This window comes from Xenopus laevis, chromosome 7L (genome assembly GCF_017654675.1).
Source record: "Xenopus laevis strain J_2021 chromosome 7L, Xenopus_laevis_v10.1, whole genome shotgun sequence".
Classification (NCBI taxonomy): Eukaryota; Metazoa; Chordata; class Amphibia; order Anura; family Pipidae; genus Xenopus; species Xenopus laevis.
The window spans coordinates 42,092,017-42,224,911 of NC_054383.1; the positions used below are offsets into that span (position 1 = coordinate 42,092,017).

Sequence of the window (132,895 nt, forward strand, 5' to 3'; positions counted from 1 at the left end):
ATTTTGCTATATTTTCCTGAATGTATCTTGAGTATTCCAGTAAACACACAACTTAGTAGCAAAGTATATTTATTTTAATTGACTGCAGCTTCTAGCAGTACACAGAATACAGTAACTATTAAAATATATCACAGTACTTTAACCCGCAGTACTCAATCAATAGTTTAGTTATTATAATGAAAGGTACATTAAGAAGTATATTTATAACTGGGGGTTTCAGTTGTGAATTTCTACAATGGTTTTACATCTATATGAAACTTTTCTGCTTTAGCCAGTGATATGTATTTAAATACCTACATACACATGCACATTTACTCTTTCCTGGCCACTCTCCATATCAGCATTACATACGGGGGCTCAGCCCATCCCCGCCCATTGACCAGATAGTCCCTCCCTCCCAAGCTTTAAAGCCACCCCCAGGGGCCCACATACCTCATCTTTTTTCTTTCTGTCCTTTGCTCTGACTGACCCTTCCTAGTTTGTTATTCATCCCCTAGGTAGTTGTAAGCTTCCTCAGGTGGATCAGGGCAGAGTGCTTACTCCTCCTCCCTCTCTTGTGAGGACAGGGACAGGCAGGTTACTCACGGTTTAGCACTTGGCCTGCAGCAGTGCGATCCCAGAGAGTTTTCCCATGAGGCCGTGCCATGGAGGTGATCACTTAAGGTTGCCTGTGGCACTAGGAATCAGTCCATACTTTTCCCTTTGTGGGTCATTCTGACCCGCTTCAGCCAGAACCTCCGCTGCCTTCAGTAGAGGAATAGCGCTCCTTCCTCCAGACACGCGGCGGCCATCTTTTTTGTGGGCTAAGCGTGTTTGGAGCCGTCCACATGGTTCCGCGTCCATGGCGGCGGCCATTTTGGATGTGGGCAAAGTCTGCGGCTGTGACGTACTTCCGGTTCCGGCCCGGGTGTTTTTAATTCTGGCGCATCTGGTTTTCACTTGTTGCCGGTTCTGCTCCTCTTAGGTGCCTGAAGGTTCGAGCTTCCCTGCTGCTGACTCAGCTCTGGTAGGTGAAAGGGGGTTATTGTATCCTGCTTGCGGGGGGGGGTTCTTAAGGATTAGGCCACTCAGTGCTGCTCCATAATTCTATTTATCCTACTAAGGGATCTTTTCAGTTCACCCCCACTTGCATGTCTATTGCATTACAGGTATCCTTTGCCTGGTTTCCTATGGATTCCTCAGCCTTTACAGCCTCCAAGCTAGGTAGGTCCCTCCTGTACTATTCCTTTTTTCTTTTCTTATTTTCCATTTCTTATTTTCTCTCTCTCTCCCCATTCTCTCTTTTCAGCTTGCCTGAAGATGTTGCTAAAAAACGTAGGATTAAAAGTCCATGCATTCCGGCTCCCCCAGAATGCATGGGTTGTTTTAGCCCTCCCCTAGTGGGCAAAAAATTTTGCAAGTCTTGCTGGAAAGATTTCTGCAGCTCAGCCTCGGGGATTCCTGTCTTAACCACAGGGAATGTGGAAGAAGGTCAGGATCTTGTCTCCCAGCATAGGGATGCCTGGGGAGCGGCAGAGGATTCCTCTGAAGACGAGTGTCTTTCCCCTGAGTTACAGTCGGAAGCCTTGTTAGACTCAGATGAGGAAATAGACAGCCCCCAGGATACCTTTGATCTCTCCCTTGTTACTCCACTAATTAGGGCAGTAAAGCAGACCCTGGGGGTAGAAGAGGAAAGCACAGGAACCTCAACTCTTAAGGTCCTGCCATCTCCTGCAAAGAACCGTCATACATTTCCTCTCTTCCAAGAGGTCTCTGACCTTATCAAGATAGAGAGGCAAAAAGCTGCAAAGAAGGTCTCCTTTGTGTCACAAGGCACTAGGTTCTCCAAACTCTATCCATTCAGAGATTCAGAGGTTAAGGAATGGGTCACTGCCCCTTCAGTGGACCCCGCAGTCATACATTTGGCAAAGAAAACTACCCTGCCAATTGACGACAGCTCTGCCCTTAGGGACCCCATGGACAGACGAGTAGACTCAGACTTCAGAAAGGGGTTTCTGGTAGCTGGGGCAGCATGTAAACCAGCAGTGGCACTGGTCTCGGTGGCCCTCTGGATAGATGGCATAGACAAAGCCCTTGCCGAAGGAGTGGATAGGAAGGAAATTTCTTCAAGCCTAGCAGAACTCAAACTTGCCACAGCGTTCATATCGGAAGGCACAGTAGATCTCACCAGATTAGCGGCTCGTTCTATGGCCCTATCGGTGGCGGCTCGTCGAGCTCTCTGGCTCAGATGGCGGACGTCTCCTCCAAGACAAGCTTGTGCACCTTACATTTTGAGGGCCTACGCCTCTTCGGGTCCAAATTGGATGACGTAATATCTAAGGCTTCTGGGGGGAAAAGTTTATTTTTACCCCAAGAAAAGAAGAGACCATCATCTTTCCATTTTAGATCCTCTATTTTCCGCGGCTCAGGAAGACCGGTTGCGGGAAGACAAGTCTCCAGACCAGCAGGTGAAAGCTACAAGCCCTTTTCATGGAAAAAAGGCCAAGCGACCTTTGTCAGAGGAAACAAGTCCAGGTCATCCCAGTCTAATAAGAAGCCTTCCTAACTATCCGTCCATGATAGAAAAGGTAGGAGCCAGGCTGGCAGATTTTCTCCAAATATGGATTTCTACCATCTCAGATCAGTGGGTTCTAGATATCCTGTCAAGGGGTTATCGGCTGGAATTCAACTCCATCCCAACAGAGAACCATTTTGTCACCTCTTCTTACCCCAAAAAAGGGGAAAAAAGAGAAGCCCTGGATCACTACCTACAATGGCTGCTGGAAGAGAAGGTTCTGTCTCCTGTCCCGGTAGCGGAACAAAACAAGGGGTTTTATTCAGTACTATTCCTGGTAAGGAAAAACTCAGGAGGATGGAGACCTATTCTGGACTTGAAATTAATCAACAGGCATCTGAGGGTACAGAAGTTCAAGATGGAATCAATCTATTCGATCATTGCTGCAATTCTCCCAGGAGACTGGCTCCTCTCCATCGATCTGAGGGACGCTTACTTACATATCCCCGTGACAGCCTCACATCAGCGTTTCCTTCGATTTGCCATCGGAGGAAAACATTTCCAGTTTCGTTGTCTCCCTTTCGGTCTGTCCACAGCCCCGAGAGTTTTTTCAAAGATTCTGGTCACCTTGGTGGCGGCACTCAGGCTGGAGGGGATCTCAATCTGGCATTATTTGGACGACATCCTTCTGTCAGCAAGAAACAAGGAGACTCTACTGAAACATCGAGAGAGAGTCTTAGACTTCCTACTCTCCCATGGTTGGTTGATAAATGGAGAGAAGAGCCAACTATCCCCATCCCAATCCTTGGTCTATCTAGGGGCTTGGTTCAATACCCAAGAAAACTTAGTATCTCTTCCTCCTCTGAAGATTGCGGCTATCATCAACCTAGCCTCACATTTCTTGACTCAGTCCCAAGTCTCAGCCAGAAAAATGATGTCCTTATTGGGGTCCATGGCATCGACAATCCCTGTCACAAAGTGGGCACGATGGCATATGAGGCCAGCCCAGTTTTTGTTCCTGGATCAATGGAACAGGGAAACGAAAGACTGGGAGCAGCAGATTCTTCTCTCTCACCCTTTCAAAGAGTCGCTCCGCTGGTGGACCAAGAGAAGAACCTAGAGAAGGGTTTTCCCTTATCACAACCTCAATGGAAGACACTGATCACCGATGCCTCAACCTGGGGTTGGGGGGCACACCTGGACTCGGAATGGGTACAAGGAACATGGTCCTCACGACAGACCAATGTGCCTTCCAATATCCTGGAGATAAGGGCTGCGAAGTTAGCTCTCTTTTCGTTCACAAAAAATCTGCACAATTCCTCAGTCAGGCTCCTTATAGACAATACCACAGCAGTGGCTTACATCAGGAGACAAGGGGGTACCAGGAGTACTTCTCTTCTCCAGGAGGTTCAACCTATCATCAGTTGGGCAGAGAGGAATCTGGTCTCACTGACAGCGGAATATCTCCCAGGGAAAGACAATCAGGAGGCGGATTTTCTGAGCCGCAATTCGGTGTCAAGTCACGAATGGTCCTTAAACCAGGAGGTCTTTCAGAAGCTGGTGGAAAGATGGGGTCTTCCGGAAATCGATCTCATGGCATCACATCTCAATGCAAAGCTTCCAATTTTCTTCTCAAGAAAACCTTGCCCGACAGCTCAAGCAGCAGACGCCATGCTTCAGAGCTGGTTCTTCAGCCTGGCCTATGCCTTTCCCCCGTTCCCGCTTATCATGAAGATTCTCCAAAAAGTAATCCAAGACAGGAGTGATTTGATCTTAATTGCACCAAATTGGCCGCGCAGGCCTTGGTACCCATTACTTCTCAAACTTTCAGTGGATCCCCCGTGGCCTCTTCCCAGGAGGAGGGACTTGTTGTGTCAGGGACCTCTCCTTCACCCAAACCCAGCGGCTCTGTCTCTTCAGGCCTGGAGGTTGAGCGCAAAAGGCTGGAAAAGTTGAGCTTACCTGAAAGTGTTATAGACACCCTGCTCAAGTCTAGGAAGTCTTCCACATCATCCGCTTACTGCAGAGTTTGGAAAAGGTTTCAGCTTTGGTGCAATCAGTTTGGTTTCTCGTGGGAAGAGATCTCTCTCCCTCAGGTTCTAGGCTTCCTCCAATCCGGTTTAGAGAAAGGTCTACAGTATAGAACCCTAAAAGCTCATGCTTCCGCCATATCAGCCATTTCTGGAAAATCCTGGTCTTCGGATCCTACAGTCCAAAGATTTTTTAAAGCAACCTTGAAGGTACGCCCTCCAGGGGTTAAAACCTCACCTGCCTGGAGTCTACCATTGGTCCTAGGATCCCTATCCTTGCCACCGTTTGAGCCTCTTGAGTCAATTTCATTCTGGAATCTGACTTTAAAGACCTTATTCCTATTGGCCATTGCCTCAGCTTGCAGAGTAGGGGAACTGCAAGCCCTCTCCTGCAGTCAAGAACACATAACCTTTCTGCATGACAAAGTGATTATTAAGCCAGTTCAGTCTTTTCTCCCAAAGGTTGTCTCGACTTTTCACTTGAGGAAAGAAGTCACTCTTCCTATTTTCTCGGAGGACATTCAGGAAGCAGAGGATTTTAAAAAGATTGATCCAGTAAGAAGTCTGAAGCGATATATGGAAATGTCAGCTTCCTTTAGAAAATCAGACAGACTATTTGTTGTCCCAGCGGGAAACAGAAAAGGGCAGGCTGCTGCCACTTCTACCATCAGCAGATGGATGACCTTGTGTATCTCAAAAGCCTATCAAGCTCAGGGCAAGCTAGCTCCGGAGGGTTTAACGGCTCACTCCACCAGGGCGGTCGCTTCTTCTTGGGCAGCATTGGCAGATGTTCCTCCTTCTCAGATCTGTGAAGTCGCTTCATGGTCTTCGGCTCGGACCTTCATTAAGCACTATCGTCTGGACCTACCCTCTTCGAGTAACCATGCTTTTGCGGCAGGGGCCCACCTTGCCTTTTCTTGTCAGTAAAAGATTTTTGTATCAGCACCTCTGGTGTTTTGTGGTTTTTCTTCCCACCCCGGAAGCACGATGGCTTGGTATATCCGTATGTAATGCTGATATGGAGTGGCCAGGAAAATTAGAGAATTCCTATCATACTTACCGTAATTCTCTTTTCCTGGCCACTCTCCATATCAGCATTTCCCACCCCTCTTCGGCCAGAAGCTTGGTATTAGACGAGGTATGTGGGCCCCTGGGGGTGGCTTTAAAGCTTGGGAGGGAGGAACTATCTGGTCAATGGGCGGGGATGGGCGGAGCCCCCGTATGTAATGCTGATATGGAGAGTGGCCAGGAAAAGAGAATTACGGTAAGTATGATAGGAATTCTCTAATTTTCTGCTATTGTATTTAGCACAAAAACTGACTGTTGTCAATGGAGTGTTCTTCATTTCTTAGTTTGTGAGCATCATTTAATGGCTGAGTAGAAGACTGTAAAAAAATAGAACCATTAATGTTGCTTATTTGATTTATTTTGCAACAAAATGTAAAAGTTTGCCATCTTGTCAAGACAAAAGACCAGCTAGCCATTCCTACGGAAATTAGAACTAACAGTATGACCTTGTGGACTTGTTTATCTAAAAATCCTTGAAAGACCAACTCAACACTACAAATGGAACATGTTTATATTGTTATATAATACACAAAAGCAATGAATATCTTGTAAATTATATCCTTATAAACGGTGAGTTCTGATGTCATTTCAGTCACATGACTCACTGAAATTTGTGTATTATAATAAATAAAGTACCCCCTGTTGCAAAATATGAGAATATTAGAAGTTACCTCGGAGTTCCATGACCTGTATAAAAACCACTCGGCCTTCGGCCTCGTGTTTTTATATGGTCATGAAACTTCTCGGTAACTTATAATAATCCTTATATTTTACAAGAGGGGGTACTTTATTCACTATATATTGTGTAACCTTTCCATTTGTCTTTTGCAGGCACCTAAGAAATATCTGTGTAACAGAAGGGGTGGTGATCCTGCTAAAGACCCTCCAGAAGATAACAATTATGATTTCAGATGATTTTATATTGTAATAGAATATGTTCAGCTCTTACTAAAATACAATAAATACTTTACCTTAAATATGTAATGTTCTCTTTTTTTCTGGATTGTTTAAGGTATTTTCATTAGGGGGAACTGAATGCTGTACCCAAATGCTAGTGGAAATTGTCCAGCGAAAAACAACAGCAGTCAAAGCCATGTCTCCATTGAGTTAGATATATAGCATAGTAATAGCCCTTACTCAATGCAAGATATTTGACATATTTGGGAATAGGTGTTATTTCAAACAATATAATATCCATCATTCTGATACAGGCACTGTAACAGAAAACATGCATGCATTGTTACAGGTGCATATACATGGACTTTAAGGCATATATACCTGCCAGTACTCACAATGATGCACAGACTCTTACATACGGAGGTGCACATACACACATAGATGCAGGCACATATACTCATGCCCATAAATACCCTATAACATTAAAACCACACTCACCATGTTTCACTTTCTCATAGAGCAGTGATTCCCCAACCAGTGGCTCGCAAGCAACATGTTGTTCACCAACTCATTGAATGTTGCTTCCAGTGGACTCAAAGCAGGTGCTTAGTTCTGAATTCCAGGCTTGGAGGCAAATTTTGGCTGCATAAAAACCTAGTGTACTGACAAATTGAGATTCCTGTAGAATGCCAGTCCACATAGGGACTACGAAATAGCCAATTTGTACCCTCTTGAACTTTTTCATTCTTGTGTTGCTCCCCAACTCTTTTAACATTTGAATGTGGCTCATGGGTAAAAAAGGTAGGGGACCTCATCATAGAGACATGGAGAAGTCCTACTGGTTAATGGCATGGAAATACATGGAAATGTATTTAATTAAACTCCTAACAGATGCAAAAATCACACCATACACTTATCTGTTTGGTGGTCTGGGTAATCAGTCAGGTTTTGACAGATTTGTTATACCAGTATATTATCTGCCCCATCAGACTACAAGGGATGGTTTGTGTAGCATTCATGATGTTGAGTGTTAGTCACAGTGCTGCCATTCTTTTGGCAGCCATTACTGTATTGGTTGTTTTTGTGAGCTGCATACTTCTACTGGCTGGCCGCTTTCGAAAGTGCTCCATAAATGAATCGATGCTTAGAACCCCTAGGCATAAAGGCAACTTATTTAGAAAAGTGATCCACTAACTTGCAAACCATGTAGAAGCAAAAGGTTGTGCTCATCGCTAAACAAATATAAATTATTAAAGAGATACTGACATCAGAAAATAACCTTTTTTATTATCCATCATAACATTGTCTTTGAATGCTATTTAAAGGTTTGCCATAAAAGTATTTGCCTGATGCTTTTACATTACCTTTCTTACTACCCTGTTCCTCTATGAGGGGGCAGCCATATTTGTGCAGCAGGAGTCCATTAGCATTAGAAACTCTAACTGACAAGTTGAGAAGGGACAGTCAAGTTGGTAAAATAGTCAGGTTTAAGAACTTCAAGTGACAATTACTTGCAAAAGCAGAAATATCAGCGAAAAACGATCAACATGACCTATAAGTAACTTTTACTGTAGATTAATATTTTGAAAAGAGAATTTTTAGTGTCAATATCACTTTAAATGGTGGTACAAAGAGCCGCAATATGCATTCAAAGGACAAGAAATCCTGCACTCATCCATTTTAATATATTTAGGACATTAATATTTTTTGTGCACTAGCTATTTGAAAAAGCCCGTCGCACAGACTGGACAAACAGATTGAAACTATTCATAAAGTATAAGAAAGGCGATAAACTAACCACTTAAGGAATCTCTGCCTATCGCCCACATTTTGTTTATCTAATAAACAAGAAACCCATAAAAGCTATAAGGAATGTTGTATCTGTAATTGTCTCTAGAGATATATACCTGGCTCTGCACTGCAATGGTATCTTGCAGCCTGTGCCCAGGTGATAATGTCATGAAGTGGCACCTGCAAGGGCATGAGGCCTTAGCCATTGAAAAGTGACAGTCGCTGTGAAGACTTCAGAGTGAGAAGAAGCAGGAGACAGTCTCACACGACAAAATGAAGAGAATACATTCTGATTCTGGAGATTCAGACCCCCAGCACTCAAAGGAGAAGAACAGAAGAAGAGAACATCAAGAAGATGAAAAGCTGAAGAAGAAAAGACAGAGGAGTTCGGATGAGCAGCTGTCAGATGAGTGCTGCAGGGAGAAGAAACAGAAAAGGGAAGAGGGTTGCCACTAGGGTTGCCACCCTCAGAAAAATGATGGTTGATCCCAATGTTATAAATAGGGAAAAAAGATAAATATATGGGAAGGCCGGTATTTTTTTCCAGAAAAGGTGGCAACCCTAGAGGAGACTGATAAAGGTAACTCAAGGCCTGGCATGTAATTTTACATTAAATCCACCAGTGAAAAATTGAGAAAGCCAACATATATTAGTACAGTGTGACCACCATATAATGTTACAGTGACCCGTCAACATTATCCCTAAATCCATTCCCACACCTGTTTTCCTGAAAATATATTTTTTTACTATTATTAGTTTGACTGTATCTGTAGCCTAGGTGCATGACTTTCTATTTATTCACACTGAACCTCATGTGCTCTGCCCATATTGCAGTCTCTGGTCATGGGCCTTTAAAATGGCCAAGATGCCCCATCAGTTTCCAGCATAACCAATCGGAAGATCCCAAGTTAGGAATCCCCATACACCAGATACAAAGAAGCAAAATGAAATGGCCTCAATGCCAAAGCAATGTAATTGCCTTACCCTCATGGTGGCAGTGCCTCCTTAGCTATTTGGCAAGGTTCTCCTGTGCTGTTAGGGAAAACAGTCATATTTTATGGTGCATTATGTGTAGTATATGGGAGCGTTAACTACTGAACTGTTAACTATGGGAGCGATATATTTTAACTATTATTATTCGATGAGCTGCAAATAAAATCTCGTTTCTCCTCTAGGAGAAGCAGGACCTGTGAACCCACCAGCTCAGTCTTCAAGGCTGAGCCCACTCAGCATGACCAGTTACTCCTTCTACTCTAAGTTGGGAGCAGGATCATTCGGCAAAGTAAGTTATTGGTTCCAATTAGGCGCAACTCTATTTCGGTTTGAATCCTAAATGTGGTAGAAAGTAAAAAAAAAGTGTGTATTGGGGATTTCCAATGATGTGTTAAAGAAACAAAATCCAAACCTGAATAATAATTTCATCTTTTCTTGGCTTTCTCAGGAAGAAGTCAAGAAGTCATTTGTTGCTGTTAAAACCATCAGAAAAACAGAGGGGACTTCTCACAGAGTCTCAAGTGGTTAACATCGCTAGACACAGCCCATTTCTTTGCCAAGTCTAAGCTGCTTTTCAAACCCAGATACAACAGTGGCTCCATATTGCCATTTAGTTTGTAATATTGTTCCTCTATGTCCCCAAGATTATCATAGTATGTTAATCATACTTTTGATGCCCTTACATAATGTCCCACATATAATATAATACAAATTACATGACCCCGCATAACAACCAAACCGATTATACAAGAAAATTTCATAAACATTATAAAAGGTCTGCTTGCCATGTACTCCCCTTATACGTTCATGCTGAATTTATAAACAGTACTGTTTTCTGCCTGTAGAGATTAATAACATGCTGAATACCCATCAACTACCTACAATATTAATGAGCCGATGCAATATATTCCTTTTATATATTTTATTCTTTTTGTGCAGCATGTACAGGAATGGGTATTTATTACTGAAAAATCTAGAGAATTTCTTGGTCCATCCAGTTTGGCTTTACAGCAGTGTTTTTGATAAAACTATTTTACCCTATGTTGTATTGAGTCATTTTTTCCTCCCTGTCACTCTTTCCATTTATTTGTGTAACCCGTGGCATGCCTTCTATGTGATGGAGTTCCTGAGTGGGGGAAGCCTTGAGAATGAGATGCTGCAACATGGGATCCTGGACATCGACAGAGTTTGGTAAATATTACATGGTACCAGACCCAGATTTGTTGGATGGCTTTTTACCAATTGCACCTATATGAAGGATGGAATAATATAATATGTACATTTTGCACTAGTGATCATCATATTCAAATTTAGTAGTCATTTATGTTCTCATTTTCTTAAAAGAAAGCTAACATATTAAAAGATTATCTTCATGGACTTAACCATTATTTCCCTGTTTAAAAGGTACCATTCAGCTGAGATGATTTGCGGCCTGCAATACCTGCATGCCATTAGTATACATCGGTTAGTATAGATTTATTTATTTTTGTAATATTCTACAGCAGAAACCACACACAGGTTGCTCTGCAAATCAGCAACCTATGTGTTTTTTTTATAACTCCTTTTATATACTATATTCTACATAACAGAGACCTAAAACCACTAAATGTTCTGTTGGACCATCAAGAACATGTTAAAATCTCAGACTTCGGCCTGGCAAAGCAGAGCATCTTTAAAGTTGACCTAACAACTGGCTGGAACGGCGGAACTTTGGGATACATTGCGCCGGAGGTAAGATATGCAATTTCAGTTTATTTATAATAGCAGCAAGAAGAAGGAGAACAAAAGGAAATAATTAAAATGTTAGTTGATGCCTTTGAAAGACATACAAGTTCCACTATTAGACAAAAAAGTAGTAGTTTACAGGACGGGTGGAATAAGCACAATGAATTGCTAACTTTTTTCTCTGGACTGGTGCTCCTGTTTGGGAAAAAAATGCAAGGATCATTCTTTATAAGCGCTAGGCCACCATGTTACCTATATTTCCCAAGGCTCCCTTGTGGCTCCTTCAGACTACATACACTCAATGGCCAGCACAATATCAGAAAACATGAATGGAGTTTTCCATACGAAAGAAAACATTTTGACTATTTTTGACCACTAGGGGTGTTGTGGTATCTATGGAAGATGTCTCTGCAAAGGCAAAAAGTATAGCACTTCCATCTACAAAGGTTATATATTGCCATTGTAATCTTTACTGTATAGTGATGTAAAATACATGGCAAACTGAAACAATCAAAACCCTTCATATGGACTTATAAAAGCATAAGCAAAACCATTCTCTTGTTCATAACACTTATCGTGTTGATTTTAAATTATTTTTTCCCTTTTAATGCAGCCATCAACCGAGCTATTCAAGCCATATATTGGAAAGCTGTAATTCCTTGGGTCCCAGAAGGATGAAGCACATCAGGGGATTATAATATCGTTCCCAGCTTCTCATTTCAAAGTTCCACCTGGCTGCATTGTATAAAAGTCTGTAATCCAGCCAATTATAACAACATGACATGCTATTCCATCTCTAGCACAGGCATAAAACATCATCAGATAGTGAGCATCTTCTTCTACTGCTGCACAAAAGCCATGTCATCTCTCCTGTTTAAACCATCAACTCCACCTTCACCTGGGATTCCATCTCCCGAGTGTGAGACTGCTGGGTAACATCAAGCCAAGAATTATGAGGTGCAGTCACTCATCTTGGTAAGTAAGTAAAAAAAAGGTAAATATCAGGTAAATATACTTATATGTGGAGCCAATGGTGCGTGACTGTGAGAGAATGTGAGATACAAAAGGATAAGGGTGTAACAAGAAGGCAAGCAGATGCTAAAATCTTAGTTATGTTTATAGTTTTAACAGGGCAAGGATTTGTTCCCTGTGTGAGGCAAATTGGCATGAATGGTGTGTAAATGGCCAGTAACAAGGTTGAAGCCTTGACGTGGCGTTACTGCTCACTTGTATAAACATGTGCAAAAAAAGTGACTGTGAATATTGTATCATTGGCACAATTTGTTTCACTTGTTCAATTTGTTGAGGACTAGATTTATTTAGGTCTAAATAGACTTTGAGTTTTTTGATTGAGGTTTCAATATTCATTAAGTAACAACAAGCACTGATGAGATCTAACAAGATCTAAACAGGCTGCCTGCAACTTTGGGTATATGGGCTCTAAATTATTAGGCTGTACCTGTGCTATTAAACTTGTGACCACAGGGAGCAATTTGCATGTCTCCATCCATAATTCCTTATGTGAGATGTAAAAATTTCATTTTTGGTTTTAAAGGAGAAGGAAAATACAAATAAAGCTCTATATATTGTCCCTTTAGTCAGCCCACTTTCGGACCAGGAGACGAAGGAAGTGATGTGCATTTCAGCAAGATGGCGGCAGCGGTGGTGATTTTTATTCCAGGTGCCTGTACAACGAAACTATAGCAATTTGGTGAATTACAGTATGGTGTTTCAGGAGGGGGGCACGCAACCTACATTTATGAATATCATTTCAAATATACCTTTCATTCTCCTTTAAGGCAGTGTTATATGTACAGCATGAGGCATGTAAATACCTTCTGTTTTCAGAAGGCCTTAAATTGTGCTTTAAGTAACACATATACCATTGTACTGTTACTGTTATACTGTCCATACAATATAGTCTCTCAGATGATTCCTGGGTTTCACTTCTACACTTCCCCAACAATTTGCAATCTGCAGTTTCCTTCTCAGTGGAGAAACTACATATAATGTCACATCAGGTATCAAAAGTCACCCATAGAATAATTGCATTTAAAAGTAAAGCACCACTTAAAAAAAAAAATAAAACACCACTGAAAAATATCACCAAAATGAATTATTAAATGCAACCATGAAAATATTGTCACTGAATGAGTGGATCACATATTAGAGCCAGAAGAGCCAGAAATGATAAGGGTTCTTCAATGAGCAGCTGCTGTGGAGGACCATAACAATCTATTGAAAATATTTTTTTTTGTCTTTTTATTATTCAGCTATTTTTTTCCAAACTATTTTTATTTAGACCACAATAAGGAACTAGTTATTAGACAGTGGGCATTGCAAAAGTGTCCAGATTCACTGTTTCCCAGAGTTTAGAAGTTCCCTTACATTGTGCTGCCAATCATTTATACATATGTAACTTCAAATAAAAACTAAACTTTTTATTCAATAAACATAAGGTTTTTTTTGAAAAAAAACAGTAGGACAAGAGAAAAGAGGGGTAGAGGGATAATAAAGTAGGAAAGTCGGGGACCTGGATCTGGATTCCTCATACTGCTCAACCTTTTGTCCACAGGTAGATGAATGGGTGGATCTTGTAGAACCATTCTACTCTCATACCATGTGGTGGTACGGAATCAATTTTTATATCTGTGGTTTATGCTCTAGTGGTAATGTATCAATGTAGCTTTCCTAGGTGGAGAAGAGTTTGCTAGTATGAGTTTCCTTTTGCAAAGATGCCTATACCCATTCTATTAATTCAGCTATTATTTGAAATTATTATTTACAGGTGAGGTCTCTAAAGTATAACCAGAATAGATTAGGTTGCACTGCTCTGATTACGTTACATCCTAGCTTCTAATTATAAAATTTTGGACAGTGCCCAGTTGTTGGTTAACAACAGTTGTTGGTTAATAGGCTGGGTATTGTCAGTATAGCAGGTTATAGTGTGCAATTACCAGCACCAATAGACCGCCAATGGGCAATTAAGTGGACAGTCTTATATTATATATACCAAGCCCCTTCAAAATCTCTTTGGTCAGAGCCCAGCCACAAATACAAATATTCTAGGAGAGTACTGACTGGGCTTTTAGAGAGGTGATGGTACCCTGAGTATGAAACATATATAACACTTCAGACTACACACCATCAAATAAGATACAGTTAATTCACTATGGGTCGAATATCGAGGGTTAATTAACCCTCGATATTCGACTAGGAATTAAAATCCTTCGACTTCGAATATCGAAGTCGAAGGATTTAGCGCAGATAGTTCGATCGAACGATCGAAGGATAATTCCTTCGATCGAACGATTCGAAGGATTTTAATCCAACGATCGAAGGAATATCCTTCGATCAAAAAAAGTTAGCCAAGCCTATGGGGACCTTCCCCATAGGCTAACATTGACTTCGGTAGCTTTTAGATGGCGAACTAGGGGGTCGAAGTTTTTTTTAAAGAGACAGTACATTGACTATCGAATGGTCGAATAGTCGAATGATCCTTCGATTCGAAGTCATAATCGTAGTCAAAGGTCGAAGTAGCCCATTCGATGGTCGAAGTAGCCCAAAAAAACCTTTGAAATTCAAAGTTTTTTACCTTCGAATCCTTCACTCGAAGTTAGTGAATCGGCCCCTAAGTGTTGTTTGAGTGGGCCCTCTATGTCAAGTTTTCTGGTTTACCCTAGAAGGCTCAGCCTGATCCTCATGTTTTTCTACTTACAAATAAGACACAGGATATTCTAGTGCCCCCAAAGTTACATACCATTCACTGCCATTACTAATATCCTAGTAGGTGACCCTAAGATGCCTTTGTGGTAGAAAAAAAAGAGTGGCAGAGCTAGGGTGATGCCCAAAGGTCCACGTCAGCGCATACAAAGTATAACACACAGTATACACAATATAACACTTCCACACATGAGTTGATTGGGCTGGGGTTTGGCAATGCAGGATTTCAACTTGGTGTGCCTCTAGGCCACTCACAACTAGGGTTGCCACCTGGTTGATATTTTAAAAATGATGGTTGATCCCAATGTTATTAATAGGGAAAAAAGATAAATAAATAGGAAGGCCAGTATTTTTTTCCAGAAAAGGTGGCAACAATCTGTTGGCAGTTTATATATATATATACTTTTACATTGGAGTTTTTGTAAGCAATAGTGCTGGTGACGTGTATCTGTAATGATTGCCAGAAACATATTTAGGACTAAAAACCAGTTTATCATGATAAAGCAATGTCCTTACTGGGTTGTTGACTCTAAGCATGGGTTACAACCAAGTGACAACTCTGGGAATGAAGTACAAAATTAGAAAAGAAGTGCAAAATTGCAAGAAAAGCTGTGCAAGTGTAAAAGCTTGTTTACAAACATGAGTTGAATTGCAAAGCTGGGCACTATTTTGCACATGTTTAAATTATTATTATTAATAATAAGAATAATAAAGAGGATCTAAACCTGAAAAAAACTGATGTTAATGTGTGGCCATCTCAACAATTTAGCAATTTTTATGAATTTACTGTTTTTAGTGATTTCCACTCAAAACTCCCTTTGATGACCCAGAGTTTCAGGGGTTACTGGCTCTCAGTAGAGCCTAAAGTCTGGACATCACTAAAATTAAAATATGAATGTTAATTACACCCTGTGTAAGTTTGCACCAATTTTTTGGGGTTTAGATAACCTTTTACAAGAAGTACTTACAGAACTTGTACAAAGAGCCAATGTCTTGGTTCAGCCTGCATTGAGGACATGTTACTTCCATGCCTTATTTTTTTATGTGCCTACATACACAACTGACTTGCACCTAGTGAATTTAGCACTTGCAGCAATATTAATAGCATGCATATAACAAAGTGAGCACTTATTTTTAAAAGACCTGAAGTAGCCCAGTGTGCCATTAACACTAAAGGCACACAGGTTATTTTGACTTCTGCTGCCTTTCCTACTAGATGCACATAGAGCAGTTATTTCAGTACCGAGCAGGTCTGGACTGAGATACAAAATACGCCCTAGCATTTTAATACACAGAGGCCCAAACAGGCCCAGTTAACAGTAACTGTCTGTGGACGTTTACAGCAGCCCCTCTGGCATTTGACAGACAGAGAAGTTTTGACTGCTGCTGTTTTACGATATGTTTGACACTGGCCCGAAAGGAGACACAATGGCACACATAGCTGTGGTAAAGCTGGACTAGAAATCAAATTTAGGGGTGCTGACATCTCATGCTGGGCATTGTTCTATACATGGGCACTCTTTGTGCCATTACCCTATGGAAACAGTTCCAGGCTGTTTTTATACTTGAGTACTCCCACTTTTTATAGATACATTTAAGTTCATACATATTCTGATACCACCTCAGGCGCTGAAGCTGTTGCATTACACCAGCTGCCTAGTTTACATGACACAATGCTTTCATAGTAAGGAACAAGCTGAAAAGAACATGTAACTGCTATTAAGCACCAGTAGATGGTAGCAGTAGTTATTTTTCCACTTGATGCTGCACTGACAAGGCAGTTCAGGCCAGGGATGCTACTGGAAGAGTGGCGGATTAATAAGATGTGGGTCAACTAGGCTACATCCACATGCCCCCCACCTTCTAGGCTACGGCAATTGATGTCACTGGATCTGAGTGCATCCAGGCGCATACATGTGTCTTGCCTGCCTTCTTCTTCCAACAAGTGCAGCGACCCAGCATGCGAATAAAAAATAAATATGAAAACAAAATAGAAATTATATTTTTTTTTATAAAGCTAGCAGGTCCCTGATCAAATTCGGCTATAGCTTAGATTTAAGTGTATATAGATTGCAGCACTCCAGGTTTTTCCATTAAAACCGCTTTTATTTCAATATAGCATAGCGACGTTTCGGATACAAACGATCCTTTATCAAGCTAACAAAAACATCACCATAACTTCCTTTTATACCCAAAACCTCTAGTGGCCATCACCCAGAATTACAAATGTTTAACAGATACATAGTATCCAATCAGTATCTAACTTACATTACATTGGGCAAGGCTATATTTTACATACATTGTATCACATCAAAAAAGTTTAAACAATGTTATTTAATATTGTATCATATCACTTATCTAACTTGTTTCATATCTTGTTCTTTATCTCCCCTCAGTAGATCCTGCTGATGTTCTATAGAAGGTAAAGGGTACAAAGTAATTATAAGCAATTAAAAACAGAGAATAAAAACTTTTTTATTATTTTTAAAAAACTTAGTAAAAACTGTTAAAAACAAGAAGAATCTATATCACTGCACTCAATTCATATTCCTTATTCATGCCTCTAGGGGTCACAGTATCCAATCTACGGATCCAGCCTGCTTCACATTTAAGTAGTAGTTTAACTCTATCTCCCCCTCTCCGAGGTCTAGGGATTTGTTGTAAAACCTGAAAACGTAATTGGGAGACAGAATGACCAGCTTCAACAAAGTGTTCTGCTACAGGGCTTTGTCGTACCCCTCTCCAAATGTCAGATTTATGTTCCCCCACTCTGTCCTTAAGTTGTCTGGTCGTCTGTCCTACATACATAAGCCCACAAGGGCATTTTAAAGCATAAACCACATATGTGGAGAGACAGGTATGATACCCCTTTATCTTGATGGCCGTACCTCTATGAGGATGATAAACCGTATCCCCTTTTAAACAGCTGTTACAGTGTTTGCATGACAAACACGGAAATGTACAATTTTTTCGCACCCCAATAGTATCCTGTCGCATAACTTTCTCTGGACCTACATCAGCTTTGACCAACCTATCCCTTATAGATTGAGCTTTTTTATATGCAATCCTTGGTGGCCTATCAAAGGGACTCAGACCTGAAAATTCCGCTCCCAATATTCCCCAGTGTTTGCAGACAATTTTACCAATCTGTCTAGATAGACTGTTATAACCACTAATAAATGTCAACCTTTCATCTCTCCTTTGTTTTCTTGTTTTTATTCACCTGTCCGGACATCACATCCCTCTTACATTTATCAAGGGTTTTTCTAGGGTAACCTCGGGCCACAAATTTATTCTCCATTTCATCCAACCTCTCTGTCAACTTTGATTTCTCTGATACTATTCGTTTGACTCGCGAAAATTGCGATTTTGGTACCGACACGGCTTCACATTTCAAAGTACGCTTTTACATTATTCTGTAAGACCACAGGAGTTCTACGTACAATTCAGAGACATGTAAAATGCGGGAAGGAACAAATGCAACTTAAATGGGCTGGACCTCATTAAAAAGGAGGCATTCTATCCGGGAACCTTACAATGCAGGTACATAAAACCAAGGTTTCACTGTAATAAGTAGGGGCGCTTTGTTGCCCATCATATGTGCCACAAAATAATTGGTCTAGAATGTGGCAAAACAAGACACATAGTACAGTATATATAAATACTTGGCCATGTTATATATAAGGAATGATGTATCCCCTATATCCTAAAAAATATAAGGCTATTAGAAGGTACCAAGTTGTGACACAGATTAAATTACTAAAAATTGATTATAAGAGATTACATCATTAATCACCATTTCTAAGAATACATTTCATTATATTGCTCTAAGATACCCTTTCAGTAAAAATAACATAGAGTAAAAGCAGCCATTGGAAACAGATCTCCTGCTAAGATCATTGAAATTCTTCTGTGCTGTTTGTCAATTTTAAAAATCAGGGACTGCCCCTGGATATTAGGGTAAACTGGAAACTATGGGAACCACGCCCTTTAGTGTAGATGAGGCTTGATCAAAACACTCTTGAATGTGTCCCCCACATTTTTAGCATTCTTTACTATTCTTCCCTTGGGCAGGCCTGGATTTGTGGAAAGGCCACCAAGGCCCCGCTTAGGGCGCAGGATTTTAGGGGGGCGGCATGCTGCCTAACCACACCCATATTGGTGCAGAAATACTGGGGATGCGCAGGAGAAACAAACGTTTTTTAAATTTCCCTTGTGCCGATCCAATTTCTCAAAAATTTGCGCAAATAAAATGGAGGGTACGGGGGTGACGAAGACAGCAGGCCTAGGGGCGCCGCTATTTAAATCTGGCCCTGCTTGGGCTAGCTGACTTCCAGTCATGTATACTCATTGCCATGAGCCCATGATTCCCAGCCAGTGGCTCGTGAGCAACATGTTGCTCTTAGTGGCCTAAAAGCATGTGCTTATTTTGAATCCCATGCTTGGAGGCAAGTTTTGGTTGCATAAAAACCATGTGTACTGCTAAATAAAACCTTCTAAAGCAATTTTCTCAGAGATATCACCTGTGCCGTCAGCAAAATTAATAAGACAGCAGGAGGTTAGGGAGATTAATGCGTGGTTGAGAGAATGGTGTAGGCAGGAAGGTTTTGGGTTTCTAGAGAACTGGGCTGGGGCATAGGTTCGCTGGAGGAGGGGTCATTCTTCCACTGTACAGAGCGCTGGTTATAATTGATTTAGAAAAGGTCCAGAGAAGGGCAAGTTGGGGTTTTTCACACTGGAGAAGAGGTACTTCAGGGGTGATATGATACATATGTATAAATATATAAGGGGATCATATAATAATCTCCCTAATACTTTATTTATTCTGATTAGAAGAAAGGAGGTTGGAAAGGGTTTTTACAGGGAGAGCTATGAAGATGTGGAATTCGCTCCCTGAATCGGCTGAACTGGCTGATACATTAGATAGCTTTAAGAACTATATTAGACATCCCCAGAAACTTTTTTTTTCATGCTTGTGTTGCTCCCCAACTCTTTTTGAATTTGAATGTGGCTCACAGGTAAAAAAAAATGTGGGGCCTTCTGCCATGAGCTATTGCTTGGATTACACTAAAGCCTATTCACTTCTAGTATTTGCCACTAGTCATGAGCTACTCAGCAGACTTAAGCTGGCCATAGATGCAAAGATCCGATCGTACGAATCGTGGATTCGTACGATTTTCGGACCATGTGTGGAGAGTCCCGTCATTTTTCGTTCGTCGGAGATCGGTCGTTTGGTCGATCGGACAGGTTAGAAAATTTCTGTCGCCTGCCGATAATATCTCTGCGTGTATTGCCGATCGTACGATTTTCAGTGGGAGACTGTCACTAGTGTTGTCAGACATAAGTATCGTACGATTGCTGTCAGGGGCAGAACATTGGGTGATCTGTTCTTATTTGATCGGAATGGTAAAGACTTTGATCTGAATGGTTAGTGGAGGGTCGGGAGATGGGAAAGTCCGATCGTACGTTGATTCGTACGATCGGATCTTTGCGTCTATGGCCAGCTTAAGCCTAGCTTTACTCTAAACCTGTGAAACAAACTGAACTTTACGTTATATTGTGGTATGCATGTTCAGTGTGCATTACAATACAGTTGTCAGAATTATAATACATATTACAGTCTTTTTCTGTACATATATGAGACCTGTTATCCAGAATGCGTGGGACCTGGGATTTTTTGGATAAGTAGTCTTTCCATTATTTGGATACCTAAGCTTTAAAAGTCTACTATAAATCAAATAAATAAGGATAAATAAATCAAATAAATAAGGATTTCTAAGGATGTCTAAGTTAAGATCAAGTACAGGGTACAGTTTTATTCTTACAGAGAAAAAAAGAAATAATTTTCAGAAATGTGAATTATTTGATTAAAATGGAGTCTATGGGAGAAAGATATCCTGCTAACTGTTCAGTGAGTTTGCAGTGGATCCTCAGCAATCAGCTCAGATTCAAAACATGATTATGACTCATGTGCCCCCCCCTTAAGTCACTGATTGGTTACTGCCTGGTAACCAATCAGTGGAAAGCAAAAGAGCTGCAAAGCAGGAAGTAGTGTTCTGGCTATTATGTTACACTTCCAGTCACTCCAGCCTTTATACATTACATTTTTGACTAACTATATAAGAAACATGTTTTATTTTGCACAGCCTATATATTTACACAATTTTTATATTGAACAATTCCTTTAAGAACCAAATGCTTGTGCCCTGAACAGTTAGCAGGATATCTTTCAATCAAGCCAACCCATATAAATCAAAGTCACAGCTGCAAACCATCAGCACAGTTTAAAGTGATACTGACAAATTCCAATGAAAATTAATAGGAATATGTCAATATTACTAGGAAAGAATGTTCACAATCTTTTTGACTCTTGAGAATTAATAAATTAGCCACATTAGGGCAGCTTTACTAAAGGGTGAAGTGTCGGTCGCTAGCAAAAATTCGCCAAAATGACAAAATCTACAGGGACATCGCCAATTTACTACAAGGCATAGAGAACAGTTCGCTAGTAAAAGAGCTCAGTGCTAACGAAGTTTCAAGCCCTTTCGCCAGACGAATTTTCGCTCAGACGAACTATCATTACTCCACAAATTAATTTAAGTGCGAAGTTTCCACTACGTTACCCTTTTCGCCAGAGTCTGCTTCACCAGGTTATACCTGGCGACAGGGTCAGACTGGGGGGCCCGGGGCCCACTGGGGCTTCTGCCTCTGAGGGCTGCTGCTTCAGGGCCTCCCATTCAGTAACCCCCCTTCCCCCCCCACCACCACGCATGTACACACTAGCGCATGTGTGTCAGCAAGAAACTGTGTGCACTGATGCGCATTCGTGCGCTGATGCACCCACACTACAATGAAAACTTGTCAAATATTAATTATTATTTCAGTGTTAACCAAACACACAACTTATAGGCAATGTCCATGCAATGGAAAAAGTGGCCACCAGATGTCAGAATATGCAAAACAAGTACAATCTGCTGGTAGTAGCTATATAATTACTATTCAGTTTCTTTCCAACAATGGCCAGATGCAGTTCAGTGAGAAAAGTGTGAAAAGTCATGGACAAGATTCAATTTGAGATGCAATTCAATTAAGAAAAACTTATCTCACGGTTTATAACATGAAAACTCTATTGAAGTCTATGGGAAAAAATGCAACTGGATTTGGAGAAAAGTTTTTTCCGACCCTGCGTGTGATGGTAAAAAAGAAGTTAAAATGTGGCAACAAAAGTAGCCATATTTAAGGGACCAATTTATAAAAAATCGAGTTTCGTTTTTTTCACAATTTGAGAAAAAAAGCAGTGAAAAACCACGAGTATGAATATACTCTAATATAAAACCACAAAAGGTCACCAGAAAAAAACTCGGCAAGTAAAAGTTGCCGAGGTTGTCAGTTGGAATGTTCTCTGACAACTTTATTTATATATTTTCTCAGTTTATTAAAACATTCAAGATTTTCAGCCTCATTGAAAATGAATGGGACAATGAGATTCTCACTGGCATGCAACTTTTTTCCGCGAAAAAAGGCGCTGGGGAATAATTTGTTGTGTTAAGTCTTGAATTAGCAAGCATTCCAGATAAAAAGTCGCACTAGTTTTGTCTGCGTTTTTTTCCCTCATATGCTATTACATCTCAAAGTATGAGGTGGTTTTTGCTGTTCCAGTTTAATCAACTTTTGCAATTCTGTCTCTGTTACCCATACTTTATCATTATTCCTTTACAATTGTTTTTCTTTCTCTTCTACTGAATGTCTGTACTTTGTGTCTTTCATTATTATCTTCCTGTCATTCTTTCACTATTGTGTACCTGAATTAGCCCCATATTGGGGGCAGGCCCTGGTGCAGTCTCACCCACAGCCCCCTGTAGTTCTGTCACTGTTCTACTTTTACCCTAATCTCACACTTTTTCTCTAATTATTTTGTACCTTCAGCCTCTCCTCCTCTGCTTTCCACTGCCTTCTTTGTGCATTTAGCTATTCTTTTTAACCCTTCTCACAGACAATTCAGAGAAATATAGCTATTATAACAAAGTTATCCATCTATCTATATCTATCTATCTATATCCCATACATTTATAAAAAAAATTGATATTGGTGAAAAAAATCTATTTTGCAGGTTTTCACTATTGGCCTGGAATTGAGGGGGGAAAACTGTGTTTGGTTTAAAAAAACAAAAAACTAGAGGTAATGTATTTCAGGGCTCTCTGCTATGGCCCTAAGCCAATGAAGCCAGGTTAATCCTTCTCCCGAAAAATGACAGGGATCCTATTGCCCCATCTCCCTCCTTAATCATTATCTAAAAATCCTCTCAAAAATTTTGGCAGACCACTTACAACTAATCTTCCGCAGGATTCTCTCCACCAGCCAATTGGGTTTCACCAAAGGATGGCATTTAGTAAAAGCCACATGCCAGATCCCAGTTGCTATCTATCTTCACAATATGGAAAACGCAAACATGGCATCTTAGGTAATCTAGATGCAGATAAAGCATTTGATAGTATTTACCATACCCACCTACTAAGAAAAGGCCCGGATTTGTAAAAAAATAACTAGAGGTAATGTATTTCAGGGCTCTCTGCTATGGCCCTAAGGAAATGAAGCCAGGTTAATCCTTCTCCCGAAAAATGACAGGGATCCTATAGCCCCATCTCCCTCCTTAATCATGATCTAAAAATCCTCTCAAAAATTATGGCAGACCACTTACAACTAATCTTCCGCAGGATTCTCTCCACCAGCCTATTGGGTTTCACCAAAGGATGGCACTTAGTAAAAGCCACATGCCAGATCCCAGTTGCTATCTATCTTCACAATATGGAAAACGCAAACATGGCATCTTATGTAATCTAGATGCAGATAAAAGCATTTGATAGAATTTACCGTACCCACCTACTAAGAATAGGCCCGGATTTGTGGCGATGCCACAAAGGCCCGGTCCTAGAGCGGCAAAATTTCAGCAGTGGAATGCAGCCCGGCCGCATTATAGGAACACTGGGGAGCCTCAGAACCTGGCAGCCTAGGGGAGCTAATGAGGAAGATCCAGGCTTGACTAAGAATACTTACATTTAAACATTTCAACCACCAACTTTTGAAACCCTTCCATAATCTATACTCCACCCTTTCTGTGATTTCCTATAAAAAAAGTACTAGACAAAGCTGTCCGCTGTCCCCCCTTCTTTTCAACCTGGCCTTAGACCGCTTACTTAGGCACTTCTCACAAACCCCCTCCTTCAATGGCTTCACTATAGGGAATCGCCGTATTATTTTTAGGGTAGGCACTCAGAAAGCGATCCTCCAGGCTAGTAAAAAGGTCTTTATTGAAGTACAAGTATGGATAACAGCTTTACGCATTTCGTGTTCTCACAACACTTCACTTCATAAGAGCTTATGATCAGTTTTTGTGAGAAAATTAAAAAGCGTAAAGCTGTTATCATTCTTTTTTTTTTTTAAAAGTTTTTATTTTTGCATTTTCAAAACAAACATACATACACACACGAAAATAATAACAGGACATACATAGTGAAAGTAGAACCAGCAGTCAGAACCTCGTCACAAAAGCAATACAATCCTAGCGCTTCTCCTCGTATTCCAACCAAGCTCCCCAAATGCCCTCGAACTTCTTGGGGCAACCCCTAGCAACATAGACCAATTTCTGGTAAGGGAGGATAATATTAACCTGTCTCCTCCAGAAGGTAACGGTCGGGGGGTCCACTGATTTCCAATGTAGAAGAATAGATTTTTTAGCATAAAACAAAAGCTGTAAGTAGCACAGTTTGACTACAGCTTTCAAACCCAGATCATCCATAATGCCCAAGAGACAGACTAAGGGGGTCCTAAAACTCGGGACATCCAAGACTAGAGAGATGTGCTGCAGAACCTCTTCCCAGAACCCCTGAATCCTCGGGCAATCCCAGAAAACATGCATAACAGTGCCTACCTCCTGGCTGCATTTGTTGCATTGGTCCGAAACCATAGGATATATTTTCGCCAGTCTATACGGTGTAAGGTATACTCTGTTTAGAAACTTGGTTTGTATATACCTGTCTCTAACTGATATGGTGATATCTGGGACCTGCTTCAGCGCATCAGTCCACATCTCCTCGTCCAGGCCCGGAATATCCTCAGCCCACTTATCCCTAATCTTCGTGAGAGGATCTGGACTAGCCTGTTCTAGTATGACATAAAACCGGGAGGTAGGTTTCCGTAGGTCCACCTTCCTCAGATAAACCTCTAAAGTAGTCTCAACCAGTGTAATGGGTCTAGTGGGGAATTGGGTGGTAAAGGCATGCCTGAGCTGAAGGTATCGGAAAAACATGGAATGTGGCAAGTGGTAAGTGCCCTGTAGGCTTTGGAACTGCTGCAATTCCCCATTGACCACAATATTGTTCAAGGTTTTAACCCCCCGACTGGCCCAGCTGCTGATATCCGGCAGATCCTGCAAGTGTGGAAGAGCACTGTTCCCCCAAAGAGGCATCCAACAGGACCACACAGGTCTTGCCTTCTGGGCGATCCTCAGCGCTTTTTGGAACACTCCCACAACAGTGGCCATAGGTGTAGTGATGGAGCACTGCGAGGAGGACCCTCTATACAGTAATTTAGTTAAAGCTTCCAAAGAACCCATTGTCACTGCCTCAAGCATAGTGGAAGGATTGTCGGGCTGAGGAATAGTCCACCAATGCGCATAGGTAAATTGACTCGCTAGAAAATACGATCTGAGATTAGGCAAAGCTAGGCCGCCACCAGATGCGGGCGCCTGTAGGGTTCGAAAGCCCAGCCGTGGATGTTCACCCGCCCAGAGAAACTTACGTAGAATGGAGTCAAGATACTTAAACCATTGATTCCGGGGCATTATTGGGGAATTGTGAAATAAATATAAAAATTTGGGGAGAAAAACCATCTTAAATAAATTAATCCTGCCGGGAAGAGAAAGAGGCAAATTCTGCCAGACCTCTGTCTTCGCAATCAAAGATTTGACTACTGGGGTCAAGTTATGCTCCTCAAATTTTTTGAAGTCTGCCTGTATCACAATTCCCAAATATTTAAAGGAGCGCACCACCTTCAGTTGACCTAGGCTCTCCGGCGTCCCTGGGGGTAGTGGATCAATCGGGAAAATAACTGACTTGGACTGGTTGATCCGCAGCCCTGAAAACTCCCCAAACTCCTCAATGCTCTCCAAAGCCTTACTCAAGGCCCTGCCCGAGTTAGCCAAATAGAGAAGCATATCATCAGCATATAACGATAGTTTCTCCTCGATGCTGTTATCATTCTTAATTTTGCAAGTGCAAAGTCTTTTTAGCAACAAAATATTTAACGAAACTCCAAAACAGGTGTTAACGCTAAATCTTTGCTTAGTGAAAATGCACAATGTAATATTCGCCAGCAACTGATTTCACATTGCAAGCAGTGCTAAACATTTGCAAAGATGCCATTTTAAATAACGCTTGCAACTTTAAATTACATTCCCCCCTAAGTCTTCATATGAACACAAAGTCCATTCTATGAAAATTATGTTCACAATGTTTAATGTTACAATAAGAATACCTTTTATGACATGAGAAATCCTGTTATATTAAAAACTTAAATAAAGACATATTCAAAAAAAACTAGAGGGATCATTTACGGATCCTGGGGTACAAGTGAAGGGGAGCGAGAATGCACCACTTAGTGCTCATCTAACAAGCACTTGTGTCCTGGGGAATGCTGCACAGGGAGCAGGGTGCTGTGTCAGTGAGCCCTACCACCTGCAATAGGGAGCAGTTTCCTCACTGTCTGCCATTTTGGTCTGAATGATGCAAAAGTAAGGGGATGGGAAGGGCCTTCCCCTGCTGGTCCCTCTTGGATAGATCACTACCTAGCCACAGGCTTTTTGTTCTGAATAGAAAGAGCACAGTAAATAACCCCTATTGTGATTTGTGACTGTTTCTGAATCTGGTTCATTGATTGGACTTCTGTTTACTATACTAGCCTACTACATTCAGTCTATTGTCAAAACTCTCCACTGTTGATTTAGAGGAAGGCAGTAACAATAAAAGGGGAAGTGAAACTGTTGAAACAACTTCCAATTTTCTTATAGTCCAGAGAAGAAAGAAATATCCTTCCTGGTTGTGCCTTTGGCAGCAACATGTTTAAAGAGGATATTGCTCATTTCCATCCTTTTAATTTATAAAAACCAATGGAATGTAAAAACCTTACAGCATCTACAGTTGCTGATGTTACTTTTGCAACTCCCATTTTCTGTATTTGTATGCAAGCAGCAGGCTATAACTGCTATAAAGTTTATATGTTTCATTGGTTTTTATGAATTAAAGAAATGGAAATACATATGTGTGTGTGTAAATACAGATATTTATTTGTTTCCCTAAACATTAATAAAAATGAGCAAAATATGTGTTTATCCCTTTTAGTGTTGATTCTCTTTGATCTTACTGAACACCACATTGTTTTTTGGTGTACATCAAACACAAACCCAGAATTGTAGATTAAAGGCATTGTCACTACGCTAAATTTATGTCTACAATGGGTGGAACAAAAATAGATTATGCTGAATTCAAAGATTGTTTTGGCTTTAAGCCATACTAAGCCAATTCATTATTTCTCTCATTATTTACGCACATTTTTAATATTCTGTAACTACTTCTTTTCCTTTATTTCTAGGCCCTCCTGATTGTAGTGGTAGCTGTATGTCTGACTTGCAACTATTGAAAGGGTTGCTCACTAGTGATGTGTGGGTTGAGAAAAACTTGACCCGCATCCGACCTGACTCAACCCGAACCTGCCTGCATCCGCTTCCTCCCCTCTATATATAGGCCTGTGCCACCCACCCTGCTGATGATGTCACAAAAGGGTCGGAGTGAGCGCGAGAGTATATATTCCGGAAGCAGGATGCCGGCAGTGTAAGGTCACACCCGCAAAGGGTGTGCTGAGGTCGACCCTAACCCACCCGACCCGCAGGTATCGGCCGGCACGTAAATCACTACTGCTCACCTTTAAATTATCATATAGCCTGATGTATAGAGTGACATTCTGAGACTGTTTGCAAATGGTTTTCATGTTTTATTATTTGTTGTTTCTGAGTTACAGTAGAACCCCCATTTTACATTTTTCGGGGGACCAGAAAAAAATGGTGTAAAATCCAGGAAAATGTAAAATCAGGGAAATGTATTATGCATAATATATAAGTGGGATCACAAAACAACAATGTAAAATGAGGGGAAAATTAAAATCAGGGGATGTAAAATTGAGATTTCACTATATTTCGCTTTTTATTCAGCAGCTCTCCAGTTTGCAATTTCTGTAATCTGGTTGCTAGGGTACAAATTACCCTAGCAACCATGCATTGATTTGAATAAGAGACTGAATATGAATAAGAGAGAGCTGAAATAGAAAGATGAGTGATACAACTTAATAAATGTGGTGAACCACCCTTTTGTAGGCCAAACATACATTATGATCATGCTATGCAATAACATGGATTAAAAATAAGACATCATGCAGTACTTGGAGCACATCCACACTAGCTGCTAATATGCCAAACATCCAAAATAGCTCCATTTGATGAAGGACATTTTCCTACTCCTGATGTCAACTGCAATAGGCCTGAAGAAAGTGAACCTATAAGGCATACTCAGGGGCGATTCTGGCTATAATGCCGCCTGAGGCCTTCTTTCGCCGCCCCCACCCCTCCCCACGGCACTAACCTTTATAGCGCCGGAGAGGGCAGGGGCGGTCCACGACGCTTAGTGCAGAGAGCGCAATAGCGCTCTCTGCACTAGAAGAGCCAAATTTCCGGTTTGAAAACCGGAAATTCGGCTCTTAGTTACCAGGAGCGGCATTTTTGCCGCCCCTGGCAACCAGGGGGGCGCTGCCGCCTGAGGCGAGTGTCTCAACTCGCCTCATTGGTGGAGCGCCCCTGGGCATACTGAGAGAATCAGAAAACTACCTGCATGGACCAAGGACTATGTGATGTGAATAATGTATATTATTGCTTTAAGATGCATTGTTGTTGTTTATTACATTTGCCCAAATGCTTTCTACTATAGGGGGAATATGTGTGTTTATACAAATGGCCTGTAGATGTCACTGTGCGCATACTTATACTGTGCATACTTCCTGGTAGCTTAAAAGTGAAAGTTACTGTTGTGTAATGCCTGCATGACTCTGCTAAAAAAGTACTGTTATACTCTACTCATCCTCGGCTACCCACAACATAACAGTTTTAATTTTGGCCCTTATAAGCAAACAGTTTTCATGACTTCAAAAAGCATGTGAGACCATTCATCAAAAAAGTACACTGGTGCAATTATTATGAATGATATGCACTAGCTTGGCCCACAAGGCTAAATATTTGAATCACTGGAAGTTGCCCAAAATATCCCCCCCAATGTTTCAACATTTACTTCTCCTAGTCTCAAAGCCGAGCCTAGCAATTCACACTTATAGCTGTAACTTAAAGCTTCCCTTCTTATAAGCAATTTCCATATATGTATTCTTTATATCAACTTGGCATATGTAATAAAAATAGACTCTGTTAATTTTAATTTTCTGTTTCTTTAATAGCTCTGCCTTCTTTGAGTGATACCTACAGTATAACAGCATGGTGCAGAATGGTGTCTCTGTGAGTTAGATACTCATTAAAGTGTCATAATAACATCAGACCAGTTATATTAGTAATGAAATTAGGTTAAGTGAGCAATGAATGTGCCAAACTGCTTAGAATATTGTCATGAGCCTTATGACTACATGCCTGACATGGTCCTATGCCATTCATCCAAAATGCCACACAATGACACATTTAATTGCTGGATAAATATGTTTTGAATATAAATGTGCAATTAAACAATGAAACTCCTGTACATTGCAAAAGTAGTTTTGTGATGTTTCTGAGATTTCCTTAAAGAATCCCTTTGTATTTTCTCTTCGTAATATTAATAAAAGACAGGGCTTTACTTATGGTAACAGTATAATCAACAGCATATGGCAGTCAAGTTTAACACTCTGAGTCAGTTAAGCAGTGAAAGCCCTAACCCTTAAATTAAGTTACAGTATGTTTCTGATAGGTATGGTCTTAAACTGGCCATAGACGTGCAGATTTATCCAGTGTCGGACTGGGACACCAGGGGCCCACCAAAAACCCTTAGACCAGGGGCCCACTCTAAGTATTATTTTCTTCCTTTCCTTAGTCAACCTCTATTCTCCTATTCTCTTTTCTTTCCATACTATAACATATTATTCCATCTATTTAGCCTCTTTATTCTCATAGAAAAAGGGAATGGCCATGAAATAAGCTAAATATTTAGAAGCAGGAGGGCCCACTGACACCTGGGCCCACTGGGAGTTTTCCTGGTATCCCGGTGGGCCAGTCCGACACTGGATTTATCCTTATATATGACAAACAATCATGTGTTGCAATCTGCCAAACTACAACTAACCATTTAGATTAAATAAAGTAGTAAAAAGAACAAATCAGATGATGTTCTGGCCATTAATTCACAGACAACAATCATATGTAGGGACCTATAGTATTAGCATGCCCCTATAGCTTTAAATCCCTAGCCTTTCTCATTTTCCCTAGTTGCTGGGCAAAAGCCCATAGGGTAAATTTATCAAAGAGTGAAGTTCCGCCACTAGAGTGAAATTCCGCAGCTCTCCATTCATTTCTATGGGATTTTGAAAGGCGTATTTATCAATGGGTGAATGTGAAATTCCACCCTTTGATAAATACGCCTTTAAAAACCCCATAGAAATGAATGGAGAGCTGCGGAATTTCACTCCAGTGGCGGAACTTCACTATTAACTTCACTCTTTGATAAATATACCCCTATGTATCTAGTTTTGGGGGTATATTTATCAAAGAGTGAAGTTAATAGTGAAGTTCCGCCACTAGAGTGAAATTCCGCCACTCTCCATTCATTTCTATGGGATTTTTATAGGCGTATTTATCAAAGGGTGAACTTTCACTTTCACCCATTGATAAATATGCCTTTCAAAATCCCATAGAAATGAACTGAGAGCTGCGGAATTTCACTCTAGTGGCGGAACCTCACTCTTTGATAAATTTACCCCTAAGTATTCACCTATCTTATTATTGGCCAAGAGGTGTAATGACCACTTCCTACTACACTTCAATATAGTGTGTGGATAGGGGTGGATCTTCCTTTTTGGCTGCTGGTGTCCTTACCTACTGGTTGTGCTCATTGAGCCTGGGTACACCAAGGCCCAGTAAAGCCATATGCCCTTTAGTGATTAAGTCAGGGACCAGGGAACACCGTACACGAGGTTTAGCTAGAACAGGATAGATCTGTAATAGACTCTGTAGAGAGCATCTATAGAAAGAGCAGCTGTGTGCTCAATCAAGGATCTGTAGCAGGGAGTAGCTTCCCCAAGGCTTCTTGATTGCCTTTAGTGAAGGAACCACAGTGCGTAGGGCAGAGCCGGGCCACACTGGCCAGGTGCCCTAGGTGACCTGGGCAGCCGTAGCGCCGGGTGAGTTGATGGCGCCAGCATGCACAGAAGCACCAATCATCGTTCGCACATGCGCAGAAGCGCCAATCAGCGTGCACACATGCGCAGAAGCGCCAGTCATCATATGGGGAGTGAGGGGGCCGGACATGGGGTAGGTGACAGAGCAGGTATGTGCCTGGGGCGCCCCCCCCCAGCTTTGCGCCCCAGGCATGTGCCTACTCTGCCTACCCCTAGTTCCGGCCCTGGGATAGGGTGTCAGGCTTAGACTCCTTCTCCCTGACCATTCCACTGGGTGGTATCCGGACCACTTTGAGGTATATCTGCTTGAAGGAATTGATGTACTGCTTGACTACAATGCCTTATGGGAGTCACATCCACATAAGTGGTTATAACATATTTATTCAATAACAATTTTTTTGTGTATACAGTGACGTTGTAGTAAACTATTTACAATGCTTTCTTTTTTATGTATTATTATTACCACCTCTGGATTATTAGTGTTTTCTATAGAATCAGGGCCGGATTTACATAGCGGACGCCTCTAGGCCCACTCCCATTTGTCGCCCCTGTCCCCTCCCCTTTATTCGTGCAAATTTTCATGGAGATTGTATCTCCTGTGCATCCCCAGTGTTTTTGAACCAATGTGGGTGTGGTTGGGCAGCATGCCCCCCCCCTAAAATCCTGCCACCCTAGGCCCGGGCCTAGGTGGCCTTCCCACAAATCCGGGCCTGTATAGAATATTGATAGAGAATACTGCTAAGACTCACCACAGGTCTTCTTCGCATTGCAGGCTGCCCAAAGACATGATATCGGGTGCTGGAGTCCCTTGGAGTCCCACGCCGTATTGAATCACAAGAGAGCAGCATGGAATTTCCGCACCCCCGAAAGCAGTTAAAATCCAAAACTTTAAACCAAAAGTTTTTGGATTTGAACTGCTTTCGGTGTGTGGAAACTCCATTCTCCTCTCTTGTATTAGTGTTTTCTGCCTTGTATTGTTTGACACCTGTTTGACACCAGTTTCATTCCATACCACTTTCTTTGCAGTATAGGGACTTCATTAACATATTACTGTGGATTAGCAGTCCATTGTCAGTGTATAAAATCCAGTTTCGTTCTAGCCCTAGAATAACAATAGGTGGAAAAGTCTTTTTGTATTTTTTAAGCAAGGAAAAAACACTGAATACATTTTAACTGCTTTTAAAATATAAAATGTATTTTATACATTACTATCTATATATAAAAACTGGCTTAACACCAGTTTTTTTTTATTTGCACTTTTCTCTAGTTTTAACAGGATAAATCAGGCAATGTCATGTCATGGTTTTAAGTAAAAACGTTGCACAAATCATACCTGACTGGATATAATATCTCATGAAATAATTGACATGGTACTGCACCAATCAACTCAGAGATGAGATATATTAGTTGATAATGCATGGGTTATTTTGTATCCACCATTAGTAAATGGTCCCAGAGTGTGAGAATGGAGTTCACTAGGGGGGAACTTTAGCAGCTTTCGTTTCATTTGAACTGACAGCTTGTGTACTGTGGTAATCTCTGCTTTCATTCTCTAATAAATATGCCCTATGGCCAAAATATATAATATATATATATATATATATATATATATATATATATATATATATATATACACCATAAAATCATTACCACCAAATTCACAAATGTCTTTAATTCAGTTTTAAAAGTTTTTAAACCACCTTATGGCAAAATGTCATTGTCAATCTGTGCTTACCATTGCATCCATTTTGGAACACCTACACTTTTGAGCCCAAAGCCCCATTTTTCTATAGCTGTGCTTCAACATGTTTTACCTTAATTGCTTCCAATCCACATCAGGCACACATACCTCCCAACATTTTGTAAGAAGAAAGAGGAACAAAAAGATTTGGTGTGCGGAGCGTGGCAAAAATTTTTCGACCATGCCCATTTTTGTGGCCACACCCCTAATTACCATGTTCATTTTACAAAATTTGGCAGGTTATGAAAGTTTGAACACATTTCTGTGGTTTTTATGTGTTATTACAGGTTTGCTAATGAAGGTGAATTGCCCTTTAAGCTGTGAGTCTAAGTTTTTCCAAGAGACCTGCTTATCTTACAAAGAAGATAATTGCCAAAAGCCAATTTAGTTAGAAACTTGGCTGTTCAGTGCAGGAGATCAAAGAGAAAGTTGGGACATTTCAGTAACAAACCCAGGACTGCGAGCTGAGTTGTCAAAATTGGGACTGTCACGCTCAAAACGGGACAGTTGGGAGGTATGGGCACATCTCCTCTTTGTGGATGCAATGATACTGACATTAAAGGGAAAAATGCTGAACTTTGTACACTGCACTTGTGGTAAGTAAATGACTCTGTATGTGTCAAATGCCTCCACCATCTAAGGTCTGTAGTCTAAATAATTTAGTCTAAGAAAGGGAGGGCATATTATTACAGATACTAGCCACAAAAAAACATTTCAGAAATAAATAATTTCCTGGCCATTATATATTAGGATACACCCTACAATAACCAAAAAATAATGGGTGCAAAAAAAACTAAGAAATCAAAAGAAAATATGTTCTAGAATTGTTTAGTAAAACTGAGAGAATGCTGAACCCCGATGCAATACCACCTTAACCTGATTATCTTTGCTGATCTCAAAGATGTCTGCAAATCTAATCCATTAAAATCTCCACAACTGCTACCCAGTTGATGACTGCTGCATTGTAGAATGAGATTTATTCTCATTCTCAGCTGACTGACCTAGCCACTAACAAGCCTTTAGAAATCAAAATTGTTATCCATTCAAAAGCAGCTTGTCCTTTACTAGTTCCTGTCAGAACAGCAAGCAATCTTTCAGTCTTTCTGGAGGACTCATTTAAACATAAATATTGTTTGGCTGCCTTGACTTGATCAATTCAAATCTCTCAAAAGGTCTTGTTTGGCTTAAATGGCTGAATAAAAAAATGTCATGATGCAAACGCAGACATAACCTTAGAAAGGAATTAAGGGGCAGATTCATTAAGGGTCGAATTTCGAAGTTAAAAATACTTCGAAATTCGACCCTCGAATTGAAATCCTTCGACTTCGAATATCGAAGTCGAAGGATTTAGCGCTAATCCTGCGATCAAACGATCGAAGGATTTTTAGAAACTTGGCTGAACTATAGGGAGGGGCTTAATTATTAAGCGCCACGAAAGTGCGTGTTAGTAATTTTAATTTGATTCTAGAGGAAATTGGGAGCCAGTGAAGGGACATGCATATGGGAGCAGCTGATGTTGAGCAGCAGAATAGATGAATAAGTCTAGCGGCTGCATTTAGAACAGATTGGAGTTGTGAAAGGTGACTTGTTGGAATACCTGCGAGGAGTAGGTTGCAGTAATCAAGGCGGGAGATGACGAGAGACTGAATCACTGTTTGAGTTGATTCTGAACTGAGATATAGTCATATTTGGGCAATGTTGCGCAGTTGAATGCGGCAAGATTTTGCAAGTGTTTGAATGTGTGGTGAAAAAGACAAATGTGAGTTTAGGAGACAAAAAGGAACACCAAGAGCCCCAATAGTGTAATATGTTTTAACAAGGAGTAATGGTAGAGTAAACAAGTTAATACTCACAAACCAGGGTTACCGCTAGGCAACCACTGTATAGGCAGGTGGGGAAATTATCCTGACCCCACTCAGGAATAAGAAGTCGCTCTCTGTAAAAGAAGAAAGTGGGGATGATACCCCTCCACTCGGGGTGGACTCGATATGGTAGTAAAACAAAACAGAGGCGCCAAAAGGATAAAAATAGCTAAAAGCACTTAAAAACCCAATGGGTAATTCAGAGGAGGTAGTAATAAACTTACCTCCTCCAAGCAGACACCAACAAAAGTGGTAATTTTCAATAGTAGTTTATTCACAAAACTGTATTGCAACGCGTTTCGCAGGCATTTCCTGCTTCATCAGGCAATATGGAGCGGGAGCAAAAACCAACAGTGTCTTTGTATAAACACACCAGGCGCCTGGTGTGTTTATACAAAGACACTGTTGGTTTTTGCTCCCGCTCCATATTGCCTGATGAAGCAGGAAATGCCTGCGAAACGCGTTGCAATACAGTTTTGTGAATAAACTACTATTGAAAATTACCACTTTTGTTGGTGTCTGCTTGGAGGAGGTAAGTTTATTACTACCTCCTCTGAATTACCCATTGGGTTTTTAAGTGCTTTTAGCTATTTTTATCCTTTTGGCGCCTCTGTTTTGTTTTACTACCAGATGTGAGTTTAGGATAACTCCTAGGCAGCGTGCCTGTGTGGTGGAATGAAAGTGGTGTTGTTTACTGTGAGTGAAATCTGAGGGACAGGGGAAGATCTTGGAGGAAATATAATGAGTTCTGTTTTTGAAAGGTTTAGTTTCAGGTGGCGCTATGACATCCAAGAGGAGACAGCAGAAAGGCAGTCTGTGACTTGGGAAAGGACAGAATTAGAAAGATCGGGAGTAGACAAGTAGAGTTGGGTGTCAACAGCATAAAGGTGGTACTGAAGTCCAAACGACTGAATATGTTTTCCTAGTGAAGTTGTATAGAGCGACAACAGCAGAGGGCCTAGAATAGAGCATTGAGGAACTCCGACAGAGAGAGGGAACCTAGTAGAAGTAGAGTTAGAGAAGGCAGCATTAAAGGAAATGTCAGACAGATAAGATGTAAACCATGAAAGAGCAGTGTCACGAATGCCAGCTGAGTGTAGAATGTCTAGGAGGAGTGTGTGGTCAACTGTGTCAAAGGCTGCAGAGAGATTTAAAAGGATTAGTATGGAATAGTGACCTTTAGACTTTGCCAGTAGAAGATCATTGGTCACTTTGGTGAGTGCAGTTTCAGTTGAGTATGTTGGGCGGAAGCCAGATTGCAGGGGGTCGAGGAGGGAGCTGTGAGTCAGGTGCTGGATCAGGCGTTTGTAAACAAGCCTTTTTTAGTAATTTGGATGCGAATGGAAGAAGGGAAACAGGACGATAATTAGAGGGAGAGATGGGATCAAGGGAAGGTTTTTTGAGGATAGGAGTGATTAGTGCTTGTTTGTATAATGATGGAAAAGTACCAGTAGAGAGTGAAGTAGAGAGGTTAAATAGGTGGGTAAGTGCAGGAGATAGTGTATCAGAGATTGGATAAAGGAGACGAGAGGGTATGGATAGATACTTTCAGTGGTTCAAAAGGAGGAAAAGACAAAGGGCTTTAACTGATTTTGACCACTCTGTATGATGAGTTGGCTGCTGTTTAAAATTGCTGCTTTAAGAAATTGTTTTTACAAACTCTCACTATGGGAGCATGCATCTTATCATGCAAAGACAAAGTTCTCAAAATCAAAGGTAAGTTCCATGAAGTAGAAAGATAGCCCAGCCAGCCTTTGCCTCTCAGCCCCCATAACATCAAGGCAAACAATAATGGTTCTGGGTGATGAAGAGGTCCCTAAAGTAGAAAGTCTGACCTCCGAGACAAGAGAGAAGGATCATCCTTCAAAAGCCTTAAAAGAAGAGGAAACCACGGAGCCCAGATGGGGCAAAGGCAATTACTTACATCTCATCCTGAAGAATTTTCAGTAATACTGCCAAAAGCAGAAGACACTGGGGGTCATTTATCAACACTGGGCAAATTTGCCCATGGGCAGTAACCCATGGCAACCAATCAGATTGCTGAATTCATTGTTCTACTTGCAGGTGGCTTCAGAAAGCTAAGCACTGATTGGTTGCTATAGGTAACTGCCCAGGTGCAAATTTGCCCAGTGTTGATAAATGAGCCCCACAGAGTCAAAGCGTAAGCCAGAAGAAACGTCTAACTCTGTTAAATGTTGCCTGCGAGTTTTACTGTGTTTTAGAACAACTGAGGTATCAGAGTGTTATTTGGTTTTGTCATAAGATCTATGCTTGCATTTTTCCATCTATCCATCAAATAATGAAAAAACATTGAGTTGCTATTTGTGTTTACATAAGACACTCCTGTTCAGAATGTCTTCTTGTTGAAACTACAGACTGAAAACATAAACTGCTGTCAGGGATTTTAGATTATTTTCTGCTCAGCTCAGAATAGTTTGCCTCTTAAAGTGAGTGAGGCAGTCCTTGGGGCAAATTCACTAAAAGGGAAACTTTCGCCAGCGACTGCTTCGACACACTTCACACTACTTCACTAGCCGTAAATACGCTAATTCACTAAAATGCAAAACTTTGTTAGTACTCTTATGCTTAGGTCAATTTGAATAGGGCAGGTACATAAAAGTTGTATGGATGTCTTTCTTGGTGATGTTGGTGCAAATGCTTGAAGTGGCCACTTTTTATTACAAATGTCCAAGGAACCATAATAAAGACAGAAGAGATCCTCTAATGCCCTACACATGAACCCACCCTAAAACAAATGTGGCATGCCCCTGAAATGTCTGGAAAAAAATCTTAACACAAAATCTTTAATAGTTGGACTTTTGAAGGCAATCCCACTTTTTTTCAATCTAAAAACTCTAAAAATATGAGTTTTCTAGTGAAAAAATTTCTACATTCTTGAAATTTTAACATTTGGATTTTAATAAATAACGCCCCAAATGTATTCTATTTAATTTGCATTTAAAACCTCCATTTTCTTACCATACTGTAACAATCTTTGTAATTTACTCTAAAAATATACTTTTGGATCATTATTAAATTTTTGATAGTTACCTTGATTCTGTAATTGTTCCATAATATGTGATTCATAATAATCCCTATTCAGCACAACGATGGATCCACCTTTGTATAAATTATATCTTTTACCCTTTAGTTGATTGTGTTCACTTTTATCAGCCAATGTTTTGAGACCATTCATTATCAGGTCATAAACCCTGCATTACCAGCAGGGTTAAAAATGGGACTTCACTCTTAAATCTGTATGTGTGATTCTTTCAGTATTAATATCATTGGTCTGGATCGACACTTGACAGTTAAATATCCATTAAAAAAGTCACCACATGTGTAAAGGCCCTTATAGAATCATTTATAAAAATTGCATAGTGTTAAAATGGATGCGCAATTGGTCACATTTATACACTATTCATCTTTTGTTTCTGTGGCTTGTACTACACAATAAAAAATGTTTTGAAAGTTAGTTAGCTTTTACATTTTCTTCTTGTGAGTGAAGTAAATGTATTCTGGATTCTACAAGCTGCTTCATTCAAAGCTTTTTTGTTGTTGTTGTTGTTACAGCCAAGGTCTATGCTATTGTTCCATCTTTAATTAGAGTTAATGGATGAGGTCTAAGTTGTGTGAGCAACCAGTGCAGCAGAATCCTGCAACTTTGAAGATTACCATGTGCTTATATGTATACAAAACATGTATAGAAAATATAATGAATTATTTTAATACATAAGGTATACTCACTGAATTCAAAGAGAACATGCAGGGTAGTGCAGCTTCAGAGCAGATTGTGTTTAGATATTATATGACATTAATAAAAAAAAAAAAAGAAAATATAGTGACTTTTGCCAATGGTTTTCTGCATAATTTGGGCTTGTTATGATAAAAACTCAGCTGTGTGTATACAGCTCCATCATGACCAGAATAACATTTGTGTCTGCATACCAATACCAAGCCAGCAATCTTTGTTTTTTGGAAGAGTTCCAGAAATTGCCAAAAGTCACATGACATTCTTCAGGGAACAAATAAATATGAACCATTTAAGGTTTATGAATAGCACAAAAAAATGAAGTTTGTCTTGATTTTGCTGTGCAGAATTTGTTGCATGCTGACAAATAGTTTTTAAATGTTCTTTATAAAGGAATTATCACATTAACAAGATAACTTGGGGAACATTAAGGAGATTTATGGGAAATAATAGGCATTTTAATGCAGGGCAGAATCAGCAAGAATCATTCTGCCCTATCCTGTATGCCGCCATCATTGAATATAGCAAATATTGATTTGTGTGTGTTCAGTGTTGCTGTCTGCTTCTGTGTACATATCAAAACAGCAAAATGAAATCAATTAACATTGCTGTGAATCACTAGTATCTTTATTATACTAATTTTCAGCAGCACTGTGTACAGTTATTCTGGCACAGTGAATAACTTCTTTAAGTAGTTACAACTACATTTGACTTCAGAAAGCTGATGCACAAAGATATTAAGGGCAGTGGTACATGGAGCAACTAGGTGTCTTGCAGTCTATATTATTTAGTAGCCTAAACACACAAGACCTAATTCAGACTCCATTGCCCTCTATCACTCATGTAAATAATAACCAATCTCTGCAAAGAGCTGCATAGCTGTTCTGCTGTGCCATATTACGGTTTATAGTAATAATAAAATGGCTGTCTATACAGTAGTCATTTATATACTTACGTAGTCATTTTAAAGGGACAAATGAATGCATGTTCCCTCTATTTATTTGTGGGCCTTCTGTGCAAAATTGATCATTAGCATGTTCTTTTTAGAAATTGTATGGTCAGAGTGGTAAGTGGGTCTTGGTAAGTATTGCACTATGTATGTGCAACCTTAAGACCTTGGCAGGTGTCAAATTCCTCAAAGGCCCATTTAATAGCCAACAATTCTCTATTTCCGATGTCATAGAAAATTTCTTAGAGAAAAATGCACAGGGATGAATTTTGTTGGTAATTGGATGCCTTTGAGAAAGGACTGCCCCTGCCCCAACTTCAGAAGCATCTACCTCTACTATAAAAGGAAGTGCAGTGTCGGGGTGTCGAAGAATGGGGGCAGAACTGAATTCCTTTTTGAGGAAGTCAAAAGCTTGTACAGCTCCGGGGTGCCAAATGCTGGGGTCAGCACCCTTCTTAGTAAAATCAGTAATGGGGGCCACAATCAGGGAATTTTTTTTAATAAACTGACGATAATAGTTAGCAAACCCTAGGAACCTTTGAGTTGCACGCAACGATTGGGGTTGGGTCTAATCCAGTACAGCTCTCACTTTGCTTGAATCCATCTCAAGACCCTTGCTGGAAATATTAAACCCCAAAAACTGAACTGAAGTAACCTCAAAGATGCATTTCTCCAGTTTTGCATAACGATTATCCTCCCTGAGTCTGCACAGAACCTCAAGAACATGATTTCTATGTTCAAGTTTGAGGAGAAATTTAAAATATCATCAAGATAGACCACTACGAATACCCCCAGCAGGTCCCGAAAGATGTCATTGACAAATTCTTGGAACACTGTGGGTGCGTTACAGAGACCAAAGGGCATTACAAGATATCCGTAGTGGCCCTTCCTGGTGTTAAATGCAGTTTTCCACTCATCCCCCTCCCTAATGCATATGAGGTTATATGCGCCCCTAAAATCAAGCTTGGAATAGATCTTAGCACCCGTAACTTGGTCAAATAGTTCAGAAATTTAAGGGAGGGGATAGCGTTTTTTTTATGGTGATCTTATTGAGACCCCTATAATCTATACAGGGGCGCCACCATCTTTTTTCTAATTTGGCAGGCAGAGAATAAACATAGTCAGGCAGGCAAGGGTCAAACCAGGAAGACAATCAGAGGGTTAAGCAGGGGTAGTTAGAATTCAGGCAAGGGTCAGGATCCAGAGGTCAGAATAGTCATATTCTGGCTATTAAATAAATCGGATGCAATCTGTACTATCGATATTTTATGTGTTGATTTCAGTGCTTTAGACCAATCTTCAGTAGACCATGTCAAGTTAAAGTCCTTTTCCCACGCTTACATATAGGAAGTAGAGGAAGTTGATGGAACTTCAATTAACATGGAATATATAGTAGAAATTACCCTTGGTCTGGGAAACATTTTTGCAAAGATTCTCCAGTAAAGATCCTGTAAGAGACGGTTTTTGTTGTGATTGAGAAAAGTAAAAATGAGAGAGTTGAGAGTACCGTAAAAACTCTCTGGGATGAATTGCTAATGTCTCTTTTAAAGTGGTCCAAGATTTGATACCAATAATAGACAGTAAATCATATAGTTTAGTAAAATGTAGAGAGATCCACCAATGAAAGTCACTATGATTCAACCCAGGGGGAAAATATGGATTAGCTATCAGAGCTTGCTTGTTAACATTTTTTACGCCAAAATGTAAGTGGTAATGGGGTAATGTAATAAAACATCTTAAAGGGGTTGTTCACCTTTCAAACACTTTTTTTCAATGCAGTTGTTTTTAGATTGTTCACCAAAAATAAAGACTTTTTTCAATTACTGACCATTATTTATTTTTTACAGTTTTTGCAACATCTAAGTTTAAAGTTGAATGTTCGTGTCTCTGGTGTTTAAGTCTGGCAGCTCAGTAATTCAGGCGCAGACTCTAAACTGTTTTGCAACATTGAGTTGATACATTTCTCAGCAGCATCTTTTGAGTATTAGCAACTATTGTATCAATTCTGACAGCTGCCTGTAATGAAACTGGGAGATTTTGCTCAGCAGCGACAAAGATAAGAAATGTATCAACTAACTGTATCCATTTAGAACAGTTTACAGGGTCGGCAACCCCCCTCCCAGAGTTGCTTCAGAAGGTGAAAAATGACACTTTACACTTAAATATTAGAAAAACGTTCACACATAAAAAATGTAAAGTCTTTGGAAAAAGTCGTTATTTTTGGTGATCTAGCTGAAAACACCACCCCTTTAAGTAACCCCTAGCAACCACTTTGATGTGTGTTTTTAAACTGCTGACCAGCTAATATTATCTGAGGTTGCTTGCTATGGGTTACTAAGCAAAAATTATTTTTGGGTATGAAGATTCTCATATATCCAAGCATTGATATACACCACTCATTTCACCACTCATCAGAGTGGCTTCTTCGGTTCAACTGAAGTCTTTTGGATGAGTGGTGAAACGTTTTTCAAAAAAACTCTTAAGTGTCCAGTTGCCTTTGACTTAATTCTGTTAGATTCTATATATCCCATAGGTGTTAAGGAGAAGGAGGAGGTATCTGCACTGTACAGCCTAAAGATGCAGTTTAACTGGTGAAATTGCTTTTCACAAGTTGGGGGTACGATGGCTTCAATAAATAAAAAAAAACTGGCATTTAGACAATTGTGAATATTTAATTTAATGGTTTTCTGGCATAAACAAACAATGTACTCCAACTTTTGTGAATTCTCACCTGGATCAAACTTTGCAGGTATTGCTATGCTTCCCAAATTTCCTGGTTGCTTATGTTATCTTGTGGTATACAGTATATCCTTGCTCCATCACAGTAGAAGACATGGGACATTTTGGGACTTTACGCATAATATTAAAAATGTATCCATTGTTTACTTCAGTGGTGTGGGATCAGGGGTACCAAGAGTTGCAAGTGCAGCTGTAGAGGGACAACTGGAATTCTGGAGCTTGACTTTCAGCTCAAGGGAGAAATAGCAAAGGCAGGATGAACAGCTAGGGGTGAACTATTTAGATAATGTGATGAGATTGATTGCAACTGGGGAGTAAAACTAAATAAAATAAATGTGATGGTGGAACAAGGATGAGTTTAGGGAGGAAGGCCAAGAGAAATCAGTGTTAAAGCTTTCAAGGCCAAAATAACTAAAAGGAGAAAAAAAGAAGCACAGTGAAAGTGGAAAGAAAGGGGAAGAGTGAGGTGAAAGTAAAAGGTGAAAATAGAGTAGTAAAACAGATGTACCAGGGCAATACATGATTTGGCCACTTTATTATTCTGCTTGTTCAGATCGATAATCCAAATGATAGGATCAGTAACAAGTAAAACACTTCTTATCTGCCACTGAACTTGTGCTCACAACACAACATGGTGCATCAGCATATGCAATTTCCAAGCCGGTCTGATTAACAAACCAACATCTATAGTACATATATATTTAGATCAGGATTGTCCAGCTAGCATACACAAACTCATGTGCATTTTATACCATATTATCACTACATGCATGGTCAACTTTTAGTGATGCTATGACATTGAAGGCCCAGCATTTCTGTTGCAAGAACACAGCTATTGTGTTCAGGTGCTGAAGTACTGCTCCTACTACGCTGGGGGAGCAGTCTGGCACATGTATAGAGGATTAAGCTAGGCAGGTGGGCACATGGAAGTGGCAGTCAACAAATGTTGGCATTTTACTGTAACCAAGGTGGTAGGGCCCTGTAACCAACACCTGCCACTAACAGATGGTTAGCCTGTTGCCCCCTTAGCAGGTCCGGACTGAGAATTAAAACAGGCCCTGGCATTTCAGGCCCAATCAGCCCACACAGAGGCCCAAACAGCCCCGGTCAGCCCACTAAATACTGACTTTCTATGGCACCTTATAGCAGCCTCTCTGGCATTTGTACAGATTTCCAGTCCGGGCCTGCCCCTTAGTGTCTACTTGCACGCCATTGACTTCCAGGTACAAAATATGATTCTATCACAACATATTGAACAGGTTTGCGACTACCACAATGATCCAGCAAACAAATGCGAAGAAAGCACACTGGCACACAAGTCTGTGATTGCGGGTGAAGACCCTTTGGGGCGTGCCCCGAAACTAGGGATGCACCAAATCCAGGATTTGGTTTGGGATTCGGCCGAACCGAATCCTAATTTGCATATGCAAATTAGGGGTGGGGAGGGAAATCGCATGACTTTTTGTCACAAAACAAGGAAGTAAAAAATTCTTCCCCTTCCCACCCCTAATTTACATATGCTAATTAGGGTTCGGATTCAGATCGGCCGTTTACTATTGTTCCAGCATTGTGTTTTTATCCTGTAATTTGGCTCTTCTTTTGCAGAAAATACCATTGCTGTGTCTGTATTAACAAGATGCCTCCTTTGCCCCTTGGTAGGGTTGCCACCTGGCCGGTAAAAATGATGGTTGATCCCAATGTTATTAAGCGTCAAGCCTTATGAGCAGATTCAGTGAGATGAGTCGCCCCAGCGACAAGTCGCCTCTTCTTCGGGGCGACAATCTACCTGAACTGCCTTCCCCCTGCCTCCGCCAGCTAAAATTCCCTATGGCAATGCACGCGGCGCTTCGTTTTCCGAAGTCACCCGAAGTTGCCTCACGAGAAAACTTCGGGCGACTTCGGAAAACGAAGCGCCGCGTGTGCATTGCTGCAGTTGATTTTCATTTTAGCCGGTGGAAGGCAGTTCGGGGAGATTGTCGTACCCATGAAGAAGGGATTTGTCGCTGGGGCGACTCATCTCCCTGAATCTACTCGTGTGGACTGACCCTTATAGGGAAAAAAAATATATCTATAGGAAGGTTTGTATTTTTTCCAGAAAAGGTGGCAACCCTACCCCTTGGTGAGGTGCTGGACCAGCTTCCTCATGCATTATCACCAGATAAAAAATGCTGTAAATTGTGGGTTGAAAATCTGGTACCAACATGTTGCTCCTGTCGCATTTTAAGAGTTGTTTTATTGCTTTTTTTCTCTCCTCAACATGAACCTGTTCTTCAAAATACATCAATAGGTAAATGCCATGTGGAAAGTCGCTCCCATTACGCAGGTTCAGCACGAGGGCATTATGAGGCTTGAGGCAGCAGAGTCCATTTTATGTGTGTGTGTGAGTAAAGCAGTGGGCATGTGGTTGCACCGAGCTACCATTAGTGCGTGCATGAGTGCTATCGTCACTGCCTGCAGGATTCGCTCCAGCATTGACCTGCATTTCCAGCTGTATACCCAGCCCACTTCCCCACTAAGCCGCAGCTTTCCCTCAAACTGGAAGCGGTCGCGGACTGAACCAAGGGTTTTCTGGAACGCCAAAGCTGGTCCTTTAAGAAAAACAATGACCTGTGTGTGGGAGGAGGGGCCGCATCCTGAGAATCAGGTGCATGTCTGAAGGGATGATGTCATCTTCCTAACAAGACCTGCCCGGGAGGGACGAGGGGGGAAAACATACGGATGCAGAGCGAGCTATTTCCTTAATTGCATTGTTCCAGATGGGAGGATGCACGGGACGCACAGGGGACCGCCTGCACTTGCTGTGAGTATCACTAGCGACAATTGTGCCTCTGTGCAGCACATTCGTAGCAAGGCAGTTTCAAGGTGACACACTGTCCCTTGTTATAGGTTAAAAAAAACAGCAGGTAGGCAGATGTGCTGTGTCGACGTCATTATTTACTTCCCAAATGTTTGCTTGTAGATCAACGTCACTGTCATTAACCCTGTCTGCACCACGAGGGCCCAACACTGCAGCACTGTGACCTGCTTGCACGACTCTCTTTAATCCCCCCCCCCCCCTCTGTGTGAGGTGAGGCTTCACATGGCCATATTATAATTAGGATTATTCCATCATGTTTACATCCTGTCATTTTTATGGTTAACACTACTTAGGCCACTGTGTTATGATGGCAGTGTTGTCCCTGCACCACAAATGACATGGACATCAATACCATCTGCCATTTTTCTATAACATTTTATTTATTTAGTAGAAGTGCAGCATATTTATATACATTATATATCTACACTGAAGATTTATTCTTGATCTGGGCCCGTGTTATGATTGAATCAGCAAAAAAGCCTTTGCCTATTTTTAGTAAAATTGATTATTTTTGCTGTAAATGTGATATTTAGAAAAGACCATTTCAGGGCTGGCAGTTGCTCGATACACGGAATGAGAACAGTTTGTTGCAAATCAAGGCTTTTCCATCAGATGCATTGGGCCTGGTTTGTTTATATTTAGTCCTGGTTAATCTTGATATCTTTTTAGCACTCATAATGGTAACAATTAATTGTAGAATATATTAAATATAAATGTATGCCTATGCATTTAGCATAGGAAAGCTATTCGTATTCTGAAGGCTTACACTCAACTCGGGAAAAGCAGAATCAACATGGACGCGGGCTGCTGTTACATAAGCTGTGTACGTCGGAAAGCAGTGCATTAGCAAGCCGTTGGCTGCAAGTAACCTCCCTGGCTTTTAATGTTACAGGGGGTTGAGGCTTCTGCATGTGAGTGTCAAAGAATAAAATATTTATGTTCTGACTCCTGCGGAAATCATTCAGTGGCATCCACCCTCTAGGGATAACTTTGATGCTGTTATATTCCATTTTCACTGTGTTTTCCACTGGCTGCATTTGTATTATGATTCTTCAGACCATCATCACACACATAACCTATGGAATGTTATTTTGCTAGGATACATTTTTCTCTATGCAGTTGGTCAGGTATTGTAGCTATTAAAGACTGCAAATGTTTTTTGTTTTAAAGGAGCATTTCTGAAATTAGCATAATTGCAGTAATTGTTTAAGTAATAATATACTAGTAATAACTACTATGGGACCTGTTATCCAGAATCCTCAGGACTTGGAATTTTCCGGAAAATGGATCTCTCTGTAATTTGGATCTTCATACCTTAAGCCTACTAGAAAATCATTTAAACATTAAATAAACCCTATTCTGTTGGTTTTGCTTCCAATAAGGATCAAGTACAAGGTCCTGTTTTATTATTACAAAGACAAGGGAGATCATTTTTAAAAATTTGGATTATTTGGATAAAATGGAGACTATGGGAGACTGCCTTTGCATAATTCAGAGCTTTCTGCGGGTTTCCAGATAATGGATCCCAAACATGTGTTAGCATATGAATTTCTATAAACCATAACAAATGCAAGACAAAGAGTACCATGTATGTTCAAATAGAACAGGAAGATATGTTAAACATTATTGAATGCTTAGTAATCTCAGATATACATAGTGTTAACAGTGTGAACCCATGTAATAATGTGCTCAATCTCTGCACTGATTAAAATGAGTCCCACAATACATCTAATTGTTGTGCTCATCCAGTATAATATAACATCAACGATTCCACTGTTTCTATTCCATCCTAGTTTAAATATTAATGCCTCAGTGTAGCAAGTTGAATCAGTAGAGTGTTTTTAAAGGGGGTTTTCACCTTTAAATTAAAGAGGTTGTTCACCTTTGATTTAACTTTTAGTATATTCTGATAAAATTTGCAATTTTTTTTTATTTTTTATTTGTGTTTTTTGAGTTATTTAGCTTTTTATTCAGCACCTCTCCAGTTTACAGTTTTCTGCAATGTGGTTGCTAGGGTCTAAAGTACCCTATCAACCATGCATTGATTCGAATAAGAGACTGGAATATGAATAGGAAAGTACCTGAATAGAAAGATGAGTAAAAAAAATAAAGTAGAACAATTGAAAAGTTGCATAGAACTGGCCATTCTATGATATACTAAAAGTTAACTTAAAGGTGAACCACCCCTTTAACTTTTAGTATAATATAGAAAGCAGTATTCTGCTGCAATTTGCAATTGGTTTTATTGTTTTTTATTTGTAATTTTTGAGTTATTTAGCTTTTTATTTAGAAGTTCTCAATTTCAGCAATGTGGTTGCTAGGGTCCAGATCGCCATAGCAACTATGCACTGATATGAATAAGAGACTGGAATATGAGTAGGCAAGGGCCTGAATAGAAAGATGAGTAATTAAAAGTAGCAATAACAATACATTTGTAGTCTTACAGAGCACTTGTTTTTTAGATGAGGACAGTGACCACCATTTGTATTCTGGAAAGAGTCAGGCAGAAGGCAAATAATCAAAACTATAAAATAAAAAAAATGAAGACCAATTGAAAAGTTGGCTAGAATTAGTCTTTCTATAACATACTAAAAGTTAACTTAAACGTGAACCACCCATTTAATACTGAACATCAATTATCAGTGGTACCACTGACCTTGCATAATGTAACAATGAATGGATGTAAGTTTTGTTATGTTTTGGGTAGCCGAGGATGAGGAGAGTATAACAGTGCTTTATTAGCAGGCTCTCATGCAGCCATTACACAACAGGAACTTTCACTTTTAAGCTGTCAGGAAGTATGCACAGTAACAGTGACATCTACAGGCCATTTGTATAAACACCACATATTCCCCCTATAGTAGGAAAGCATTTGGACAACTATAATAAACAGCAACAATTAAACAGTATGCATTTTAAAACAATATTATACATTCTTCACATAACAAAGTCCTTGGTCCATGCAGGTAGTTTTCTGATTCTCTCAGTACTCCTTGTAGGTTCACATTCTTCAGGCCTATTGCAGTTGATATCAGGAGTAGGAAAATGTCCTTCATCAAATGGAGCTTCATATCTAACGGGAGCAAGACAACTTGAATTCCATATGCGTCCATCACACAGTTCATATGTGTATGGACCTAGCTTGCGTCTCACTTCGAGTGGTGTAGTAAATTTAGATTGTCCTTGTTTCAGTATTCCTGGTTTCTTAATTCTGACTAAAGATTCAGGCTGAAAGTGCACTTCTCTTCAGTATAAGCCTTGCATTTGGCTTGTTGACGTTTCACAATGTCAGCAGTAGATGATTTTGTAGGCACAGTACTTTGTGGAAGTTTGATGTCTGCAACATGTAACTTGGTGCGCATCTGTCTGCCTTGTAATAATTCAGCTGGAGATGATTGGGTTGTTGCATGGCACGTTGCTCTGTAGTTATGTAGGAACTTTATTGTAAATACTTTCCAAGATTTCCCAGTAATATTTGCTGTCTGTAGTGCTTCTTTCAGACTTCTGTTTAATCGCTCGATTTCTCCATTTGCTTGTGGGTAATACACTGAAGATTTCCTATACACAATATTCCTCTCAGAAAGAATTCAAACTCATATGAGACAAACTGTGGTCTGTTGTCTGATATTAACTCCTTTGGATTACCTTCTCTGCTGAAGACTGTAGACAGAAATGTTATTACTGTAGCTGATGTTATATGAGAAACAAATGCAATTTCAGGCCATTTACTGCAATAGTCTATCAAGGTTATAGCAAATCTGCAGTCTATAGGAGCATCTATAAAAGGACCCACAATGTCAATAGCAAGTTTTTCCCATGCTGAATCAGGAAATGGTACTGGTTTTACATCTGGTCTCAACTTAACTTTGTGTACAAAGTTCTTTGCACAACCCAGTGAAGTGTTGCTTTGTGGTGAAATTTTAGACACTGACTGTGTGGAAGTCACTGACTGGTGCTGTTGTAATGAGACCATCAAATAATTGTAGGTTTAATGCAGCAAAGAGATCCCTTCCAAGTATAGCAGTATCCTTATTCACAATGTAAAAGTCACATTTTGCAGTATTTGATTCAAATTGTACAGTCACTGGCAAGCAACCAAGTACAGGGATTGGATCCTTTAAGTAACTGACCAGTTTCAGGGCAGGCGCGCCAAGCGGATCTTTTGCAAAGTATTTCAAGAAAATATCCTTTGGTAGTATAGAAACAGCTGAACCTGTATCAAGCATCAGGTTAATGGAGTGTCCCTTGTCAGCAGAAGCAGTACTGACACTGACAGTGCATATAAACTTGTCTGAAATAAATGTACCAGCTTTATCCACACATAATACTGTAACATTTGTAGTAGTGACTTCATGAACATCTTTAGCAGATCTTAGCAAAATGTCCTACTTTTGTGCATTTGCGGCACCGTTTAGCTTTTGCAGGACATGTAACATGATTTGCATTGTGTTGTGTTGAACCACAGCAAACGCAGTATTTTTTATTTGTATTTGCTGTATGGTTTTGCAGTGTAGGTGAATCTCTTTCCTTAGCACTGTATTTTGCCTGTGACTGTGCATTATTAGGCCACAGTGTTGAATTCACAATCTGTACATTCCCAGCAGTTCCCTGACTGAGAGTTCTAGCCTCTGCCACTGCTGTTTCAATTTGGCTAGCAACTGTAATAGCCTTTGCAAGGGTTAAATCCTGCTCTAGGAGCAGTCTTTCTCTAATGCGAGGTGAGTTTTTTTCACTATTTGATCTCGCATTTCATCCCAAACTCACAGGTAACAACCAGCTCTCTTAAAGCTGCTACAAATTGTTCTGTGGATTCGCCACTACGTTGTCCACGTTGACGGAATTTATATCTTTCAGCAACCACATTTATTCTTGGCACGAAAAAGTTCTTTATAGCAGCATACCTCCCAACTGTATCTTTTTCGGAGGGACAGTCCCTCTTTTGACAGCTCAACCTGCCGTCCCTCATTTGTACTGGAAAGTCCCTATTTTCTCTGCACTGAACAGCCAGAAAAAGAAACAAAGTTTCTCACTATTGGCTTTTAGAAGAGAGCACTGAACAGCTAACAGTTGCAAATAAGATACTTTGTAACAATTTTGAGACACAAAAAAACCAGTTTAGATAAGGAAAAATAGTTTCAAACTTTCATAACCTGCCAAATTTTGTAAAATGAACATGGTAATTGGCCACAGAAAGGGGCATGGTCAAAATTTTGCTGCGCTATGTGCGAAAAAATTTTTTGTCCCTCTTTTTACTTCCAAAATGTTGGGAGGTATGTAGCAGTAAGAGCAGTTTCATAAGTATCATCAGGTAATGGTAATGTATAGAATATCCGCTGTCCCTCTGCTCCCAGGTAGTGAATAAGTAAAGCATGCTTTTTAGCAGCAGAAATCTCCCCTTGGTCAGCAGCAATAATGTAATTTTCAAAAATACGGATCCAAGCAGAAAAAGGTATGGTAGGCTCACCAGGCTTTGGAAGAAAAGCTGCAGGCTGCTGCAGAGGTAGAAGATCCATCTTGTCGTCAATCTGTTATGTTTTGGGTAGCCAAGGATGAGTAGAGTATAACAGTGCTTTATTAGCAGGCTCTCACGCAGCCATTACACAACAGTAAATTTCACTTTTAAGCTGTCAGGAAGTATGCACAGTAACAGTGACATCTACAGGCCATTTGTATAAACACCACAAGTTTGTTCTTTTGTCAATATGTTGATGAGAGGTAAAGTTGTAGCTTGCACCCAGGATGGCATAGCAATAGTGGAATGAGTTTTTTTTTTTCCATATAATATTGGATAAGCACAAAAATCAAGTAGACTCTATGGTTAATTGTATCAGTTAACCTTCCCATATGTTTTTGGAGTGTTGGAGAAATCCCATGCAGACACTGGTAGAATGTACTCAGAATGTACTGTAGTGCTCAGACTAAAAGCAAACTCAGGACAACCGAGATGCAAGACAGAAGGGCTAACCATCAGGCCACTGTGCTGCCTCAAAGTAGGGTCAGTACAACTATGTTCAGTTATATACTTATATTCATAGCATTTGGCAGCTGCAGCGTGTATTAAAAAGGGGGGAACTGATAAGTAATTTATTCACTTAATTTTTATTATATAGTTGTCCTGTTTGGAATTTAAACTATTATTTCAGTGCCAAGGTCCCAGGTACCCAAGCAACCAGCTAATGATTTGAATGATATACTGAAAATGACCATTTGTAATCAGTTTTCATTTTATTTTATCATTTATGGTTTTTGGGTTGTTTAGATTATTATTCAGCAGCTCTCCAGCTTGGATGCTAGGGTCCAAATTACCCTAGCAATCATGCATTGATTTGAATAAGACTTGAATATGAACAGGAGAGGGCCTGAATAGAAAGATGAATAATAATATGTAGCAATAACAATAAATGTGTAGCCTTGCATAAAGAGCCAGAAGAAGAAGACAAATAATTAAAAAAACTATATAAAAGAAAAAAAATGAAGGCCAACTGGAAAGTTGCTTAGAATTAAACATTCTATAACATACTAAAAGTTAACTTAAAGGTGAACTACTCCTAATATTAGTAAGTGCATCCAGTGACTTCTGTTAAGCTTGGATGTGAGTCTAGAATGTGAAATTTAACACTCAGCCGTACTTGCATGCCACAATTTAATGCAACTGGCCAAGTCAGATAGTGCTGCTAACTGTCTGGTACCCTGGTACCAGTGGTTATTGGAAGAAAGAAAATGAAAGCGAGAGGGAAAAGTACAGGAAGGGAAGTATAGTTTTCCCCCATGCTGAATACTGTAAATCCAACCTTTTGGCTTCCCTGGGCCACATTGGAAAAATACAAATTGTCTGGGGCCACACATGAAATACACACACTTTTGATTTGTAAAAGTAAAGAAAATACACAGAAAAGAACTACAATACCAGTTGGATAACCAGATGATGCTATACACTGGAATATGGGACACCTGGATATTAAATAGACGTATTATATTATTATGACGTTTCCTCAGGAACTGAGCGTTTCAAGCTGGGCCACATTCATATCCATCCTGGGCCACAGGTTGAACACCCTTGCTATAAGTAAAACTATCAATTTTAGAACAATCACAGGAATAGTAAAATTACTGACAGCTGTTTAACAGTAATGCATTATTAAATAACAACCTATAAGTTCATTTTCCTAGTGTAATTTAATTAAAACACACACAGGATAGGCACCACATAGTCACTGATTTACAATAAGGACAATGGCACACGGGAAGAAGGGTGACAAATCCACTGAAAAATGACATCCCCTTCTCTAACATCTGAATCATCGTAAGTAAATTACATTACTTGTGGTGATTTGGCTTAATTGCAGGGAAATGTATGCTTTCGTGTTTTCCCCCCAGTTAAGCCAAATCTCTGTAAGTAATGTAATTTACTTGCGGTGAGTCAGATGCTGCCAAAGGGGATGACTTTTTCAGGGGACTTTTTTTCAGGTGGCGACAAATCTTCCCATGTACCATTGCCCTAAAGGTGGGTACTTACACACTGTTTAATCAGATGTGTCTGTATTGCTACCCTGGCTAATGATATGATAAAGGTTCTGAAAGTAGCCAACTTTAATATTTCACTCAAATTTGAACATGCAATCCAACCTAAGATTATTCTTTATTGGAAGCAAAACAATCCTATTGGGTTTATTTAATGTTTAAAGGATATTTTTCGTATACTTAAGGTATTGATATACAAATTACAGAAAGATGCCTTATCCGGAAAACCCAAGGTCCGGAGCATTCTGGATAACAACATGTTCAATACCTGTATACTATCCTGCATTTAGCTAAATACCAGGGATGCATTCAACCACACCTTGGGCGTTATTTATAAACACTGGGCAAATTTGCACCTGGGCAGTAACCCATAGCAACCAATCAGTGATGAGCTTTTTTTCAGCCAGCTGTAGGGTGAACACTAAAAGCAATCATCTGATTGGTAGCTATGGGTTACTGCCCAGGTGCAAATTTGCCCAGCATTTATAATTAACCCCCCTTATCTTTAGTTCAGTCTCAACAACATTTTCTAAATGCTGTTTGAATGTGTAGGTATGCTTATGGATAATGTATATTCACAAATGTATACTTTTCAGGACAAGCTTTCCACCCCTAAAAGGATTTTGTTAGGTGAGAGGGAAATGTGGATAAGCTAATGGCTGCTGTGCCAGATGAAAGAAGTACGATACCAGTCATACTCATCAACAGTTTACAATATGTGTTCAGTTGAGCCCATTGTTTAAAGTGTTGTGGTGAGCTTTACAATATTCTTTAGATGTACTATGTTGTGACTTCCCCTGCGCTCTTTAAGGATGGCTCCATCCTTTATCTCGGCTAGTTCTGTTGGCAGTGAGTCAGAAAGGAAAGGAGACATACTGCACTATGGATTAAGGCTTCTTGCAGGCCGAGAAGAAGTGGAACCACTCAATTGACCCACTCTGCTGTCTGCACAGACACTGCGTCGTCCTGTGTTCATTAGGTGCATGGAGTTGACTTTGGTGCAAAAATACATAATCGTGCTTTTCTGTGCTGAAATTGATTTATTGTGTTAGCATTAATGCCAACACAATACCTGTGCAGACACTGTTGGCTTAGGTTTGCCTGTTTTTCAGCCTGAATTACACAGGCTGATAAGTAGTGATGTGCTGGTTGAGAAACACTCGACCCGACCCCCTAGAACCCACACCCAACCCTAATCCGCTGTGTGTTCCGATTTATTTACCTGACCCACCGTGACGTTACAGAAGAGGGTGGGCACACCAGTGCACGAGTATATAAAAGGGAGCACATCCGGTGGAAGTGGGGCACTAGGAGGTTGTGGGTTTACCTGCGGTTCGGGTCAACAGACAATTATAGTTTTGTCCTTGCAAACATATAGGGGCAAATTCACTAAGCGCCGAAGCACCCCGAACGCTAGCGTCAATTCGCTAGCGTTGGGCATTTTCGTTACTTCGCAAATTCACTAACGAACGCTGGCGTAGATTCGCTAGTGTTACTTCGCACCCTTACGCCTAGCGAATTTTCGCTACGGACGTAACTACGCAAATTCACTAACGCGCGCAGTGTACTGAACGCTACCTTTTACGCTAGACTTCCTTCGCCACCTCAGACCAGGCGAAACGCAATAGAGTAGATAGGGATTGCTTCAAAAAAAGTCAAAATTTTTTCTAAGTCCCAAAAAACGCTGGCGTGTTTTTTACATTATGGGTGATAGGCTGAAAAAGATCGCAATTTTTTTTGGGGCTCCCCTCCTTCCCCCCTACATTTCCTGACTCATGGCAACTTACCTATACAGTGGGCACATGTGTAGGGCAAAATAAAATTTTTATTTGATGTTTTGAAGGTTTTCTAGGCATTTGTAGTGCTGATACGTATTCCTCCATTGAAATTTGAATTTTTGCGCCGTATGCAAATGAACCATCGCTAGCGAAACTTCGCTTCGCTTGGCGAATCAACGCTAGCGCAACTTCGCAAACTTACGCTACCCCTGTGCGCAACTTCTGATTTTAGTGAATTCGCGGAGCGAATAGTGAATTTGCCCCATAGAGTGGGAAGTGGGGCCAACTGGAGTTTTCTCTGCTGGTGAAGAATACACAATGCCCTAGACCTAGATGAAATTAATTGCTAGGTCTACTTTCAAAAGTAGATCTGCAAAATATTTTATTGCAATGAGAGACATATGTGCAAACTATAAGCAAACAGCCTATGTGAGTCATACATGTACATATTGTATAACTAACAGCTGACGATTATGTAATTACTCAGAATGTTGGCACAGAATGTACCCGTAGCTTTAGAAGAGATGACAGAACTAATGGAGGAGATGGGGTGAGAAGGGAAAACTGTGAGGTGGAAGTATTGTCTCCCAAAAATATTCTTTGTATCAAAGCACCATTCAGACCTATATTAAATGCTGGCTATCCATGGACTGGCATTGGCAATCCATTTATGGTGCTTATACAATTGTCTACCTGACCAGCCAATGTCTGGTTGGGAGTTGGCTAGGTATCTAATGGGAATGGTTGAAATCCAGTTGGAAAAAGGACCACATAGGGCTGGTGATGTGTTCACCTCCTCTATCTGCTCTCCAAATGGCCCTCCATCTGGTTGACAGTCTTATAGAAAATTGACTGAAACCTTCAACCAAATTTGGGAAGCAACCAATTGCTTTGGGAAGCAATGACGATTACTGGCCAAAAGTCAAGTTTGAACAATGTTTATTTAGCACGTCTATGAAGCATTTAACAGGCCAAAGGCAAATAAAACAATTGTGGGTAAAGTGTACATTTAAAACAAAAGTAAACCTTTAGTACTAAACACAGCACAATTTGTGAGACCTGTTTGACAGAAGACAAAAAGGGTAAATGTATATATGTTTCAAATTTTTATAATTGGATATTTAATATTTTTCATGGTCTGTTTCATAGTATTTAATAGTGGGATCAAAATCCAGAATGCTGTCAACAGTATTAAAATAATCCTTTGAACTATGAGATGTCATGTTATAAACACTGCATTAATTGCCCACAGTTTGCTTTCTAATTTCATCAGGATGGTGTCAGTATCACTTTAAAGGGATAGTGACATGTCTTTGTAAATGTGGAAAATATCACAAACATATTAAAGCGATACTGACACGTTCCTATAAAAATCCCTGAAAGCCTCCCCGATAACTTTTGTGAAGCCGACCCGATCACACTACTAACGGATCTTCTGCCTTGCTTCCGTGGGCTGGGGGCGGAGCAATCCTTCCATAGGCTGAAGTCCAATTTTCATTTGTAATTACCCTATGAAAGGATTGCGTCGCCCCCAGCCCAGCATCACTGAAACTACACAGAAGGTCTTTTAGCAGTGTCGGAGGGTTGGGTCTGTATCACTTTAGGGCTCTTACACACGGCCGTTCCGACCTGCGCTCCCCTGCGTTCCGTTTGTTGGCGTTCAGCCGTAGGGGAGCGCAGGAATAGACGCAAGTAATGATTTGAAATGGGGCTGTACTCACTCAGGCGCGTGTAGGCGCCGAACGCAGGTTCAGACGCAACATGCTGCATTTTTCCTGCGTTCGGCGCCTACACGCGCCTGAGTGAGTACAGCCCCATTTCAAATCATTACTTGCGTCTATTCCTGCGCTCCCCTGCGGCTGAACGCCAACAAACGGAACGCAGGGGAGCGCAGGTCGGAACGGCCGTGTGTAAGAGCCCTTAAGGGGCAGATTTATTAAGGGTCGCATTGTGTTTTCCACAAGGTTATTTTTTGGTCAAAAATCTTTTTTCAGGTTAAAAAAAAACATTTTTTTCCTAGATTTATTATACCCAGACCCTGAAAATAGCTTGAATCCGAAAGTACACCATCTAAAACCTGTCAAGGTCATGTAGGAGTCAATGGCAAAGGTCCCTTGAACCATTTCAAGATGTTAATAGCCTTCATGATGTTTGAGGTTTTTTTTCGGTGGGTTTCGCTCGAGAGATTCGAGTTTTTGGGTTGTTAACCCTGAGCTTGCTGATTCGAATGTTTCCCATTCGAGTTTTTTCTTAAATTAGAAGCCTTTCGAGTTGTGCGTTTATTCAAAGTTTAAAAATGCTCACATAGCTCTAAAATTTGACCTCTGATAAATAACCCCCTTAATGTTTGCTGTCAAACAGGTGAGCTACAATTGGTTGGTTGATTGGACCTGCAGATTGATTGATAAGCGTTACTAATCCTTGGAAATGCTGAAACTTTATGCATTGCCCATTTACATGCTGCCTGCCATAGAATCCATTGTGCCAACACCATAGAGTCTGCATTTTTGCGTATCCTTTGTGCATCTATACTGATGACATGCTTCAAGATTTAAAGAGAATATAGCAGAAGGTTTTAGAGGGAATTTCCCTGTAATACGTACATTTTATAACTATAGGGATTTAAATAAAAGCTATTTTGGTTTTCACATATGGGCCAAATATTATTGGCAAACAAGAATATTTAATTACACTTTAAGCAAAACCATAAAGAGTAAGAAAGCTACATCAAATAATTTAGGAAGTAGAATGTCTAGTCTGACAGCAAACCCATAGCGCTTCGGCTGGCAGACGTAGAATGTTTCAGTAACTACTGCAACAACTACGTTTGCATCATATGCCCCTGGGGACTATTCTAAACAGATGTTATTTCTTTTTCCTCTTGGCTTTGATGCAAAAATAGTTTATTAGTGCAACCAATCAACAAACTTTTTCCTGAAAAACAGCTCAATCATGCTCTTTTGTTGTTTTAAATTCCAACTCACTGTCTGGTGTCAGAATCAGTTTGTTACACTGGCTAAACCAGTCTATGACTCACAGCATGGCTAAGTTGTTTGCAGCAGTCCAAACATGTTTGGTTGAGACACTTTTAATTATAGCATTAGCTATCTGAAATATTATAGATTTAACCATCCACTATACATAAAGGTGCTGTGAATACAAATTTGAAAGTTATTAATGAAGCAGATCTTTACATTTTGGTATTTCTATCTATACTTAAAAGATGTTATTGTTTAAGACACTCCCCACCAACAATGCTAGATCCATACAATTAACCAGGCAACATGTGACCCTAATTTGAAGTAGCCGCTTATCAGAAGGAATCACTGCTTCTGCTGGGGTGTCAGGAGTTATGATATCATCATGATTTATTTATGTTGGATCAGCAAGTTATGCAGCGCCTTACTATAATTTATAACAAACGGGACTTACAATAATTAAAAATTAAGGGTTACAGAATAAAAATAGGAGTGTAGGGTCCTGCTCAATGAGCTTACAATCTAAAGGTTAAGGGAAGAGTTCACATATATGTATATGTGAAAGCAATTCATATGTAGTGTATTAAAAATACTTCTCTAAACTGGCAAGTCTTTAAGGAGTATTTAAAGGAGAACTAAAGCTTAACTGTAGACGTAGGCTAGAAATGTTGTACATTATGTTCTGGGCTTCTATACCAGCCCAAGGCAACCACAGCCCTTTAGCAGGTACGTTCTGTGTCTCCAAAGATGCCCCAGTAGCTCCCCATCTTCTTCTCTGCACATGCTCTGTGCTGCTGTCACTTACTGAGCTTAGGGATCCACTCATAATATACTGTACACATCGAATATAAATCGCACAATATAAGGCTGATTAGTAATTAATACAGATAATCACTATATGGCAGCACCGAAACCAGTGCAACTACCATCAGAATTTAATTATCAGCCTTGTAGCATCAGCTTATATTACAAGCCAACCTAATTTTCTGCTTGATAAATTGTAAAGACCCCTAAGCTTAACTGTTCAGAGCCCACTGAGCATGTGAGTGTCACAGACACTTTTCAAGATGGTGACCCCCTGTGGCAAGTTTTTAAGTCCTGGATCATTGCTGCTATTGAGAAGCTGAAACTTTAGGCTAGTGCAATAAGGTCATTAGATAGAAGATGCCATTTTTAATCCATATACATTTTTAGGGTTTAGTTCTCCTTTAAATGAATAGTGATGGATATGTTGCAGAATTGCATCAGTATACTTACATAAAGGTACCTGCATGTTGTGTGTTTGTAGTCAGCAATAAAGCAGCTTCCAGCAACAATTCTGCATCTGGTATGCTCTCTTCACTTTTTTAACCATTTGTATAAAGGTACCTGCATTTGAAAGGTATCCTCTGACTTTCCCTTCATCCCTCTGGTTTTCATCTGGATCAACCCATGTTTACATATGTCCACCATCCTATTGGTACTTTGCCCTGCCTTTTTAGCCCAACATCAATTCCAACTTCTCCTTTTTAAAGCAGTGTGGGGGTTCAATGCAATAGAGTAGGAGGGGAAGTAGAAGGGTAAGGTGGGGTCCATCTGACTGGTATTTCACTGGCCTAGACAGTAGGCTAGACTGGTATTCAAAATTTACAAAGTAAGTTTTAATGTTTCTTCCTTTCACCTTCAGTCTGTCCCAAAATATAAAAAAAAAAAAATATACAAAAGGTGGAAAGCCAAGGCTGTGGTCAACTTTGAAATGCTGGATTAGTGCTGGCCACTTTTATATAGGCATAGTGACACATCTCTCTCAATGTCTGGAATGTGTCACTATCCCTTAAAGGTTTGGCAGGAAGGGTAGAGTCTGATAAGTCATGATAGGGAATTACAGAAATGGGCAATAGCTCATGCAGTCGAATTCTTGGTCTTGGTAAAACTTTTTTCTTGTTACATGGGCTTCATATTATCCCTCCATAACGGCTGGTCACGGCTGGATCTGTTATCCGGGAACCCCTTATCCAGAAAGCTTCAAATTACGGAAAGACCGTCTCCCATAGACTACATTTTATCCAAATAATCCAGATTTTAAAAAAGGATTTCCTTTTCCCCCATAATAATAAAACTGTAGCTTGTATTTGATCCCAACTAAGATATAATGAATCCTTATTGGAAGCAAAACCAGCCTATTGGGGTTATTTAATGTTTACATGATTTTCTACCAGACTTAAGGTATGAAGATCCAAATTACAGAAAGATCCATTATCTGGAAAACCCCATAACCCGAGCATTCTGGATAACCGGTCCCATACCTGTACCTCAAAACTGCTAAAAATCCGAATCGGAAAATACTCCATCTCAAAACCGTCGAGGTTATGAACCATGGCAGATATCCCTGAAGTTGTTTCTTGACATCATGATCTGCGCTGGATAATCCGATAAAGTAAAATTTTCGCAGCAACAATTTGATAAAAGTTGAGTTTTTGTAGCATCAATCGTACGATTCGAATTGCCTCTTGGATTAGTTTTTTCGCTCCGACTATTTTGAGAAGAATTCTTGATAAATAATTTAACTGTGTGTATGGGAGTTTGGTCGACTTTGTTTAAATAAAAAATTAGTGTTTAATAAAAGGATATTTTGCAGCCTAGTACTTCATTCCTGGTCTGCTTCCATCCATTTTCTATGTATTGAGTAGTTTTTGGTAACTGGGACAGGGTACAGGAACAGACAGCTAGGATTGTAAAAGCATGCTGTAGGCCATAAACTCCAGTCTGTTGGAACAAGTGATCTATTTGATTTCGTATACCAGCTTTCTTTCCAGAATGTTGTGACACAAGTGACACAATGCAGAAAAGTTATTTATCCAGCCTAAGTGATAATAAACAGAGACACACACGGATAAAGCTAGATTGAAGGCTTAGTTTGTCTTTGCAAAAGTGTGTTTTTTATTAAATTTCCCTTCCTATGGCTCAAAATTAATTTACCGTAATCGGTTGATAATGACCGTTGTATTTGATGACAACTATGGCTGCATATAAATTAACTGAAGTAGGCCCATTATTTCTGAAGCAAAAAAATGGGCTAAAAAAAATGAAATGGATGAATGGAGCATCACCTGAGAACACCATGCTGAAAATGAAATGCACCATCCTAAAAATTCTCACATCAAGTAGACCTCTCAAACAAATAAATGCCTATTTTGGCAAATGGTTTATTAGGCAGTATTTAATAAAACTCAGCTTTTTTTGTGTGTGCATTAAAACTGTTTAGAAAAACCTATAAAGGGAATGGCAACCTAAAAAATAGTTTTTGCCTAATAAAAGAAAACATAATTCTAAGCAACGTTGGAATATACATTCATTACAAATAGGCCGAATCCCGAACCAAATCCTGGATTCAGTGCAAACCTTTTTCACCAGGATTTGGCCGAAACCTTTTTCCCGGCCAAACTGATTCTGAACCCTAATTTGCATATGCAAATTAGGGACGGGGAAAGAAATCTCGTGACTTTTTGTCACAAAACAAGGAAGTAAAAAAATGTTTTCCCCTTCACATTCCTAATTTGCATATGCAAATTCGGTTCGGTATTCGGCCGAATCTTTCACAAAGGATTTGGGGGTTCGGCTGAATGTTCTATGGTTTTTAAGTTATTTGTATATGTATTGCTACTGAAAGCAGTGTTTGTCTGTCCCTTTCTTTTCTCTGCCCTGGTGACTGAGACTGTTGATACAGTGTAAGACAAGCCAGCTGATTAACAAGCAAATGCTACTTTCAATAGCAATTGTTTTTACAAATAACTTAAAAAGCACTGAACATTTTTAATACATGTATTTTGGAAAGTTGCTTGGAATTATACTTTTTTATTAGGCAAATTTCTATTTTTGGGGTTGAGTTTCCCTTTAAAATAACTTCATGGCAGGGGACAGTTTGGCACAGTGACTTTAGCACCTAGCCATTTGAAAACCTTATGGTTTTTCATAAGTTTATTTAGATTTGCTGGAAATGTCTCAAAAAATTACTTCACTAGCCATGTATTGCTACTGGTGTATTTCAGCAGGAACCCACCTTCTGCCCAGGCCCGCATTTGTGGGCAGGCCACACAGGCCTGGCCCTAGTGCGGGAAATTGCTGGGGACGGCATGCCACCCGCTAACCACATCTGAATTGGGGACCAAGCAGAAGATTTTGACAGTTGTTTAAAGCTCTTGCCCGACCCGGTCCCCAGTTCTGGCAATCTAGGAAACTGACTGCGAAGCAGGTGAGTGGTGGGGAAGGGGTTTGCAAGCGGTGTGCTAGGGGTTTTTGAGCAGGTCGAGACAGGTAGGTGTGCGAACAGGTTGGGAACAGGTGGGGGGCACAAGTAGGGTAGGAACAGGCAGATCGGGGGCAGGGAGGTGTGCGAACTGGTAGGGGGTGGAGGTGTGTGAGAGTGGATTGGGAACAGGCTGGGGGAAGAGTGGCCAAGGGGCACACCATATTTAAACCCGGCCTTGCCCCTGCCACCACCCGTTGTGTGCATTCTAAATGCTTGTAAGTGCCATTACTGGTGGGTTCGCACCTTAAGGCTAGGGCCAGATGGGACCGAAACGCTTTGTTCGCATCTGAACCATCATAAACCTTGGGGGGGATGATGGTTGCTGAACATACCTCTGTTATGTAAATATGTTTTTCCCATTTCATGCCATATTGACATGGTTTCTTTAAAAGTATTATCATTGTTGCCCAGTACAAGTGGATCATATACTGCAGGTCTTTTATAGCTTTAGCTGTTAGTGCTTGCGAGAGAGCTTGTGTATGGAATGTGCTGCTACAGTGTATTTAGAATGTTTAGGGTTAATGAAAGAGGCGTGCATGAAGAAGCTGCACACTATTGGTTTGCTATTTTGGGTAACTGCTGCTAATTGTTCTATATGTTGCAGATAACACTTAATGCAGATATTACTGTTGTTGATTCTACCTTATACACTATTCTAGAGGATTCTAGTTTTTGTGGAAATTCTAGCTAAATAGGTATATGTATATTTCACTGTATGTACTATAAATGTACATTGAGATTTGGCATTAAAATTCACTATACTCTGCCGTTTGATACTGCACTATATTTTTGAGGAACAGATAATAATCCATATACTGTTCCAAAATAAAAAAAGGTATAATGTAGTAATCTCATATGCAGTATTCCGAAGTATGTCCCCTTTCAAGTAAACATTGTCTGTAGCAGCTCTCTGAATATTAGCATTATCGTTAGTATAGCTGTCAGCTGCTTGAGCCTCGGGGCTGCAGTCCCTGGCTAGAGCGCTCTGAAGCTGTCTTTATTTAGCTTGTTTCCCTAGCAGAATCATTTTTATCACAATTCAGGAAGCCTCTCTATCCAATCATAACATAGATTTGGAAGAGTGGTTGAAAGCTGTCGGGAAAACAATGAATTTTCTTTAACCTTGGTGTGTATTTTTTTTTATTTATCTATATTGCTAACATACTGCACATTCTAGAAATCATTTGCCTGTCTGGAATTCCTTGCTGGGATTTTATTATTCTTATTATTTAGGAATGTATGGTAGTCAGGTATTTGCAGTTGTTGTCCAAAATACATCGTGAATGTTTCCAAGCCAAGAACTCCCTGTACTAATGGTGCCAGGCAGCTCCCATTGATGTCAGTGGGAGGTGTTAGATGCAGGTTTGGGCTCTTCCATGCAGGCTGAAAAACACAGACAGTGAAAATAGCACATGTGCTATAGGTGTATTTGATCTTGTTAGCTTGCTTATTAGCTTGGATGGAGATATTGGTAGATATTTGAGTGTGCCCTTTGGATGCTGAGGAAGTGTAGTTGGGCAAAAGCCTATGTAGTTGTTCAGAAAGGCTTACAGCAATATAGTGCAGTGCGTTCTGCTTTTATATATATATATATATATATATATATATATATATATATATATATATTCTATATATCTCTCATGTCTTCGATGTACAAAAATGGCCATCAGTATCTTGGCAGCCCTCTGGTGATTATCGAGCACTGCTTGGGAATGGCTGCTTACAGCTCTCTGTTGCCCCTCTCAGGTGCCATTGCAATTGATGCAATGTTTTAAACGTCTTATACAATTTCTTGCTGATAAGTTCTATTGACAAGTTCTACCTCAATAAGTCACATTCTGGGTTGCCCACCCAAGCAGAATAACAATTATTGATTGTTCAAAGCCATTCCAGCTGACACAGTTAAATTAAGTTGCTGTTTGCTGTCCTGCATTTCACGTTGAATTTGTGAGAAGACAAAAGTCTTACGGGAGAATGTAATGAAAGTTAGTAACAGAAACAATATTCACAATGCAAAAATTGATACCAGTGGAAGAAAGGTTGCAAATGTTATAGTTTGCACCAGTGCACAGTTTATGTAATAAAACTTCCTAGGTAAAAATTTGTTTGTTTCAACAGATTACTACACCTTCAAGCACTTACTAAAGTGCGCAATTAAAATTTGTAAAATTAAAATTTGTAATACTACACTACTGAATGTGAATTTTTGTTCTTATTCTTTTATTTTCTTTGCAACTCTTATTACATTTCCCCATTAACGGTTTAAAATTGCACTGTACCCCCTTTTTCTAACAATAGTTCAGTAACTATGATTTTTTTTTATGATTTTCAAGTCTAGCATTTAACATGGCATAGACTGAAAACTGAAAGTAAAAGTGCTTCCAAAGTATTGATTCTTACAAGCTGGTTATAAACAGTGGGCACAATTGCACCTGGGCAGTAACTCATAGCAACCAATTGGTGATTAGCTTTTTTCAACTAACTTCAGGTTGAGTACGGAAAGCAATCATCTGATGGTTGTCATTGGTTACTGCTCAAGGGGAAAATTTGCCCAATATTTGTAAATGAGCCCCAGTGTCTAGAATGTTATATAACATGGTGAGAATGTGGTTTAGGTCATTGTCTTTCAAACTGTATGGTAAGCCTCCTTTGTGAAACATTCAGATATTGCGAGAGAGAAATACCTATGTTTTCAACATGTCTATATATAGCTGCTTATTCATAGTCTGCTGGGTGTTCCCCACAACCCATGCCAGTAGCTGCTACAGGTATGGGACCTGGGGTTTTACTGATAACATCTTTCCTTAAATTGGATCTTCATACCTTAAGTCTACTATAAAATCATGTAAACATTAAATAAGCCCGATAGGTTGGCTTTGCTTCTGATATGGATTAATTGGATCAAGTATAGGATAAAGGAAATCCTTTTTAAAAAATTGGATTATTTAGATAAAATGAAGTCTATGGGAGATGACCTTTCCATAATTTTCAAATAGCACATTTTAACTCCCATAGTTGTGCTAGCTCATCAGATGGGGCCGCGCATGGACATTAAGCTGCAAACTCTGAATCTGTGGCCTTTTATTGGCCCATGTATAGTTATCTTTAGGGCTCTTACCTGCGCTCCCCTGCGTTCCGTTTTTCGGCGTTCAGCCGCAGGGGAGCGCAGAAATAGACACATTTAATTATTTCAAATGGGGCTGTACTCACACAGGCGCATGTAGGCGCCGAACGCAGGAAAAATGCAGCATGTTGCGTCTCAACCTGCGTTCGGCGCCTACATGCGCCTGTGTGAGTACAGCCCCATTTGAAATAATTAAATGCATCTATTCCTGCGCTCCCCTGCGGCTGAACGCCGAAAAACGGAACGCAGGGGAGCGCAGGTAAAAACGCTCATGTGTAAGAGCCCTAACAGTTGGATCTTGATTGGGGGGTGGGATTGACTCGGATGAGCGGCAGGCACTGAGAGAAAGATAATAATGGTGGTTATGTGGGAGAGTCAGAATGATTCTCTCTCCAGTAATTCTTTGTTTCATGAATCTACTTACTTATTGCATCCAATATGTTCAAAACCTGAATAGTACTTTCCTTGTTGTTGTGATGGGGCCTAGCCCAACCAAGCTGGAACACCATCCACAACACCTGTCTCATTATTCCCCCCTGCTTTTATACTGGACTTGCCACCTTGCATCTGGTTTTCAAAAATCTGAAAACAGATTAGGCCTGTCCCTTGATTGACTAGCAAGTTGGCCAATTACAGGCCACTGCCTCATAGTCCTGCCCACAAATGTTGCAATTTAAAAGGTCCTTTGTGGTTTCCTTTTACAGAAACAATGCTGGTATTTTATTGGCCTAGCTGGTAAAATAGTGCTCGTGGCCATGTAGTTGCCCGTAAATTTGTATAAACCTCTTGTAGCACCTCTGATCCACCATAATTCTTTTAGTCTTACCTTTTTCGTACCGATTCCTAAGAATTAGCCCCTCAACGTAACTGACCCTCCCATCATGAGCCAGCCAGTATTGATTTATACAAAAGGTGGCAACCCTAGCTCTCATCTAACCAAGGCTACATTTCCCACAATGCCTTTCATACTTTTGTTATTTTTATTCACAGAACATACAAGGCATTGATTGAATTGAAGATTTTGCTGGAGGAAGGCTGACCATGCAATGTTGCATTGTTATGAAACAGACAAACTGCATATGTGTCCTTTTAAAAGCCATACCTTTTATAGAGTCACAGTACTCCTTGTAGACCTTTATCTTTATTTACAATTGTTCCTATACATTGTATTACAAGTCAAAAAAAGAGAATATAGTATCAACAATTAGGTGACTCCTAATTTAGGGTTGGTTTTTGTCAGTGTTACATAAGATATATAAACACTAATTTGCTTTGTGGCGAAGTTATTTATACCAAAGTGTTATGTAAGAAAACAGGTTTTTTTACTTTTTTTTGGAGCAGGAGTAATGAACTGAAACTAACAATTGAGGTTCAGAACTAAAATCTACTGTTATATGTAAAGCCAAGATTATTTTGATGATAATTATCTTAATTTTCCTGTTTACAATGTGCTGAGTGAATTAAGTGTGGTTCATGAAATAAATGTATCCTAAACCATATAAAAAGTTTTAGTTGTCAAGTAATTTGCCATTTAAGTTGTTGTTGGCATCCTTTAATGTAGTCCATTCAGATTTTGAAACCAGTCTTCTTAATGTGGCTAGATTATCAGTTTAGAGAAGCAATGCTGTAGAGTACCTTTCATTCTACACTTTAGACACTTTAGACTTTCAATCGCCTGGTCATCCGTACAAGTATAGAGCAAGGCACTGCATCTTAAATCTAATGTGAACAATTACCCCATCCATAAACAAATTTAGAATGGGGTGGTGCTCTGTTGGATGTTAAACAACACTTCAATTTAAATATTAGAAAGAAAGAAACCAAATATCCAATAAATTGACAACCTTCAGGATTTTTTTAGTATCATTAAAATTTGCTAAAGTGGTCTATGGTGCTCAAGATCATGCAAACACAACCTTAATTCATTTTTAAAACCATATTTATTAATACATAATAATATAAAAACACCATGTATGATCAATGCTAGACCTGCAGGGTGGCAACTCAATGCTTCCCATAGAATAGTTTATTGTGTGCTCATTAAAGGGAGTTATAGTTCACTTGGGAGTTAAAGTTCACTTGATGAATATGCTGTGGCTATTGAGATGTTTGGCATGTGTTATATATCAAAGTGAAGGATTGTGCCAGCTAATGTACATTGTCCATATCTCAGGGGTCCCAGCGTTTTCCTGTTGTTGCCCCACTCATATCCCCATTACCTCCTTTACTGCAATTACCCACTGTAGCAGATACTGTTGTTGGTGGTAGTATGGATAACTGTGTGTGTGTGTGTGGGGGGGGGGGGGAAGCTGGTTACTCACAGAACCTTCGCTTTATCTGGATCCCAGAGAGCTGCCACAAGAACTCCTGTGCATCCATTCCAATGCTGAAATCACCTTTTGCATCCACTGCACACTATAACTTCCAAACGTCCTTGACTCCCACAAGCTGCACTCTATCTGGAACCTCAATCACATTCCATTCGGGCATCACTGTTGCAGGTCACAGATCAACATAATTATTCCTAGGCCAACGTACGGTACTCAGAGCTTTCTCAAGGCCATTAAAACACAGTGTTTAAGTGGGCCCTGCAGGTCTAGCATTGATCATACATAGTGTTTTTATATTAAAATGTAATAATAAATATGGTTTTAAAAATGAATTAAGGTTTAATTAATTGTGTTTGTATGATCTAATGCACCATCGACCACCTGGTCATCCTTACAGTGACAGGCAGCACCCCCAGCCCTTCTGGGAGTTTTTAACACAGACCGTAACCTTACTGCCAGGGCCAGAACTAGGGGTAGGCAGAAGAGGCACGTGAAGAGGCATATGTCTTCTGACACCTTCCCATAGTTCGGACCTCTATGTTCAGAAGCCGTGGCAGCAGATAGTTTTCGGTTGCATGAGCATGCGCACGTCTTCGGTGCATGCGCACTCGCCACTCTTCTGCGCATTAGTGCTTCCTTGCCGATTGCGCATTTCTGCACGTGCGCAAGTGGCAGGGGGCAACATAGTTGGCTGGGTAGCCCAGTGAGCCCGGCCGACTAGGCCTGGAACTGCTTACTGCTGTGCCCTGCTTTGAGAGAGCTTCCTAACATTTTCACTACAATTAAATACTTTCCACAGGACAACCTTCCTGTGGAAAGTGAGCTCCAATATGTGAAGTGGTCCCACTGGTCTGGCTTGCCTGTTCTTTCCAGAACACTATAGCTTTCAGGGACAGACAGCAAAATCCTTTAACAGAGAAACCATTCCCATTAGTCTAAACATCTCCTTTGCAGCTTACAACTCCTATTGGGGAGAAAGTAAAGGTAAAATTCACCTTCTCTGGATGTAAGATCCACTGATGCTGTTCCTAGTATTTGTGTCACAAAAACATTGTGTTTAATATTTTTCTAGCTTTATATATATATATATATATATATATATATATATATATATATATATATATATATATATATATATATATATATATATATTCAAATTGGTGAATAAACCGCACTGCCAGGACTTCCATAAGGTGTGAAAAAACAAAAATTATTTTATTTTCTAAATAAAATAATTTTTGTTTTTTCACACCTTATGGAAGTCCTGGCAGTGCGGTTTATTCACCAATTTGAATATTTATAATTTAACCAGCACCTAGGCAGTGACGATTACTTGGGAGTGCTCCAGATTGCGATTTTGTATATATATATATATATATATATATATATATATATATATATATATATATATATATATATAACATTAAATCAAAAGTGTAAAGATATATGGAGAGAATTTGCTTACACTATTAAGACACAGGGCTTCTCAATACAGCTTGTTACAAATGAAAGAAGCACTAGCAGGTATAATTGGGACATGGTTTGTAGTTGTGAAGGACAGCATATCCTTGCTTTGTTTAGCTGATAATGTCATGGTACCACCAGTTTCAGAAAGATGTTTCAAATACCTGTACAGATGTTTGTGTTGCACAGTATTGTGTAATATTGTGAAATATTTCATAAATAAGTGGTTGCAATTCTTGCTTCGCTTACGTAAGAAACTTTTATACGGTGGCTACTGCCAACGAAGTCTAAAAAACAAAACTAAAACAGAAACCATATTAACACTAATTGTGCCAAACTGCTTTATTGAGAGAGTGTTAGATGGAAGTGTGACCTAAATGCCAAATAATCCTTTTTTCCCCTGCTTTAATAAATTATATGCATTCACTGTTGTTATACTGTAAGCATTTCAATTTTTAAGATGGTTATTATATTGGAGGGTTTCAGTACCATTGTGATAAAAAAAGCTGTGCTTCTATTTGCAAATATAGTTATATATTATACTGATTATACCTAACTGCTCCCTAAACAGGATTGATAACAGTATTTAAGAATTGTAATACTGGAGTCTACATTCTTAATGAAGACAATTTTATTTCTGAATTGCACAAGTTGTGGGCTTATTCCAGTGGTAAACCTATAGATTTTTAAGATTGCTTGTAAATTTGTCTTGGTATAGAGCAAGGGTCCCCAACCTTTTTTACCCTTGAGCCACATTTTCTTTAAAAAACTCAATTGATGTTTATGGGTAAATCTGGAAAACAACCTTTTTATTTTATCTTTTATAATATTGTCTTTATATATCATTTATAATTTTGACATAAAAGTATTTGCCAGATGCTTTTACATTACCTTTCTTAACCCCATGCTCCTCTATGTTAGCATTAGAAACACTGACAGGTTGAGAAGGGACAGTCAGGTTGGCTAAACAGTCAGGTTAAGAAACTTCAACTAACAATTACAATTACATAAGCAGAATTATCAGTGAAAAATTATCAACATGACCTATAGGTAACTGTTAATGTTGATTAATATTTTGAAAAGAAAATTTTTAGTGTCAGTATCACTTTAATAGACAAGTTATTCTGACTGGATTGAATCTGACCCATTATGTGGTAATATAACATACTCCTAGGCACCCCAGACATATGCGTGTCCTTATGTGCACTACACACAAGATGATGATCTACATTTGCTAATTGTATGTTTCTTTGTTCTGGACTTTGACCCTATGTAATGCAGAGGATTAGTATCAAGCATCTTTTTATTGTTCTTTCTTTTTGTTAGATTTCGTTAAGGCATTATATTAATTTATGTTGACGGATTGTCTCATATGGATAGTTTTTAATGAAAATTGTTTCTTTCTATAATCAGGTCAGATCAGAAACAGTGCAAATCATTTCCGGTAAACACAATTTCGAAGCTAGTAGAGATGGTTATTAGAAACTTTACTGACAGGCTGAGATGGGACAGTCAGGTTGGCAAAACAGTCAAGTTTAGAAATTTCAAGTAACAATTACTTACAAAAATAAACCTCTCAGCAAAAAACGATCAACATGACCTATAGGAAACTTTTAATGTACATTTACAGTATATTTAAAAAGTAGTTTTTTAGTGTCAGTATCACTTTAAAGGACAAGTGAAGTCATTCACTGGAGGGTGCCAATGTGTTAAGCACCCCCAATGAATATAATCTCTTACCTTAGAGCCTACTCCTATTTGCTGAAAAGTGCACCATGTTTAGATGGCACCCCAGATGAATTTGTCTTGACTGTCCATTTAGTAACCGGTGGTTTTGTTCCTCCATAAATTATAAGATCATAAAATCAAGAGACAATTTTAAAAAATGCAAGTTACTTTAAACACATTCAGGGGCACATTTACTAAGCTCGAGTGAAGGATTAGAATAACAAATACTTTGAATTAACTTCGACTACGACTTGAATGGAACGATTCGAAATAAAATCGTTCGACTATTCGACCATTCAATAGTCGAAGTACTGTCTCTTTAAAAAAAACTTTGACTACCTACTTCGCCACCTAAAACCTACCGAGCATCAATGTTAGCCCAAGGGTGAAGGTCCCCATAAACTTTCTAAAGTTTTTTTTGATCGAAGGAAAATCGTTCGATTGATGGATTAAAATCCTTCGAATCGTTCGATCGAACGAAATGCGGTAAATCCTTTGATTTCGATAGTCGAAGGATTTTACTTCGAGGTTCGAATATCGAGGGTTAAATATCCCTCGATATTCGACCAATAGTAAATGTGCCCCTCAGTGTATACATGCATATTGAATTTTTCAGAAGTGGTCATGATTTTTCACATTATCTGGTATAGATAATAATAATACAGAAATAGGTTCCTAATTCAGTCTAGGTGTATTCAGAACTATAAATGTATAGGCCCTGTGGCTAGATATGGTCAAATACTTTAATGTAGGTTTATAGCAGAGTCTAGTGTGATCTGTTATAAATCTATTCAATGTAAAATGTTCTAAAGTTTTTATAGAATATATATATTTATTTAATAGCTGTCTCTAAAATATAGCAGTCAGGCTTGTGGCAGCCTTAAAACACCCCACATATCTCCCTTAGACCTGCTGTCAATAAGTTTATTTTCTTACAAAGAAGAATAGGAATCACCAAAAGACTAGGAGCAAGGTCTAAGGAAGAAGGTGTAACTTGTCCAAAAGAATGAAGCGTGGAAATCAAGCAACAACACACTTCTACGTTTGTTCATAGTCTGCCTTCAGTCAACTGTAGGTGTACCTCTCTTTTATGCACAGTTTGGCAAAAATAAGTTTTAGGAGTCCGTTTTAAAAGAATTCTGTCTGCCTGATTTATTAAGGACTGAGTTATGTTTTCCATGAAAATTCAAGTTTTTTCCAGTCGTGAGTTCATTCAACTTATAAAAAACTCTAAAATTCAACCTTTGATTAATAACCCCCTATGCTTTACTCAGACATAGTACCTAATGTACTGAGAAGGGCACGGTTTTCTTCAGGAAGCCTTCTTAAACAGCACTGTGTGAAGTTCTTGCTGATTTTCCCCTCCACTGTTTGTATCCATGTTATTTAAAAATATTGTGTTTTAATAGGCTTCAGTTTCTGCTGTGAAACTGAACTAGAGAAAGCAAACACTGATTTAAGATGGTACTGCCTGTCATGTTCATGTCTGTGATGTGCTCAAGCCCCCAAAAGGCAGTACAAAGGACTCTTTGTGTGCAATGAGTAGAGAATTTGAAGCAGCAGGTGTCTTTCAGTCTTTTGAATGGACAACAGAGCATTATCATGCTGATAATGTCTGATTGTGCCATTACTATTGCATGTCCCTATACTATTGTGCCTGGGGTTTCAAATTAAAAAACTCTCAATGTTTTCATTATAAGTTCATATATTAAACTGAACACAAAAAGCTACATTCTTTATTTAAAAGCAACAGCCGTCTGATAGGGAGCAAGTATTTCCTAGGCTGGTAAAGGTTTCATCTAGTATGATGTACCACTTTTCTTTTGCACATGCAATTGGGAAAATCTTCTTTCATTCCATGTGGTATGTCACAATTTTGTGGAGGCGGCTATATTTTATCATGTGTGAAATCCTGTTTTATGTGCCTAGTTGTGAAAATAAGTTATACAGGAACTTGTTGCATCTTAAAGGAGTTGTTCGCCTTTTAAATTACTTTTGGTATGGTGTAGAGAGTGATATACTAAGGCAATTTGCAATTGTTGTTCATTTTTTATTATTTGTGGTTTTTGAGTTATTTAGCTTTTTATTCAGCAACTCTCCAGTTTGCATTTTCTGCAGCCTGGTTGCCAGGGTTCATATTACCCTAGCATAAGAGACTGGAATATGAATAGTAGAGGGCCTTAATAGAAAGATAGGTAATAAGAAGTAGCAGTAACTATACATTTGTAGTTTTACAGAGCATTTGGTTTTTTGATAAAATGACCCTCAATTGAATGCTGGAAAGAGGCAAAAGAAAAAGGCAAATAATTAAAAAAAAAAAAAAAAATTTAATAATGAAAGCCAATTGAAAAGTTGCCTAGAATTGGCAAATTCTACAACATACTAAAAGTTAATTTAAAGTTGAACCACCCCTTTAAGCACACTAACTGACTTTAAAAACACAAAACAGTGTGCATACAGATGTTGAACACTTACATTTCATGAAAATAAAGAATTTTAGATCAGCAGACGGTTATTGTGCTGAACTCTGATTGTCACCGACTAGGGTTTGAAAAGAATAATGACCGCCTGAGTGATTTACTTCCCTTAGTGTTGATGCAGCATGTTTCCCATGCCTCCTCCCCCAGCAATATTGCTTCCAATCAGGTAGGGAAGGAATGTGAACTGAGAGAGGATTGTCTTCATTGTAAATAGGCAGGGGGAGGAAGAAGGATGGTGGAAGCCTGCTAACTCTCCTACCAAGTCCTGGAGAAGGTTGGAAATGTATCATCCACATGCAAGTATGACACAGTATGTTTGAATTTGTATAAAGTTGTTGTATTAACACTTGCTCTTTCACTAATGTTCATGACTGTTTTGGTTGTTTTCAAATTTGCACATTATTTAATTTAGTGTTTATGCTTCCTTGTAATCTCCATACATGTAACTGCTGAACTTCTCTGTGGAATTTGTTTATTCATAAAGGAGAAACATATTTAACATTGAGCTTGCATGCCTGAATTCATGTTTTAACTATACTTAAGCTATGTTGATAAAGATGCGTGCTTGTCATGCCAATTTGAATGGAATGGACTATTGAATATTATTTAACTTGCAACCCCTTGAAAGAATTTTTAAAGTAAACATAAGTGAAAAAATACACCTGTTTGAAATGCATTTATTTTTTTTATTGCCAGACAGAAGAATAATGCATGCTTCTCTTCATTGCAATCCAGTTAAAATTCAATTAGTAAAAGTCTCTCTCCGAGACTTCTTTAGCCTGCCAGGGCTCTGCTTTCGAGGTCTTTTGTATGTCAAGGGCTAAGTATAAGTTTGGGTTGTTTTAACATGGGTGGTTTCACCAGATGTAGAAAATGAGCATGTCAATCTTATTTCTAGATCTTATTTCCATATTCAGGTTAAAGCATAGAGGGTGCAGATCTAATCCCTAGACTACACTTTTGATGATCTTCAGCCTTTGATGTTTGTAATGCTGTTACATTATACTTGTGCTGTATATCTGGTTTATTTCCTGACCATACTATTCTGTTATACTGCATTAACTACTAATACTACGTTGTTAACTTCAAAGAGGCTTGAAAGACATTTATTATGTAGTGAGTGTGTGTGATGCAAGGACACAAATGCATGTTTATTTGATTATTTGTTTTTATTCTGTGAATTATGGGAGAACCTATTCTATAGGGTTTGTCTATGACAAGAGAATGTTAAAGTTTATGCTTCCTTCATTTTAACAAGCTATGCTTATAAAATTAAATGTCATTGTTTTAGTTGGCATATAAAAAGGGATTGTATTGTCGGAACTCTGACCCAAATTGCTGCCTATTATGAAAGTGAAGTAGTTATTGGCAGGGGTGTAGTTGTGTTTATGCTGCATGCACAAGAAAAAAGAAAAATTAAGAAAAAGGCTGCTCAACAACAAATCTTTGCTGATTAACATATTTCTCTGTTCGCTTCCCCCCCCCCCCCCCATTTATGATGTTTTTGATTCTGAATTATATTCTGCATAATGAGACTAAATGATTCCCTGTGTTGCAAAATGCCTTTGTTTAAAAGACTGAAGCCCTAATGATGTGAAAGATACAGAGGTCAGTGCATTTCAGCACTTCCTCCCCAGCAGAGAGGTTAATTAATAGTCCGTGCCCCTTAGTTTCTTCCTCTTTTGAATCAGAAAACATGGGGGTGTGAATAGTTTGACCATTAAGTAGAGGTCATAACTGTCGGTTGTGGAACTCATAAGTAAATCACTAAAATGAACATAATTGTCTTTATCCAATTCAGACTCTTTCGTTTCTTTTATGTTTAAAATGTTGCACTTTCTGCCTTTAAGAACAGATAAACAGTCAACATGGAACTCATAAGTAAATCACTAAAATGAACATAATGCTCATTATCCAAATCAGACTCTTTTATTTCTTTTATGTTTAAAATGTTGCACTTTCTGCATTTAAGAACAGATAAACAGTCAACCTTTCCATATCTGTCTTTTAGTATTTATAGAGCAGGCTGTAGCATGGGCCATGTTGTAGTTTACTAATTATCATTGCTGGGCACTGTCTGAAAGAAGTTTGTATGTTCTCCCTATGTCTGTAGAATGATTATTAGAACTAGACCAAGGTATTAAAGGAGACGTATTGTGTGAAAAACAAGAGTGCGTTCTACTCTTAAACATGGAAGGAATGTGCTTAAAAAGTAGTGTTTCTGGCTGATTCATTGAATTTTTTTTGCAAAAACACTACTATTCCTGCCCCTCAGTTCCACTTGTTGCTGCCTCCTTTCCCAGTCTGTGCAAGGGAGTGGACCATGCTCAGCACACTGCACTGTAGGATAGGAACTTACATAGTTAATAAGTTTGAAGTGACGTGAAAATAATTAATGCATCCCCGAGATAAGTGTGATAAATTAAGCAAGGGGAATACAGTCCTCTTGCATTTTTTATAGTATTTACAGCTAAATGCTTTATCATTTTTAAATCGAATTTGTGTTATTTTTTAAAATGCATTTTTATGTATATTCTTTTTGTTTGGTTATTTGTCAGGCAACTTTTCAGCGACTTTCTATGTTTCCTTTTATATCCCAATAACAAATGGTTGATTGACTGACTGCTGCAAAAATTGGCCATAGTATGAATGTTATAGGAATCTCTACTGAGCCAGGGGCAGATGATGAAAAATTTCTGTTAAAGCACTGTGCAAAGTAAACAATAATAAATATGTTTTATAATGCATACAGAGTAATAAGTAATCTTACATATTTTTAGATAATTGTGTGATAAATATTGCTTGGGGTTTTCAGCAAGTTGTATAGGGTTTATCCTTATCATTTATTAAGGTTGCATTTCTGACCAATCAACAGCCACTTAAATAATATTAAGTTTCAATTGGCAACATCTGGCTTTCTAACAGCTTTAGGCTAGTCATGCACACTCTAATGTATTGGGATGTGTATTGTATATGACAAGCCTGACTATCGATAGATTATGGAGTTTAGAAAGTTTCATCTACCGATGCACCATGTTAGCCAGGTTATGGTGCATTGGCAGATGAAGAATTGAAGATGGGCTGGTGTAGAGGGTATGTGATCAGCTCATGTATGGACTCCCTTTAAAACATACCACACTTTTACTAGAAGGCATTTCTTCAGGAATGCTAAAGTATGTTATGACCCTCTGCACTGTAGCTAATAATGTTTAATTTTATGGTACTTTCACCTCCTGTGTCTCAGTCCCATTTCCTGTGATAGGGGCATTCTATGTAATCACAGCAGGTGCAGGGAGTTACACAGCTACTTTAAATTCCATGTATCAGACAACCCCGTGATTTAACAGTGTTTGAATTTAACAGGGCTGTGGGGTCCATATATAAATCGTTCGACTCCGACTTCTCATTTTATGGTAGCTGAAACTCCTCTGTTTTAAAGGGGCAGTAGCACCAAAAACTGAAAGTGTATCAAAGTAATTAAAATATATGTATATATATTTATATGTACTGTTACTCTGCACTGGTGTGTTTGCTTCAGAAAGACTACTATAGTTTATATAAACAAGCTGCCTTGTAGAATTGGGGGAAGCTCTTCAAGCTGACCCCAACGTTATTAATAGGGAAAAAATCTAAATATATAGGAAGGCCGGTATTTTTTTCCAAAAAAGGTGGCAACCCTACACATAACAGATATGCCCTGTCCAATGTTTTTATCTGTTATTTGTTATGTAACCTATGAAAACACACCGCTTTTACCAGTGCATGCTAACAGCATATTATATGTTACGCTTCCATATTTTGGTGTTACTGTTCCTTTAATATAATAATGTATTTTCCATGTTATGTACACAACATACATTTTATCACTACCAATGCTCCAAAATATGAACAGCATCCTTTGGTTATTCTAATAAAAATCAAAGTTAAACTACATAAGCGAAAAAAAAATTGGAAAACCTAAAACAACTTATATATTAATTGAACCTGACATATGGCTGCATATAGCTGTAGAATAGTTGTTAAATACCATCCAAAATCAACTAAATTATTGTTCTTAGAAACAGAATTGGTTCTGCCATTTCCTCCTTCATAGAAGTGATTGCTAGGGGACATGATTACACTTAAGAAAGTACGTAATAGAACATTATAGACATATAGCAGGGGACCTTTTTACCCATAAAGAAGATCACCGCACCAGAGGCCACCCCTTTAGACTAGAAGAAAAGAACTTTCATTTGAAGCAACGTAGGGGTTTCTTCACAGCGAGGACAGTGAGTTTGTGGAATGCACTGCTGGGTGATGTTGTGATGGCTGATTCAGTTAATGCCTTTAAGAATGGCTTGGATGATTTCTTGGACAGACATAATATCAAAGGCTATTGTGATATGAAACACTATAGTTAGTATAGATATGGGTATATATAATTCATGTGAAAGTATGGAGGGGTTTATATATGGATGCTGGGTTTTCATTTGGAGGGGTTGATCTTGATGTAACAATGTAATTATGTATATATTTTTATAAAAAAAATTGTTTACACTTATGTAAGGAAAACTAGTTATCAAAGGTAATACAGACTGAAATTATATATATATATATATATATATATATATATATATATATATATATACTTTAAAATATATCATACAATAAAGAGGATATATATAACAAGGGAAAGTTGTGCTCACCACTAATTTTTAAAACCATTAAGCGGGGGTGCAATGAGGCTGTGACCACAAAATACATATAGACACATTCAAGAGTCCTCTGCACTCAACCCATTATCAATATATTTAAGACTTACATATATTTATAATGGGTTGTATCTCTCTCTCTCTCTCTCTCTCTCTCTCTCTCTCTCTCTCTCTCTCTCTCTCTCTCTCTCTCTCTCTCTCTCTCTCTCTCTCTCTCTCTCTCTCTCTCTCTCTCTCTCTCTCTCTCTCTCTCTCTCTCTCTCTCTCTCTCTCTCTCTCTCTCTCTCTCTCTCTCTCTCTCTCTCTCTCTCTCTCTCTCTCTCTATATATATATATATATATATATATATATATATATATATATAGCGACATTATTAAATGATCCTCTTCTAATCATGCTAGCCACTAATTTAATTTAAGATGTAGTAGTAATTTAGGTCAGCAGGGTTGTTACGCTGGTTATTTAGGTCACTTGTTCATGATTCTTTTAACTAAATTGCAGACTCAGATGCTAATGCTTTTGTATTTTCAACTGAAATTTTACTTTGTATGTTATTCTCCCATACTAAATTGCCCTTCTGTGTTTTTTTTTAACTAGGTTTCTGAAATCTTCAAGAAGCCTCTTAAAAGAGTGAAACATTGTTCAAGTTAAATAAAAAAACCTTTTTCTTTCAATATAAAGGGATCAGTACAATAACACAGAGATTTTCACAGGGGAACCAAACTACTTCCCACACCACAAAACCCACAATCATGGGGTTTGAAGTTAACAATTATTCAGTCATTAAATTTGGTGAAATATATATTTTAATGGCCTTGAATACATAAAAAGAAGGAAACAATTTTTTAGGCTTTATATAAAAGAGTTTTAAAATGGTCTTCCTGAATGAGCTTTCTATCTTTGGATCCGTGTTTTTAACCTGCCACCACTTCCCATGCTTGTTTTTTTCTATTTTGTTTTCTCTTGTCTGAGTCTGAGTTCTCTTTGTGAGGTGAGGCTTCAAGACTTGGCAGAACTCCATCAAACAATGCGGAATGGTAATTAAGTGACGTATTACTTCCCAATTCTCACCTCTTATAAAGCTTCCTGGGATTTTTAGTCATTAACAGACAAAGTTTGGATGTTCAAAGCAGAGGAACGTGGATATATCAAAGCCTTTAACAGGATCGTATTCAGGATAGCAAACAAAATAGAAGATTCCTGCAATATCGTGCTGTAACCTGCCCTTGTTGAAGTTGCTTTTTCTACTCCTCCTTTGCAATCCACAGGGGGGTACCCAGTCATGTGAGAAGTGCTGTTACTGTGTGTGGGTTGTGGCCACTTTGTTTTTTTTCCCTTCACTTGCTTGATCTGTGTAGAATTGCTGTGCGACATCATCCCATGGAAGGACTGAAACTGGGAAAGAACAGTATTTCGGCTGCTTTCGGCACTACTTGACCTTAAATATCTTGTAACTGACAAAACCTACAGTATTTAAATTTCAATGGATATCTCTGCATGAAGGATTTTTTTAAATAAATATTCTGCTAAGAACACAGATATTTCTTCTTCAGTTCAGATATTTTTATTCTTGCATCAGCATCAGGATTCGCTGTCTATGCTGTTGTTCCGGAGGAATTTGTACCAGGATTTAAACAAAGCCAGCTGAAAACACATCTTATTTCTGTTCATATTTTGACTGTATCAATGATGTCCTGGAAGAGAAATTATTTTGCTACAGGTCGAGGAGGAGTTCAGGAGATGTTTACTCCACGTAATTCAATATCCATTGCTCCTAGCAAAGGCCTGATTAATGAGCCAGGACAAAATAGCTGCTTCCTAAACAGTGCACTGCAGGTAAGGTCTATGCCATTAAACACAGAACTAACCTAATTCACAGCATTATTCCCTTGTTCCTGTTCTGTTAACCCTGAGGTGCTAGCTTACTTGCCCCAATTCCTCTGCAGTGATATTTGTGGTGTTGCTCTGTTGTTTAGCAAAACTAAATTTTTTTTAACTCATTTGATTTTATGGGTGAGTTTCCAGACTGTCCTTTAAAAGAGCAATGGGTAAAAACATTTAAGATGAAGAGGGTGTTTGTGTGTATCTGTGTACAGGTATGGGACCTATTATCCAGAATGCTCGGGACCTGGGTATTTCCAGATAACGGGTCTTTCCGTAATTTGGATCTTCATAGCTTAAGTCTACCAGAAAATCATATAAACATTAAATAAACCCAATAGGCTGATTTTGGAACTTTCTGGATAATGGGTATAATGCTAACTAGCTTGTAGTTATACAATAGTAACAATGTAAAACCTCTTATGTTAAATGTGGGGTTGTTTACATTTTATTTCCCCACGGGCAGAAAGTTTCATCATTTGCCAGTTAGCTCTACATATATGACACTAAAGAATAACATGCTGCCTCCGTTAATGAATATATTTTTTCTTTGTGATAATTTGTTTATTAAAACAAGCCCTTAATGGACACTAAAAGGGGTCACTTAACGACCACAAGTATAGTGTGCAAAGTGCCATTTTGGACATAAATCAGCATGTTTTTTTTTACCCAAAATGCAGCATTCTTTCTCATAATTCCAATGTAATTGCAGCCTCTTAGGGAGTTGTGCCCGAAGTAGTTGTGCCCCATGCTTCACTACAAATGCGGTTGTGCGTGCATGTGGTTGCAATTTGATGCAAGTTGAGGCTAGCATTTACAGAGTTGGGGTTTTGTCTGTTTTCATATGATTCTTTGAGTGCAGGTCTGCCGTGCCTATTGACACAACCTGCTGTGGGAACCCTGGAATTATCACCACGTTCTTAAGGGTGGCTGTAGCTCCAGGGTCCATTTGTATCAATAGGTGCATGTGTGTAAATCAGTAAAAGAAGCAGAATGTACACAATGGACAACAATAGTGTCTATTATAGTGCAACCTCACTTGCAGCTGCATTTGTAAATTACCCTTTTAAAGGAGAAGGAAAGTGTAAATCACTGGGGGGGGGGGTGCCAAATGTTTGTCACCCCCCCCCAATGATTGTAATCGTTTACATGATACCCCAGCCTTTGCTCCTGATTGCAGAAAACTGCACTGGCCTGGGTTACTTCTTAGTAAGCACCACAGAGTGATCCTTCTTCCCCTCCTTCTTTCTTCAATGCCAGGGGCAGATGCATGGGCAGAAAAGTGAAAAGGTTGGCTTGTATGTTAAAGTTCTGCCCTTTACTCTACTGCGCATGCGCACCTGTGCAATGAGAGAAGAAACCGGTCCATGATCCATGCTCCATGATGCTTGCTGAGAAGAAACCGGTATCATGTAAGTTATTACAATCACCGGGGGTGCCTATAATTTCTCATCCCCCCCCCCCAGTGATTTACTCTTTTCTTCTCCTTTCAGCTTTCCTTTTAATTTGAAATAAAATATTATATGCATATAGTAAAAAAAACTTTGGGTTTAAAAAAAAAAAAAGAAAAAATTAATTACTCTTGCGTATGGTTTTATGGACTCGCACAGACAGTTGTCTGTAAACACAGTAGCTAAGTAACGTTTATCTGACTGCTTCTGACGTGCTCCGGCTGTTCTTATTTAGACTTTAAAGGAACAGTGTACACAATATACACCCTTTTTCATCATGATCAAAATAAACAGGGTTTCTGCTACTGGCACCCTACAATCCAGATGGAGAAGCTTTTGATGTGGTTGGAGAGGGGGGAGGGGGCTCTTTACTGGGGCATTTAAAAAAAATGGGGAGTTTCCTTAAACCCATATTTTTGCATAATCCTTGCTAAATGCCACAGTCTTTAGCTTGGCTGGATCCTTATTACTAAAGTAGGTTGTATCTAATTGACCTAACTTATTATATAATTGTGAAACTCATATTTTGGCAGTAGAGATGAGTGAAATGGTTCAGTAAGTTTTTGGCAGTAGAGATGAGTGAAATGGTTCAGTAAATTTTGAAGTCATACAGATTTTGGTGAGTTGATTGCTGTAAAAAGATTCACTAGGTGCTAGAAACCAGAATACCAGATTATGGGGGCTTCTTCACAGATATTAGAATTTGGTAAATGTTCCTTCCTCTCAGCAACACTTGACATGAAAGTCTAGGTGTTAAATACGACAATATGGATTACAGAGTTTGAGAAAGACTAGAAAGACTGACAAAGATCAACTGTGTAGTTTTCTTTTATTTCACCTTGTGCTGATTGCCATGCCTTTTAATTTATTATAAAAGAGGCCTAAAGGTTTAAAAATAAAAACAGGTTTAAATAAACAGTTTAAAAATAAAAACTGGGTAAATAGATAGGATGTGCAAAATAAAAAAAATGTTTCTTATATAGTAAGGCAAAAATGTAATGTATAAAGGCTGGAATGGCTGGATGTCTAACATAAGGGCTTTAGCACACGGGCAGATTCAGGGAGTCGCCTGGCGACTAATCGCCTCTTCTTTGGGGCAACAATCTCCCCGAACTGCCTTCTCCCTGCCTTCCGCCAGCTAAAATGAAAAATTGCCTGCGGCGCTTCGATTTCCGAAGTTGTCCGAAGTTTCCTTGTGAGGCAACTTCGGAAATTCAGTTCAGGGAAGAAGAGGGGATTAGTTGCCAGGCGACTTAATTTACCTGAATCTGCCCGTGTTCTAATGCCCTAATAGCCAGAACACTACTTCCTGTTTTTCGGCTCTCTTGGTTTACACTAACTGGCTACCTGGCAGTAGCCAATCAGAGACTTGAGGGGGGGCACATGGGTCATATCTGTTGCTTTTGAATCCGAGCTGAATGCTGAGAATCAATTGCAAACTCACTGAACAGATATGTGGCCCCCCTTCAAGTCGCCGACTAGCTCAGAGTTAGAGAACTGCAAAGCAGGAAGTATTGTTCTGGTTATTATGTTATGCATCCAGTCACTCCAGCCCTTTATACATTACATTTTTGGCTAACTAACTATATTAGAAACATTTTTTATTTTGCACAGCCTATCTATTTACCCAGTTTTTATTTTTATACTGAACTGTTCCTTTAAGGTCTGTCTGATTACTACAAGCATTTTGAAGGTTTCACTGTTGGACCAAGTGTCTGGCAAAGAGAACTGCTCATCTCTAGTTGCAAATGTTTTGCTGTAAAAGTTTTAACAGTGGTTTTAAATGTTATTATTTTAGTAAATAGCTACTGATATTCCCTCTTCTGTCCTAGTTTGCAACATAGCATAGTAAAGACTGCACAGAAAGCAGTTCCTGGATAGTATTTCATAGATAATCAGCGGTGGAGTCTGAAAGCCTGTAATTTTAGGCTTGGCTCCTCAGAAACCTAACTTACTGGAATTACCAGATAGTATATTCTTTAGTAGCTGATTTCTTTCTGTGCCAAGCCTGTGTTTATGTCCCCACTTAAAGTGTATTATTGTAAAAGTTATTTAAATATGAAATACCAGACAATAACATTCTGTGACAATTTATTTTCATATTTTGGAGTTATTGTTTAGTTTTTTATTCACCAGCTCTTTGGTTGGAATTTCAGCAGCTATCTGGTTGCTAGGGTCCAATTAACAACCAGGCTGTGGCTTCAGACAGTAAATACAGTATGAATAGTGTGGCCGTGAACAGAAACATAAGTAATAAAAAGTAGCCAAAAAATTGTACATTCAAAGAGCAATAGTTTTTTGGCTGACTGTGTCAGCGACCTCCATCTGAAAGCTAGACAGAAGTAGACAAACATTTTAAAAACTTTACAAAATATAGATCAACTGAAAAGTTTCTAAAATTAGGTCATTCTATAAAATACTAAAAGTTAACTGAAAGGGGTAAACTACCCATTCAACTGAGCCACATGTGACATTCACTATTGCAGAGGGCTCTTCTGCACCCTTTTTAGACTGTAATGACATTACAGGCAGGGTGTCACTACAGGGGAAGCAGACCCTGCGGCTAAAGGGGTGCCCAGGGGATATAGGGGCCCCCATGAGGCCCAAATAATGAGCAATTTCAACAAATATTGGTAAAAAAAGGACAGCCTCTGGATATGTTGGGGGCCATAAAATTTTGCTGTGGGGCCCAGTAGCATCTAGTTACGCCACTGGTAAATAAAGTTGTCATACAAGAAAAGTCATTCCAGTATTGAAAGAGCTTAACCTCTTCTCGGCAGAAAATCAGTTATAAACGGTGAGTTCTGATGTCATTTCTGTCACATGACTCGCTGAAATTTGTGTATTATAATAAATAAAATACCCCCTGTTGCAAAATATGAGCATATTAGAAGTTATGAACATTTTTGTTAATGTATGGAAACATTGCAGTGGTATAAATTTTGATCTGCTTATTTAACAGTAAGAATGCTCCTTAGCAGGGGTAGCCAAGGCTGAATCCTGGCCTGTTGAAAAATGCAGACTGGGGATCAGCCCCTACTCACATCAGCCTTCCTCCTTGCCTATGCCCTTAACCATTGCGGAGGCCCGGGTGCGGAGGCACCCTACAACAGCTAGCACAAGGAGCTTGCCCCTAGCCTCTGTTTATGGTCAATAACTGCCCAGGGCTGCGTGTAGGTTTCTGTTGTGGCTTTTCTGAAATGGTGAGCATTAAAAAGGGCATATAAAGCCATAGAATGGAACAATATAGTATTGTGTGATAATGAATTCCAGTGGGAATGGAATTGTTATAGCTATGACACCCACAATTACATGCACCCTTTGATCACACTGTCACATTTAGATTTAATTTAGTATAATGTACTCCTGAATGTTTCCTTTTGTTATGAATGTCCACCTGTTTTTAACCTGTCATCAGTAGGAATGGGCGAATTTCATTTTCTTTTGAATGTCCAACTGTTTTTAACCTGTTATCAGTAGGGATGGGCAACATTTCGCCGAAGGCGAATTTTTGACGAAACGGGTCAAATTCGCCCATCCCTAGTTATCAGCAAGTCCCTATTGTGAAAATAAGTACTTTTGACAATAGAGACATGTAAAAAATCGCTTAAAATACTTATTTTGGCAATAGGGACTTGTTGAAGACAGAGTGACACACAGTTTGATGCATAGGATTACACAACTATGTGACATGTAGAGTCTCCAAATGAGCCTTGTAAATACATATTCCATATCATATGTATATCGACTATTGCAAAAACATACTTCCTGTTTATGTGTGGTTACATTTTCCAAATAAATAAGTGGACCCCAGAAAAGCATATATTTGTAGCAAGTAAACATGCTCCCGAATCCAAAATGGGTAAATATGTCTTTGTACTTTAAACTGCAAAGCAGTGCTAAGCTAGAGTGCTCAGATAAGTTCTAACGTTTACCCCATCATATTTCCCACATAAAACATCCTAAATATGAATTTTAAAAAATCCAGTAATACCAATAAAACCAACGAATTTTAATGCCTAGTTAGATTCTCTTGTGACCTGCAGGTGGCAACTTTGAAAATGTGCTATTGATGGAATGGGTAATGTCAGCCTGGCTTATTTATCACTTTACAGAATGCTCACTGTGCATGCATACATACTACTCGGATGTCACTGAATGATCACTGCACACAGCACACAGGGAAATTGTAAAAAATGCCATATAATGATACAAGTGCAGGGGTGGTGTCCAAAACCAGGGAACTCCTGGAACATCTGTGGCAGGTGTGAACCTGTAGGGTTTCCAGACAAGGGGTCTTTCAGTAATCTATGTTACTTTAATTAAAATATTTAAACAATAAAATATCAAATAAGTATTGTTTTGCCAACAACATGGATTTATACATCTTGGTTAACATTAAAAAACTGTTTTATTATTACAGAGAGACAGAAATCATTTTAAAAATAATGATTGTTTGCTTAAAAAGGACTGCTTAAAAATGTAATTCCTGAATTTTTTAGATTTCTGGATAATGGGTTTCTGGATTATAGGTCCAGTTATTGTAACATATAAAGTTATTTGAACAAATTGCATGTTAAATAATGAATATACTACTTTGAGTAACTACAGAGTTTCAGTCACAGGTAACTTCACTTAGTTACAAAAGTGCTTACCTTGAACACCTCCTGACCAATGAAAGCTAGGCCTGCCACCTTTTGAAATTGCTGCATCTGGGCAAGTGGTGGGGCAATGACATAGCGGAGGACCATTGATGAATTGGTTGGAGGGCAAATTACATCACTGGTTAGGGGCTATGATGTGTTAATCAGTAAATTGATGACCACCGTGCTATTTACTTCAGAGTCCTGTCCAGATTTCCTAATTGGAAATCTAGACAGGCAGTTTTCACCTGGGCAGCCCTTTCAAAATCTGAGCTGTCCATGTGAAAACTATACAAGTGGTAACCCTAATGAAAGCATTGGTTCTTTATTTAAAAATACCTCAAGGTTAAAATACCTCATGGTTTAAATTAAGAACATCCTCAAGTACACAACCTATGTTCTGTGAGCATGTCTGACAAGAGATTATACTCCTACAACAGAGAAAACATTAAGCTTCTGGAAAATAGAACCAAGTTCCAGGCCTTTTACCAGCAAACGGTGCTTTACTTTTTTTTGTTATTTACCCTTTTGCAAAATGAAAGATTAATTTTCCTGTCTCTGGTGTTTCAGTCTGGCAGCTCAGTAATCCAGGTGCAAATTCTGAACTGTTACAATTCGCTACATTAGTTGATACATTTCTCAGCAGCATCTGTGGAATATTAGCAACTATTGTATTGTATTGTAACTTTACACTCAATATTAGAAACACAATTACAAAATAGAAAGTAATTGAAAAAAAGTCTTTATTTCTGGTGAATTATCTGAAACCAACTGAACTGAAAAAAAGTGTTGGAAAGGGTGAACACCATTGTAAACAAATGGAGCAGAACAACAGAGGAAGCAAACCTGCATTTTTTTCTTTAATTCTCTCAAAACTACAGTTAAACATTTTTGTATGAACGTCACTGTTTTCAAATGTTTCATTTATCTCTCTTGTGTTTATCCACAGGTGTTATGGCACCTAGACATTTTCCGCCGGAGCTTCCGACAGCTTACAACACACAAATGTATGGGAGACTCCTGTATATTTTGTGCACTGAAGGTAGGACAAGTGTGAAATATGCCATAATAGATGTGGGGGGGGGGAAGAAGTAAGACAAACTGCCTCGGTATCTGTTTAGAGACAGTATTTAAAAACTGCCTGCCAATATAAAATGTTGAAAATAAAACTGCCAGTACTATAAATTAATCATAGGCTTTCCTTTGGTTTGACTGACAATTTAATTGCAATGTAAACATTTGATATGTATGGCATCAACCTTGCACAAACAAAGCCTACTGTTACTTTAGTGTGGTGACCAATTTATTTTTGTTTTATTCTACTAGATTAATGTTTTAACTGGATCTTTTGTCTGTGGGTAATAGTAGAGGGAACGATCTTTCCTGTGTTTATGCATAACTCGATTTATATATCCATGGTAACATCTTTCTGGGGCATACCACAGGTGACTGACTTTGTTTTGTATTTAAGCACAATTTTTCTCTTTTTATAAACTGGTGATAATGTTCACTTATTCTTCCCTCAGTATTCTACAACAGTGCTGTCCAGCTTTATCCTTGTAGTGAGCCAATTATCCATTGTACAGCATGGTCACAGGGCAGTTTATAATCAAATGGTATCATACAAAAGCATGTAACCAGCCCATGAGCCTCCAGTTGGATAGGCTTTTTGCATAGGTATCACATGGCTCTTGCCACAAAAGAATTTTAATTAATTAATCCTATAAACGAATGAATGAAATTGCACTGATTCATACGATAATTACAGGAAGTTACTGACATGCTTCTGAGGGCTTTGATATTAAACAATATCAATCAAATTGCCCTTTGTGTCTTGTCCAAAGTTTTCTACTTATCACAATAGTGAAATTTTAACCCAATTCTTTCAGATAGAGATTCACTGAGATATTTTGCAAGATAATTGCTTTGATACTGAATTTCTGTCTAGAATCGCAGCCATTAAATGAGCCTGGACTGCCACGTTTTGTTGTTCGGCAGTATAAATAAGTGTAATTTTTACAAAATTGACTCTTATCCAAAATGACACTTATTTTTTCAATACAATACAAATATCAAGGCAAGGCAATTTACATTGGGGTGGCAAAAGCTATGCACCACCAAGTGATTATATTTACTTACCTGACACCCGGTGCTTCTATCAGTGGAAAACTGCACCGGCCCAGGGTTCTTCCAGCGAGCACAACAAAGCAATCCTCTTCCTTCTTCTAAGGTTTTCAAATTTCCCCAGGGCAGACGCATGCGCAGTAGAACGAAATAGCCAGCTTTTTCCGCTGAAGTTCTCTTTTCACTCTACTGCTTATACGCTGGCGCAAGAAGACTGAGGAAGCAGGAAGAGGCTTTGTCTGTGGTGCTTACTGGAAGAACCCCAGAACAATGCAGTTTTCTGCTGATAGGAGCACCGGCCTGGGGTGTCGGGTAAGTAAATATAATCACTAGGGGGGTGCATAACTTTTGGCACCCCCAAATGTAATTTGCTATGTGTTCTCCTTTAAAGATCTAGACAACTGAAAGCAACATTTCTTGCATACAAGAAATCCTTCTTGTTGTTTTTGCTATTTTTTCTATTAGTTACAGAAGGTATGCTAGAAGTCAAAATTGTATCTTTTTTAAAGAATAGCAGTTAGTCCTCTAGTTGTTAATACTAATTCACATTTGACTTGTGCTAAATCTAGGATTTACTTTCACACTTGTGTGACCCTGAAAGAAGTAGCAGCTTTATCATATTTTATGACAATACACCACCACAACACTAAGGGGCCCATTCACTAAGCTCGAGTGAAGGAATAGAGGAAAATAGAGGAAAAATAGTTCGAATTTCAAATGTTTTTTTTGGCTACTTCGACCATCGAATTGGCTACTTCGACCTTCGACTACGACCTTTGACTTCGAATCGAACGATTCAAATTAAAAATCGTTCGAATATTCTACCATTCGATAATCCTTCGATCGATGGATTAAAATCCTTCGAATCCTTCGCTCGATGGATTAAAATCCTTCGAAACGTTCGATTAGAAGGATTTAATCGTTTGATTGAACAATTATTCCTTCGATCGTTCGATCGAATGAATTGCGCTAAATCCTTCTACTTCGATATTCGAAGTCGAAGGATTTAAATTCGGCAGTCGAATATTGAGGGTTAATTAACCCTCGATATTCGACCCTAGGCCCCAATGTGTTGTAAAATTTTCCAGAGGGTTTTTCTATTTGAAAACTATTGCAGCTGAATAATGGTGTCACTTGAAATATTATACCAGGTTCCTTTGCCATAAAAACAAAAGATTTTTGATTCATATAATCAAACAGAATTACTTTTGGATGGCCCATCTCTAGTGTTAGTTGAGTGGAAACAATTTACACAAAATAGATGATTCTAAACATTTATTAATGCACCTGCAATATACAAAGAACATATTCAACCAGTTTGAATTGAGTGCACCACACTAAACATGGAGATAATAAAATAAAGCAGAGAACTGTCACTCAGACTGAATATTATAAGAAAGTATGGACAAGGTTACAAGGGGTTGGCAGAAGAGTCAGGGTGCAAAGGTTAAGGGGGTGCCAGGCATATATCTCTTCCATCCACGTACCCCTAGTCCGGGCTGTCTTCGCACACTGAACATCATATGTGCACTCTCTGGCACCCCAGCATGACGACAACAGATCTTCCCGGATGTTGACACGAGCAAAAAAAAAAAAAATCATCAAAGATTGCACAGAAGGATTCTTCAATTTGTTTTGAAAGAACCTTAACTGACTGTCATAAGACTGTGCATAAGCTTTTGTACAAATTGACCCTGTCTGACATGTTTTATATGTTTGTAATCTGCATCTGTATTACATTTTACCTTCATTTAGAGCTGAAATGTCTTCATATAGGTACTTAGTGCATTAACCAAGCAGATGTATATACATCTTGCTAAATGTTTTTAAAATTTAATAGAAACAATTACTACTGAGAGATGTGTGTGCGTAACCCACTTTAGTAAATTAAAGATGCCCATGCAACAAGAAGGCACTGCTTGAAGAAGTTTTGCATCCAATTCAGCAATATTTGATATTTTGTTTACTAATAGCAGTATACAGGGGTGCTACTACCATGAGGCAAGGTGAAAATCTTGCCTTGATGATCATCTTTAAAAGAGAAGGAAAGCTCTAGAAGCTCTCTTATTTGTTTAGAATAGCAGCGGCAGTATTAGCTTGGTGTGACCACTTCCTGCCTGAGTCTTTCCCTGCTCACTTATAGCTTTGGGCTCAGATTACAGCAGAGAAGGGAGGGGGTGGAAAGGAACAAACTGAGCATGCTCACACCAGGGGCAAGGAGGTTTAAGCTGAAGGCAGGAAGTCTGATACAGAAGCCCATGTGTACACAATAGAAGGAAAGAAATGCTGTGTTTCTTTTGACAGAGGACTCAGAGCAGCTCTACTTTGAGGGTTTACTGGTATATTTAGGTGGACCTTTCTGCTAAGGCTTACTTAGTTTTAACCTTTTCTTCTCCTTTAAGTATTACTGAACCAGTGCTGAGCTGACCAGCAAAGACAACAAACAAAACATAGTTTTATATAGATATATAAAAAGTAGTTTTATATATAGAATAATGTACTCCTTTTGTAAAATATAAATATTAAAAATCACAGTGTTAAGGCATCCGGCCACTCTGAAGTGACATCTAATAAATAATCTTAAAGGGATACTGTCATGGGAAAAAAAAAATTTTTCAAAATGAATCAGTTAATAGTGCTACTCCAGCAGATTTCTGCACTGAAATCCATTTCTCAAAAGAGCAAACAGATTTTTTTATATTCAATTTTGAAATCTGACATGGGGCTAGACATTTTGTCAATTTCCCAGCTGCCCCTGGTCATGTGACTTGTGCCTGCACTTTAGGAGAGAAATGCTTTTTGGCAGGCTGATGTTTTTCCTTCTCAATGTAACTGAATTTGTCTCAGTGGGACATGGGTTTTTACTATTGAGTGTTGTTCTTAGATCTACCAGGCAGCTGTTATCTTGTGTTAGGGAGTTGCTATCTGGTTACCTTCCCATTGTTCTTTTGTTTGGCTGCTGGGGAAGGGAGGGGGTGATATCACTCCAACTTGCAGTACAGCAGTAAAGAGTGATTGAAGTTTATCAGAATCTGTTTGCTCTTTTGAGAAATGGATTTCAGTGCAGAATTCTGCTGGAGCAGCACTATTAACTGATTCATTTTGAAAAAAATTTTTTTTCCCATGACAGTATCCCTATATTTGTATTATAATTACTTCGCAACTGTGTTATATTGTGAGACACTGACCTATTTAATTTGAATGATGTATAGTGTTGTTATAAATAGTTTGAAGGTATTAAAATGCTAGAAAAGAGAAAATGCCAATACAATAAGTAATAATTTATAAAGCAACCTCTGTGATCTTCCTTAGGAAGTGTAATTGGCAGCATAAGTACTGAGCTATCTATTCACTTAACAATGCAAATATAATTTGCAATAATAAACTGCTACACCTGCCTGAATTCCTGACTAGTCAATACATCTCAGTGTTTAAACATGCAAGCATGGTATGGAATGTTATTCATCAAGCTGAGATCCTTCATTACTTTTCAATGAGGCTGCCTTAAAGACACTTAATTCAACTGTAACAGACCGTAAATAAACAGCTCCAATTATATTAAAGGGAAACAAAATCCCCAAGATAAATTTGATTAGATCAGATATTTATATGGCACAAGACCGCTCTGTTGCATTTCATGGATAGCAGCTCTGTGCCATATAAAAAAATTTAATTAACAATTAAAGCAGTTTAAAATGCTGTCTGTGGCTTTATACTATTGAGAGCATAGACATGTAAGAACATTCTGCTTTGTCTACCTGGATTTCATCATGGAAGAAAAAACTAATTCATTGGCAATGTCTTAGCCTCCTGTGAACTTTTTGCTTCAATTGCAAAAAGGGTATTTAAAGGAATGTGTCATAATTACCTGGGATAGGCATGTTAAAGGGGTTGTTCACCTTAAAATGGACTGAAGAGTGTGATATTCTGAAACAACCTGCAATTGGTCTTCCTTATTATTATTTGTGTTTTTTGAATTATTTAGTTTCTTGTTCGACTCTCCAGTTTAGAACTTCATGCCTTCATCTGGTTGCTAAGGTCTAAATTACCCTAGCAATCAGGCATTGCTTTGAATGAGAATATGGAATATGAACAGAAGAGGAACTGAATAGAAGGATAAATAATAAAAAGTAATAATAGCTTTTTTTCTGCCGGGGTCAGCGGCTCCCATTTGAAAGCTGGAAAGAATCAGAAGAAAAGGCAAATAATTCAAAAACTATACAAAATAAAAAATAAAGACCATCTGAAAAGTTGTCTAAGAAGTGTCTTTATTCATGTGTATTCTCTTTTATGAATTGATATGATTCTTTGAGTAAATAGAGGTTTATTACTTAGAGTGTCATATGGCGATTTAATATATAATACAAAAATCTGTATGTGCACACAACCTAATATTATATTTATTTATATATCACACATTTATTCCAGAGAATTTCTTCATTAAGAAGCTCTTAGTCACTGCATTTCTATTCTCCTCCCAGCTGTTGCAATAAAACATGAGGCACTGGATAAAAAGGATGGTTGTGCTTAATCATAATTATAATGTATCCATATGTTCTCTAATCCGGTACAATGTGTATCATTTCTCATACCATCAAAAAATTAATGAGGATTAGGCCAGGCCCAGTGTACTTTGCAGCCTGCTAATAATGTTGTGGAGACAAAGATAAATACCTGTGTGTATGGGTACATCTACGCGCGCACACACTCACATTTACTTCTGTGTGTTTCTTTTCTATAAAGAAAAGGGTGTGACAAATATTTTTTGCCATGCCTTTTTCTTTTTAGAAAAGAAAATAAATATGAAAGTAAATGTATACATAGATGTGTATACATTCTATACTGTATACTATTCTAAAAAGAATAAGGCGTGACAAAAAATAGGATTTTAGCCATGCCTTTTTCTTTAGAATAGAATATATATATAATGTGTGTGTGTGTGTGTGTGTATACCGTATATAATGTATGTGTGTGTATGTATGTATATATATATATATATATATATATATATATATATATATATATATATATATATATATATAAACACGAAAGTAGAATATCTTAACTAATGCTCCATATAAACACAAGCAGGAACTGGTCTTTAAAGCCACATAACCTTAGACTATATACAGTGCATCATGTGCAAAGGGCTTAAAGCGGCCATACATAAGCAATAAAAGTTGCCTACAGACCAAGTCAGCAGCATATTGGCCGATGTATGGACCCTCTATTGTTGTGATCTGATTGTTGGGTCCTAGGACCAGCCCTAGGATGAGCCAATATCACTCGTATATCAGTGAAATATTAGCGTATTTGGGGAGATCACCAAATGAGCGGCTCTTTTAATGTATGGTCAGATTAACTCTGATTAACTCAATGCTACAGAAATAATAAGACTGTAACTGTACTTGTCTCTGAGATTGTTCAGAAGGTCCCAGTCCCTGTGTCCAGGGACCCTGCACATACTCTGTGGTTCTGTAATTCTTTAGGAGTATAGTGTGGACCTAATCACATCAAGAAGTTATTTAGTCCCAAAAGACCTCACCACAAAGGCATTTTGATCTCTTGAGGTCTATTAAGTACAAATCAATTGGAAAGGCACATTTCAGAATGAAGAATTACCCCAATTGCTTTTTTGATACTTCTTGGGGGAATATGAACATCTGTTGGAGCAGGTAGAAACAGTCTACAGTTTTGGCCTGCTGTAGTCTAAACTTGTTTAAACTGGCCAGTCTGGTCATCTATTTGAGGCCTCATACAACAGTTAAAGAACTGTGATGCAATTGATCTAAAATTGTTTGGCCACTACAGAAAACTAGGCTGATACGTGGCCTAGATCCGTATAAATGTATGGGGCGTAGCTGACCTAGAAGAATATTGCTCTTTACTACTGCATAGGAATCTGCTGGAACTGCCTAAAGGTTAACCACATTAGAGTGATCCTTATCAGGGGGCATTTAACCTACCATTTTTGAGCTAAGAATCTAGAGGGAATCACAAAAACGGTTTAGACAAACTGTAGTCATGCATGGTGTTTGGTGTGTGATCACACAGGAAACAGTTAGGGGTGCCAGATATATTATTGTAGATATATTATTGTATTATTATTGTATTGCAAACATAACATTCCCTTTTCCCAAAAGCCAAAGACTTGCTCAGATACTTTTAACTAATTTGGTAGAAATTAAAGATATGGTTTATGCCTTTTATTACTTTGCGTTATGCTTTTTTTATTAATTCGCCTATTTATGTATAAGAAAAAAAATACTCCAGCTTGTTTGTGAAAGTTGTTTTGAGGTTTTTTTTAATCTTTTTAATCCTTCAGGGAATCTTCAACCAGTTTCAGTGTAGCAGTGAGAAGGTGTTACCATCAGATACTTTACGTTGTGCTCTTGCTAAAACATTTCAAGATGAGCAGCGGTTTCAGTTGGGCATCATGGACGACGCAGCAGAATGCTTTGTGAGTACTGGATGCAATTTTATTGTTTTGACCACATTTTTTTGATTTGGAAATTGAGGAATTTATTGGCATGCATTTTGAAATGTGCTGAAGCTTATGGCCCATTACCACAACAGATAGCTTTGGAATTTTGAACAGCCTTATGTAACTCTTCATGAAATACATGGATAGATCAGGGACCCAAGATGTCAGTCCCGATCAAGGCTTAAATGTAAATGTTGTCTTCATAATTCACAATGTTCTTATACATACCTTCCTTATATTGTCTGTGTAAAAGCCAACAGTTCTGAAGCAGTTTTACATAATATGCAATGTTAGTAGACATCTGTGTAAACTACAGAATGTTTATCTGCACAATCAGTGTTTGGGAACCAATGGCGTAAAATTGGATCCTCTAACAATACAGTACATTTACAAGCAAATGCAGTAAAAGGTCTAAAAAAAATTCTGACTGCAGTAGACCATTGAGTGTTACCTGCTAATACAATTCCAGTGGCTGATCAATTTGTGCTCTGTTCTGAATGTACTTGTTTACTTTATAAATTTACAAGCAATGATGGGAACATGGGCATAACATTTATTTTTTCCATTTCATTATTTTCTGTAAAAAAAAATTCTTGCATTTCTTTTTACATTTCTCTTTCCCCCTCTTTTGTTCTGTTCTTCACTCTCAAATCCCTTTTCTCTATGTTCCCCATGAGTTCTGCATAGTGTGCAGGATTACAGAGAGGAGTATATATTGGGCACAGCTTAAGTAGGCAGTAGAGAGTTTCAGGAAGCAGAGATAGAGAATGCAAGTCAGGGAAGAGAAGGATGGAGAGACTATGGAGGCAGAGACCGCAGATATCCGTTAGAGATGGTGGCAGAGAAGTTGGAGGGGTTGGGAGTGTGAGAAAGCACTTATCTATCACTTGCTGCATATATGTGCTTACAAGCCTTTGTGGGTGGTGAAGGATGCCCAAGTTGTGCAGAAGAAGTGACCATGTAAGGTAGTTTATTGAGATTGCAGGATGCAAAATGGCATCAAGCCATGGCCATTCAACTTTTCTGCAAGCAAGTTACTAAACAATGCAACAGCATGGAAAGAGTTTAGTAACAAAGCCATTGTGCATAGATAGTGGCACAGAGCCCTGTAACTACCCACTGCCCTGTATAAGGAAATAATTGCTTATTCTGACTTTATAAAGTGACCGAGATAAGCTGTGAAATCAATGTAATTTGGTGGCAGTAACACTGCATTTCCTATTATACTCCGAAAGCATTTGGTGGCAGTTACACTGTCTTTCCCATTATACTCCTAAAGCATACCAAATCAACAAAATAGTAGGCACTAGAGAGGCTTACTGTCTAAAATATGTGTTCATAATAAATTTATTATAAAAATGAATATTAACTTGTATTTGTAAAGTAACAGCACATTCCACAGAGCTATACAAGGATTTTGGTTAAAACTGTGGGGCATGTTTACTAACATTGGAGATAAATATTTCCAGAGATCTCCAGAGATGTTGCCCATGGAAACCAATCAGCTATTGGATTTAATCAGTGACCTACAAGTTAGAAAACAAAAGCAAAGATCCGATTGGTTGCTATGGGCAACATCTCCGGAGATCTCTGGAGATACCGTATTTATCTTCAGTGTTTGCAAACATGCGCGTAAGCATGATGGCAAAAGGTTTGTTTATTACAGCAGATGAAGTGAATAAAACCTGCCACCTTTCACTTCAATTGAAAATGCCTCATAGAGCGTCTTTGGGCTTAAAAACACCAGAACCAGTGCTAACAATTGTCCCTGGGCTAAAATAGCACCAGTACTAATATGCCAGGTCTCTCATATGCCTGCAATACAGATTGACAGATGTCCTATATTGGTGTATATTAATAGTATACATCAGTATATTCCCCTTGTTATCTACCACTTGTATATACACAGCACATACAGAGAATTAATTGTGATGTAGATTAATTATCAGTTGATAAGTACTTTTAAGGTTTATAAATGTATACTTGTGAATTGTAGCTGTTTTATTGAAGTTATAAAAAAAAGATTTTAAAAAGCTCCTTGGTATTTATTTTTTTCCTATGTTGTTTTCTACATCTTCCTCTTGGTTTGTGGGAAATAGTCGGTATATTAGTAAGTATTTTTAGGTTCCCGCTCACATGGAACGAAATAATTAGGGTGATTAATGCAGATTTAATTTATTAAAAAGCATGGTACTCACAGTTCTGATTATGAGAAAAAATTAAGGGGTCTATTTATCATGCTGTGTAAAAAGTGGATTGAAGTATAAACTGTGATGTTGCTCATAGCAACCAATCCGATCTCTGCTTTTGTTTTCTAACTGTTTCTCATTGCTGATTGGTTGCTCTGGGCAACATTACTGGTAATGCTTCACTCCACTTTTTATACAAAATGATAAATAGGCCCCTAAGTGTATTTATTGTGAAACATGGTTTCAGTGCGCTTAGGGTTAGTTCACACAGGAGATTTGGGGAGATTTTTGAGCGATAATCTCCCTGAACTGCCTCAGCGTGTCTTCCCATAGGCTATAATGAAAAGTCTCCTGCGCTAAAGCAGGCTTTGCCGCGTGTGCTTAGTGCCGGCGACTTTTCATTATAGTCTACGGGAAGACACGCTGAGGCAGTTCGGGGAGATTGTCGCTCAGAAGACGAGGCGATTAGTCATAGGCGACAAAATCTCCCCGAATCTCCTCGTGTGAGCTAACCCTAAGAGGGTTATGTAATAAAAGGCGTAGCAGCCAGTCAGCAGGTAGTATTTACTGTTTACCTGTTAAAAAGGAAACCTTTTGGTTGCTATGGGTTACTGTTCCTTGGCAAACTAGGTTCTTGTATATAATAATATTCTTACTATTATGCAAGCACTTCATCCACATCACCAGGAAAAGTAAAAATAAAAATCTCAATAAATTTTAAAAATACACAGGACACTAATGTGGTGTTGGCTATATGGGTATAGTCTTATAGCTGATCCCTTTAATTACTAATATGAGTGTGACATATGGTATGTAAAAAAAGGTATTTAAGAAACTGGGTGCAATTCTTTTTTGGCAGGAAAATTTATTAATTCGCCTTCACATTCACATCGCAGACGAGTCCAAAGAAGATATCTGTACTGCCCAGCACTGCATCTCCCACCAGAAGTTTGCCATGACATTGTTTGAGCAGGTACATTCTAGTTTTGTGCTTAACCAAGGGAAAAACAAACTAAGCACTATTGTTCTCTGTATATCTGAACCCATTTCTGTTACTTCTTACTGTTGCAGTGTGTTTGTACAAGCTGTGGTGCCACTTCTGACCCCCTGCCTTTTATTCAGATGGTTCATTATATATCTACTACTGCACTCTGGTAAGCTTGGTTATTTTATCGCATACAACTGTACTTGTTTGTTTTATGTAGATCTTTGGCATATTCTGTATCTAAGATGGTCACATCGCTTTGCAGAATTCATTGTTGCATTCAAGGGCATATGTTGGCAGATAATATCTTCATTAAATTGATTAGTTCTTTATGAAATACTGTGTTTTCATATATTTTGAATGTTTAAAATAATAAAATATATGTCCCATTTTGAACATTTCAGTGTAGGGCCCTGCATAAATAGGTGGCTTTTTATGTAATTAGCATCATGCAAAGATAATATATGTGATATTGCATCCATGAATAAAAAAAAATGGAAAATTATACCTACAACATATATATTTACTGTAGCACTCCTTCTGAAAACATATCACCTAAATAACAGTCTAAATGCAGTCATTGTAACATATTTTTCCTTACCTTTTGAAACAGCAATCAGGCAATCTGTATGCTGGAGAGAAGAGAAAAACCCACCCCTGATATGTTTGGGGAACTGCTGCAAAAAGCCAGTACAATGGGAGACCTAAGAAACTGCCCGGTATGTTAGCTACTAGATTCAAGGAAACGCCTTGTTTTTTATTAATCTGAAAATGATTAAAATGGATTCACAAAAAATAGGCATTGTTTAAATTTACCTTTAAAAATTAAAGCTAGAGTTTAAAATTAAAGTGTAATCCAAAATGATCTGATATTAAAATGTTTTAAATTCATGATTAATGTGTGTACTGTATTTTGTCTAGCGAAAAGTTTTTCTTTGAATTTTCAGAGTAATTGTGGTGAAAAAATCAGAATTCGGCGAGTGCTTATGAATGCCCCTCAAATCATCACTATTGGGCTGGTGTGGGACTCGGATCACTCGGATCTAGCTGAAGACGTTATTCACAGTCTTGGGACCTGTCTGAAGCTTGGTGATGTGAGTTTGCTATGTTGATGAGCAACCTATGGTTGTGCTGTACGTTTTGTGATATTAGTACATTGCTTTCTGTATGTATTAAATTGGGAACCCGTAGGAATGTAGCACACAGGGCATTTTTCATCCAGCATTAAACTCCTATTATTTGTCCTTCTACCAAAATCCAAGCTTTCATAGTTTTTAGTGTTTGTCTTCCCTCCTGAGCTTTTTTTATATATTTTTTTTCAACCAATCTGCTAGCCAAGCACTGGTACCTGTTATGTCCCATTACAACTAATGTTCCCCCTCTGTGGGGTACTAGTTCCTTCTTTTCTGACATTCCCTAAAATCATGTTATACTTCTACTAGGCCATTCCCCTGAGCCATAGTATTGTGTAGAAATGTCATACAAAATTTAGAAGGACAAAGGAGGGAAGAAATTTTGAGACAAAAAGAGTAGTTGGTTTTACAAGCAAAAAATCTGCTAGTTGCAAACCACTGTATAGACGCAAGGCTCAAAAGTCTCAAAAAGGGTGGGGTGACGATTAATTGCCATTAAAATAAAACCTAACTAATAAAAACATGTGTTGGATATGTTTTTTGAGACTTAAGGTCAGTCCACACAGGCAGACTCGGGGAGATTATTCGTCCCAGCGCAGTTTCCTCGTGAGGCAACTTCGGGCTACTTCAGAAAACGAATCGCCATGTGTGCATTGCCGCAGGCGATTTTCATTTTAGCTGGTGGAGGGCAGAGGGAAGGCAGTTCGGGGAGATTGTCCCCCCAAAGAAGAGGCGATTTGTTGCTGGGGCGACTAATCTCCCCAAATCTACTCATGTGGACTGACCCTTAAAGGTTATTAACTATGTCAATGCTTCCTGAACTTTGATGTTTTGAACAAATTCAATTAAGAATCACATCTCTGTTTTTTTTCAGTTATTTTACAGGGTAACAGATGACAGAGGAAAACATTCTGAGCTCTATTTAGTAGGGATGATTTGTTACTATGGCAAACATTATTCTACTTTCTTTTTCCAAACCAAAATACGCAAGTGGATGTATTTTGATGATGCTCATGTCAAAGAGGTAAGAATCATTATATGTTGCAGTGCTCATTTTTTGGGTTCTCTTCAATTTAGCCTTTAAGTTATTAATCCACAAAAAATTAAAAAATTATTTGCAAGATGTCAAATATGTGTTTTGATGACATTTAGAAGGAAGACTACCTTGAGCTCTCTTTTTTTTAATTAGATTGGCCCAAAGTGGAAAGATGTTGTTACAAAGTGTATTAAGGGTCATTATCAACCATTGCTCCTGTTGTATGCTGATCCCAGGGGTACACCAGTATCCGTGCCTGATTCCCTGTCTCAAATGGATCTACGTCAGTACACTAGAACATGCTATGACAGTGAAGATTCTGGTAACTTTTTTTTGTGGACCTGCATTTGTTTGTATTTTCTCACATTTAATGAAAGGTACTAAGTTTTCCCAGGAGCAGTAACTAGCAGCAACCAATTGAATGTTTGCTTTTAAACAGATGACCAGTACATGCTTCCTTCTGATTGGTTGCCATCGCTTACTGCTCCTGGGCAAACTTAGTGTATTTTATTACATAACCACATTAATGTTTTGACTTCATTCATTTAGGAAGAGAGCCATCCATCTCTAGTGACACTAGAACAGATTCCTCTACTGACAGTTACCATTATAAACATTCACACCATGAGTCTGTGGTGAGCTATTTCTCCTCTGAATCTCAAGGCACAGTTATCTACAATCTGGAAAATGATGCAGCATCTCAAAGCAGCAGAGATACAGGTACAGCTTTCTAAATACTGGACAGTGTACTGGAATCATTGATAAAAATATATATGTAGATGTTTATAATGTATATGTAAGAAGATCTGCTTACTGCAGCACTGTAACTATTGTTATTTTTGTTTAGTAGAACCTGGGGAATTTGCTTTATGGGTTGTCCCACATGATTTACAGTTATGTATGTATATAAAGCTTTCTCTGTTAACTGCAGAGTAGTCAGTAACTATTTCTTTATTTTGTTGTTCGTATTCCACCAAGCAGGGCCAGACAGAAGATGCTAATGTCATATAATGATTTACTAAAAGATGGAGTAAATATAATAAGTGAAACAATATGTGCACAGAGCTCAAAAGCAGGAAAACCTTATTAGGGATCTAAAGGTATAATCACTGGGGGTGGCAAAATGTTAGGCATCCCTATTGATGATAATGGCTTACTTGATACCCAGAGCTGGTGTTTCTGTTGGCAGAAAACTGCTCCAGCTCGTGGTATCTTTGTAGAAGCTCATTCATTGCAATCGAATGATTGAAAAGCTGAATTTTTGCACCTACGTTCAGCTTTCACTCTACGGTGCATACGCTTGCCATGACCAGAGGAAGAGAGATGGAAGAAGATGGTGACAAGGAGCTTCTACAGAAATACCCCAGGCCACTACAGTTTTAAACAAACAGGGAAATCTGGGAAGCAATTATAATCACATGGGGTGCCTAACAACTTTTGTTAGAAAATATCAGGGTTCATTTATATCCTATGCAATCGGAGCAATAACGTTTTTTTCTCCTCTTGAAACCTGGTTAGTAATTCTGCTAGATTACCAACTGTGACCACCCAGAATAATCTGGTGAATTTTATTTTACTCTGTTAAGGACACTTGACAGATAGTGAGTGCAGCCAAAACCACTTTTCAAGAAAAGGACCTTTAACAGACCGGAAACGGAGTTCCAGTCGCCCTAGGAGGAAAGGAGATGAGTCACAGTCTTCTGGCTATCACAGCGAGGGTCAGTCTTACTGTTTTCAATTTTTCTGAAAATCTTATACTTCCATCATCATCATTAAGAGTATTTCCCTGTATCTGTCTTATCATAGATTCTTCGTTATAATTTGGTAGATGAAATCATTGTACTTTTTTTCAATTAGGTGAGACACTAAAGGAGAAGCAAGCACCCAGAGCAGGCTTGAAACTGTCCAACAGTTCTAGCAGGCTGAGGGACTTTAAAGCCACTGTTAGCAATATCATACATAACAGACCATCCCAAGCATCACAGACTGCATCACAAGGTTTTCACCATGTGGGGAGTAGCCTTGATGAGTCGGAAATCAAGCCACCTACAAACTTGTCAATGAGACTGCGGGACTGGGAGATAGACAACAGCAGCAATGAATCAAAGTCTGGCTTCTCAAACAGGTATCGCCCGACTTGGAGGCCTACTCGTGAGCCATTAAATGTAGACAGTGTCTTCAGGTCAGAAAAGAGGAAAAATGCTGCATACAGTCCACTTAGTCCTTTTTCTGAAGATTCAGGTAAGCTGATGTTCTATGGTTCTAGATAAATAATTCCTGTTAATATAAAAAGCTTTATTATTTTTATCTTTAATCAATCCCACGGCATATGGTCTGTATGGAGTGCTTTCGATGTAGCTCCAAAATGCTGATTTTTTTCATGTATGTTTATCAAGAAGTATGAGCATTGTTTATAAATAGTTTTGTTATATAGTAGTAGAAACTTTTATACTGAATGTAGAAATTCATGTTGACTAGCATTCTACTTTTCTATTGTTTTCAGTTGCAGTTTCTACCTTTTAGCTTGACACTTGTTCAGGGTTTAACAACTAACATCTTTCTTTGAAAATTAAGTGTCTGATGATTTTGCTTCTTTTCCTTTCCTTTTTAAACTTTAAGGAAAAGAAATGGCAACTAATGAATTAAGAGAAATAGCCAACTCTGAATCAAAAGACAAGCATCAGTTTAAATACAGAAGTTGGGGCATTGGGAGGGGTGCCCCACATTTCCTTGACCACCAGCAGCCTCGTCTTATCCAGAGAATGGAGTCTGGGTATGAAAGCAGTGAGCGGAACAGCAATAGCCCAGTCAGCATGGACCTGCCTATATCAGAGAACTGTAGTGCATTTAGGTAAAAATTTGACCATTTGTTCTTGTTTTTTTTTTTTTAATCTTTGTATATTTGTATTAAATAGCCTGTTACTCCGGTTCTGAAGCAAGTTAAGTAATAGTTAACACTTAATTTAAAATAACATTATAACAGTGACATGCAGACATTTAAGCCATTCCGTTTGCTAATTAATGTGCATTTTTGTAGGATTTGTAATGCTTTCTTTTTTTTGAGCAGCTATGAAAAAGAAAAGACTTTGAAACAAATCTTACACAGATCATTTTAAGGTCATACTGACACTAAAAGATAACTTTATAAAATATGCATTAAAAGTTACCTATAGGTCATGTTAATCGTTTTTTCTGAGAGGTTAGTTTTTGTTAGTAATTGTTAGTTGAAGTTTATAAACCTGACTGTTTTGCCAACCTGACTGTTTTGCCAACCTGACTGTCCCATCTCAACCTGTCAGTTAAAGTTTTTAATGCTAACGGACTCCTGCTGCACAAATATGGCAGCCCCCTCATACAGGAACATGGGGCATCAGACAGGTAATGTAAAAGCATTGTACACATACTTTATGGCTAAGTTATAAGTTGCTTTCAAAGGCAATATTATGATGTAGAAAAGAGTTTAATTTCTGGTGTCAGTATCTCTTTAAACACGTCATTCTGTTTAGTCTAAAATGATAATATAGTTTACATTAAGAATGTAGGCGTAATTATAGGGGGATGAGATTTATATGTGAAAGAGGAAGAGACTGCCAGTAGCTGTTCTTGTCTTTGCACTAAAGTGACACAAAAAAAATACACATTCTTAAACAATGTATGTGTGTAGGCAGCCAGAGGGGTGTTTTTTTTTTTTTAATTAATCCTGTTGCAGGATAACATGATAAACAAGGCAAATGCGTGTGCTTTTGAGTGGTAGCTCTCCTTTTCATAGCCATTAAAGGACCAGTATGTCCTTTATGCAGCATGTTTATTCTGTGTTTAGCATTGCAACTTTAAATGTGCACTGAAGATTATATGTAAATATTTTAGAAAGCTTTCATTTTCTTGTGTTAGCAGACAGTGCTTCTAACCCCATCTTGTCCCCACAATTCTCATTCAGTTTCTTAACCGATAAAATGTGTGATCTGAACTATTCTCAAAAGACTGTAAATGTTGATGCTGGCTGAACGCTGTTAATTAATTTATGAATTATGAATTTGGAGCTGATAACTAGTAGTCCACAAAGAGCTCTATTTAATCACATGTCACATATTTAAAATAATTGCTTGACAAATGGGTGTTAGATGTGAAACTGGGTTTCCTAACCAGGATTCCATATGCTTTGCATGCAAATAAGGAGAGGGTATCCTCACTCCTGATGATCTTCTTGTGGACCCATTGCCCTGGTTTTAAACTGATCATAAAACTTTGGTCTGACTCTGATGAGCCACAGAAAGATTGAAACTGGTTTGGGATCTAATATCCAGCTGGTTTTCTTATAGAATATTCCATGAAAATGGAAATGCATTTGTAAAGCATAAATTTGTGTCCTAAAATTCACTTTTTGCTTGCACTTTAAGGGAATATCACTCAAGGAAAAGCCCAAGTTCAGCTCCTACATGGCGAAACATTCCGAAATCTCAGAGCAGCAGCGCATTAGACATGGCAGATTCTGCCTCTAGTGTCTGGGTGAAGGTCCATCCGACACACATGGGTAAGAGACTTGTATGTGAACAAATGTGCAAATGGACTTTTATATATTTCCTATTTGCAATTTTGTTAAAAATGTATAAGAAAAAGGACTAATGAAGCTCTTCAATATATATGTTTAATGATTGCCTGTTCAACACAATGAGGATTTGCTTCCTAAATAGTTCCAGAATAGAAAGTCATTGTGATTTTAAAGAAGTAACTTTGTTTGTGAATAAGTTTACTTTTTACACTTACTAGTTACTAAGTAAATACGTTTACTTCTGTTACTTACTACTTACTATACATAATGGCCAAAACCATCCAGCCACCCGAGTGTATAAATCTAAAGTTGGTCCTCCCTTTTCTGCTGTAACAGGGCTTTTCATTAGATCAGGTTGCCCAACTGGAGGTCCATCTCAGCCCTCCAAGCTATACTTCTATGTATGCCATAATCATTATGCGGACTGACAAATAACTGGCTCATTACATGTAACAAGTTGTGCAGCATTACATTAGATTATCTTGCTGAGACATGAAAAGGCCTTCTATGTGTGTTGCTTGAAAGTAGGAAGGACAAAAATATCAAGGTAATTGTACATGTTAGAATATGAAACACACTCGTATTCAAGTTGAAGACAAGAAGATGTGTTAAAATGAAGCTGCATGTCCATTATTCTTACCACTGATGAGAATAATGTATTGGTGAAATCAAAATGGACCTGACTCAGGCAAAAAAATTTCCCTTACCAAAACATGTAGGTAGAAACACTTCACTCCTTGTGTAGCTGCCCCCGAGGTGTTAAACTTTTAATTCCAGTGATATATTTTTCTTAAATTGCCACTGGGCTTCTCTCCATTTTCTGTACAATTATTTCCTGGTTTGGTGTGGGTACATTTTTCCAGGTCTATCTGCAACTTGCTTGAGATTTTGCATGTTTATTTCCTCACACCCTCCAGCTTAAACTGCATAGTACTCAGCAGCACTATGAAGGAGAAGGAGATGAATACTTGCATACAACAGTAGGGACTAAAAGAACTTGGGTAACTCTTGTCATTGTTGGAGAGATTCAGGTTGGGACACCATGGTTGACTAGCATGAAAACTCATGAAAGCTCTAAGGCTATAGGACAATCCTGAGGGAGAGTTTGAGTGATTCTGGCTGCCCTCTGTGCGTGAGATATCATCTGTGAAGATTTCTGTCTTCTTGGCAATAGTTAGCATGTGAGTGCTTCTGTCTGCCCACTGTAAACTAGAAAATGGTTTCCTGTGAGGTAATGGTGGATCTGCCTGCTAGCTATTGGTAGAAAATAGATTTAAACTATTCTCCCTTTCTGCCCATACAAGCAATTTTACTGAAAAGCAACCATATTTTAACATTAACTTTGTTTTCACATGCAAGAGAAACATACTTGGCCCTTTCCTTTCTTCCAAAATATGAATGATTTTAATCCCACAGCAGTGGAAAGCTCTGCACCTTTGAAGAGTGAACTTGATGAACTGCAGGAGGAAGTGGCAAGAAGGGCACGAGAGCAGGAACTGCGATGGAAGCGTGAGAAGGAAATTGAGGCTGCAATGGGATTCAATCCACGACCAAAACGGTTTTTGGATTTAGATGAATTACAGAATCAGGGTATTTTGCTTTTCTTTGTGTTCTATTCATTTTATATAGCCATGCACATTTGACAGATTATGACTAACTAACATTGTGATTCACAAATAGAAGATGTTTTGAAAATGTAGCCACAGCGCCTTTCTAGACATTTACCCTTAAGTGGTTAAAATACAAGGTCCTCTGTACTTTAGGTATATTTTTTTGTCATATTATTAACAATGCATCAGTTACAGTACAAAGTCTTCTTACTATCACTAGTAAAACTATTTGTGCTGATGCTGCAGGCCCCAGACCATTGCTTCTCGCATATTTACCCGTAGCATGTTGACTCCCAATCTGAAGTGTTGACTGGCTTTTTACTGGACATGTACTATAAGGGTTAAGATCTTTAAAACAAAAACAGCTGTTCAAGGAGGCCAGGACTGAGTTGAGACATGATCAAAGTTGGTTTCTAGGAAGCTGCCTGCTTTTCTTACTACCTTTTCTAACTACTAACCATTTTGAATTGTTTTTAAACTCATCCAGTGGAGAAAAAAAAGAGTATTTCAGAATATTTCTCTAGTTTTCTACCATTCAATTAATCTGACATCCCATTGCTAAAAAGATGAATAGAAATGTTGTAATGTAGAACCATCTTTGGTTATTACAGGTAGAAATGAAAGCTTTGAGCGATCTATGCAAGAAGCAGATTCTGTGTATGAGCAGTCAGTGAGACTGGAACAGAAGGGAGATTACACTTCAGCACTGGCGTTGTGTAATGAAGCTATTTGTAAGTAATTTGAATCCAATTAACTACATTATTCATGCTGTTTTCTTATACATGCATGTCTAACATTTGTAGCTCTACTGTTGACTGGAATGGGCCTATAAACATCCTAATTTGAATGAAAATGTTTGACATTGCGTAACCCTACAAGGATTTTATCAAGGTTTTCTGCTTTTCCGCTTTTTCTGATCAGCTTGTGCTAAATCAGAAGGTGCTTTGCAGTGTGGGAACAGAGCTCTGAAGTGTAAATAATAAAGACCCTTATAAACACAAATACCTGTTATGGGGCAAGCAGAACCTGCTTTCATACATTTATATTATTAATTCCTTATATCTAATTAAACTGGACTGCAGGATATTTCTCCCAAGGTCTTCTTGTTGAATCCTGCTACCAGTTGTTCTCTGCAAAACTGACTTTTCCAGTACATAGAAAACAGTTAGTTAAGGAATGTTCTGGGAACACCGTAATCTTAGCCACAATTACTCATATTTCACAGACTGTCTAAATAAATTGAACATAATCATTGCTTATAAATCATGTATATTTTAGCTTTTTTAATAGGCCAAATAAATGTAAATCACTTTACTATTTAGCATGACCAGAGCTTTTATCAGTTTTCCTTTTTACAAATTTCACAAGCATACTATGCTATTCCCTAAATTGTACTGCTGTTAAGCATATATTTATACTGGCAAGGCCTTTCCAATAAGGACCAAATAAATACCAAAAGGTGCATATATAAAAATTGAGCAGTACCAGCACATGGTAAACACACACATTCACATTATAAAAACATTTAGTGTCCCAAAAAGCATAAAAAAATAGATGTTCTAATAAAGTAACATTCTTGAGTGTTTTTAAAAATAAATGTGATGTATGTTTTAAATGAAGCAAATATGCCCAATAACTACACCTGATTGCTTGTACAGGTATAGGACCAGTTTTCCAGAATGCTTGTACCTGGGGTTTTCTGGATAAGGGATCTCCCTACCTTAAATCTACTAAAAAATCAGTTAAACATTAAAGCCATTAAAATTATTTTGCCTCGTATATGAATTAATTATATCTTAGTTAGGATCAAGTACAAAGCAATGTTTAATTTTTACAGAGAAAAAGGAAATCATTTTTAAAATTTAGAATTATTTTCTTAAAATGAAGTCTATGGGAAAGGTCATTCCTGTAATTCGGAGCTTTCTGAATAACAGATTTCCAGATAACAGATCCCATAGCTGTATATTTGAATATTGGGCTGCCATGCCTCATGTCTTGCAGTCTCTTTTTCCATTTCGTCTAAGGCAAATTGGATTTGCAGTGCACCACAGTACAAGGTGTTCGTATCTAATTCAAATGTGCTTGGCCAGCATAGAAAAAACTAGAAGGTAAGTTATGGGTTGCCCAGGGGCTCTCACTTGTGTGTTAAAGTGCAACTGGCCCTGGCAAATGGAGCAATGATCCATGCCATAAGAATAATAAAACTAGATTGTGTATTTTGCACAATTGCTCCCACAGCAGTTCTAGGTGGCCTTTTTTTTATAAAGTTGTGTAAAATATTTTATCCCCAAAAAGTTGCTGTTAAATATGTAGAATACCAGTATTTATAATCTTAACTGCTTTCCTGAATTAGTGCATCGCAGTCCCATTAAGCCACTACTAAAAGCTAATCAACATATTTACAAAGTTCAGGGGTGGCTTGTAATTATTTTGCAGCAATTTTACCATTATTTTGCATCGCTGTAAAATCAGCAAACCCCATTAATGTCAATGGGTATGAAAATTGAGCTAAAATGATATGTAAAAAAAATAGTGTTGGGCAGCTTTTACTCAGCTTGTTTCAAGTTACTCTGTGAACAAGCACACAGTAACTGATCACTCCCATCCGTTCCACTTGCTCTCACTAGAGCAGGGGTCCCCAACCTTTTCTACCTGTGAGCTATATTCTGCTGTAAAAGGAGTTGGGGAGCCACACCAGCATGAAAAATGTTCCTGGAGGTACTAAATAAGTGCTGCACTCTATGAAGCCTCTATGAAGACTGGCAGACTACAGGGGACACTGTTTGGCCATACACCTAGTTTTTATACAACCAAAACTTGCCTCCAAGCCTGAAATTCAAAAATAAGCTCCTGTTTTGAGGCTACTGGGAGCAACATCCAAGGGGTCGGAGAGCATGTTGCTCACGAGCCACTGGTTGGGGACCACTGCACTAGAGAATCAGATCCATTTAATTTCCATTTAATATGCTCACATAAGTTGAAAATGTGCGCACAAAATAATTTTTTGCACACATAGCTGAGCAGAAATCAGAGGGAACATCGTTTAGGCTTATCTTAGAAACAAATCCACATAGTTCATCCTTTTATCAGATGTGTAGTTGAGTACACGAGGAGAACATTAATTATAGAAATTGGGTTTCACACAATACCTTTTTTTGAAGATCAGTGGACAGCACTCTTAAGCAAAAAAAAAAAAACAGAATAATAGTGACATTTATAGGTTAGTTCACTATCCCTGTTGCTAAATAAAGTGGATTTGTGCATATACATTATGCATAGCTTATTTACAGCAGGATATCCCCATGCTTTTGTATATGCATTAAACCCATCAATCTAAAGATGGCCATAGACATGCAGATTATTAGCCTATGTCAGATGAACGATTGTCTGTGCCAATCTTCCGAACCTTCAACTAACTATCCAGATTAATATAAAGTAGTAAGAAAACAAATCACACAATGCTGGGGCCATTCATTGACAGACAGCAATCGTATGAAAGTTATGTCCGACAAATAATAGTTACAATCTCCCATTGATATCATCAGCTAGGCAATGCATGCAGAAATCTTTTAACCTGATCGACTGAACGACCAATTGCCATGGTACGAAAAATGTCAGGACACTCCACACATGTTCCGAAAACGAACAAACCTTTGTTTCGTACAATAGTATCTTTGCATCTATGGCCAACTTAAACCTCATAGGTAGCAAGCCACTTGGTGAAGCCCAACTGCAACACCAAATATGTTACTATACAGAATTTTATTGCCCGAGTGTTCTCAGAATGTTCCTCAGCTAATTTAACCATTAATTAGGGTTTTTTTTGGGGTTTTTTTAAATAAAATTTTATAGGTCATATCTTTTAAATCTGCCCATCCCTACCAAAATACACTGATTTTAGGACACAGTGACAATATGAAGTCTTTTCCCACCTCAGTTTGTTTTATATTCATAAGGCTGGTTCAAGCAACATTTTAGGATGCATTCACTGCATACATAAATGTTATTTGTTAATCAAATGAGAAACATTATTTGTTTTGTTTTTCTGTAGTGCATGATTTCATGTTATGCTCCTTTCTGCATCCGATTTTTTTTTTCTTTTTTTTTTGTGTGTGCTGCATTTGTTTCTGCTATGTTTTCTTTTGCATTTTAGCTAAAATCAGATTTGCCATGCATGATGCCAGATCTAGCACTCACTGCAGAGCCATAGCAGATAAGAAGTTGCAAATGTGCATACGAAAAGCACGGAGTCTTCAGGACCGCATGCAGCTGCCGACAATTCCTCAGCCGCCATCACCAGATTACCCCTTGCCACAGGGGGAAGCTATAAACCAGTCTACAAGGTAGCTGCTGTGTAACTTCCTTAACTAGGCATAGACTAGGGATTATTCTTTAATTTCTATTTTTAAAGGTCAAAACAGAAATGATCTTAGAAGGTTTATAAGCCTACAATCAAGAAATATTTACTGAACACCTCTTGTTGAAATATATAAAATTTTTCAATAGGTTGGCTACCTTGGTAACCTTAGTGTAGTCACACTTCCAAATAACGCAGCTATGCTTATAATAAAAAGTCACTAGCTTTTCAAATTGATGCAGTAGAGAAGGGTGATTATTGTGCTGCATTTTGCCGTTGCTTGGTCCATTTAAATGTTACTTACATTCTTTTAAGCTGGAGCCGCTTAAATTCAGTGTTAAGTTTTATCTATGTTACGGTGTCTGCTGCATTGTGTACAGAGATCTTTTGGTTGCATAATAAAAGTCTGTGTTGACAGCTTTCATATATATTCTAGTTGCTAATCATGTGTCAAAAATGTTTAATTTTTAGTGACAAGGCTATCTCGGAACAAATTTCAGTGAATAGACCGGTACTGCTGGAGACCAACACAAAGGAGGACTACCCATCCAATCCATTTTTTCACCCATTAGCTTGTAGCCATGAGTTGCTTCCATTGTCCTCTGAGTCTTCCAACTTGTCAGCTTCTGAGCAAAGCCCACACAGCAAAGCATTTTCTAACTTTCTTGCTCCATATAACAATCTTGAATCTGAAGGTCCTATCTCATCTCCAAAGGAAGCAGTGATTGATAATAAGGTGAAACTAGAAGCTTATAGCCAAGGCCTAGTAACCGAACAATCAAAAACAGAAAAGGTAAAAAATGTCAGCCCTAATAAAAGTAAGGTGGGAGAGGAACATGAAGGAAAAGAAGGCCTTCTAACAATGCACAAGGTGAAAAAAAGTGGAATTAAATCTGGTTCTTTACCATCATTGCTATTTCCGTGGGCACGCCGAACACAGACTCAGTCTCCTGATAGAAGCAACCCACCTAGTCATTGTAATAAATCTGTTAGTACAGACAAATGTGTTAGTACTGAAGCTGATGAAAGTAATAAACAGATGGGTTCCTGCAAAAGCATCACTCCACCTGGTAACGCCAGCCTCGGCCTTGAACAAGCCAACTTGTGCTCAAGCTCAAACGGTCATGATGCATTATTAGACAAGCAAGGTGAACTTTGCAGTCCAGAACCTTGTAAATCTGAGGCACCAAAGAATAAGGGGTTGGTACGCTCTCTAGCAGAACAGTTTCAAAGGCTCCAGGGGAGTTCACCAAAACTAAACAATTTTGGTGTAAACTGTACTGGTGTTGACATTTGTGAGAAAAAGCCTCTGCCAGAACAGCAATCTTTCAGTCCTATGGATACCAAATCCAGTTTGCAGCCCCTTGTTATTAAAGAAAACAAATCTAGCTGCACAGAACAGACAAACCTCTCACCAGACTGTCTGAGCAGGTCTTTTGATGTAAAGGGGTCCAGTATACATCTTGCTGACAACCAAAATATTGGCTCTGAAAAGAAAGAAACGCCTGGATGGGTTGTTGATCGTGTTAACACTCCACTTAACCAAGGTAAACTTTTCTACAAAGGAGAAAAAAAGGTGAAATTTGCAAGCACTGTCCATTTACCTGCCTCTGTGCCCTTGGAGCAGTGGGCTGAAGATGTCACCAGATATTATAATGGTCAACTAGAGAGTATAGGTGATAAATCTAAAGTTGGACACACAGTAGCTCTTAAACCAAAATCAATTAGATATGGCTTATCAAAAAGTTCAATTGATCTGCGTCAGGCGTGGAATCAGGATGCTGAGCAAGAGATTTCAGACCTGCAAACTTTATATAATACCAGCCTACAGGCTTGTCCAAACAGAAATATGCAGTGGAGGTCAGAAAATGCAAGACAAGGATTTGGAAAACCACGTGAGTAATTATTATATACAAGTGACTGAAGCACTTTTTTTGCTGCGTCGTCATGCCATATAGCAGTTAAGTCCCATTGTAAAAAAATTAAAATATCAATGAGATGAAGCTCCAAAAAAAACCTCACTGTTTTTTAGTGTAGTGTAATATTGTGTTCCCTGGCATGTATTTGTACCCTTGCATTGGTTTCTCTGTCATTATATAGCACCTCCTTAATTATTTTTTTAACTTGTCTGCTATAAGTCTCATGGTCTTCAAGAACCAAACCAAAACCAAAGAGATTAGAGTTTTTTAGTTAAAACTCTTGCCTCTTCTGCTTCCTCCTACCATTAGTTGTGGGTCTGAAAGGAGGAAGTTCACAAACTCTGCAATATGTGGCAGCATTAGAGCATATTTGTCCTCTTTTCGGGAAAAAGTTCTGTGGATTCAGAGCGTTTTGAGATTTTGGGATGCTGGCAAATGGGTGCCATACCTGTACTAGCAAATTTATCTTCACACTTTATCTCCTAGTTCTGGACAACACAGCTGGAAGGAAAGTGCAGACAACTGCTGGTAAAGGTCTTTCAAGAACTCCCACAACAGAAATGGAGCACAATCATAGTGAAACAATATTTTCATCTGTGTCAAAGGTAACACTGGATTTTTAGTGGAGTTCATCTTTAAAATAGATTTGATATATTTTAGATTGTCCTAGTCTTTGCAACTTTTCAGATTGTTTGTATTTTATGGTTTATTTTGCCTTTAATTTTGTTTAAAGTACAATGTGGTCCCAGTCACATTTTGCGGGGGGGGGGGCTATATCTTTAGTGTTATTGTTAATCTTGTTTATCTCTGTATAAAGGCCCCCTTTTACACCCCTCTTTCATTTTGACTACCAAACCAGTGCCTTACAACAGTAAACATGCCTTAGTAACCAGATAGCCATTGAAATTTCACACCGAAGAGCTTCAGAAATAATAGTTTATTTAACAATCACAAAAAGTAAAGACTGAACTCCAAATATCAACTATCTAGCACCACTACCTGCATTAAATGTACAATCTGCAATGACTCATACCTGCTTCTTGAATACACCAAAGATGGACTTTTGTAGATACTGCAGCATAATTTCCAAAAAAGTGGAAAGTGTGTATATAGTTTCAAAGGGAGCACCATTTTAAGAGCCTTCATTCAGGGTTCTTTTTTTACTCATCACTGTACTAATTATATTATTTTTTCTCATTGTGCCAGCATATAAGAATTTTATCTCACAGTAGTGAGGATTTAGGAAAGATAGCTTTTAGAAAACTGTATGTAGTGAGGTATTCATAGAAGAGTGTACAGTATAGATGTGGAATATTTAGTAGAAAAAGTACTACTCCCCACCTATATGGTGTCTGTGAAGGAAAAAATATTGAATTATGTGATGTGGGCTGGTGATGCCTTAACTGAAGCCTTGCTGATATACTTCACATCTCGTGAACCAAAAGAAATACTGCTATAACAATGTGTTACACGGCAATTACAGAGCTTATTTATCTGGAAATACAGATATGGGATCTGTTATCGTGAAGGCTTGGGACCTTGGGGTTTCTGGATAATGGATCTTTCCATAATTTGGATCCTCATACCTTTAAGTCTACTAGAAAATCATATAAACATTACATAACCCCCAAAGGACTGGTTTTGCTTCCAATAAGGATTAATAATATCTTAGTTGTGATCAAGTACAAGGTACTTATTTTATCGTTACAGAGAGAAAGGAAATACTTTTTACTTAATTGGATAAAATAGAGTCTATGGGAGACAGCCTCTCCTCAATTCAGAGATCTCTGGTTAATGGGTTTTCAGATGACGGATCCCATACGTGTTTTGTGTAATCACACAAGTCCTTATTTATTACCTAACACGCCAATTTTAAAAGTTCTTTGGCTTGCTTTGGCTTTCTAACTTGCACTAAACTTTTGCTTTATGAAGTACAAGTCTAAAAATTCTTCCTGCTCTGTTCTAAGCACGAACTGCTTTGGTTCAGAGCCAAGAGTTTTCAGATGCTACTTTGAGCCTTTCTGCCACTTTGCAAATTCTCTGTGCTCCTGCAGGTCACTCATGACAGGGACCAAAGCAGGGAGTCTGAGGACGATGAGCTGTACAGTGCAGAGAATTTCCGGCGCCTGGCACGCAGCCTCAGTGGGACAGTCATCAGTGGCAAAGAAGAGGCAGTTGTCTCTTCTCAGAGCTTTGTAAGTAGCTCTCCCTGTGTGAAGTGATTTGGTCCACGTTACGACAAGATCATGTTAAACCTTCTCTTACACAAACGCTAGCTTTAACATATCAATTTCTTGCTTTCTTTCCCTAACAAACTGCCCCTCTGGTTGTGTGGAAACAACATCTTGACACTTTTTTACTAATAGCAATAAAGCGATGAAACTATGCACTGTTACATTACCAATTTCTACAAAGCATTAAGAAATGTTTTATAATTAGCATATAGTATGGTGTCTGCTCATGATGACATGCACTTTTTTTCATTAAACATCTGTTTCTGGCAAGTAACTGATGGTCAAAGCGAAGCCATACTCCAGTTCAAAGGAAAATTTCGGTACCAGTTTAAATAAATACAATCATTGAATTTGCCACCTTTACTGATGTGTACAAATTTCTACATAAAGAATCATCCAAGCCAAAATGAAAAAGGAACAGGGTAGAATGTGCTCCTGTCAGTATAGCCAGAAGCTCTTCTCCATCTGTGCTGACCCTCAGTAAAGCAAGTCCTGAGAAATGGATTTTGGTGGATTCTACTAAATTTATCCTGTTCCTGTGCCTATTATAAATATGTCAGAAAAAGTACATCTGTAAATTTGTGCACTCAAGTTTTTATGAAAAAGCAGCATCTACATTACTTTTTCTTAAGTTAGATCATAGTTTAAGGCCTTTCATAAAGTTCTGTGATGTTATGCCCATTGCTTCACAGTGGTTTGTCCAGCGTTCCTACCTTGAGTCCATATTTCATCTCTTATTTATATGTCCTTCCTTTGTTATTTTAGCATTTTGTTTTATTTGCAGTATTTTATCCTAGTTTAGCCGTCTTGTTCTTGTGTGAATTTTTGTTCTTCTTTTCATTTATTCAAAGGAGGCATCCAATGAGAGGAAACCGCTTATGGACAGCAGCCACCGCTCTCACAGCTCCTCCTTCCACCCTTATTCCCAAAATCCTTCTGTCTTATCCTTTGAACCCCAGCACTACCCAACCCAGCCGCAGCACCCATCCTTTGAGGTACTGGCGCCCAGCATGGTGGGTGAGGCACACAGACCATCAGGTAAACTCTCACAATGCTCCTGCATGTTCTAACATCTGCTTGTCTTGTCTACCATCACTTTATTACCATTATTTCTGGGTCATTTGCAATTAACGAAAGTCACCTTCATAAACCTGCTTAAGGTCTTTGATTCTTCATTTTCCCCCCTTTTTATTAGTTTGTTAGAACCTCAAATGGTATCTTAGAAAAAAATAAAAATATCAGCAACTCTTCTCCCAAATATTAATTTTGGATTTAGCATGTTTTATGTATAAAATGGATCATGTTTGTAGGGATTGATATACTAATGCACAGTTTTGTGTTCAGCTGACATGATTAAGTAAGTAGCCTAGAGATGAATCCTGTGACACAGTATAGAGCAATTCACAGTATGCAAGTATAGGATTTATTATCCAGACTGCTTGGGACCTGGGGTTTTCCAGATAAGTAACGTTAATGTAATTTGGATCTCAATCCCTTAAGTCTGCTAAAAATCATTTAAAAATGAAATAAACACAATAGGACTGTTTTGCCTCCAATATGTATTAAAGGGGTGGTTTACCTTTAAGGTAACTTTTAGTAAGTTATAGAATGGCCAGTTCTAATCAACTTTTTAGTAGGTTTTCATTATTTATGTGTTACAGTTTTTTAAATATTTGCCTTTTTATTCTGACTCTTTGCAACTTTTAAATGGGTATCGCTGACCCCTTCTAAAAAGCAAATGCTCTCAAAGGCTACAAATGTAATGTTATTGCTACTTTTTATTACTCATCTTTCAACTGAGGCCTCTCCTATTCATATTCCAGTCTCTTATTCAAATCAATGCATGGTTGCTAGGGTAATTTGGACCCTAGCTACCAGATTGCTTAGAATGCAAATTGAAGAGCTGCTGAATAAAAAGCTAAATAAGTCGAAAACGTAAATAATAAAAAATTAAAACTAATTGCAAATTGTCTCAGAATATCACTCTCTACATCATACTAAAAGTTATCTCAAAGGTGAACCACCCCTTTAATTATACAGTATATTAGTTAGGATCAAGTACAAGGTACCGTTTTATTTATACAGGGAAAAAGGTAATAATTTTTGAAAATTAAGGTTGACATTCAGAACCTTAATTAAAATCGTATATTGAGTGGCATATTAAAATTCTTGCACAATTTATTTTCTAAATTTAACAGATTATAAACCTCTAATAACATAAAATGTAGTATGTGCAAAATGATTTCCACTGAAAAATTATAGGGTGTTGTCCGTTCACCGGTAGTCACAGGTTCCTCTAACCAGAGTAAAGAAAAGCTGTTAAAAGTTATTTGTAAATGTTTCCTTATTTTAGTTTCCACTATTTAAAATGTAATTAAAGTCAAGATAATAAAGAAGAATTTACAGAGCATCAGGAGGAGCGTTGTAAGATATCAATTTTAAAGGTCCTTTTTAAAATGCTTCCAGCATGTCATCATGTAAGGTTATGGATCATACGCCTTACGCGTTTCGTGGCGTCTCGCCACTTCTTCAGAAGCGATTTAAAGTCAAGATAAAATCTGGAAAAACTAAAAAAAAATCACTCCCGTAGATTTAGAATGGTGAGGTGTGCAAAGCAAGACCAACACTGCAAAGATCTTGTATGAAGGTTATTTAGAATAGGAGTCGTGGTGCAACCATAGCATTGCTTGCTCAAACACGATCCACATGGTGGAAAAGTTGTCAGGAAGAAACTGTTCTGCAGTCTCATCACAAGTGTCCATGTTGGAAGTATGCACTGACTCCAACACATAATGATGCATTTTGGAAGTGCTATGGTCACCAACAGGTCCGGACTGAGAATCTAAATAGGCCCTGGCATTTCAGGTACAAAGAGGCCCAATCAGCCCACAAAGAGGCCCAACAGCTCCCACCAGCCCACTAAATACTGACTTTCTATGGCACCTTATAGCAGCCCCTCTGGCATTTGCCAGATGCCACAGATTGCCAGTCCGGGCCTGGTCACCAACAATACATTTGTTAAAAATCTGTGTGTAGATCTGAGACATGCAGGGCATGCAAGACTCTCTAGTTCAAAAATATTTCTGAACTAGAAATATTCCGCAAGGAGTGTTAGCAAATATTTCTGAAGGAAGCTGTGATTTTTGAATACTGGCTTGACAAGGAGGCCAGACATTTGCATGTGATTTTTATGTTTTCTTTTTCAATTTTGTTAATCTCAGCAGATAAATTTGGAAAATTTAATATTATATGTATTATTTGGAAAATTTAATATTATATGTGTATGATTGTTACCTGCAGAGGTTGTGCTAACTAAACTGGCACAAATCCATATTGATGGAAAAGCAATTTAATTGTTTTTTTAATAATTAAATGTTTTTAGTAGATTTAAGTTGCTTCTAAGTTAAAAGCCACTACCTAGAAAACCCCACGTGCCAAGTATTCTGAATCATAGATTCCATGCATGTATATCTATGTTTTTAATTTGGCTATTAACCTGATCATCATTATTAGGAACACTTACATAGTTACACAACTTATATCATCATGAGTGTTTCATGCTTGTGCCAGAAAACTGCAGTTATCTTGTTCCTGCATAAAAACAATGATGATCGGATAAAGGGCATCACTCAAGAAATTATAGTTGCCTTTATTTCATGATATAGCTTAGAGTATTTGTCTAACCAGGGATCCCCAACCTTTAGAACCCATGAGCAACACTCAGAATTAAAAGGAGTTGGGGAGCAACACTAGCATGAAAAATGTTCCTGGGGTGCCAAATAAGTGCTGTGATTGGCAGTTTAGTAGCCCCTTTGTGGATTGCCTACCAACATTGAGGCTTTGTTTGGCAGTACACCTGGTTTTTATGCAACCAAAACTTGCCTGCTTTGCTTTGAGGCCACTGGGAGCAACATCCAAGGGGTTGGTGAGCAACATGTTGCTCACGAGCTACTGGTTGGGGATCACTGAACCAAAGCAATAGAATTTATTGTTATTATTGTTTACTGTATATAGCACCATTGTTCCCTATAGCACTACAGAGCAAAGGGATACAAATACAAGACTAAATGGTTTATATATATATATATATATATATATATATATATATATATATATATATATATATATATATATAAACATTTCACCAAAATATTTAGTTACAAATGTGTATTGTTATGAGACAATAGGGGAAGGGCCCTGCTCGCAAGAGCTTACCTTTAGGGTAAGGCCAGACGAGGAGATTCGGGGAGATTTTGTTGCCTGGCGACTTATCGCCACTTCTTTTGCGCGACTATCTCCCCGAACTGCCTCAGCGTCTTTTCACAGCAACTTTGGGCAACTATTGAAAAAGCATCGCCGCGTGTGCATAAACGCAGGCGATTTTGCGCTGTAGCCTATGGGGAAAAGACGCTGAGGCAGTTCGGGGAGATAGTCGCTCAAAAGACGTGGCGATAAGTCGCCAGGCGACAAAATCTCCCCGAATCTCCTCGTCTGGCCTTACCCTTAGGCAGATGAAGTGAGATGTGGTGAGGGTAACCAATGTGAGTGCAAAGTTCCTCTTGGTTAGGCTAGTGATGGTAATTCTATCACACTCTAAAGTCTCTGCCTTTTAACTCTCCTGTATTTTAAAAACAACACTGTAAGCTGAACTAAGATAAACATTGCATAACACATTTTATATGTACTTTGCCCTTTAAGTGTGCTCCCATGAGTACAGTTCCCATGAGAATGAGGTCAGTTAAATCCTGTGTTCCCAAGAAGAAGAACACAGGGAAAGCTATTAGAAACACATGCCTAGGGGCCCTTAGAAATGAGTCCACGATCTGTTTATGGCTGCATTCATTGCATTGGCACATTCATTGCAGTAATGGGTGGCTGGACAAGTGCTCCTCTGTTGTTTTCCTGCAATAGAACTAGTTTGAAAGTGCTTAGCTTAGTTATCCACCACTGATAAACCAACCACTGATAAACCAAAACAGCTTATTACATAAACTTAACCGATTTGGTAAGCCTTCAAAGTTATGGAGTTAAATAAAAAAAACGATTGACTTAAAAATAACTTGATAACGATATTATGGCGTATGTTGAAAAAGGGTAGTTATTTATATAACATCACAAGTATTTACAATGCTTTACAATGCATAAATACAACAAAGCAGTAGATTTATCATGAATTTTGTTAAAATAAATATGAAAATGCTAAAAGTTTCAATATACAGATGAAGTACCTGTCCTGAAGAGCTTACAGTCTATTGCTCTATTTTATAATGTATTTCACATTATCAGAATCATATGAAGTATAAGCTAATATGTCTCGTACCATATAACCAGAGGGAAATGCTTCATATCCCTTTCTTTACAAATGTTTAAAAGCATAAAATTCCCAAGCTTCGAGTGATATTGCTAGAGTATACCTAAATGATCAAACTTTGATTGCTGTACAGATTCCATTTCGGACATATTCATTCATATATAAATGTTTTTTTAATTTTTTTTGTAATTACTGTTGTTGTTTTTTTTAATATATATATTTTATTTTATATATATTGTAGGAGGTCCCAACTTCCACAAAGTTCTGGCTATGTCTGACAGGGGTGAAAATGTCCAAGGTAACGAACAGTCGAGGATGGCACTGAGCTATGCAACTTTTCCAAGGGCACCTAGACTCTATAGTGCTACATCGAATGCAACAGCAACACTACAATCTTATGCTGCTCCAAGGCAGCAGACAGACAATGGGGATCAAAATGTTCAAAATCATTATCGGTGGTCAGGTCATACAGCTCAGGGATCTGCACCTGACAAACACATGGTTAATTCCAGTTTCATGACTGGTTGGAGGCCACAACGTCTTCAAACCTCAGGTTATGGAGGCTATTCAAACTCTTCAGCTTATCCTAAAGCTCCAGAGACCACTGATTCCTGTATACCGAGGATGCCACAACGCTCAACCATGGGAAGAGGAGATATATGGGAAACTTCTCAGGCTAATCAGTCAAGAGTTCAAGGCCCCAAGAGAGTAGACATGCCACCCGAAGAGGACTGGAGACATAATACTTTTACCACTCAGTTAGGTGGTAGGAAACCGCAGCCTGTGTTTTCACCCCACAGGACCTATTCATCTGTTGCTGACCTATATGGGACAAACAGCTGGAGAGCTGCCATGCACAGAAATGGGCGATAACCAGCCGATCATGAAAAGATTTTTTTAACCCCAAAATATACTGCCAGATTTATAGCTTAGACCAGTGTTGCGAGCCCTGTATTCCAATGGACATTCCTGTATAGAATTTGTACCAGTATTGTCTTAACACCTTTGAGCCTGTGATGTGTCACCTTGTACATTGTGTTATAGATGATCAGCAAGAATCAGAACCCCAATATGTTTCAAAAGTGCCCACTCAGCCAGGGAAAGTACTGTGCTAATCTTACATTAAGACTCGTTGATCACAGTTGAGGACTGTATATTATGAATGCTCCAAATTACTTCAGGGTTGAATCACTGACAGATCTTTCTTCCATATAACACACAGCGAGAGCATTTGCAGACTTAGTACTCTGTCAGTATGGTGCTCGCTCAGCAATAATTGCTCAATGGAGACTTAAAAAGTAAACACAAGTGGAAGTCAGATTTCAAACTACATTTTTGACAACTTTTGCCTTTGTTCATAGAGAAACTTGCTGCAGTTAGCAATAGTTACATGTTGCAATGGAATTAGATGAAATCTTAAAATGTTTGCTGTTATATGTTTGTTACCTGCAAGTGAAATGTATGGCTTAATTGCTGTAGCATTTTCACTGATACATGCACTGCGGCCCTACAGGGCACATAGTTATCCTGGTTCTCCCTGTATTTTTTTCTTTACCTTTTTAGGGCCACAGTAGTTTGCAGCCTATATATAGCAGTGAAGGTGAGAATCCTACGGCCATGCACATTTTTGATTGGCCCACTAAATCACTTCTCACAGGAAGCCTGCAGAAAGCCTGATAATCTTAGGACAGGAATTGTTGAAAAGGTAACCCAGCATTAAAAGTGCAGCTAGTTAAGCACAAATCTTGACTACTGAATAGAGGAAGGATAGTATGGGGGAGGGCAATGCCACGGGAGTTTAAGAAAGCCCACCCTTTTTTCCTTTCCTCCAGTAATCTGTAGCAATGCTTATAACAGAAGACTGTTATCACTGCATGCTTAAATACACTGATGTTAACTTCTAGAGTAAAATTAAATATTTTAGTGTCAAAACATTTGCTTTTGTAAGTATTTTTCGAATAAATATATGAAATAGTTCTATTAAATAACTTCTGCCCAGTGTGTTTTTATTCTGCTTTATTTTTGGGATGTTGAGGGGTGATTGTTTGAATATTACACCTAACCTTTGATCTGACAATGCCTTTCAGTTGCAATTTGAACAATAGCAAACGTTCTAATCTTGAAAATCATATTTTGACTTACGAAGAACTCACACTAGAAAATGATGCTCTTATTTTAACCAATTCTGGCACCAACACAAGTGGAGCATTGCCAGCGACACAACCAACTTGTGTGCAGCTAATGCCACTTTGGAACCACCGCTTAACACATGGACCCTAAGAAACAGATATCTTAATATGTAATTTAACCACAGTAACTGGAGTACCACAAAGCAAAAAAAATGTTGTTCCAAGTGAACATCAGATATGAAAAACCCTTAATGTGGTTTCTCGGCTGCCATTTATTCAACTGATCAATTTATCAAGAAAAGGAGCAGATCAGTTTTTCAGTTTGGATACTAAAGGTGGCCATAGACGTTACAATTACGATCTTTCCAGGAAAGACCGATCCTTTCAGTACAGATGCGTAGAGCTGAATCGTCAGATATACAGGTAGAAACAACAGAATTCTACCTGTATCTGATGATTCAGCACTAACAATGGGCGATGTTCAGGGGCCATCAAAGGCGCCCAATCAAAATTTCCGGCCAGTCCGATCGACAAGCCAACCAATCATCTTCTGCCAATATGGGTAGACTCATCTCTAACCATACACGCACTGTATATTGTACGAAAATTTGTTTTGTACAATATTTTAGTGCGTTTTTGGCCACCTTTAAACCATCCTTTGAAACAGTTGTGGGTATTAATGAGGTAAAGTGCACTTGGGGAGTGATTATTTGGTGATTCATGACATGCTAAAATACAAAAATTCAGAAAGGAGTGTGTTCAGATAACAACCAAGCAGCCCAAGTTTACATGGGATATATGTGATATACGTATCTATTGAGGTGCAGATCCTGCACCAAGATGGCATCCAGAAAGGAAGGACCCATGCTCTCCATATATTCACATGCCACCCCCCTCCCCCCAGAGCATATCATCCTAATTCCAGCAACATTGTGGCCCACAATCTTCGTTTCAATGCTACATGGCCCACAATCGTTGATAAGGACCCCACTAGTAGAAGCCAGGACAAAAGCATAACAAAACATTTTACTTGATGTAAGGCTTTCCATTTCTGTGTTCAAAAGTCATTACAGATGAAATGATTGACAGTGGGCCTCCTTATTTAACCAGCTTTGCAATTATTAAATCAATTCTCAGACAAAGTGTATCCCTTATTCTTTTTGCATGGGGACAGTACAGTTTGGGGACAGTACAGTTTAATTAGTAACAGTATCCACCTCTTAAATCTTTTCAACACATGGACAGTATTTTCATTCCATACTTACTACAGCTACAACAAGGAGACCTACATATTTTCTTTGTTTTACAAGTCTTACACAGACTGCAATTATATAAGGTGTTGTCTTTATTATAAGCCATGAAATATTACTTGCAAGTTAGCTCATGTGTACTTTATGTTCCTCCTAAAACAACTGCACCTATTAATCCTGCTCAAATGATCTCAGGCGATGTAACAGTGGCATGGAAGGAAACAAGCCGGACATCAAATATGTGAAACCACATGAAGAGCCACAAAAATAGAATCTTGTTTAGGGGTTTATTTACTAATACTGTATTGTAAAATATTTGCCCAAGTTCAACAAGTAGCAGTTTGATGCTCCTGGAGTGGCTGCAGTTTAATGGATCAGTGCCAGAGGGTCATTTGGGAGAAAGTGTCCAGTAATGCTTCTGTTGGCCGAGACCCTTGCCACTAATGTCTGCTTAAAGGGAAACTATCACGAAAATAAAAATGTAATATAAGCTTCATCATACAAAGAAACTTTCTAAATATATTTGTTTAAAAAATACCTTTCCGAAATAAGCAAGTTTATCTTCACTGTACCGCTTTCAGCATCTGTTTCTATTCACTCTTTTTTCAGGCTGGAGTTGGGTGTCAGATTTTGATTGACAGTTAGAGCCAATATATTTTATAGGGAGGAGGGGCTTCCTTCCCTACCAGAGGTATTCAAGCTCACTCAAATAACTGATTCCAGTACAAAAAAATTTGTATGCATGTAGAGAGACGTGTGAGTAATTTTCAAAGAGTGAGCTCTTTTCTAGGCAAAAGCAACCTCCCTAAAAGATATATAGGATTTAACTGTCATTCAATATCAGACTCCCAACTCCTGCATAAAGAGAGACAGATGCTGAGAGGGGAGAGTGAAGAACAAAGTGATTTCATAGACAGTTCAGAATTTTTAATTGATAATATTTATATGTATTATATTTATAATATTTAAATGTGTTATTTCAGTATGCTGATCCCCTTTAATTTAAAAATCACTTGGAATGGACAAACAATAGCTGCCCATGTCCACAATTTTCACAATTATCACAATTATCAGTAGGGAGGGGCGGTTTAAAAGACTGGCAGTGAATGGATTGACCTCCTTAGCTCCAAGATTCATGGAATAGTTGAAACCTCTACAATCTTTGTGGTGCAGTACTTTAGTAAACACACTATTATAATTTAGATAGATAAGCAAATTTCAGGCAAAAAGCTTTAAATGGCGTTCCTGTCAATACACTATGGGTATAGATACAAGCCAGAACATGTCTGCACTACATATATCACTGTATTAATGTTCTGTACCCTTTGACTTATTGTGCGTGTACAGGTATGGGATCCGATATCCAGAAAACTCCAAAAAACAGAAAGGCGTCTCACATAGACTCCATTTCATCCAAATAATTAAATTTTTGAAAAATGATTTCCTTTTTCTCTGTAATAATAAACAGTCATGTACATATTTTACATGGGTCAAACATATAATGAATCCTTATCAGTTTCGGACTGGCCCACCAGGATACCAAAAAAACTCCCAATGGGTCAGTGGGCCCTCCTGCTTCTAACCTTTTGGCCTATTTCATGGTCATTCTCTATTTCTTTATTGGAATAAAGAGGCTTAATAATGGAAGAATAGAGTATAGTATGTAGAGAAAAGAGACTAGGAGAATAAAGAAGTTGAGTGAGGAGAGGAGGTATAAAAGTTTGGAAAGTGGGCCCTCAGCCTAAGGTTTTCTGGTGGGCCCCTGGCATCCCAGTCCGACACTGATCCTTATTGGAGGCAAAACAATCCTATTGGGTTAAATGAATGTTTAAATGACATTTTATCAGACTATGAAGATCCAAATTACAAAAAGATCCATTATTTGGAAACCCCCAGGTCCCAAGTATTCTGGATAATAGGTCCCATACCTGTATTTATACTGGCCACTGTACAATTGAATAAGTCTACTGTACATTTTTTTTAAACTATAGCAAGAACAAATATGCATATATACTTATGCTATAATTAGGGTGCAATTAATAAATTACTTGGCAATATGAAAAGTAAAAAACTGGGACAGCAATCAACACATTAAGCAGAAATGATCAGTGAGGGTGGAGGCTTAATTAAAATCTTACTGCAATTAGAAGTTACTGAAAATACAAGTATAAGTCAAAGACACCCTATAGGACTGCCCCACTCTTATGTACTGTTCTTCAAAATGAAGGGCCACATTTATCAAAACTTTTCATTCCTATGGTATTTTTAGAACCGTATTTATCAAATAGTGAGTTCTAACTTTCTACCATTGATAAATACAATTCTAAAAATTTTATTCATTAAGCTCTAAACTCACATTTTGATAAATTTGCCCCTAAAAGTTGGCAGCTGCCATGACAAGTTGCTTGACTTATGATTGCTCTCTGGTAGCAATCACCAACCAGAAACGTGCACTTAAAGGCAAAAGGGCTCATTTACATCTACATGTGCACTGAGGCGCAGAAGTCATTTCCAGTGTTTGGTATGCAAGTAACGTCTGCACCTAATTCGTTAGGCACTGGGCTTGTTATCTCTGGGGAACCTGGAATACCGCCCGATCAGAAGATGGTCCCCTGCATCTATTAGAACAGCAGCCATCGATTCGGAACAGCAGGCAGGAAGGACTGAGTGGCATCGGGCACAAGTAGTTGCAAAGAGTTCATTTTCATGCAAGTACTTGAATGGGATCAATGCGCAAATCACTGCAGGGAAAAGTACAGGAACTGCACTTTTGGTCAATAAATCCTTCATGTGCATACAGTATGTGGCAATTGCAGAGAACACAAGAGCTAGTGATGGGTTTGAGGCTGATTAAAGTGATTCTGTCCTGATTTTTATGATGTAGTTTTTATTTCTGGTTTACACTGCAAATAATTCACTCTACATTATAAAATGTAATTCCTGAACCAGCAAGTATATTATTTTCATTATAATATTTGTGTGTAGGCAGCCATCTCAGGTCATTTTGCCTGGTCATGTGCTTTCAGAAAGAGCCAGGATGGAACTGCTTTCTGGCAGGCTATTATTTCTCCAACTCAATGTAACTTAATTATTAAACATTTTCATAACATGAATCCAATTAATTTAAAATTTTGGGCCATTGAGAAAATCAACTTGGGCATCAGAGGGGGCAATCTGGAGCAGGAATTACTGAAACGTGAAAGTCATTGGATCTTTAAATTAAACACCGTTTCCCCAATAGGAATTAATGAAAATATACTTTTCCATGCTTTCTTATAAATTCATATTCCCTTGGGTGTAATCTCCCCTTTTCACACGTGTGTAACACGTTTCCCCATTCAGACATGTTCACCTTGAATTAGGTGAAGTCTAATATATGGGGTTAATGTGGAGGACATAGGATGTCCTAATATGTCAATCGAGTGTGGGCGTTGACTGAGACACGCCTCTAAATTTTTGTTGATGTGCAAATCTCGTGAGAACACAAAATACACGAGAGAACGCCATTTGACGCAGACGTAAACACGCACAGACGTCATAACGATGCGTAGGCGTAAACACGCAGGCGTAAAGACGCTGCGTGTATTCACGCGAGTTTTCTTAACGCAGGCGAAAACACGCACAGACGTCATAACGCTGCGCGAAATCTCGCGAGATCTCCAAACACGGAAGCCCTTATAAAACGTGCAAGCAGGAGTGGACACCATTTGCCTTGACAAAGCTTTTTAGCGAAACGCGTTGGCAGAGCCTCTCTTCACATTTATATTTTATTTTTATTTTATGGTTGCTTAGATTCTAACTACTATTTCGATCACCTGGAAAATTTTTTTTTAAAAATAATCTCTTTTTTAACTGAATTTGGGTACTCATAGTCTGGTCCAGGGAACCGCATTCAATTTCTTCATTCTCTGTTGTTCATATGGCACTGGTGGATTTGTGGTTTTTTAGATTTTAGCTCTTTAAGAGATAGGGCATGTAATATACGAGACCACAGTCCAGTGTACTACTTTCTCCCCGTGTGGGGTCCCAGGGCTTAGAAAATAATAGGCAGCAGTTTCTTTGGGACTTCTCCACCTCTACACTATTTTCCTTTTCCTACTCAAACTTCCTTGAATGGTGGTCCTGGTTCCTTTTTTTGTTATTATTATTTATTTTGTTATTATTATTAACGAATTACCTTGTGATTTTATAATGCACTAGCACTTGCATAAATTAATTATTTTGAACCACACTCAGTCGGCAACTGAGTAACGGTTGAGCACTTGCACTTTATAATTTATTGGAATCCTGAATCTATTGCTTATAGATTAAGTACATAAATAACAAGTCGGCACTGGCCGTTTTTTAATACACAGTAAAAGAAACTTTATGCTTCTCTGAACGTTGTGTTATCTATTTTAAGCCTATCAAAAGGCTTTAATAAATCAAGTAAATCTTTTTTATTAGCACAAGCACTTTATAATTATCGACTCATTGGTTCACTATATAATTTAAATAAGTTAGTTAATTCATTTGAGAGTATGGGGGCTCTTACTATCTTTTTCTTTGAATAATATTTGTGTGTAGGCAGCCATCTCAGGTCATTTTGCCTGGTCATGTGCTTTCAGAAAGAGCCAGCACTTTAGGATGGAACTGCTTTCTGGCAGGCTATTTTTCTCCAACTCAATGTAACTTAATGTGTCACAGTGGGACCTGGATTTTACTATTGAGTGTTGTTCTTAGATCTACCAGGTAGCTGTTATTTGGTTACCTTCCCATTGGTCTGTTGTTAGGCTGCTGGGGGGGGATGATATCACTCCAACTTGCAGTATAGCAGTAATGAGTGACTGAAGTTTATCAGATAACAAGTCACATGATGGGGGGCAGCTGGGAAACTGACATTATGTCTAGCCCCATGTCAGATTTCAAAATTAAATATCAATTTGCTCTTTTGAAAAACAGATTTCAGTGCAGAATTCTGCTGGAACAGCACTATTAACGGATGCGTTTTGATATTTTTTTTCCCATGACAGTATCCCTTTTAAGTTTTGTGAAGATGGAAAAAGATTGGAAATGCCTGTAAAGGAATGAGATTATGGGCACTAAGAACTGGGAATACCTGCAGAGGTAAACAAGGAACAAAGTGCAATAATGATAAGCAAATAGAGCACGGGGAGGACTAATACTGGATGATGGAAGGGAATAGATGGGGACAGAGAGTATGGCAGTATGATACCGGATGTGGGAAATGATGGTGAGGGGACAGTGAATGGATTGGGGATAGGGGGAAGGACTGCATGGGTTGAGGAGGTGTTACCGGAAGAGACAATGCTTGGAAATTATAGTGTATGGAGGAGGAGGGAGAAATGGCCTTTCCCACATAGCCTTACTCAAACTACTGTTTATTTACGATCCATTTGTCTTTTCTCTATAACAATAATATAATATATCTGTACCTATATTAGTACCTTCTACTAACTTGGCTTAAATTCATGCTGAGGCCAAAGTAATCCAATTTGTTCATGCTCAAATGTTTATGCATTTTGCATAATAGATCACAGAACTGTATATGATATACAAGGGTGAAAAATTGTGATTATGGTCCATAAGTCAAGTGGTTTAAAACTGACTCATATTTAAGCATAATAGACATTTATTTCCACTGTATTTTGCTATGTATCATTGACCAACATAACTATGGAAATCCCCAGCCCTGTTATTATATAAAATATATACACAAAGAGGATGGGTTAATTAATGCCTAATTTATGGATGGATTTTCAGCTTAGAAACCAGTAATACTGGTTAGGCTTTATTTAGAATGGTTTGAAGAAGAATGGCAAATAGATGCCAAATGCCAAACCACAAGATTCTCTTGCAATAAAGAATAAATCCAGTGTATTAAACATTCCTGAAGCCTTATTCAAGATTTAAATTAGACAGAGGAATGTTTAGCCAGAATCTCCTGAATGGTGTATTACCAGATGCCAACTGGTATGTGCTGTTACATTTAATACCATGTAAATTGACACATAAATCATCACACTTAATCATCAGAAAACAAATGAAAAGTGTGTAATATATTTGGTTAAGTATGTACACCCATTGACATCACAAAGATGGCTAAAGCAATGCATGTGTTGCTTAAAGCCTAATACAGGGGCAAATACATGATTTCATTGGATGAGATTCGTTTGTTATATATCCCCAGTTTACTCATTTTGCCCATGTAATGCTGTGGATGCCATTATTAATATTTTATTAATATAGTTATAAAGCAATAACATATCCCATGGATGTACTGTACAATAGAAAAGTATACACCAAACATGCAAACTACATATAAATAAATACTTTATATAGGAGGTAAAGAAGGCTTTGCTCTAAAGAGCTTACAAACTAAAATGAGAAGGGGTTGTAAGACCCAAGAAGGGTTCTCCTCAATACCCCTTGCAGTTGGTCACTGCCCACTTCATTTATGAGACTTTCAGAATGCGCTTTTAATACCTGCATTAGGCAGTGCTCTATTTAATATGGGTGAATAGGGACACACACAGGCATCCCCCCCATTGTCATTTGTCATGCTTGTCATTTAGAGTCGCAAGGAACAGAGCGGCAGTAGGAGGTACAGTTCACATCAGGGCCCTGTCCTTAGGGCAGGGCTGTTTGTCCTAACGCTGCTGTCTGTACTGACTGAGACTTTAGTTCCCTTCTGCGGCTCCTGGCTTCCTGCTTCCATGGCCCTGTATAGAAACATCCATTTTGCGCCATTATAAGTGAACAGAACGTCCCACTGGGGATTTGCTTAAATGGACATATTGCCAATCTATGAGCCTACCCCAACCATGTCACTTGTGCTCTGATAAACTTCAGTCACTCTTCACTGCTACACTGCAAGTTGGAATGATACCACCCTCCCCCAGCAGCCCATCAGCAGCCTATCAACAGAACAACGTGCAGCTAACCAGATAGCATCTCCCTGACACCTTTATTGAATGATTTACCTGGCTGAACTGATTGCGCCTCCATGGGCTAATTGCACTGCTGCTAATGTCCTGAATTTTAGCAAGTGTGTGAACAGGAAAAAATTTAGGGTGGCTTCCCAGTTGAAATACAATATAGTAAAACATATAAAAATACAATTTATGTTACATGTACCATTAGCTTCAATAAGCTAAGTAAGGGTAGGACTCCACAAGTGATTTTGTCGCGATCCTACGCGCTGTGACAAAACGCAATCGAATTGTCGCATGGTGTTGCAGCGTTGATCTGACGCGATCCAACTGTCGGATGCAGACGGATGCCAGACGAAGTTGCGCTATGATGAAGGGACGTAATTACGCTAATTCACTAACTTGCGGATTTTCGTGAACATTACCTCTTTCGCCAGACTTTACTTCACCACCTCAGACCAGGCGAAGTGCAATAGAGTAGATAGGGATGGTTCAAAAGTTTAAATTTTTTCTAAGTCCCAAAAAAACGCTGGCGTCTTTTACATTTTATAGGATGATTTGTGTAGTGTAATGTAATTTGCTGCTGCTGCATATACGGCCATTGTACTTTAACTACACGCCGTATGCAAATTTCCGATCGCTAGCATAATTTCAAACCGCTGATCATAACATCGCTAGCGCAACTTCGCAAACAATCAGTAACTTGTGCGCAACTTCGGATCTTCGTGAATTTGCGCAGCCCTGGCATATCTACGAAGCCAACGCTGGCTCAATTTCGGAGGTAAGTAAATTTCCCCTAGTGTGTGCTCCCACTATGCTGCCCCCCTTTCGCTCCCCAGCGCTCAAGTTCTTGCGCAGGAGCGGGTCTAGGGTGGGGGTGCATCGCTAATGCAAAACGTATAATTGCGCTCTCTGCACTAGTAGAGCTGATTTTTTTTTGTTTTAATAAATGTAAATTTGCCTCTTAAAGTTACAAGAAGTGGCTTTTTGCCACCCCTGGTAACTTGGGGGCTGCTGCTACCTGAGGCAACTTTCTCGACTCACCTCATGGCAGCATCGTGCAAATAATGTGCACTTGTAAATAATGTTACTTTGGCTTCTATGAACAATAACTCCAGATTATAAATACATTATACAATGAGGGAGAGAAGTAGTGGCACTAAAAATACATTAAATACAATTAGAAGCAGTGGGAGTTTTAACCCCATATACAATAAATATAGTAAGAGGCGGTGGGAACTTTAGGTCCAAATACATTAAATACAAAGGGGTATATTTATCAAAGAGTGAAATGAGAGATCGCCACAGTCCTCTAGAGTGAAATTCCGCCACTCTCCATTAATTTCTATGGGATTTGTCAATGGGTGAAAGCTCATCCTTTGATAAATAAGCCTTTATAAATCCTAAAGAAATTAATAGAGAGTGGCGGAATTTCACTCTAAAGGACTATGGTGAACTTTAACTTCACTTTTTGATAAATATACCCCATAGAGAGGGGTTTCCTGAGGGCTGTCTCCAGATTTGAGCATTGTAGAGATCAAAATGAAGTCAGAAATGTTTGCTTTGCTAAAACCCCTGCTTTTTCCTGCTTGGGTGCTATTCTCTTGTCTACCGCTAGGTGGGACTAGGTAACATGACTTGGGACATTTTAAAGTATAATGAGAAGGGAAGAAACAATCGCTGTCTCAGAACAGTTCCATCCTGAAGGTGCTGGCTCCTTCTCAAAGCTCGGAATCAGGCACAATGCACTGAGATGGCTGCTCCACACCAATAGCACAGCTAAAAAAATAAATTTGTTAGTTCAAGAATAACATTTTAAATAGTAGAGTGAATTATTTGCGATGTAAAGAGTGTAATTTAGATATAAAAAATAAATGGCTGAAACCAAACCTACATAATCTTTTTCAGTGCATCCCCAGGCCTGGGTGTCGCCATCATAACACGAAGGACTGAAATTCAACCCAGGCTATTATTTACAAGTAAAACGGATCTAGAATAGAGACTTTCTGACCTGACACCTTTAAATATCCTTTTAATATGCTACTCAAGCTTAAAACTGTAAAGAGCAAGGTAATAAGCAGAAATGCTGTTAGCTAGGCTAGGGTCAGAAGGAGCATTGAAAGCATGTCAAAGTAAAAATAAAGAACCAAAGCCAGGCAGTGAAGAGAAAAGCAAAATGTAACAGCAAAATAAGGCTTCAGCATGCCCTTCACCACCATAGGGATTTACCTTGACGTGGTATGGTGGCTTGGCATTTTTATGATCATAAACGTAACTTAAAAGCCGTATTTTTTTAAATGTAAGCACTTGCACACATGGGAGGCAATATGTATTCATCAGCCCAATCTCTTTTATTTTTGCAGTAAATTTGGCCAGATCAGCCACACTTCCATTATATTTCCCATACTTGGAGTAAGTATTTGTTTATTTTAGTATTTAGCATTTTAGAGTTATTTTGTCAGAAGAAACACCAAAAATATGGTTGTAGCCAATCCATTTAATGGTGGTCTTATGCATTAAACACATGGGTATTGGTCTCCGAGATTTCTTTCCTATAAAAATGACAGTGGGACAGATTGTGGAAAAATTATTTGGTAAGGAGACACTTTTCACTAAAATGCAAAGCAAGAATATGCCAGCCAATAAAAAAATTGTCCAGGGTTAAATATGTAAAAGCATACAAAATTAACAATAGATGGAGGGCACATCAATTAGCAAAATGTTCGGTTGAACAAACTTCGAGGTGCAGAAACCAGGAGTTACCACCAAATTGAGTAACTAAAAACAGTACAATCTATGCAATTCGTTTGCATGCTCAAAAAAATAATTTCGAAGAGTGATATATAAAAAAGCGTTTTCATCCTGTTATTGAACGTATATATAAATACCACCCAATAGCATTACTTTGCAAAATAAGAAACAGCAAAGGGCATATACACCTACCGAGAAAATGAGAACTATTCTCATTTTCTCGGTAGGTGTATCCGCTCCTTGCTGCATGGATTCGGTGCATCCCTAATAGAGATCCAAACTATGGAAAGACCTCTTATCCGGAAAACCCCAGGTCAGAGCATTCTGGATAACAGGTCCCATATCTATTTTTCTTTTGTATACATCCAGAGACCAGAAATATTCCCTTGGATTCTAATACATTTCGCCCACTGACTATAAAGTTCTGAGGCATGGGAGAATGTAAGGATCA

General features: G+C 38.6%; 1 protein-coding gene across 7 annotated transcripts; it reads left to right on the forward strand.

Moving 5' to 3' along the window:
• The first annotated feature begins 44,286 nt into the window (after positions 1 to 44,286).
• On the forward strand, positions 44,287 to 121,367 carry usp54.L (ubiquitin specific peptidase 54 L homeolog). 7 transcript variants are annotated; one of them, XM_018225426.2, is made up of 23 exons: positions 44,287 to 45,033; positions 78,074 to 79,312; positions 86,401 to 86,493; positions 93,901 to 94,035; positions 97,108 to 97,221; positions 97,320 to 97,402; positions 97,847 to 97,952; positions 98,181 to 98,327; positions 99,241 to 99,390; positions 99,556 to 99,724; positions 99,952 to 100,122; positions 100,989 to 101,120; positions 101,260 to 101,643; positions 102,022 to 102,253; positions 103,800 to 103,933; positions 105,368 to 105,541; positions 106,173 to 106,292; positions 109,715 to 109,904; positions 110,390 to 111,813; positions 112,324 to 112,442; positions 113,892 to 114,032; positions 114,923 to 115,109; positions 119,624 to 121,367. In XM_018225426.2, the coding sequence occupies exons 2-23, from the start codon at positions 79,163 to 79,165 to the stop codon at positions 120,253 to 120,255; spliced, it is 5,187 nt and encodes a 1,728-aa protein (XP_018080915.1). In that variant the 5' UTR covers positions 44,287 to 45,033; positions 78,074 to 79,162; the 3' UTR covers positions 120,256 to 121,367. The 7 variants fall into 7 exon arrangements, with proteins under 7 accessions (XP_018080915.1, XP_018080916.1, XP_018080914.1 ...); XM_018225427.2 differs by lacking the exon at positions 44,287 to 45,033 and adding an exon at positions 72,951 to 73,091; XM_018225425.2 differs by lacking the exon at positions 44,287 to 45,033 and adding an exon at positions 72,959 to 73,081.
• Positions 121,368 to 132,895: the final 11,528 nt, after the last annotated feature.

Excerpts from the sequence above, each read along its gene's own strand:
- usp54.L (XM_018225426.2), top strand. The coding sequence starts at position 79,163 with ATGATGTCCTGGAAGAGAAATTATTTTGCTACAGGTCGAGGAGGAGTT. Across the intron at positions 99,725-99,951 it reads CTATGACAGTGAAGATTCTG|GAAGAGAGCCATCCATCTCT; the intron begins GTAACTTTTTTT and ends TCATTCATTTAG. Across the intron at positions 101,121-101,259 it reads TTCTGGCTATCACAGCGAGG|GTGAGACACTAAAGGAGAAG; the intron begins GTCAGTCTTACT and ends TTTTTCAATTAG.